The 121,896-nt window shown below is 43.8% G+C and overlaps 2 protein-coding genes across 5 annotated transcripts in view; both read left to right on the top strand.

Moving 5' to 3' along the window:
- Window positions 1-6,238: 6,238 nt before the first annotated feature.
- On the top strand, window positions 6,239-72,487 carry HAT1 (histone acetyltransferase 1). Of its 2 annotated transcripts, none has more exons than XM_083154815.1 (11): window positions 6,239-6,378; window positions 10,942-11,013; window positions 20,638-20,713; window positions 21,162-21,282; window positions 34,850-35,029; window positions 42,075-42,196; window positions 42,691-42,795; window positions 44,725-44,831; window positions 61,156-61,307; window positions 64,610-64,726; window positions 71,574-72,487. In XM_083154815.1, the coding sequence occupies exons 1-11, from the start codon at window positions 6,372-6,374 to the stop codon at window positions 71,739-71,741; spliced, it is 1,227 nt and encodes a 408-aa protein (XP_083010941.1). In that variant the 5' UTR covers window positions 6,239-6,371; the 3' UTR covers window positions 71,742-72,487. The 2 variants fall into 2 exon arrangements, with proteins under 2 accessions (XP_083010941.1, XP_083010940.1); XM_083154814.1 differs by lacking the exon at window positions 6,239-6,378 and adding an exon at window positions 6,540-6,600.
- An 8,409-nt stretch (window positions 72,488-80,896) lies between these two features.
- The window catches only part of METAP1D (methionyl aminopeptidase type 1D, mitochondrial), a 182,305-nt gene continuing 141,305 nt past the window's right edge, over window positions 80,897-121,896 (top strand). For 2 of the 3 annotated variants that reach the window (XM_083154812.1, XM_083154811.1), the window contains exon 1: window positions 80,897-81,038. In XM_083154812.1, the coding sequence (XP_083010938.1) occupies window positions 80,987-81,038 (52 nt within the window). In that variant the 5' untranslated portion in view covers window positions 80,897-80,986. Of the gene's footprint in view, window positions 81,039-110,759; window positions 110,808-121,896 lie in introns of all 3 variants that reach the window. The other variant, XM_083154813.1, reaches the window with a different exon arrangement.

Below are 121,896 nucleotides of genomic sequence, written 5' to 3'. Positions count from 1 at the left end.
GGTAGGGATGGCAATTGGGGGGGGGGGGGGGATTGCCATCGATGGTGATATGGCAAGTGACCATCTATAGTTGCCAACCTTTTCTTTAAATGACTAGCCAATGGACCAATCACCACCTGGCAATGGGTATCAGAGGTGGAGCTATGCTCCATGTCCCAACATCTTGTGAAAAACAAAAACAAAAAACACACACACACAAAAAATTGATGCTGTGCTATGGATGAAGGGAAACCATCCGCTTCTCCCCCATTGATGGCAAAATCATTCTACATTGGCCGTAAACCAGTGATAATTATGAATCAGAGGCTTGAAATTGCATCAGATTACCCTTGACATCCCCGGCAGCTTCCCGGGAGACCTACAAGTCAGATTTTGTACTTGAGGGCTTATTTCACATCAGATATATTGCATGTAATGTATCATCCTGTGCACTTGTACCATACAATTTATCTGATGGGCTGTAGTACAGGGTGTTAGGGCGGCTGGCCTAAATAGTGCTATTTAAACCTATGTAGAAGAAGCTGGTAGGTACCCTACCTATGGGCCCAATTCAGACCAGTTTGGTCAGTCTGAGAATTAACAGTCCACGCATCTGCACGGTACGTGTGCTTACAGCCATCGCTGGCTTTGTCTGCAAGATGACTGACAGCCGGCAACTATTTGTGGGCAGCTGGCCGGTGTTTTCTTGGATTGCCCCAGAAAACGCAGGCGTTGCCCGGCCATTGGGTGGGAGGGCCGCTGACGTCAGGGCCATAACAACTGTCACAATTGGAGGACTAGTTTGGATCGTGTGGTGCACAGGAATTACTTTAGGACCAGACAGAGTAGGGTTAAAGCGAGCTGGCTTTATTATAGATGGTTTCATAAAGGAAATCAAATCTTCTTATTCAAATAATGGCTTTGACATAAGATACGAAAAGAAAAGTCCCAAATACTGTCTTTGAGCAAAAGTCTTTGAAATAATAAATACAATAATTCTTGTATCACTCACGAAATAGCCAATAATACTGAGGGAGAGCCAACGTATGGGACGAAAGGGTTGATGATGAGATGGTAATGGCAGAAGACAAATGATGATGCTGGTAGAAGAAATCCGGAACAAAGACACAGGTAGAGATGGATGATGGAGCCAGAAGATATGGAGACGACTGTGACTGGATAACCTTGAAGAACTGTATATCCCAGAAGACGGTGCAACAGATGCTGGCGGGATCCTGGGTAGTGGTGGAGAAGGGGATAATGGGTCCCCTTCTCCACCAAACATCACAGTTGGCTTAATAGTCACTCAGGTAGCATTCTCCCGGCATCCAAACAACCCAGATTCTCGCATCTGACTGCCAGAGAGAAGTGTCGTCACTCCAGAACTATTTCCACTGTTCAGTGTAGTTGTGCGTTACACCACTCCATCCGACACTTGGCATTGGACTTAGAAACCCATTTGATTAAGCTCATGACCCCTTGCCTGTTTACATCCTGCTATCTAACCACCACCCCCTCGCTTGCACCTCTTGTAATCTGTCTGTCTCCCCTTCCTACTAGATTGTAAGCTCCTCCGAGCAGGGCCCTCTTTCCTCCTGTTGTCAAAGCCCACTTCTCTTCACATCTCACTCACAGCTCTCCTTTACTCCAACACTCAGTGACCATCTTCATACTCATCTCCATCATTGGCCTCAAGCCTCTAGTTGTATGTTGATTGCGTCATCACTACTTACATTTAAGCTGTAATGTGTATTGATCTGTGGCGCTCATTATTTGTACTGTATTTTTGTTATTTATTCAATGTTATGCCAAGTTTTGTCTCCCTGTATTGTTCCTTTGTACGGCGCTGCGAAACACTTGTGGCGCCTTATAAATAAAATTATAATAATAATAATAATGCCACACCGTTTTTGTGCTTACATGAATGCCCATGAATCCTCAGTATTGGAAGCAGCAAAACGCTGGTGACTTTTACGCACCAAGAGCCTTAGCAGTTGTTGACACTGCTCGGTGATTTTAACTAATTAATCAATGCTTTATGGCTGAGATGCTGTTGGTCCTGATTGCTTCCAGATTCTAATAATATCAGCAGAGATTCAATTTCACAAAACTCTTATTGCAAATGTGGCATCCTATCACAGTACCACACAAAGGTGGCATACTATCACAGTACCACACAAAGGTGGCATCCTATTAAAGTACCACACAAAGGTGGCATCCTATCACAGTACCACACAAAGGTGGCATCCTATTAAAGTACCACACAAAGGTGGCATCCTATCACAGTACCACACAAAGGTGGCATCCTATCACAGTACCACACAAAGGTAGCATCCTATTACATTACCACACAAAGGTGGCATCCTATCACAGTACCACACAAAGGTGGCATCCTATCACAGTACCACACAAAGGTGGCATCCTATTACAGTACCACACAAAGGTGGCATCCTATCACAGTACCACACAAAGGTGGCATCCTATCACAGTACCACACAAAGGTAGCATCCTATTACAGTACCACACAAAGGTGGCATCCTATTACAGTACCACACAAAGGGGGCATCCTATCACAGTACCATGCTTGAAGTCACAGCTCTTCAGAAGGACCCATTTTGTATCACAAATGTTTGCGAATGGCGACTGCATGCTAGGTCCTTGATTTTATACACCTGTGGTAATGGGTCTGATTGAAACACCTGAATCCAATAAATAACGGTTGTGGCCAATACTTTTGTCCACATAGTGTCCCCATTACTCCCTGTCTACTGCAGGCATGTCCCATCATGTCTTTCTACAGTTTTGCTATTAGGGATTGATAAAACTATGGCAAGGCATGCTGGGATGTGTAGTTTTACAACAGCTGGACATGCCTAGGCTACTGGGTACTCACCTGTCATAGTCCCCTCTTTACCACTGGATATTCCCCAGCTGCCACTTTCTTTGGCCAGAGCAGGACATGCCCCTTTGTACACTTTGTGTGCCGCATTCTATTATCTCAAAACCAGCAATTTACAGGATCTGAAACAGCATGGGTTTACTGAGGAAGATCATGTCAAACAAATCTTGTTGACTTTTTTCACTGGGTGACTAAAGTAATAGATCAAGGTGGGGCTGTAGATGTAGCTTATCTAGACTTTAGTAAAGCTTTTGACACTGTCCCACATCGCAGACTGTTAAATAAACTTGAAAGCTTGGGATTGGATTCTAAGATAGTTGAAGAGGATCTAGGTAGATTAGAGGAATGGTCAAGATCATGGCAACTACAGTTTAATGCCAAAAAATGCAAAATCATGCACTTGGGTCTCAGAAATCCAAAGACTAAATATAGTATAAATGGCACTATAATGGAAACTACTGAGGAAGAGAGGGATCTAGTTGTCACTATTTCAGGGGACTTAAAAGCAGGTAGGCAATGTAACAAAGAAATGAAGAAGGCAAGTCAGATGCTTGGTTGCATAGGGAGAGGTATCAGCAGTAGAAAGAAAGAAGTAATAATGCCACTGTATAGGTCATTGGTACGACCTCATCTAGAGTATTGTGTTCAGTTCTGGAGGCCATATCTCCAGAAGGATATAAATACATTAGAGACTGTACAAAGAAGGGCAACTAAAATGGTGCTTGGCCTACATCACAAAACGTACCAGAAAAGACTAAAATATCTTAATATGTATACTTTAGAGCAGAGAAGGGAAAGGGGGGACATGATGGAAACTGTCACATATATCAAGGGTTTTAACAAGGTACAGGTGGGAGACATTCTTCACAGGAAGAGGAGCAACAGAACACGAGGACATGCACTGACACTAGGGGAGGAAGGTACAGGTGGGAGACATTAGTCACAGGAAGAGGAGCAGCAGAACACGAGGACATGCACTGACACTAGAGGGAGGAAGATTCAGGGGAAATGTGAGGAAGAATTACTTCACAGAAAGAGTAGTAGATAAGTGGAATAGCCTACCATCAGAGGTACAATTTAAACATGCTTGGGATAGGCATATTGATATCCGTACAAAAAAATAAGGATCAAATATGGTTTGAGGTAACATGTTTAAAAAAGGGGCAGACTAGATGGGCCAAGTGGTTCTTATCTGCCATCAAATTCTATGTTTCTATGTTTAAAAACATTTTGACACATATAGGCCCTTATTCAGATCGCAGTACATATGTGTTCTAAAAATGGGCAAAGCCATGTGCACTGCAGGCGAGGCAGATGTAACATGTGCAGAGAGAGTTAAATTTGGGTGGGGTGTGTTGAAATTGAAATTGCAGCCAGTATTTACCCTGCACAGAAATAATATAACTCACCCAAATCTAAATCTCTCTGCATATGTTACATCTGGGTGGGGGGTGCCGGGCGCCGGGCAGCCCCATTAGCATATGGGAACGCCCAGAGTTTCATAGGTGTTCCCATGAGAACGCTGGGCGTTCCCAGGCAAATTAGGCGGTGACATGGGTGTGGGGCGGCGGGCAGCTGACACCGGATGTCAGCTCCCCGCCCTGTCCTTGCACACGACACCCACAGTTAAGAGTGACTATATAGGTCACTCTGAACTGCGTGCACGGGAGAAATCATTCGATGGTCGGAGACCATCGAATGAGTTTTCCCTGCCTGTGAATGGATGTAAATCATCCATTCACAGCCGTGCAGGGGGGGGGGGGGGCATGGCGTGCGAGGGGGGAGGGGAGGCCGGCACTGCGGGCGGAGGGCGGCATCTGATGGACTTGCAAGGCTTTTGACACTGTCCCTCATCGCAGACTGTTAAATAAACTTGAAAGCTTGGGATTGGATTCTAAGATAGTTGAATGGATAAGAGCGTGGTTGCAGGACAGAAAACAGAGAGTTGTAGTAAACGGAGTACAGTCAAAGGAGGGAAAGGTTACAAGTGGAGTACCCCAGGGATCTGTACTTGGACCGGTGCTTTTTAATATCTTTATTGGTGATATTGCAAATGGAATTGAGGGTAAAATGTGCCTTTTTGCAGATGACACAAAGGTATGCAACAGGGTAGACACACCAGGAGGGGTAAAACAAATGATTGAGGTTCTAGGTAGATTAGAGGAATGGTCAAGAGCATGGCAACTACAGTTTAATGCCCAAAAATGCAAAATCATGCACTTGGGTCTCAGAAATCCAAAGACTAAATACATACCTCCCAACAGTCCAGAAAACCGCAGGAATGTCCCGGTGGCGAGCGAAGCGAGCCCCGCGAGGGGACACGGAATACATGTGAAGTAATACGCGTGTTACTTCAGAGGTGGTAGAGGCAAATACAGTAGAACAATTTAAACATGCTTGGGATAGGCTTATTGATATCCTTACAAAAAAAATAAGGATCAAATATTGTTTGAGGTAAAATGTTTAAAAAAGGGGCAGACTAGATGGGCCAAATGGTTCTTATCTGCCGTCAAATTATATGTTTCTATCTGTCTCTCATTCCTTTTTCTCCAAAAAATGTAACAGCTACATAATGTGGGCTAAGTGAAATGAGGGAGATTACTAAACTAATCAGGGAGAAGCCCAGTACACACATATCGATTTGCTTTTGATTCGATGTTAGATTCGATTTTCTATTAGATCTGGCATTAGATCTTTCCATTCGATTTGGAATTTGATCTGTACTTTTGCATTAGATATAAAATTCGGTTTCGAATTCGATATACATTCATGGTACATTGTACACATTCGATTTAATTGATCGAATTTGATATTTCCTTGGCTGCACAGTAGATTTTTCTGGTCAATTTTGTGAAAACGGGAGCGCGCATCGAATCGAATGTAGATCGAAAGTGACACAAAAACCATTTGATTTAGTTTAGGATTCGATTTTGCTTCTATAAGCAAAATCAAATCGAAAATAGGGAAAAATCGATGCATGTGTACAGGGCTAGAGAGGGAGATTGCTGCTATTTCAGGGAGTCTCCTGTAGAAAGCAGGAGGGTGGGCAATTATGCATCAGATGTAGGGATCAGACCACAGTGCCCACTGGTAATAATGGGGGCTGAGATCTGCAATGCTGACTAGCCTCCTGCAAACTCTCCTGCATTAGGCTGGGTTAGTACAGTGGCAATACATACAATTATGATGCTGCTGTGTCTGCTCTATGTTATATAACACTTTAATTAAAATAATATAAAAATGGTGAGTTGTAAACTCCAGCAAATGGCAAATTACAAATGCATAATATTATCAACAATAATAATAATTGCTGAGGCTGTCTGATGGACTACATATCCCAACATGCCGTGCGCGCCAGGCTATGACACCTGTGACAGCTGTGCGTGGAATTGTAAACACGCCGCGGGCGGGCGTGGGAAGCGGATACACGTCAGGCTGGGATGCGGCGCGGTGATTGGCTGGGCCTGGCTGACGCTTCAGCAGATGAGCAGACATGGCGGGTAAGTTACAGGGAGGATGTGGTGGTGATGAGGGGATTCAGCGGTGCGGTGATCCGCAGCCCGGGGTCTGTCTGTCTGCCTGGCGGCCGGCGGGGAGCTGGGCGCTGCCGTGCCGGGGATAGGGTGGTGGATATATCCGTCTGCCCTCGACAGCACCGGCAGCCTCTCTTCCCCGCTGCCTCTCCCGCCAAATGTACGGTGTGCGGCCGGCAAGTGATGGGGGTGAGGGGCTCTGCCCGCTGCCTGCTTGGTGGTGGGTTACGGGGGACCCGGACCCAGATACCAGCCGTGCACACACATGTGCTGCTGTGTACATGCCTATGTATGTGCTGCCCATGCCTATTGCTGTGTACATGCACACACGTGCTGCCAGCTTGTTCTGTGTACACACACACATGTGCTGCCCCCCCCCCATGCCTATTCCTGTGTACATGCACACATGTGCTGTCTGTATTCTGTACACACACATGTTCCTGCTGCTTCCAGGCACACACATGTTCTGCATGTGTGCATGCTATGGCTGCTGGTGTCATGTATGCATTATGTGTCATCCCTCCCATAAAACACTGTAGTGCTGGTAATAGTTTCCGTACAGGCCATTCAGTGACTGGTGGGCAGTGCAATGTAACTCATACATGATGTCTAAATAGTATTTATTCTAAAAATGCAACACTGGCGGCAATGTTCTTACCTGTTCTCTAGTATATCTTGCTCCACTGCACGTTAGTTTTTTTTTTTTTTATTGACTGTGTGCGTGACCTCATCTCAACTGTCCAGGTTGTACACAAGTGGGTTTTCACTAATGCCTGGTACACACCACAGTGATGCATATTGTAAGATGATTATACGATCGGCTCACAATCTATTGGTGCACACTATCTGAATCCGATCCGATCTCGACCTGTTCCCAGCTGAATGATGGTTTCCAGATCCTACTTGCTGCACAGGTAGGATCTGTGAATCGGAATCGGATCTGAAACTTACATACAATTGGTCGAGATTGTATCTAAATTGGGTGTTTTGAGGCCAAATTGTTCTGGTGTGTACCCTACATAACCGCCCAGCTTACGCATATGCTTGGCTTTGCCCTAACTGCCAAGCTTGCACATGCTAGACCTTTCACTAACCACACAGTTTGTCCATAAGAGACCTTTCCTTAACCGCCTAACTCTCCCTAAAGGTGCCCATACACTAGTAAGATTTATCTGCAGATCTGGCTGGTTGGAACAAAAACATGGTAGTGGATGAGTGACAGTTTGTCAGTTTTCCAGCATTTTCAAGCAAATGGTCAACTGTCATTGGCTCTCATCCATAACCAGGTTTTTGTTCCAACCAGACAGATCTGCAGATAAATCTGCTTGTGTATGGCCACCTTAAGACTAGGTACACTGAGCGATGTGGGGTTGGCTGATGTGCGACGAGGTTGTGCCAGGGGCAGATCGGCAATAGAAACCACATGGTGTACCCCCGGGGCTGGCTGTGGCTGGGAGTGAATAGAGGGTGATTGACTGGTGGTGTGGGTATGTAAGGGGGTAGAAGCTGTCAAGTTGGAAAGGTGTGCATGTAATTGGGCCTAAACACAATGATTTTTAGCCATTTTCTAAGTGATCTGACTAGACTTAGAAAATTACCCTACATCACTGTTTTTGTAGAGGCCAGCGACAGCAGTGCACAGGTCCGTGCAGTGTTATCGCTGGCATAATGAAGAATGAGCAGAAATCTAGTCTCTTACTGGAGAACACTGGCACAGACAGCACACACAGCGCTGTGTGTGCTGAGCAGCACTGTGATCTGAGCTATCTAGCAATGCTCATATTGCTCAGCACACTCGTTATGTGTGTAGGCCCCATTAGGGTCACACACTTTGGACCTTTTTTCCAGGGCCACTTTCAATTCCCAATTTGACCATGCTATCAGGGAAGGGCATTGTAGTGGAGTTAGCATTAAGTCACAGACACTGCTGCATGAAAAGACACAAGTACAGCTGAAATTGTGCCCAGTGAGGGACCCCACCCATTCAACAGGCTGCACCTCTATGAGGGCTGCTTCCAGATGTTTCCGGGCTGGTTTTCCATCCCAATCTGACACTGGATCCTGCATTCTACCATGCGCCCACACCTGCACGATGGTGCAATGTACAATGCCAGGCTGCATTTGGCAGCATGGCACCATACAGGATATATACTGATTGCCCATGCAGCACGGCCAACCAGAAGATGTTGCATTCTTCCTGTGGGTACACACTGAACGATCTGGGCCATATGTCGTTCCGATTTGGCCTGAACTTACATTGTGCAAGATTGTTGTAGCGTGATCCCCGACTCAGCCATGTGTGAAAATAATATTGACCTTGAGGAGAGCAAGAGTCTTATGATCTGTTTTATGTGGACCCCCCTAATTTACACTAATTTGTCCCACCCTGTTACTTTTGCCAAAATATTGTCTTCTGCTTATTAAACATTTTGTGTTTCACTGTTGCCCCTAAATTGGCACAGGGTGGTTTCTGTTTCTCCTCTTCTCGCTTCATCTGAGCACAGGGACTATGCATTGTAATAATTATCTATGTAGTAGTACTAATGAAACTGTGCAGCACAGATCGCATTAGATTGTGTTCAGATCACATCAGCAAACCGGCAATATTGCCAGTTTTCTGACGTCATATGGGGGTGCGTCGGAGCATTATCGGGGGCGGGGGAGGAGGCAGCTGGTTCTGCTCCAAGCTCTGCCTCCTCCATATTGTGAACGGGAAACGGGTCGCTCGACCCGATTAAACCGTTCACACTGCACCAACGAAACGATAAGAACCCTTCTTTTTACCCGGTTCATATTGCTATGCTGTTACCGGTAACCTCTTTCACATCGCACCAATTATCGGGTTGAACGGCATGAACCTGATAATTAGGTGCGATGTGAAAGGGGTATAAGATGTATCTGCTTGTCACACAGTACAGCAAAATAAGAAGATATAGATTCTTCACCATTGGATACATAATACATTTGTTTTCATTGCTGGGAGTTGCAACATTTTATAACATCTCATCCATTGTAGGAGGTACAGACCAGCTGCACCTAAATAAACATGCATACAATGAACTCCAACTGATTTTAGGCTTAAAGAAGCAATGTTAGGATGTCCTCTCAGGAGCATTTGTTGTGGTGATACTCCAAAAGCATTGTTAACTTATTGCACACAGAGATTTTCTCTGTAGAGGGTACACTGCGAATATCGGGAGATCTTATGGTTTTATCATTATTAAAAGAAATAGACGCACTGGGTGACATACACACTGAGTGACATACACACTGGGTGACATACACACTGGGTGACTTTCGGCTGAAAGCAGCTCGGCTTGAGTTGCTCTCCGCTTGAAAGCAGCCCAGTGTGTACAGGGCAGCGATTAGTGCTGATGTGCGCTCCCGCGTCATCACTGGCCCGGCCTCTCATCTATTGGTATTACCAGCAGATGAGCGAGGGAGTGACAGCCATCCACCCCGGGGAAAATCACTAAAACTGCTCAGTGTATGTGCATTTTCAGCCCAGCGATGTTTTCCATACACGCTGGGCACAGACGTGTGTATGCACCTTTAGGATGATGACATAGCCCAGAAGTAAATAGCGGTTTTAATTTTCATCTCAAGTTTTGTTATTGTAATAGTCTGCGAGCTGCAGGCTGTGTAGGACTTTGTTCAGGTCTGCCCATATTTGTATAGTGGCAGTCATGTACATGGCAAAACCAGCCATGTAAATGATTGCTGCTCTAAAAATATGGGCAAATTCAGTCCTGCACAGCCTGCAAATCGCAGGCTATTGAATTTCACCATTGGTTTATGTGGATAGGGCAGTGGTTCCTAAACTGTGTGCCTAGGCACCCTGGGGTGCCTCAGGACACTTGCAGGGGTGCCTTGGGTTTGTAGTCCAGGATCAATTCATATTATTTATTGTCAATGTAACAGGCCAAACCAGTGCTTGTGGCTGCCAATCATAGCATATGTGGCCAAACAGAAGCAAATCCTGTCCCTCACTAGATAACTGTGACACATAAACACAATGCACTTCATTTAATATTTTTTTTCCCGAATTTCTCATTAAGAAGCATTTGGCCTAAGGGTTCCATGAAAATATTTTGATGCTTCAGGGCGCCATGATTAAAAAAATTTTGGGAACCCTTGGGATAGGGGGTTCCCAAAGTGCCGTTTGTTGTTGCTGTTTTTAAATAACGATTTCCACATATCCCCAACAGCTGTAAGAAGACAAGCGTTACCCGGCAGACAAACCCCCTCCAAAACCGTTGCGCCTATACTACTTGCATCACAGGATGGTTTGTCCGTGTACAAACACTCTAGCTGCATTTGTTTCTTATTCCAATTAGAAGCATATGACTGTTGCCAATGCATAGTGTGTTTATATGGATGAAAATACACTTTCTTATTTTTAAAGTTCTTGTTCGCCTATAGTGGTTTATTTAATAAAATGGTTAACCATATTTTTTTTTTATTTTGCCCCATTTGATTTAAATTTCCTTTTGCATATATTTTAATTTTTTTATCTTTGATCTACTGTAGGTCTTACTGCTATGGAGAAGAAGTTGGCAGAATACAAGTGTAACACAAATGAAGCAATTAAACTGAAATTAGGTGAGTACTGTGTAGCCATCGGCTTTCTATATTATCTGTAGAGTGTTTGCATTGCAGACTTTGGGCTCCGGTTATCAACGATTCTAATTGCTGGGCGATTATTTCATGTAGTATTGCGATATCTTACCCCTTTTTTTGGCTATCTGGTGAGGTCCAGTGTCTCCCTTTTCCGTGGCTTCAACCTGTGTTGCTGGTGGTCTAATGCTGCCAACAACAGGTTATTGTCAGACTCTATGTTTTTTTTTGTTTTTTATTCGCAAGGCTGCAAATTCGAGCCGTGGGAGTCCATCAAACCCTGCATTGTGAATGGTGACTTTGACGTTACCCATTCGCAATGTGTTTGCACGCACTGGCTGCAAATGGATATTTTACATCAACATCCATTTGCAGCGTCGACCATCGAATGATATGGAAGACACGCACATCTAAGGTTGCTCAGAGCAACCTTAGATGTGCGTGTGCACTCTGAAGGAAGTGGGCGGGCAGCTGACATTCGGTGATGTCAGCTGCCCGCCCCTGCACCCACGTTATCGGCTCATTAGCATGGGAATGCTGGGTGTTCCCATATGCAAATGGTGCGGCCCACACATTTGGGTGCGTGAAGCCGGCGAATAATCGGTTCGCTGTGGACTCACGCACCTGGTGTAAGCACATGTTAAGAAATTACCCTGCGCATACACCCACCATCGATGTCCCTGCGAAGGGACCAGAATAAGGGCCAATGTGCATGGCCTCTTTGCACATGCACATAGTGCTTAAACTTGGCCAGGATTCAGCAAAGCCTGAAGATTGTCAGAGGTATTCAATTGCGGATAGGGGAAAAATTGGCATTTTTCTAATTTTTGTAATCCAAATTTCAGTTTAGCCTATTCAGCTAAAGTGCAGGTATTTCACCTCATCCGGTTTATAGTCCTTTTTCGTCTAGGCCATTTTCAAAAAGTGAAACGGAGGGGCTGTGGCCTAGCAGCCAAACGGAGGAGACGTGCCTGATCGGAGCTCCTGATCCCAGACAAGCTTATACCCCTTTTCCCGGTACTTATGTATTATCTGGGCTCCCATGTTAAATGCACACCATTTTTTCATACCCCTACTATCCAACTACGCATGGAGTTGATTTTATATAGTGTGGCGAGCGCAGCGAGCCACCGTGCCCGAAGCGTGGCGAGCCCCGCGAGGGGATGCGGTCTCAAAAGAAAAACGGGAGCCCAGATATTACATAAGTACCCTTTTCCCATACCTGCACCCCAACTTTGCCTCCTCATATCCCTCTTGCCCACCCTCCCTTATATCCCGCTCGCCTCTGGTCGCGGAGCCGGGGTGTCCTTTCCAGGACGCCTGCGGGTTGTGGCCTAGTCTCGAGGCCGAAGCCGCGTCCTCGAGTTGAACTGCAGGGAGAGATCGCCGGCGGCTGCTGGGAGCAGGCGGAGGAACCCGGGTGACGGTGGGGACCCAGCGCGGAGACCCCTCAGACATAAGGAGCAGCTCATTCCTGCTGGCCGGGGAGGCTGGTGCCACTCCAGGACCCGGCGGCGCCATTAAGTGCTGGATGCGGCAGACGCTGAAGGCAGTGACGTGAGTACTCGCATCTCCTGCACAGCCCGGCTGCACGCTCGGGGGAGACCCGGGGGTGACACCAACAGACAGCAGGCCTGCTGATAGACTGCCACACATACCTGGGACCTGGGCAGGAGGGGTGGCCCCCCAGCTGACGTCACAAGCCGCCATTTTCAAGGTGTGGGTTACCTCCCATTAGTTGGGAACTAAAAGCAGCCTTCCAATCTTGCCAGCAGTCCAACGATGCAGTGGGACAAAGGGTTGACCATTTAGAAATCAAAATGGAGGAAGTTGATAAGTCCCACAATGAGCTGATTGTTTTACATGAAGCGTTACAGTAAGAGAATGTCGCCCTCCGCAGTAAACTAGGCGACATGGAGGACAGGTCGCGTAGAAACAATATTAAGATTATTAGAGGCATCCCCGTATCTGTCACTGCAGATGGCCTGGTACAATTTGTGACAGACCTGTTCACAAAGCTTTTGCCAACGGTACATATTTCAGACTTTCTATTAGACCGCATCCACCGTATCCCAAAAGCCAAAAATGCTCCGCCAGGAGCTCCCTGAGACACCCTGATGAGATTTCATTATTTCCACATCAAGGAGCGGGTTCTTTGAGCAGCAAGATCCTCAGACGAATCTGAAGGAGCCCATACACAGTCCGTTGTGTAGGGCTCCGTTCTGTACTATGCGATGCGCGCTCCCGCGCATCACATAGTACGGTACAAAAAGTATGTGCTGCACATACTTTTTGTACTAGGTACACATCGGAACGGATCGCAGTGCATGCACACTGCATGCACTAGGGATCCGATCCGATGTGTACTTTAAAAGTACAGAACGGTCCGAAAAAACGGACCGTGTATGGGGGGCATTACTCTATCCTGGGAGAGCTACAGATCTTCGGGGACTTCTCTGCGTCTACTCTGGCAATGAGAAGATCCTTCACTTCAATCACTAGATCCCTCCAGAATGCGGACATTCCATATCGCTGGGACTTTCCAACAAAGCTGGTAGTCAGACGCAATGAGACCACTACCATTATCACTTCTCCAGCAGCCGGTGCCAAAATACTGGCGGACTGGAACATAGCTATCCCTCCGCCTGCTGCCAATAAAGTTGGTCTCCCTCCGCCTGGGAGCTTTGGCTGGGAGGGACGTGTGACTCATTCGTTACCCGGATGAGTCAGGGATGTGGGTCCCCGTCCTTCTCGGCCAACTACGGGTCGAGTATGTCTAACTAATAGACTAATGTGTTTAATACTTACTCTATACTAGTTATTGATATGGCATGTTCTCCTACTCTGTTACCTATGTTTGCCCTAGGAGCACACAGCTGTTTGCTAGCCTAGGATCTTCCACGCTCTTAGAACTAAATTCATTTCCCTACACAAGTTCGTTACATATGTTTATTGCATTGGTATGCTAAAGATATATTAATATTTGCTCTGTGTTTATTACTGAGGGCCCCCCCGGTACAGCCCTGTGCTTAGGCCCAAGCCCCAATGTGCCGCCAAACTGGGCGGCCTTCTTTAACACCCTTAGGGTGTACGTTTATATGTATATATTCCCTTTTTTACCTTTCCTCCCCTACTGAACCTTCTGCTCGGCTTCAGCTCATTTGGAACCATCTCTCAAAACCCTTCCTCACCCACAATACTTGGCGTCAATATTGGCACACTACATTTGGCACTACTTTTATTAGATATACAATGCTACACTAGGTTTCGCTTTTCTCGTGCACCTGTGGCTATATGACTATACAGGCCCTGGAACCCTTTTGGTTTATCCAATGGTATGACATTGTCCACCTGCTAATGTACGAGTATCTATGATCTCGACGAAGCTTAAAATATTGTCACTAAACGTAATGGGCTCAAACTCTCCCAATAAGCGGAGAATGGCATTGACTCACTTCGCCAGGCTCAAAGCCCATATAGTAGCAGTCCAGGAGACTCACTTTCTGGCTTCGGCACCTCCTTGCTTCTATGACAATAAGTTCCCAATATGTTTAACAGCTAACGGTCAAAAAAAAAAAAATCTGGAGTAGCCCTTCTCTTCGCCCAGACGTGTAGTTTTTCTCTGGAGAAACAAATTACAGACCCGGAAGGGCGATATTTAATTGCTGTAGGACGAATAGATAATAACCCAATCACGATCGCTAATGTATACGCTCCCAACACCAAACAAGTCCCATTTATAAGGAAATTCTGTTCGACCCTCCACTCATCATATAAGGGATCACTGATCATTTTAGGTGACTTCAATTTAGTCTTAGACCCTACTATGGACAAATCGACACCTCGCTCTGCCCATGCAACTCCCCCCTCGAGAAACCAATCGCAGGCATTTCAACGTATATAACATGAGTCTGGCCTCTATGATGTCTGGAGAGCAAAGAATCCTAACTGCAAAGACTTTACCTTTTATTCAGCGGCCCACAGAACCTTTTCTAGAATTGATCTGTCCCTCTCGGACGGGAGGACCCTCCAACAAATTAAGAAAGCAGACCTATTGCCGATCCCATGGTCAGACCATTAAGCTATCCTGCTCATTTGGGACTTAAGTTCGGCAAGATTGCCTCCTAGACCAAGGCGACTGGCTGGGTACCTTTTGTCCGATAGAGACACTAAATCCCTAGCTTTGTTCCTAGAAACCAACTCCCCTACTGAGACCTCTCTTCTCATACATTGGTGTGCTTTGAAAGCAGTCATTAGAGGCTCTTTCATCCAGGCAGCAGCTCAGCATAGAAAGAAACTAACCAAGAATCGTGAGGAAATTGAAGCCAAACTACTAGACCTAGAAAACAAACTTAAATTAGATCCAACTAACAGATCCGCGTATCAAGAGCTCCTTAAGATGAGGGATGAGTGGAATGCGTTATCGATGTCAGAGGTTAGGAGAAACCTGTTTAAGCTAAAACAAAAATTCTATACCCAAGGTGACAGAGCAGGCAGACTGCTAGCTAGGAAGCTGAGAGGGAAGCAGGCAAAGGAACGTACTAAGCAAGTTACTAATCTGAAGGAAACCACAGTAATGGATCCCCTTGGCATAGCCAATGCCTTTGTGGAATATTATTCCTCCCTCTATAATCTCCGCCATGACCCTCTCACCCCCCCAACCCGATACAGAATCAATTGAATCCTTTTTACGTCACATCAATCTCCCTTCTTTAGACCATTCCACACTACACAACCTCGAGCGACCCGTGGTCCGAGGATGAGATAGGTCTAGCCATTGATAATCTTCCAGCAGAAAAGGCCCCGGGCCCAGATGGCTATATTAATAAATTCTATAAAACTTACCGAGTACCAACTAACTCCCTTATTAACCCCCCTTTATAATGAAGCCTCAGCGCAAGGCTAGTTTCCAACCGAAATGCTGGAAGCCCGAATTGTTACGTTCCCAAAACCGGGTAAAAATCCCAAAATTCTAACGAACTACCACCCCGTAGCTTTGCTAAATACCGATGTGAAAATTTACGCTAAATTGATAGCGAATAGACTTAACCCGATCCTCCCACATCTAATCAACCAGGATCAGGTGGGGTTTGTGATAGGGAGACAGGCGCCTGACAACACAAGGAGGACTATACACCTTTTGGATGCCTTCTCCGTGTCAACGGAGCCACTATTGTTCCTATCACTAGACGTGGAGAAGGCGTTCGATAGACTCCACTGGGGGTATTTACAGGCAGTCCTGCAGAAATTCGGAATTAGAGATAGGGCCCTATCCGCCATTATGGCCCTCTACTCCAATCCGTCGGCCAAAGTTTTTGTGGACGGCATGCTTTCATCCACCTTTGCGATATCTAATGGCACCCGTCAGGGGTGCACATTATCCCCACTAATGTTTGTTCTCGCAATTGAGCCCCTAGCAGAAGCGATCAGATCAAACCCTGAGATCGAAGGCCCCTACCTGTATAGTCACTCGTACAAGATCTGCTTATTCGCAGATGATGTTCTCCTCACCATTGCCAACCCTCCCACTTCCCTGACCGCTCTGCATAAGATTCTCCATACATATTCTTCAGTTTCTTACTACAAATTAAATAGCTCCAAAACGGAGGCTTTACCCATAAATATACCGGCAAACACCCTAGCAGAGTTAAAACTAAGCTACGACTACTCATGGCAGACGAACAGCCTAAAGTATCTAGGTATCCTCATAACCCCTAAAATATCGGATATAGTCACCGCTAACTACCTCCTACTACAGAAATTCTCCCAGATGACTAATGAATGGATGCTTCTTGAGACCTCGTGGCTTGGTCGAATCTCAGCCCTAAAAATGATCCTACTACCTAATCTACTCTATCTTTTTAGAACTATCCCTATCCTCCTTCCAAAACATTTTCTAACTAAATTTAATACAGCATTCTCAAAATATGTTTGGAGAGGTAAGAAACCTAGACTAGCCAGAAGCAAAATGTGCCTTCCTAAGTCGAAGGGAGGATTGGCATTCCCAGATCTCCTTTCATACCAAATAACATGTATCTTCGCTCCACTCCACGCTTGGTTTGTAAACGACGATATTAAACCATGGGTCCTCTTGGAAAGGGGAATCTCTTCTCCGATGGAACTCACTGACATTTTGTGGCTTCCTCCATCGGAATCTCCAAACGCTATTGAACACTCCTCTATCCTACTATCCACCAGACGTTCATGGCTAACATTGGTATTGACAATACCGGAGATATCTCTCCCTCCCCCTGACTTATAACGGGAATAGCCCACACGATTCCAAACTTATCACTGGACAACTGGATTTCCCAGGGCATCTCCACACTAGGAACTATCCTCAGAGAGGGTTCCTTGATCCCATTTGGCGATATCCAAGCCTCCTTCTCAATCTCAGCTAAGCATTTTTATAAGTTTCTCCAACTGCGACATTGGTTACAGAGCACAGGCCCCTCCCCACACAAAATAGTGCCAATTCCTAATTACATTCGTCATAGACTTACAAGAACAAACACCAAGGGCTCCATATCATGGTGGTACAACGTACTCACGGACCCGCAGCACCCTGTTAAAATGCGCTCCCAATGTAAATGGGAACATGATCTTACGAGCCCTCTGTCTGATGACGAATAGAAAACCATCTTCCACAACTAATTCCATATCTCCAAATGCCAATCTCATACAGAACAATTCTTTAAATTGGTTCACAGGCAATACCTGACCCCGGCCCTCCTCCACTCAATCTGGCCATCTACCTCCAACACATGCTGGAGACAATGTGGAGGAGTGGGAACACTTCCATATATTTTGGTCGTGCCCTAAGCTGAAGGAAATGTGGACTAGGATATTTACATTACTCTCGAACATATCAGGTGTCCCCATATCCCAACATCCTAAAATAGCTATATTCCACCTATTCCCAGACTTTGTCCCTAAGGATACCCAATATGTACTCGGCCATATTCTGATATCAGCTAAGCTGTTTCTGGCCAGCCACTGGAGGACCCCCTTGGTTCCTACGATCCTAACTATCGAAGAAGTGGTTCATAACCACTTCTGATTCGAGACAGAGGGCTCCGCCTATGTTATGCCCTCTACAGCAAAGTGGTCGGCTTGGCTCGCTTATACAATAGCAAAGGCCTAAATATACACCCCCCCCCCCCCCCCCCACAAAAAAAAAAGAAAAACTATTTGCACGGGTTGAATTAGTCCCTTTTTTTGGGGGGGGGGCTTCCAATGCGGAACCAATTGAATACCCCCCTCCCCCTGCTGAAAGGTAACGGGAATTGTACTGCTAATGTCATCCATAGATAGCGTAATGGTTTCTAAGCTTATCGCCGTTTACTTTTTTTGTATTGCGGTCATAATGACTTATCTTCAGAAGCTCGTGCTAGAAGCTATCTTGTACATCCTCAGACATCCAGCCTCAGCATGCCTGGCATGAGTGAGTGATAGCTCATGCAACCTAATGTTAGGCATCTTTTTGGGCATAAAGTGGGTCGTCATGGCAATGCAACTAGGATGCATTGGGAGACTATAGAAAAGAAAAGCTCCCATCTAGGTGGGAATATACAGGCGCTAGTGGGATGGGTTGTTGTGCTAGCAGCTCACACCATGGGGTGGTAAAGCGCTTGATAATGCTGTATATCAGCAATAATAAAAGGTTCTGATGAATTGGGTATCACATAAAAGTAGTTTAGTCTAAACAATCACATAAACACATAAAATGAATAAATAAAATTGCGCATAAACATACGGTATATAAAATGCACTCAATTAGACTATAAGGGCAATAAAATGATATGCTTAATCTCACTTGTTCCTATTGCACTCTCCTCTGATTGTTTAGGTACAGTCTCCCTTAGTATCCATATTTAAAACTGGTGTAGTGGGTGTCCATATACCTGGGTGGATGCCGTTTGTCTTTTGTCCACTTAGGAAAGACAGTATGTTGTTGTCTCCTAATCGGGATAGGCTCCAGTATTAGCAGGTGGTGGTGTCCCAATGTAGATTGTCCAGTTGGTAATAGGGATGTCCAAAAGGATGGGAAAATCAGGTGGGAGAGCTGGTCCAAGTGAAAATTGAATTGTAGTCCAAAGACCAATATCAGAGTGCAGTCTGGCCTGACGCGTTTCAAAGGTAATGTAATAGGAACAAGTGAGATTAAGGGGGATATTCCCTGCCGTGATCCGGGCCCGTTTGCGGTAAGATCGACCGTAAAACGACAGACGGGATTCAATGTCCCGTCTGCCGATGGGCGCAAAGGGGGCGTGTCCGCGAAAACGGCCGTGGATTGTCGATATGCGGGCCCGGATAACGACAATTCACGGCCGTTATCGGCAGACCGGGCCCGACAGCTTCTGAAGTCAGGCCCGTTCTGCCGTGATCCCGCATCAATGCTGTCGCTAATAGCAGCATTGAATAGGGAGCTGCCGCTATTTCCCACGTCGGAAATAGCGGCAACAGATTGCATACCCCCCTAAACATATCCTTTTATTGTTCTTATAGTCTAATTGAGTGCATTTTATATACCTTTTTGTTTATGCACAATTTTATTTATTTATTGTATGTTTGTGATTGTTTAGAATAAACTATTTTTATGTGATACCCAATTGATCAATTATTATTGCTGATATACAGCATTATCAAGCGTTCCACCGCATCGGGAGACTGCTGAATAATATAATCTATGACACTTGTATATAGTGTGCGACTGAGTCTGTAGAGGAGCAAAGCAGAACCTGTATTAGAAAACTACGGCTACTGCATTGTAGCACTTCATCTACAGATTCATAGACAAATTCACACACAAATATGGAAGTCTCGTATATAAAATGAGTCAGCGTGTCTCCTCGTGCCTCCTAGTTGCGTTGCACCTAAAACACATTTCTGTAAAAAAAATAAAAAAAGATGCAAGACACTAGAAGATTCTCATGCGGCCTGGCGTGAACAGAAAGCCTGTTTGGCAGGACTGCTGTTTGTTTTTTATTTTTTTAATGAAGTAATTTTTATCAAGTTTTTTTGGTCCATTTCTTTTTGTCAAAACTGCTGCAATGTTGTATGAGAACATATCTTTATGCTAAACATTTAGGTGTATTGTTTTTTTTCATATCCTATATTCTAGGAATTTGCTCATTCCAAGGGCTTTGAAGGTCTCTTCACTAGCACCAGCACAAAAGGATGCTACTTTTTATAACCCAAAGAATATTGTATATATAGGCTGCCATTTATACTGTAGTTGCTCAAACATGTGTAGTTTGTTAGCAGCATTTAATCAATTGCTCTCCCATGTGCTTTTGTTACAATATTCCAGCCTCTTGAGTGGTTCGTAAGCCTTCCCTCTTCTGAATTGCATAATTGCATTTAGAAGTTATGAAAAAAGCACAGTAAAACCATTTGAAGCTTGTTGAATTTTTTTCTTAAGGGAAAGTGAATCTTATTTAGTACAATCAAAAGTTGACGTTTCATCAAGCTGTGGTTCCACGTTTGAAATGCTATACTGTACTGATTTTTCCGCTTTCTCTATTTAATTTTATTGTGGACAGATGTACATTTCCTAGATTGATATTCTAGTATACTCAATAGAAATGTCTTATTTTGTAACCCTAGTGCGTTTCCCAGAAGACATTGATGATGACAGCATGACCTTTAACCCAGAATTCAGTCACCAGCTTTTCGGAGATGAGTAAGTACTAAATAAGAGATCATGTGAAGAATACTGGAGCAATTAGGTTCTCCTAGGAAAGTTGAGAAAATGTGTTCTTGTCCGACACTTCAAAGTGTTGTTAGGAAGCTACTAGTTAAGCCTACCAAATGCAGATTACTTTGCATACCGTATTTTGGACTCACAGAATTTCACTTCCTGTAGAATGTTAATATGCAAATAATGCGTTTGGATAAGTGTTCGGCAAAATCTTTGCTATTCCTCCAAATTATAAGCTAGGTGTTTGTGTAATGCGTAAAACTACTACTTTACAGAAATCGGATCACGTCATAATACTTATTTACAGTGCACTTTTTTTTTTGCCGTAAAATAAAACTGGTCCAGGTATTCTTAAAAATAAAATGAAAATTAACAATTGGTGTATAAAAGTCCTTATATATCTAGTAACTTAATTTTCCTGTCCCTTTAGTGAAGTGGCATTTGGATACAAAGGTCTGCAGATGCAGCTGTACTACACTGCTGGAAGCCTGTCTACCATGTTCCGCGTCCTGTACAGCTCTAAAGTCGATGAAAAAATTGAAGGTGTTCAGGTAAAATTTTCTTTGTTTTTCACAGTATGATGAGCTGTATTCTGTGTTCTATATATATCAATGTTCCATTTTTTAAATTTGTATTTATAAAGCTTTTCTTTAGTCGATCGAACAATCTATATTGCCTGAATAAGAGGCGCTACCAAACTGAGGCTTCTATTACCACACGGGAAAGTGTAAAATGCAGATGCTCAATTTAAGCCAGGCTTTCCCAACCACGGTCCTCAAGGCACACCAACAGTGCAGGTTTTAGTGATTTCCAGGCTTGAGAACAGGTGACTTAATTAATACCTTAGTGATTCGGATTAAACCATCTGTGCTAAAGCCTGGATATCACTAAAACCTGCACTGTTGGTGTGCCTTGAGGACCGTGGTTGGGAAAGCCTAATCTAAGCACTAAGAATATTGATAGTCCATTTTTTTTGATAAACTCTTCCAATTAACATGGATATAGTTCTAGGCAAAAATTTGCCCAAAATGTAGGCCTATCCACCATATGAGTGGGTCCCTAACAAATCTATATTCCCTACGTGCGTGGACACACCCTGATATCCATGACATATGTTGGGATACCAGCCACAGTTGTCTCCCGGAGAACAATGCTTTTCATCAGTCTCGCATGCCTTAACCCTGAAGTGGGATGACCAAACTGTAAAAAAATTGGAGCAATGAGACTGAAAGCAGATGTAATACAGTCATTCCTAGGCTTTGCAAACATCTCTCATATGCCATTCACTGCCTAAGCGACATTGTAGAAAGCAGAATGGAGTCTCCATGCGTGCATACATACAGATTAAATGTATGGAAGAAAACCTACTATGTTTGTATATATTTATTATTTGTTTGGGAAACATACATTTTACTATTTATTTGACGTCCCAACCACTGGTGGCGTTAACAATGCATATATTGCCATAAAACAAATGTATATAACTTAAAACATGAAAAGAATGATCTACCATTGACAAAAGTGCACATAAATCTGCAGGCCACGAGATTCACAATGCCATCAAGTATATATTCTATTAGAAAAAACTAAAAATGTCTTATGTTTAGCATCACAAGGCTTTGGCTTTGTTTTATTTGTGTGATCAACACTGTCATTGTTAAGATCTGGTCATCATTGTATCATTGTCATCATCCGTGAGCTCCTTTACCCTGAATTGACAATACTTATGTTACTAGATTTATTTTATATTTGTGAGTCCTACTGGGTTTTCTGTTTATTACATATATAGTAAGAGCAGAAACAAAATACACTGAAGTGTGCCTTTATCTTTATCAACACACATGGCATTCCCTTAAGTCCCATTTTACAGATGCACCATAACCGTATGGAACTGAAATCTAAAATAAAGAGAACTTGGTTGTACTTGGGGTCCCCTGCACAAGTAGCAACCTCATTCTCAGGCAGAAGAACATACCTAGAGGTGTATCAGGGCACCCATATATTGCGACACTTGTGTGATCCCTTATTTCTAGAGGACGTAAACATCTCATGGTGCTATTACCCACATGTTCCACGTGGCTCTGCTGGCTGCACTTACCATCCAAGACCTAGCAAAAGTAATAACTTTAGCCAGCGTCACCAAACACATTTTTGTATATATACAATATATATTCCACTAATGTAAGGGCAAAAAGACAGGTCTGTGGATTTAAGGGTTGCGTAGATACAGCCGCAGACCTGTCCCCAAAAATGAGCCCTCTTGGAACAAATTGTGCCAGAAAAACAACCATCACTATGTGCAATCTGAGCTGAACGCCCTGGTGAAGCAAACCTTCTGGTGGGGGATGTATAAAAGAACCTGTTGGAATTTGACATGGAAGCGGCCCAGCATATAACTGGCTCTTCTGAGCGATATCTTTTACTCTCTTGTGTAGTGTGTATAGGACTTAAGTTAGATTTGACAAATCCGCCTACTTCCATAGTACCTAACCATCACTGTTCATGATACATGATGTTCATGATACATGTTCTGAGCATGCACACAAAATTGATAAATTCAGCTTCCATAATTTTCTCAATTTTATTGCACGATGGGGACATCCTTGTTCTACATCTACATAACTTTGGTAAAAGTATGACAGTTTGTGCAATCCGGAGTCACGTGCAGTGGTGACAGAATCGCCATGTGGCTAATAAGCATGGTAAACTGTAATATGAAACAAAATTTTGTGATATTGCTTAAAATAATACCTTTTTTCTGTAACGGAAATTACGCTTCGGGCTCGGTGGCTCGCTGTGCTCACCACACTTTATAACATTAACTCAACGCCCACGTGGACACTGGGGTTCAGGGTTCGCAAATACTCGCTATAGCGAGTATTTTACCCCTTTTTGATCACCAGGGACTCAGTTTCTGCTTATGGCTGCGTCCCCTGGGACGCGCTGTGGCCAGATAGGCATGCGGAGGGGGAAAGATAAGAATGCCGGGGAGGCGGAGGGATATGTATTTCCCCCCTGTTGTGATGCGGCCGCAGAGATGAGAACGTGCTGGCCGCGTCACATCAGCCAGGTGATGGACTGAAGATCGCGCGGAGGAGTAGGATGTTGTGAGCACTTCTCGCCGCACGTCCTCCCGCTGCACCCAAATACTTTACCGCCGGCCCGGTAAGACACAGCAGTGGCTGTGTGCAGAGATGGGGGGTGGTGGTGGTGGGGGGACATTAACACGCTGACTGCTGGAGGGGGCATATGGCTGCACTGCTCATGAATCTGCATGTTAAAATAACCTCTGCAAATAACAGTTATACATGTTAGCTTGCACTTGCCCCAGTGCTATACCTAGTTCAAGAGATTAATCTGGAATCAGATGGGTTATGTCATACACTCAATTTAGCATTACCTGCAAATTCAATTACAGTGTTCATTCAAGCACCTGCTATCATTGAAAACCCATGCAGTTCCTCTTCCCTGCCTGGGGTGTCTGCTGTGGTGCTCCTAGCACAAGTCTGGTTTGCATATCAGTGCTGATATACAGACCACACTGTGCTAGAAGCACTACAGCAGACAGCGACACCCCAGACAGGGAAGAGGAACTGCATGGGTTTTCAAAGATAACGCGTGCTAGAATGAACACTAAATTACATGATTTTATTCAAATTGTCCAATATGCAAATACCCTGCTCCATAGTTACACCCATTCAGTAGTGAATAGTGTTTGAATACTGTATCTTTTGTAAACACTTATTTGGTGGGGGGAGAGGAGGCGGACAGCGAGAGGAGGCAGCTGGTGTATGTGGCATGCGGGAGGTGGGAGGAGGCTGCTATAGAAATGTAGGTAAGCGGAACTTATGTAGCATAATATATAATAGGCATTACGGTGTGTGGTATAATATTTATTGGGCATTACGGTATGTGGCATAAGGTGTAATAGACATTATGGTGTGTGTAATCCTGGCGCAGTGTGTCCAAGTGGCACTATTGTTTTGCATAATGTGAGTTGGTACTAATACTGTATGTGGCTACGCCCCTTCCCCACTAAGATATGCGCTAAATTTTTGATGCGCGCCTTCGGCGCGAACTGTCCCTGTTTTGTGTTTGGGTATTTTCTAGTATATGTGTATCATACTTTATGCAAGTGGGCCAATTGATTGATCCCCCGACCCATAAAAGTGACAGTGAGAGGCACTCAAAGCTATGTTTATGCCCCCCCAAAAAGGCTCAGGACGGCCCTCAGCTCAGGGTATATGCCATGTGGGGGAGAGGAGGAGGTCTCTGTATGTTCCATGTTGGGAGGAAGGGTAGAGGAGGCTTTATTTCATTGGGACCCAGAAAAGGTCAGGTAGGACCCCAATTTCTGTATGTGAGGGGTCCCTGGGACCCACTATTTTTTTGGGTTTTCGCGATCACTGGGGTTAGGACGTGGATAGTGGCCATATGATTGTGTGAGTGCGTGCGTGTGTGTGATGCATCATACTTACCATCCACGATGTCCCCTGTGTGGCTCCGGCACTCGGCTCCCCGCAGTCCCGGGCGCCATTACACTCCTGGATGGACGCTATTAGCGTATTGCCGTTGGGAAACCATATGATGCTCCCCCAGCACTGACTACGCTAATTCACCGCCATTGTTCCTCGCCGCATAGCCGCCAGCCGCCCACCAGACGCTGGATCCCCACCGCCACCCACCGACGAGGCCAGTTCACCCCGCCTGTCTCCCCCTGTCTGCCCTGCCAGCTGCACAATCCCCCCCCCCCTGGACGGCCGAGATTAGCCGGCCGCCCGGCAATGGCTACGCTGATAATGGCTAACCTATAAGTACCCACTATTTCTATTAAATTGCCTTATTTCCATTATGTTAACACTGATATTGTGATTGTTTAACCAAGCACATATTTCATTTGCTTTACATGCAAATGAATACAAATCTGTCCATAATGTTTCATGCAGTGAACACAATGGCTGGACTGGCCATTTAGTACTATGTTAGGGCTGCTTGGACATTCTGGCCTAAAAGCCCAGTTGAGCAGCTACGCTTAGCTGTACTGCACAGGGAAAGAAAGGCTGGCTGAGCAGCTCTCCCTTTTACTGTAAAGTAGTAGAATGTGGTTGCTAAGGGCAACATCTCATCTTAACTAGAAATCCTCCTAAGAAAAGTGTATCCCCCTTGTACTGGTGTTGACTTTTATGTTTTCAGGCTTGATGTCCATATTTTCATGGCATTGCTCAAAACTAACCATTGGGTACTTATGTAATATCTGGGCTCCCATTTTTCTTATGAGACCGTGTCCCCTCGCGGGGCTCGCTGCGCTCGCCACAACTCCATGTGTAGTTGGATAGTAGGGGTATAAAAAAATGGGGTGCATTTAACATGGGAGCCCAGATAATACATAAGTACCAACCATTGTTCTACTTATAGCAGTTGCTGGGAACAGAGGATAAGAACTAAAGGTTCCAAGTGTTCTGCTATATACACAAGAACCCTTTCTATCCTTTCCTTTTTCTATTCGATTATAAATCTGAGTGATGTTAATGTGGGTTTCAATGGCCATTAATGTAGATTTTCGTGTTCCGCTCCAGACTTGATGAAAAGTTTGGAACCAACCAATCAGATTGTACTCATCATTTATCTAGCACCTTCTATTTGATGATATCTTATATCTGATTGGTTGCTAAGGGCAACCTTTCCACTTCTAAAAATCCACACCTTAGTAAATATACCTCCCAGGGCCAAATGTAATAGGGTGAGAATTTCAGAAAGCAAGAGATTTTGTGAGAATTTTCATTTTTTTTTGTGTAAATTATTTTTCAGTGTAAATTATTGCCGCTTTAAAAATATGTATGGGAAAACACTCCCAAAATCTCACACTTTCTGAAACTCTCACCCTATTACATTTGGCCCCCAATGTCTAAAGGAACAATCTTGTAAGGGGAAAAGAATATGATGTAGTGACTGGAGGGTAGATTTATTAAGCTCGGTGAAGTGGTAAACTGTCTGGTTTTTATCACCGACCAATCGACTCCTACCTGTCATTTTTCAAAAGAAGCCTGTAACTTCACAGGTAGGAGCTGATTGGCTGGTGATAAAAACCAGACAGTTTATCACTTCACCGAGCTTGATAAATCTACCCCTATGTCTGTACGTGATTTCAAGAAACCTGAACCAATGAATACGCTCAAGGAATATACAACTGTACCTGGGTGTTCTTTACTTTGTGGTCTCTAACACCAACTGTACATGCTGACCCAGCATTGGTTGTGCCTTTTCCAATGTTCTATGCTATTTTTCTTTTATTTTTTCTGTTTTTCATGTCAAAATCCTCTTGGTTCTGCTTTTTCTTGCACTTGTCTCCTACATCCATCAACTCACCCTCACACTTAATTGCGTAATTTGTGTTTCACTGGGGTTTTCACACACCGCTCTGAATATGGATACATTCAACACGGTAACCCAACCCTCAACTAAGGACCTGAATTTGATCCAGCAATTATAATAATTTGTCATGAGATATGTGGAGCCAGCAGAAATGGACAGTGACTTGTCAGACTTCCGTAGCAGAATAGTTCCTAAGCCGAGTCAACTGCAGGCCAATTATATATAGTATTTTATACACACTTAGATCTGGCTACTTTCCTTCTTCACATCTTTGAGCCCTTTTTGTATTAAATCCCAAGTTTTTGCTCAAGGTTCTATACCTCCAAGATTTGTTCTGATTGGGTCTCCTATGCATCTTTCACAAGTACTAGTGCGAATTTAATGTATTTTAAGGTTGTTGTGGTGCACGGTTTGTGAAATTTGTTTAATTTGGCACTTGGCTTATATCTGCCCAGGTCTCTTACAGAGGTTTGTTTTAGTATCCAATAAAATGAGAAATGTATTTACGGACAATTATGCTGGGTAGCTTATTTTAATGTTTGCATTATTGTTTGCTGCAATCCTGCTGAGTTTGTTACAATGAATCCTTCACTGTGTGTGTGTGTGTGTGTGTGTGTGTGTGTGTTCTTGATGGGAGAATGTGTCCTGTATAGAGATTAGACATTATATTTCAAATAATTTTGTTCTCCATACTTTTTAGGAATCTTTTTGGCATTTGACTTTATCAGTGCCTATAAAAGACCAGTTATTCTATTGTAAAGCGTAACGAAATAAACTGCGGATTTATAATAAAATAATAGGAATATAAAATGACCATTTTGAAAATCACCTGCTTTTATACATATTATTGGGAATCTTTTTTTTGTTTTGGTGGATTTTAAATTACATTTTTTTTGTATTTCTTAATTGTTTTAATTTAATTTTATTTGTTTATAGGCATTGAAAAGTTCCCCTATAATAACATTTGTTTTCAGAGACTATCTTTCCCATCTAAACGGGATTGTTTAGACACCCAGTCAATTGTTGCAATTCAGTTGTGTTTGGGCGCCAATGCATGTTGCACCCAAACGGACACAGTTAAGCTTTGTGAATAGGCTAAACCACATATTGCTTTGTATGTACCGGCCCGCCGCTTGCTTACCACATCTGATGTCCTTACATCGGAATTCTGGGCATATTTTTGAACTTCATGTTAGTCATGAAAAATCTGTTGCCTTCTATTTGTGACTCAGGGGCAGATTTATTAAGCTTGGTGAAGTGATAAAGTGTCTGGTTTTTATCACCGGCCAATCAGCTCCTAAATGTGAAGTTCCAGGCTTGGTTTGAAAAATGACAGGTAGGAGCTGATTGGACGGTGATAAAAAACAGACACTTTTATCACTTCACCCAGCTTAATAAATCTACCCCTGAGTTTTGCCTGCCCATTTTAAAATAATAAAGCACAGCTTCTCAAAGTCTGTCCTCAGGACCCCACACAGTGCATGTTTTGCAGGTCTCCTCTTAAGTGAAATAATTAGCTCCACCTGTGGATCTTTACATGTGTTGTCATTAACGAGTGCACCTGTCGGGTGACCTGGAAAACGTGAACTGTGTGGGGTACTGAGGACCGAGTTTGAGAACCACTGTACAAGATTAACCTTTACCTGGTCTAAAAGGAGTATTACATATTTACACTATTTACATATTTTACGCTAAAATTTCCTCCACTCTTTACCATTTGAACATATCTAAGGCTATCACGCCTTTGGAAGGTGATCTAGGGGGGAGGGGGGGTGGGGGGTTCTTCTTGGACTCTATTAATTTGGGTAGGACCAGCCTGCTCAAAATGGGAATTTTTCCAAGGTTAATAAATTTTCTCCAGTGATTGCCTTTTAATACTTATGATAGAAGACCCTAAAAAGCTTAACCCTATTTAGTAAATTTCTTTGGAGCACAAAATAGTCCTATATAAAAAAGATTAAATCTGCGCTGGGCAAAATGTATAGCCGTTCTATTTTATACTAAATATAAATTCAATAGACATGTAGACGAGCGATTTATAATATGTGATTTATATTCTAAAATGTAAAAAAATGGACACTGATGTTACAGAACTTTTGTTGATTTTTTTTTTTTTGGGGTGTTGTGGACAAATAAAGCTGGGAGATGGTTGATACTCACTCTAACTTTCCTTGCACAAAGCGCTCCTGACCGGTCCATCCTTCCTGGGTTTTGCCATATAGACAAACAGGTGTTGTAAAGTTTTACTGGAACTGTGCTCAACTGCTAAAATAACACTTTTTAAGGTCTGGGTTCAGCCTAGAGTGCCCCCCCCCCCCCCTTTTTTTTTTCCTGAAACATTATTTTTCCTATTTCGGATGGACTGGGTGAAGGCTTCCTTGGCTAAGGAATTCAGAGATTCCAAATTCTGAGACCTGCTGAGTTCTATATCCGTCCTCCCTACATAGACACAGCAATTGATTATTTAGAGTTTCTCAAGTACCTTGTGGTATCTACAGGGGACTGTGGACAATGACCACCATAGTTCTTAGTTTTGTCTTCGTCTGGCATGTACTTATCGCCTATCTTGATAGCTCATTGATTAATGTATATTATTGACATGCTTCAGAATAAACAAAAATCGCTAAACCCGTCTAAAATCCTGCTTTAGGCGTCCAAAATCCTCTTGCACCGCTCTCAGACTGAGAAGATCAACCCTGTGGCTACTGGCCGTCTAAATTGAACAATTGAATTACTCCATTTTGTGCCCATAGTGGTAGCTCTTCGCAAAAATAAGTGAAACGGCCCCAAAGTCTCAGGCCAGCGGTTGGTTTATGAATTAAATCTAAAAGAAATATAAACACACACACGCATTATGGAATTACATAGTATGTATGGATTTACATAGTTTTTAACTCCATTTTTTTTCACTTGGGTACAATAAGGCTTTCTGTATAAAAATATCTCAAGATCTCATATCTCAAGGTATTTGCAGGGCACCGTAGGAAAATCGCTTTATAACATCAACTCCACGCCGACGTGAATAGTGGGGGTATGAAAAGGTCGGGACGACGCGTAACAGTGTTCCCTCGCGGGGCTTTCCACGCTTCGGGGTGACGTGGATAGTGGGGTGTGCAAAATAGCAAGCAATTAAAATCACATGGCTGCTTTTAAAATGAAGTACCATCACATCTCATCGCATGGGTGCTTATACAATGAAAAATCGCATCGCACCGCAAATGGCATGCGAAAACGTGCCGTGCGATGTCATGCGATTTCACTACGCAGAATGGCCCACTAAGCAAATATCTTAGTGGGTGCCCTGCAAATACACAAGTACCTATCTCAATCATACATGTAATAATAAAAACTGTAGAAAGAAAATGCTTGTGCACTTAGGACCTTATTCTTGTCCGTTTGCTACCCCATGTGTTCGAATGGGGGAGCGATGTGTTCGTTATGTGCATTTCCACGCATGGGCATACGCTGGGTGCGAACAGGCACGGCAAACTGCAAGTTCGCTGTCCCGTTCGCACTCGCCAGTGCGGATGTCGTGGGGTGGGGACACGCCCGTCGGAACACCCAGCGTTCTATGGTACCCATGAAAGTGCTGGGCGTTCCTATGGAAATTAGCACTGACGCGGCTGCCAGGGAGGGCAGCTGACCTTGCCGGATGTCAGTTGCCCGCACTCTTCCCATACAGGGACACGCAAAACTAAGAGACCCAATGGTCTTAGTTTTGCATGCTCATTCCAAATCATTCGATGGTCGGCGACCATCGAATTATTTGGTCCCTGCACCCAAGGCAGCGAATGTATGTTCATGAAAAACATCCATTCGCAGCCAACGAGGGGGGCGTGCGGCGTTTACTACACACACAACGGTGGGAACTTTGCATCGTTGCGCGTGGGTCAGAATAAGGTCCTTAATACGACATGGATGTCATACCAGTAATATACATGGATCTTTATAAATAGTTGTTTATCAGGTATACCTGTGAAATATTGATGCCAGATGGAATGATTCTATGAGGAGCTACTTGCCAGAATAAATCCCTAAAGAGTAAATGTCTGTTCAGTCCTACAATCAGGATAACATTGTTCTCAGTACAGATTTCGATTGCCAAGCAGAAAGGTCTTCAGGAACTCTGGTAGCTGGGGGAAATGGTCCTCCAAAAGATTGATGCTCATCAAAGGCTTTAGAATCTTGGGTCTTATTTTGTTTCTTCCAAATATATCACTTACTATATTGAGGTTTGGGGTCAGCAAAAAAGTTTGAAGAGCCCTTTTATTAGATCTAGGTCTCTTTGATGCTACAGAGTGCCTAGACCTGTACATGGCTCAGGAAATAATTGGTATGATTCCGGTGTAAGGAGACGTAAAGTAGGCACAAGGTTGTGTGATATTATTGCATCAATGCACAATGATGTTGATTTCATAAACCGAGAGGACAAATGCCAAGTCTTTGTGATGATCATGAGAATACAAAGTACAGGGCCATCGTGTAGCAGATTGTCTCCACCTCCTGTAATAAGAAAACGGGCAGAATTAGCCGGAGGGAAAGTGTGTCTATCCTTTCTCCGCCCGTAACTTGCAGGGCTAACTAAATGCCGATGTAAGTGCTATTCATCTCCAGGTGCATTGCCACAACTAGGGGATAATGGTTGAAAGAGCAGGAATTAGTAGCATGTTTTATTAGCCTTTTGTAGCGTATTTTGTCCTAAGCATCTTAATTCCCCCTGCCTGAATGGCGAGCCGTAAGAGTGTGGGTTTTGAACTAATACCCATCATGCATGTAAACGGTGTGAAAGGGTTTCTTCGTAAGTGACCACAGAGTGTTCTTGTGTCAGCCCTTGTGGAAATAGATACAATACAAACATTTCAGCTGAACGCCATGTAGACTGCATTGAGGAGGAACCTGGCTCCATTGTACGGCTGCCCTCCCATACACAGTGAGAACAGAGCGCCCCTGAATGAAGGGTGCGAGCTCATTTTGTTCCATGCACTGCTAGGCTTTTAGGGACTCTATTGAGGTGGGGGGGGACGTTTTTTTTTGTTCAGTCGAGGCCAATTCATTAGGTTTTATTGCCTGGTGAGAAGCGGTAATATGTTATTGTGAAAGTTCATCAAATATTCATGGTTTAAGATAAGTAGTAAATGTATTCATTCAAGTGGCCTCGGGGGATTTGAAAAGGAATATGTTGTCTGCTCAGCTGACAGTCTGCAGGGGGACGGATCTTGTTTAACAAGCTTACGTCTAATCTCTGATTACGGTTCGTCTGAGAGGATTTCCTCTTTTATTGTTGCAGATCTGCATAAAAACAACTTGTAATTCCTTGTAATCCTAAATTGGTGATCTTGACTTGCACTCCAGTTTTCCTAAATACATTTTGTCATTTTTTCATATAAAACTTCATTAGACGAGCTTTCGCAGAGTCTCCTATCTCCCCCCCCCCCAACCTTTTTTTAATCCTTGTTCTGTTATGTACTTACTTGTTCCCCTTTGTCACCAAATCAGCATCCTACGCACCTGTCCTTGCTTTAGGAGGGCGGGACACGCTCTGATCATTACTTTTTGTGTTTTTTTAAGTAGATTTGTAATAATGATAAAAAAATAAATAAAACAATTTGATTAATGGTGTTATTTCATGGCGGAATTATTAAATGCTGCATTATTTGTCTGGAAATCTTAACAGAGAAATGTATCATTGGCTCATGGGAAGAAACTTTTTGAATATAATTTTTTCCTCTTTCTGCTTAGGCAGCAATACACTTATAATATGGGTTGTAGCCCGCTGCTGAGTTTTCTTGCAGGGGTCGCCTTTTTTTTTTTTTTAACTTTAACTTGCCTCTTTTTTTCCCAGACTATCGTTTTGATAGGTTTGTAAGTAGTGATTATAATGGATTTGCTTATTGAAGTACCCTAATTGTACGTGTAGAACATGCAAGTGACTGACGGACATTTTACAAGTTAAAGAACGACTTAAAAAAAATAAAGTAAACATGATATTTGTGGAATAAAGTGAGAGGAAATAAATTTCAGGTCATTAATTCACATTGCTTATACCCCTTCCACACTCAACCGAGGTCACTGTATGGTGTGAAATGGACTTTTGAAAATCCCTGGTCCAGCAACCCAACCCGGGTTAAAAGAAGGGTTTTACCTGGGTAGCTGAGCAGTGTAAACAGATAGTTCGGGTCCCATTCACACTATAGGAAGGAGGCAGCTTCAGAGGTCGGTGACACGGCTTATTGCCGAGTCACTGCGGGGATCTTTACCTTGCAAATGCCGGCGTTTGCGACGTGAAAGTGGTTTAAGCCAGTTCAGACCTGATTATACACAGGGTGACCTCGATTTAACCCTTCTTATAGCCTATGTTGAATTGCAGGGTTGACCAACCCAGGTTTTTAAGTTTGGTGCTTTCACACTGCTCCTCGGCACGGGTTGACCGGGCTATAACCTGGTTTATAGGTAGGGTGTGTAAAGGGGTATTAGCAGTTCCCTCAGTCCTTCTACTTCATACTCTCTACTGTTTGAACAGTGAACCCTGAAACTGGTCTTATATTAAAACCCTGTTCTCACTTCTAGGGAAATTCCCGGATCTAGCGCGTCGACCCGGTAATTTTCCTTTTTAACATGTTATTTTTTTTTTTCAGTGTGAACGGGTCAACCTGTGTCGAAATTCACGGGTCTCCAACCCTGCTTTTTACCTCAGTTTGAGACCAAGGCAAATTACAGGGTAGAACTGCTTAACCCGGGAATTTGCCTTAGCAGTGAGAACGGGGGTCCGTCGCTGCAATGCCGGGTATTTCACACAAGCAGTGTGAACACAGCATTATTTCCACTTGGAAATACACTACCATTCAAAAGTTTGGGGTCACCCAGACAATCTCGTGTTTTCCATAAAAAAATGACTTTTATTTTTCAAATGAGTTGCAAAATGAATGGAACATTGTTAAGGTTAGAAATAATGATTTTTATTTGAAATAATTTTGTCCTTCAAACTTTGCTTTTGTCAAAGAATGCTCCTTTTGCAGCAATTACAGCATTGCAGACCTTTTTCTTTCAAAAATAAGGACATTTCTAAGTGAACAAGCCTTTAGGTGCACATAATGTATTTCTTCTTGTTACTCTACAAATAATGCGTAGCTCATAGCCTGATTGGATAATTCCAAAGTTGCGATTTTACTGCTACAAACTCCTTACCTACTATATAGGCCTTTACATTTGAAGTTAATAATATGGATAGATAATAAAGATAATGTACCCAACTTTCTGACTGCTTGTAGATAACCGCTCAGGACCAATGCTGTATAATACTGTCGGGGAAGGCCGTACGATCTAGGTGAACTCTGTTCTTACTGGTAATTTCATTATGGTGAATGCGGATAGGATTGCTGTTCATTTGAATTCCTTGATGTGCAGGGTGGGGTAATTAGAGAGAGAACTCCTTTTACAGGTCCCTACTGTATATAAATACCAATTGCTTGAGATGGTAAGAGCTTAAGTAGGGATGGGAACTTGGAAGAGTTGTAAATAATACAAGATACTATATATTTAAAGTGAATACATTTTCCAGCCTCCTTTTTTGCATAGTTTAGAGTATGTCTTACTATACTTTCCTCCGTCCAAAAGTTTTTGCGTGGCTCCTACTGTCCCATATAGACGCTGCTACTGTATGACTGTCTCTATTTAAAAAATGTTAATATTGTTTTTAACAGTGATTTTATGTCCGTTGCTGACAATACATATTTTTCCGTTTTATAGGCGGATGACGTTGAAAGTAAAATCCGTGAAATTATGCCTCCGGGATTTTGCTGCGCTACAGATGATTTCATGACGTTACTGGAGAAGGAAGTGAATTTTAAACCATTTGGCACTATAATTCATACATATACAGTTTACAATGAAGACTCTGGAGAAGAAATTACTTATCAGATATATAAGGTGAGGAAGGATTTTCGAAACTTAAACCTAATTCTGTTTGTTGCGAGGATTGTTTTTGAATTGATCATATCTATAGATCAGGTACTTATGTAGTATCTGGGCTGCCGATTTTTTGATTGTATGCCTTAAGTTAAGGCATACAATCAGATGCGATGCGATGCGATATCGCATCGCATCGCATGCGACCATCGGATGCGATGACCCGATTTTTCCATAGGAATCAATGTTAAAATGGACTGAGTCCATTTTAACATGGAATTCAATGGGAAAAAGGGGTCCTTTTCATACCCCTACTATCCAAGTGGGCATGGAGTTGGATATAAACCTGTGGCGAGCGTAGCGAGCCACCGAGCCCGAAGCGTGGCGAGCGAAGCGAGCCCCGCGAGGGGCCGGTATTCTGTGTCCCCTCGCGGGGCTCGCTACGCTCGCCACGCTTCGGGCTCGGTGGCTCGCTACGCTCGCCACAGGTTTATATCCAACTCCATGCCCACTTGGATAGTAGGGGTATGAAAAGGACCCCTTTTTCCCATTGAATTCCATGTTAAAATGGACTCAGTCCATTTTAACATTGATTCCTATGGAAAAATCGGGTCATCGCATCGCATCGCATCGATGGTCGCATGCGATGCGATGCGATGTGCCCGATTCGACCCGATTTAGAAATCGGCAGCCCAGATACTACATAAGTACCATAGATCATATAGGCTATACAAAAAGAAATGCATTATTTATTGGTCCTCATGCCATTGTCTGGCTGCTTCCCCATACTACACAAATGTGATGTGTTCACGTACAACTGTATTTTGTGCACGGTCCATCCCGGGTCGGAAATGGCTTTAGACCCCATTTACACTGCACTCCGACCCAGGTTATTATTGGGTTGGTCCCGTTTACACTGAAGCCAGGTCAGCCCAGCAAAACCCTTCAGATGTCCTTTATTATGGACTTTTTAAGGCTGTCGTTACAAAAGTGAGGGGTTGGTACTGCTCATAGCACTGCAGCTATGGCTGACAGAGTATCCATATATCCACGAGTTCCTGGTGGTTTGCAGCTTTCTGCTGTGGGTAGTTTAGGCTTCCTGTGCATCGAAAACTTTAGTGATTGCTGCGATGCATGTGCCAGTGTCTCAGAAGCTCCAATCAATTTTTCATTGTTACCTCAAATAACCCGGTTAGTGTCTGTTTGGACTGCCGCTTTACCCAGGTTCTACTGGTCTTCAACTCAACACATTCTGGATTGGATTGACACTGAAGCCGATTTTTTTTTTTTTTTTTTTTTTAAGCCATTTCCACCGAGGTCAGACTTGGCAATGGCTTGGATTTTTCAGTCCGTGTAAAGGGTTTAAGGGAGGGGATACATTCAGCAAACATTCTAATGATTTTTATTTTAAAAATATAGTGACTGGGGAGATAACCAAATGGGTGATTCCAAATGTTCCCTTATTTACCCTTTCAGCATTTTTGTTTGTGAATTAGTCCATTTTTAGGGATTAACTCTTGCACTTTTTCACATTAGATATCCATACCATTGAACAGCTTGATAAGACTTTTTTGGCCGCTTCAAATATTTGATGTTAAGGGGGCAATTCAACTAAAAGTGGTACTAGCCGCTATTACGGGTTAAAAATGAGTATGATCTGGACCTGGGGTAGCCAACCCTAGTCCTCGAGAGCTACCAACAGTGCATGTTTTGCAGGTCTCCTCACAGAACCACAAGTGAGCTAATTAGCTCCATCTGTGGATCTTTTAAAATGTCAGTGATTATTGAGTGCAGCTGTGCAGCAGCTAGGTTGTCTGGAAAATGTGCACTGTTGGTAGCTCTCGAGGACTACGGTTGGCTACCACTGATCTGGGCAGTCTAAGGGAGACATGGGAAAAGGACATGGGGCAAACTGACACAGAATGGAATATCGCAGTATCATCAATGCAAAGATCAACAAACTCTCTCAGAGTACAACAAATACAGTTCTATATGTTGCACAGATTATATATCACTATGATGAGATAGGTGACATTTTGAGGGAAAGTGTCAGAAAATGCCCAAAATGTAACAATGCACCGGGTACTTTCTACCAGCTGGTGTGGGAATGTCAGGTGGTGCAAGGGTTCTAGGAAAAGGTTACATCAACTCTAGCAAATCTAGGAATAAGGCATGATGAGGCAATTCTTACACCTAAATGTTGTCTGTTGAATGTAACTATTTATCAACCTATCCCCAGAGATGAAAAAGGAAATGTGTTCATTGGTCAAGGTTATGATAGTCAGAACATGGGCAGCTAACACAGGCCCAGATTTTTTCAGCGTTGGTGATTATACGGTTCTACATGAAAAACACATTTACATCCATAGAAACACGATTAATACATTTTATAGTAGAATAAGTGGATGAAGGCATATCTTCTTTTTATTTATTTTTCTTTGTGTGTGTGTGTGTGTGTTTTTTTTTTTTTCATTAGGAAGGGTAGTTTGGATTTACAATAACTAACAGAAAAACATATATATTCACAAATAAGAAAATTGCATAAAGAACCGTATAAAAATCCATTTCCTACGCTATGTATTGAACTTGGCCAATGCTGGACAGCTGTATTTGATGTTAGGTGTGGTGTTTGTGTATATGTGTAATATGTATGTATAATGGGTAATTGTTACAATATGTAAATGTACACGTTAGTAGGACTGTGAGTTGATATTTGCAATTACCTATTGAATTGTATGTCTTTTTCTTAAAAATGATAAATAAAATGGGGGAAAAAAGTGGTAGTTGCCGTGTGGCATCAAACTGGCGTGGTATTTGCATTGGCAGAAAATTGCTCCTTTTACCTCACTGCCATAGCTGTGAGCAACGTTGCTTTGCTGTTATCCAGGATGTGCGCGCAGCAGCCTTACATTGGAGATACCTGAATTGTCCTGTTAGTGTCCAATAAGATGTACTTTGAACATGTTTGCTCTGCTTCTGAGGAACCTCATAGGAGTGCCAGCTTCTACTAGATTGGTTCAGAATGATCATATGAGATTACTTTCAGAGGCATATGTACTAACACCAGTCTGTAATGTAAATAGCTGCTTAAGCTTTCAATTAGGCCTTGATATTTAATTTATTTTTTCCAAACTGCCTGAAATATGTATTTAGATGCGTGCCTTGCATGACCTCGGCTCTGCTTTTTCCTTGTGTGGTCAGTACACTCCAGAATGAATGAGAGATGGATTGGTGGGAGTAAGATCGCTCCTGCAAGATTTGACGCAGTCTTCTCATATGGGGGCAGATGTATTAAGAGATAAAGCCAATCAACTCCCAACTGTTATTTTTTAAACATAATGTAGCTGATTGGCTGGTGCGTTATCACCTTCTACTTTCCTTTATATCCACTTTATCACATCTCCAGGTTTAATACATCTCCCCCCTCAGTTTGTTGACCACAGTAACAGACGCATTACTTTCCATCTGAATCTTTATTTTATTTTTTATGGAATGTTTTATTCGGTGAAATGGGAGCTGGTTACTAGATGTTGGTAGCTGCAGTTTTTCCTCAATGCATCAATCAACTATGTTTGAACATATGTCACTGCAATCATTCACAAATCAGGGGTGGTTTGTTCTATTGGATCTTATATTAAGTAACGCAATCAGCAGTTTCCTCGAAGTGTCTTAATTATGAATTGTTCAACTGAGCACAGAATCGTCTGGTAGTGTGTGCCTAGATTTCCACCCGGGTGCATGGATTGTGATGCTGCGTCTATGGAAGAGCAGAAGTTCCTGCCGCTGGGAACAGTGAGGGCATTCCTGGCAAATGACGAAATACAGTATGGGACTAGACAAGCAGAGAGATGAGTCTTTATTATGCAGATGGAGTTTGATGAAATCCAAACTGGGGACAAATCATTGGTAGACTGCTTCTTTGTTGTAATTTTGGGAGCCATTACCACTCTGCAAAATTACTTCTAGCTGAAGAATCCCGTTTCATTGGGGGTTGGGGGCTTTCCTTAATGTGAAAACTAACCACAAAGTATTCTGAAAGAATAGTTCTCCTTTATAATAACAACCACCCCATGCGGTCATGATAAATCTAAACCAGCTTGAATAACGGACTGTCTTATGCAGGTTTGTGGAGTCTGTACGGGATGCCGTCGACCACTATTGGTTTACAGGCAAAAGGTCGACCCATGAAAAAGGTCACCATGCATTTAGGTCAACATGGTCAAAAGGAAAAGGACGACATGAAAACATCAACATGAGTTTGTGTTTATGGTGTCTTTGTCGACATGGACACTGTATAAAACCCCCTTTTACACTGAGCAGGTTAAAAATGTCAACCCAATCATTTGCTGAATTGCACAGGTCAAAGGGTCAACCCGGGTAGCAAGTCCTGGGTCGCCGACCCTGATAAAAAGCGACCATTCAGAGCATGGGGACAGACTCTTTCCAGATGCAAGGAGATGTCCTCTCCAAGTGCCGGCACTGCACGCGTGTGCGGAGATGGCAATAGCAATCTTGGGGCCCTGTACAATTATATTTCTGGTGCCCCAAACTAATCCCAAATCCACACAACCCTGTTTGGCACAAGCCTCATTTAACCTTTCACTGCTCCAGATCCTGCTTCCAAGTGCGGACTTTCTCTCTTTCTCAGTCCTGGCTTCTGGCTGCTGCCTTCTGCTGGCCTGTCACCTTCACAAAAGAATCCCGAGCAGGCACAGAACAGACGACCTGCGCATGCGCTATAAAGTACAGGAGACTGAGGCGACCGTACCAGCAGCGGGTGCGGCTGCAGCCCCAGGCCGTGTGCACACACAGAGTAGATGGCTCTGAGCGCCGAATGGCAGGGCGGGCACACAGTGACTCAGTCAGTCTCAGCCACACACAGATGGTACACAGTAGACGGCCGGGCCGCGAGGGTCATTGACTGGCCAGCTAGAACAGATGGTGGCCGTGATGGGGCATGAAAGCTCTGGGGCCCTTCGGATCGCTGAGGCCCATCACACTTGTCTCCCTTGACCCCCCCCCCCTGTCACCTGCCCTGGCTGTGTGAATGGCACTCGTCTGGGAATAGGAAAAGAAAAGTAGCGCTAGTACACCAATGAACATTCACAGTATTTAATATCAAATAAAAACATGTCAAACCCTTATGATAAGACACCAGGATCCGTTCCTATGTATGCCACCACTGTTACTAAATGACTCCAATAATGTCCAAAGGAGAATCAAACACACGTGGTAGGTACCGGTTGATGGTAGGATGACAGTGGGTAGAGTTTGATAATTACCACAATTGAATCACCAGGAGGAATTGTTCCATTCGGAATGCATATCAGCAGTGTCTCTCCAAAAGGGGTGAAGGTACCAGAGTCCGCTTCACAAGACCACACAGTCAGACTCAGTCGCACAGAGATATGTCTCCTATCTCTCCAAAATGGGTGAAGGTACCAGAGTCCGCTTCACAAGACCACACAGTCAGACTCCGTAGCACAAAGATATGTCTCCTATCAATTTAGTCAGTGCAGTCTCACATCGCAATGTAATGAGTGACACATTTAAGTGAAAAGCACAAACTGATGTGCATGGGACCTGGCGTGTTAAGAAGGGAGGTTTGGTGCGACTGCAGCAATAGTGTCAGGGCACATCTGGATCGAATCTTTAGTCAGTGATTCTCAGCATGATGGCAAGTAGAACATCATCTGTTCCCGGGACCTGCAACGTCACATCAGTAAGGTGTCGGGACAGTTAGTCAGGATCCACCTATTACATTTATTTCATGTTTTCCTTTGACTAATAATTGCCCTTTAGGCCTTCTAACTGCATAAAGAAACTGAAGACGCGGCAACTGTAACAACACGATCTGTGTAATATGTTCATCTCCTGTTTGACCTTTTAGGTGGTTTAACTTTGCACTATGAATGTTCCTTGTAGCATCAATGTTCATGTGGGGAACCACAATGCCCCCTATCCTGTTCCATACTCCTTTTGACTAGTTATGTTGTTCAAGGTCCTTGCAGTAAGATCCTCCATAATTCTGGTAGCTGAAGCATAAAAGATCGCCAGGAAATCATTGTCTAGCATTACGTATACTTGGTCTCCGTTGTCAAACAAAGCAATTTTTTTCATTTGGATTTTGAAAATATTGATTACAATATTCCATTACTGTCAAAACTGCCACCTTGCAGAAAAGACAGCAGCTTTTGACATGAATAAATCGGAAGAGGTTCCGACCTATTCAGTGCTGGCTGTTTTTTTTGTTTTTTTTTAAAGGTCAGAATGTTCCCACCTGCCGAAAATGGGTGCCGGATGGGGTGCCAACAGTCGGGATCCCAACAGGCATTTACCCGACGTCGGGATCCTGACTGTCAGAACTCCTAAAGCCAGGTTCCCAACGGCCACCTGCTATTTTCCCTCGTGGGGGTCCACGACGCCCATAGAGGGAGAATAGAATAGGTTAGCGTGGCGAGCGCAGCGAGCGCGCAAGGGGCTTAGTTGCGCTCACCATGCTGTCTGGGTCCGGTCAGTCGGCTAATGACTGTCGGGATCCCGACTGTCAGACCCCTTTACCACACCCCCGAAAACTAGGTGGATTGACGGAATATCTGCTAATCCACCTGCTTTTGATGGAAACGCAGCCAAAACCAATCCCCACGCCGGCCGGGTGAGCATCAATCGGACAGCCGTGGCATTGAATAATGGATGGCGGATCCATTCCGGCAAAATAATTTCGGAATGGACCTGGCTTCAATTGAATATATACCTTTTAGTCTTTTGAATTATTACCTTTTATAAGTAATATTCCTAAAAGTGAAAAGAGGGAAATAAAAAGCTTACAAGTGTTCTTTATGTAATAAAAATGTCTCTTTGGGACAGGTGTACCAAGCTTCAAAAAGTGATAATATATTTATTTTGTTACATTTTATTGTCTAGCCAGTCCTTGTCCTCCAAATTGTCCATTCTATGGGTCTATAGGTTTGGGTAGATGGTAGGATTCCTGGACTAATCACTAGGTAGCATTTTATTATTTTCTATAGACCATGTGAATTCTGACCTGATGTGATATTTGCTCTAGGCTGATGTAACCTGCCCAGGCTTCAGAGAGTACCACGAAAGACTCCAAACCTTCTTGATGTGGTTCATCGAGACCGCTAGCTACATCGACGTGGACGATGAGCGGTGGGACTTCTTTCTGGTGTAAGTGCCATTCTAAATCAACATTAGACTCCCCTCCTTTAACAAAGCTTGGACTTTTAATTGGTAGACACCAATTATACAGCAACAGTATAATGATATTTTTTTCCCAGGCAAGACAAACCATTGTTTACAAGGCTCACAATTTCCCTTCATTGTGTTTGCGGAGGCCTGCAGAATAGCACTGAATTAAACGCAGTTGTAGATTGGAGTGCTGAATGTGGGCTTAAACAGTAAAACAAGCTTTGCCTGTGTTCCCTTTTACTCGCCACCCATTCATGTGCACAATAGGCAAGTGCACTGAAGTGATGCAAAGAGGGCTGATTTATCCAAGTTGCAGCTCACCAATTAAGTGAATTGTGCATTCAGAATAAAGCAGGTGTACCCATTGGGCCCTTACAGCGTAGCTTGCTGACACTGGAAACGTTCTCGTAGAATGGACCCTGCATGGGAGCTTGCCTGTAATTGACCTGCTTGGCTTTCTGTTTTATCTGCAGATTTGAGAAGTACAATAAGGACGGGACTACACTCTTTGCGACTGTAGGCTACATGACAGTCTATAATTACTATGTGTACCCAGACAAAACCCGGCCACGTGTAAGGTAATTGCCAGTGATACACGTGCCTTTCTGTGTGTTTTTTTTTTTTCTTCATCTTGTTTTTCACAAGTGAATCTCACTGAAGTCCCCAATTCTACCTATAATTGTGTTTGGCTTTATGAGAGAATAAAGGACGGTGAAAGACACAGTATAGTTAGAGCTGGGCCACTCTCTATTCTGCTGGACCATAATTGCAGCATTTTATATAAATCTTTAATTTGAAAGATGTCCCCTTAGTGACTAATTAAGGCTTTTAGTTCTCTTACAACTTTAAGATACAAACTACAATGTGAATTTGTCAAAAAGTCATCTTTAAACAGATAATTTCAGTTCTTTGAAAAAAAAAAAAAAATTAATTGTAGTTCACCTAATAATGTGACTTTCAGCATTGTATACATATATATTTTCTTTATTAACAAGGTCATTTTCCATTTTAAACTTTTGTTGTGTAGTATAATGTAAAACAAGTTTTATATAATACTTTTCCTTTATTGTGATGGATCAAAAACTGCAACAAAGTTACACTTTGCAGTCACGACTTGGGGAGATAATAAACATCCGAGTTTTATGTTTTTAAATACGGGCTAGCCTGTAATCTAATCAAAGTAGGTTTTATATCAAGTCTCCTCCTTTTTTTTTTTTTCTTTTAAAAGATTTATAAATACTTTGGGTTGTGTTTTTTTTTTTTTTTTTTTTTTTTGCTTATCGACACAAACATTGACACTTTCTAAGGTACACTTTGGGAACAAGAACCACAGGTTAAGAAATTTTAACTAAAAGGTGAAATCTTAAATTAATAAATCAGGGAATATTCCATGTTCGACCCAACTCTAAAAGCAGAATATAGAATAAATGGTGATGTAATGTTCTCATGGAACGAAAGGGACCCGAGAGTCTGTTTCAGATTATATGTTCTAGTAAAATTAGGGTTAAGGGGTTCCGGTTGGCATACCAACGCTAAAATACTGACACTGGTCAGAAGACTGATGTCTGGATCTTGCCAGTGCCAGAATTCAGAAGGTCGGCATCTTGATCATAAGTTTACTGGGGAGAGTTGGATTTAGGGAGTGAAGATTTAGGCACTAGTAGGAGGGTAAGGTCAGGCTGGAAGAGGTGGAGAGGTTAGGTACTAAAGAGGTAAGGTTAGTTTTAGTCTGCTGGGGGGGGGGTAGGCTTCAGACAGGTAAGGTTGGGGGAGGGGAGAAGGTTGGGGAGAAAATGCGTTGGGTTCCTGTTCATTGGGATGTTGCTTTCAGACTGGGGACTGCTGGGATCCCAATTTACTCTCTTTGGTGTAATAGTTATGCTTTGGTGGCACACCCTGAGCTGCCCCAATGTATTCCTCCTGCGTAATTCACTACAGGGGTAGAAGTGCAGACCGGAGCTGGCATTTAGATTTCAATGTCATTTAGGTATGACATTAGGGGCGAGATGTACTAAGCATCGAAAGTGATAAAATAGAGAGGGATAACCCCCCAACCAATCAGCTCTTACCTGTCATTTTTCAAACACAGCCTGTGACATGGCAGTTATGCACTGATTGGCTGGTTGTTTATCACTCTCCATTTGATCACATTTAAGCTTAATACATCTGGCCCTAGGTATGACTAAACTGCCATTACTGTATCTCCATTTCTCCAGTGTGTTCTAACTGAACTGTATTTTGGGACTGTGTAATATAGTTTGTTTCAGAGTGTCTAAACTAGGCAGCAAAATATCAGAGATCTGACTGTTACCATTAGCCATTGCCATTTATTCCCTAGTGATAAAAACATGCATTGATTGTTGTAGAACTAGTGTCCTTTTATTATACAGTATAACCAAATATGTCATGTCAGCAAACACTGCGATATCAGAAATGATCTCATGTTTTCCTGATATATCCCCCTGTATTCTTGTCATTTAGCTTATTCTTTTTTTCTGTCTCTGCAGCCAGATGCTGGTTTTGCCTTCATTTCAGGGTGAGGGCCACGGGGCCCAGTTGCTGGAGACAGTTCATAGATATTACGTTTCCTCTCCCAACATTTTGGATGTCACAGGTATTGTATAAGTTACCATGTGCACACTACTTAATCATATTAACAGGAGAATTGCAGTGTAAAATGTTTTTATACTGTTAAAAGTCCAAATAGCGATTTAAAGATGGCGGGTCATTTTGCTGCTTTTCTACACCTAGTCGCCTCCACTATGAGGGCTGTTTTGTCTCCAACAAAATGCAGTTCTGAAATGACACAACAGGCCAGTGCCCATAATTCTGTTTTAACCCTTGTATCTTTTTGCCAGACTTTTTAGAAATCTTGAATGGAATGTGAATGTCTTTGTGATTGCTGCAGTCACTGCGAGGAGCTCTGCTAAACAATTTAATTTGGCAGCAGTTATTTACCATGGTATCGGAGATAAATACCCTGTTTTTGGGTGCCAGGGCCATGTAAACACAGGTTCAGGAACTTGTCCCAAATTCTATGGGCCGTATTCAATGCGGCCGGCGAGGGGGTTAAATGTCAGGGATTGCTGAAAACAAGCTATCCTCGCCGTTTAACCCCTGCGCCAGCTGCTCACCCTATTCTACATTCCGGGGGAATCCTCTGTCACAGGACGGCGAGGATTCCCCAAAACCATGAGGTTCGCGGCTAATGCAGGGAGCCCGCTGCATTTAGTGAGGGGGCAACGGCGTGTGCAGGGGGCTCAGACTAGATGGGCCAAGTGGTTCTTATCTGTCGTCATATTTTATGTTTCTATGTTTCAAGCTGTGACAGCGAGCAATCAGCACTCCTCGCTGTCACGGCTTGCAAAAATCATTGAATACACCCGGATGGGTTAATGCCTGTTAACAGTTCATTTACCAGTTAAGAAACAGGTGCTCTAATTGAATAAAACCAGAGGCTATGAGCCTATTTCAAACCCAGTAAAGTTTCAGTGTTTATTGAATTCCCCCCTTAATGAGGGACTGCCAGAGTCTTTATGGAGAAGGGAGATAATTCTTTGTATTTTAAATTATTTCTAGTTTCCTGCTGCAAAATTACTTTCCCCCAGGGCCCCTGCCCAGGCTGGTTGGGCCTGGGGCTGGTTCTTAAAATAACCCCCCCCCCCTGTATTTTGGGTACCCGGCCCTGCAGCTTGGGGCTGATTTAAAAAAAAAATCAGCGGAGCCCTATCTTATTTTTTCCCTAATTTTTTTTAAATAACCCCGGCTCTTTGAGCCTGGTGCTGGTTACACCCGTGAGGGGGATCCCACAACGTTTTTTACATTTATTTATTTTTGTTTATTTTTTTACACACTCAGTAGCGAGGCGAAGCAGGGGGGAGAACAACAAGATCTACTAAGATCTTGCCCGCTGGAGCGCTAACTCCCCCCTCCGGCGATGCCTCCTCCAGCTGACAGCGCATCAGTTAACACTGACGCGCTGTCTGCTTCTCCCCGGCCGGCTGGACTGCGCGAGATCTCGCTACTCTCGCGAGATCCCCAGCGCAGCTCAGAGCCAGCAGCAGGGACAGCACTGTCCCTGCTGTGGGCAGAGGGCATCGCCGCCTGCAGCTGTCGAAGGCGATAGCTGCAGGCGGCAGAACGGTCAGCGATGACAGTTAAGCGCTGTACTTCAAATAGTACATGCGCTACGTCGCCGCCCACACATCGCCGCCGTTAATGTTCCCGCACAGCGGGGTTGATAGATGCAGTGAAGCGCTGTCCCCTGCTTTAGCGCGGGTGGATAGTGCAGATGCCCCACAACGCCAGATAATAAATCTACCCCTAAGTTCCAGACCTATATATTTTAAGGAATACAATAGGGGCTGATGGTGCTTTTTATTGGGGGATTTGCTTTGCCTGACTCTGCCCGGACCATTGGGTAGCCCTGGCCGGGTTTATTACAGCAGCTTATTGAATATCTCTCAGATATGTTTCGGTTTTCACTCAAAGTTGAGGTTTTGTACATCAAGTGTTGAACCAGTATTGGCACTAGTGTTTCAGCCAGCCAGCCTCACCTCTACTGTATAATATTAGTGTTCACTTCTTGGTGCTTGTGGAATTGTTATCTCTTTGTGTACCGTATATAACCTTTTATATACTCGCATATTGCCTAACCATTTTACCCCTTACATTTCTTTAGACACTGTGGGGTACATTTTACTAAAGCTTCTAAAAATGTTAAAACGGATTTTGTTTATTATTTTACAGGATGCAACCGAGAAACGAGACCCCTGTCAGTCTCTAAAGCAGCTTTATACAGTTATGTTGTAGCACAAAACAGATGTATCCCCATACACCCATACATTTGGCCTCTTTTCACCCGATTCCGGTGGATCGGGCAGAGAAATTGGGTGAAAAGTAGCCAAATCGGAGGTGGGCAACATCCTAGTGTTCCCGCTAGGCTGTTTTAGCGGGGCGCTGCGCCCTGCCCGATTTTTAAAGGGCAAAATGCGCCCTGCCCGTCTCTTGCAGCGCCCCGCTAAAAACAGCCTCACGGGGCAGCACAGCGTCGCCGTTGACAGCGATGCCTGGCGCTTCCCCGGCAGCACAGTGTATTCGGAGGGGCCGGGCCCGCCCCCTTTGATGACTGTGGCGGCCGGGCCCGCCCCCTTTGATGACAATGGCGGCCCAAGCACGCCTCTTTCATTACGGCGGCGGCCCAGGCACGCCCCCTTCATGACGTCGGTGGCCCGGGCACGCCCCCTTCATGACGTCGGTGGCCCGGGCACGCCCCTTTCATGACATCGCGGCCCGGGCACGCCCCCAGCTGTGACGTCGGTGTGCCCGGTCCACACCCCAGCGCCCTGTCCGGTGTCACTCCTAGAGTGAACACTACATCCGATGCGATGCCAGTCCTGCGTGCATCAGGTCGGAGGTCAGACCTGCTGCATATCCGACTTCCGACTTGGCCCACCTCCCGGCAGTGGGGAAGGGGTTGTATGCGGAAGGACTGCATACGATATATCATGTGTACCTGCTGCCCAGGATGCTCTCGGGCAGTTCAAGGGGTATCATATGAGACTTCTCCCCTTGGAGAATAGTGTACGGGGGGTCTTAAGTTGTATACAGTATGTTTATGTATTCTATTACTGCAGTATGAACGTGGCCCCTTACTCTGCATAGAGCGCATTTATGTCAGGGATTGCATTAATTTGGCAGTCCATCTCTTGCTTAACTAAATTCTGTTTTTGCCTTAAGTGTACTGTGATGGAAATTGTAGACTAGCTACCAGTGGCACCTCTTCCTGGGTCTGCAGGGTATTTTTTGGTTCCATGATTCTTTGTATGTGAAATCCTTTTAAGCTTGATTAAAAGTCAGTAATTGCAGAAGCCAGTAATTGTCCACTGCACAGGATTGTTTATATAGACCTGTTTCAAGGTGGTCAGTTCAATTGTGCTTTTATGCATTGTTTTTTAAAGCTTACACACTATTCCCTTGCAGGCTGTGTAGGATAATACTCTATTATACGCAAGTGCTGTTGCCCATCGAACAGTTTAACGTAATTAGAGGGTTCTATGAAGAGTTGTAAGGACTTATTTTGGGAAGAGGTTGAACTTTCTTTAGTGTGGAACATTGAGAACATTGAGGCAGAACACTGCAAACAATGGACTTGATTCTGAAATGCAGAGAATGAAGGCGGAAGCCACGGCTTGTGTAGTATTTGCTACCGATACTGAAGTGTCTAGTAGTTCTCTGCCGTTTGTGAAGGTAAAGTACACAACAGCAAAGACTGCCCTCACCAACTGTAGATATGTCCTTTTTATATGTTCTTAACATTGATTTCATGGAATTGTTAAAACCTAAATGGAATTGACTAAATCTAAAGTAAAAATTCCTTGCAATGGAAACTGGTTAGGGAAAACTAGAACAATGACATTGGAATGACACCCACAATATTCATGGTTTTCAAATACTCTTTAACAAGACAGGAAGAGCCAAAAAGTAGTGTAGAGCGCCAAAGGGATTGAATTTCCCTAAAAATAATTAATTCTGGCGCTCTACACTACTTTTTGCCTTTTCTGTGTACCCACCTTTAGGGGACTGAACCCCCCCTACGTGTGAGCTGCCACAACAACACACCCCATCTCTCCAGCGCCTTTTATCACCTGGTGGTGATTCAATTTTTTTCAAAGACAGGAAGAGCACCTAATATTCCCTGACTGGCCCAGCTTTCATCTTCACGTATTGGCAGGATTAGATAGAGTTCTCTATAAGAATTCCCATGGTACCATTGTTTGATTAGTACTTGAGGAAATTGTTATCTATTTGGCAGTCTGTTTTATTTTTTGGGCTATGCTTTATAAATGGGAAGTGAGCACCTCTACAATACACAGGCTCCAATGTCCTCTTGCAGGTCATTTTTATGTCCCATGAAAAGAATGCAGGGCATGTGTGCTGTGTAGAACAAACCAGTAGCTAAATGATGCTAATAAGGGTACTTGTTTCCTAGCACGGCGCCCATCGGGTCCCATCGCATACCTTAACTTAAGGTATGCGATGGGACCCGACCAACCCGATTTCGGGCTTTTTTTTTTGAGGTTTCCCGACAAATGTAAAATCGGGTCCATCGCATGCCATTATAATGGCATGCGATGCGACCGACCCGATTTTACATTGTAAGCATTGTATGTAATGTTAAATTCCTATGTAAAATCTGGTCCATTGTATGCCATTATATTGGCATACAATGCAACCAATGCGATGGACCCGATTTTACATAGGAACCAATGTTAAATGGCCCCCCCCCATACCCAATTTTTAATTGTATACCCACCCTGATAAGTAATTTCTATGTCAAATGCCCCCCCCCCCCCCATTGTTAACGCCACCCCGAAGCATGGCTAGCGTGGCGGTACGCGTCCTCCGACCTTTTCAAACCCCCACTATACACGTTGGCGTGGAGTTGGTTTTATATAGTGTGGCGAGCGCACGCGTAATACCTGTGAAGTAATGTGCGTCCCCTCGCGGGGCTCGCTGCGCTCGTCACGATTCGGGCTCGCTGCGCTCGCCACACTATATAAAATCAACGGGGGGGGGGGTATGAAAAGGTCGGAGGACGCGTACCGCTGCGCTCGCCACGCTTCGGGTTCACGTTGATCGTGGCGTTAACAATGGGGGGGCATAGAATGAAAAATGGGGTCTGGGGGGCACTTAACATTGGGGCCAATGTAAAATCGGGTCTCAGGGACCATTTAACATTGGTTCCAATGTAAAAAATCGGGTCGGTTGCTTCAATCGCATTGCATGCGATGCGATTGGCCCGATTTTGGCAACCCAATTGCATACAATTAAAATCGGTGGTGCCGTGCTAGGAAACAAGTACCCTAATAAGTTTTTAGGGTTTTTTTGTGCCCGCGATTGCCACGTCCTTTTGATGTTTTTTTGCCCGAAAATGGTAATGTTTTCACAAAGAAAAGCCATTAATTGAATTGTCCCCCCCAAAAAAAACAAAGGGCAAGAAAATAATATGCCTTTTTTGTTTTTAGCTGTAAAATTTGCTAATTGAATTCTCGCCTTCGCTTGCTATAATACTAAAGGAATAAAATATCTTGTTTTCCCGTTCTTTCTCAATTCTGATATATTTATAAACGTTGCAGCCGTCTCGGAAATAACCTGAGCCTGTAGCAAAAATGAGCCCTGACTGTTACTAACATGTCTGACATTAGTGACGGAATAACTTCAAAATAGTATAAACTGTATTTTCTGCTGCCAAAGGCAAGAGTATTTCATAGAGGTGACAAATGACACTTGCCCGCTTGTGCTGCTGTTTGTGCCTTACCAGTGCATTTCCCCTGGTGTCATTTCTTTAGTGTTACGCAAAGGGATCAGTTTAATAAATGGTGGCCTGGTGCTTATTTCTGTCAATGTGTGCCTACTACTGAATAAGCCCCATCCCTGTGTCGCCATGAAGGCAGACCCTTTGCATGCGCGGATGTGTTCCTTTACGTAATTACGTAATCCATAATATTGCTCTGATCTTGTAGACCCTGTTACAGAACTGCATTTTGGGCGCATTCCCTGATTATATATAAATGCTCGTTTCTGCCTGTTCGAGTCAGCTGCATCTTTGTGACCCCACTGGCCTCCAGTTGCTTCACAATTCCAAACTCCATGTGAAAGCCCTCGGTTCTAGAACTCGTGTGCCTTCTGCGTTCCTTGTGTATTACAGCGTGCCTACTCTTTCCATCCCATCTCACTTCTGGAGGGGCACACGAGAGGAACGATAGGAATGTCATCTTTTTCTCATTGCTTCTCGAAAAAGAACTTAGTGTTGCTTCATGGCCGAAGTTATTTCTCGTCCGTACGTTTGCGTTTCTCGTGCCAAGCCGTCAGCGTATGCAGTAGCATAGAAATGAGATCCGTTGTTGAAAGATAAGCTGCCAATATTCTCCTGTCTGTTTGAAATGTATCTGTCATGTTAATCAGGAAAGCCTGTTTTAAGAAAATGTTTTCCAGATTACAAAGGAGTTTATTATACGATTACGGCTTCTCTTCTTTGATGTCCTGTAATGTTTTCCATTTGAGATGGGCCTCTGATTTACTCTGGAGAGTAACATTTGTTGATGTGCTGGGGAGATGGGATCTGTCGCCCCTAACCTTGTGCTTGTAAACATGTATATTTTACTGTAGACATATCCCGTCTGCCCTCCGGGATGACTTTACATAGCTGTTCTAGAACAGGGAAATGTTTTTAAATGCTTTGGCACGTGGTTTGGCTGTTCTGTCTTTTTTTGGGGGATGGGGGTTTGTTGAAATGTATTCAGAGTGATGCAATATTCAGACTTGGTGATGCTGTGTGTGTGTGTGTGTGTGTGTGTGTGTGTGTGTGTGTGTGTGTGTGTGTGTGTGTGCGCGCTAAATGTTTTGCTTACCAGCCACTTATATGTAATCTGCAACTGGTTAATCTTTCTTGATTTATTGAATTACCACCTAAGAGAGAGCTTCCTGTGCTGCTCTCAGAACCGTGACATGCAGAGGGGTATCTCTCCTTTTAGCTGGGGTGGTCTTTCTTCTGTATACCAGATGTTTTTTTGTGTCGCTGATTTTCCAATGTTTTTCACCCACATATGTTCCTTGTGTATGCTTGGACTTAAGTTAAACTTTATTTTTTTTCTTTTGTTTGACCACTTTAACTTGAATGCAGCATTTTAGAATGACATGCTTGGCATCTTTGGTCTGAAATCGGGCATTTTTGGTTTTATTGTTTGGTTTGTCCTGGAACCCAGAAGATCTTTTCTGCGGGCACGCTGACCTAACACTGGGACATCTGTATGGGCCGGTTTAGGCAGGTTGCTACATGACCAATCTTCTGCTTGTGTAAAGCAGAAGCGGAGTATAGCTGGGTTAGAACTATACAATATATTGAAACACATTGTGATTCACGATGGGTCTCACCGAGAATCGGATATTGATGCTTACATCAATCATCTATTTGGATGGGAAGATTCTGAGTACACTACTAAATGGAAATACAACCCAGTTAATATAGAACATCGCCATACACACAACAAGATGCATCGTGTGACAACATGATATACGGTATATTGCCACATACTTCATGTAACAACAAAGCGCCATCTGTCCAATTGTGCCACACATGTCAGCAAATTGTCATACTGCACCATCTACGTGCAGGTGTAATTGGCAGAGTCACTGAAATCTGTATGTGCAGAGTCGATCGTCGGTGTGTGCCATCATGTGTAATGGGTATTATGGTGTGTGGTATAATGTGTACGGGCGGGGCATTGCAGGGTGCCATAATGTGTAATTGTCATTACGACAGAATATGTAATGGGCATAGCAGAGGATGACCATGTTTGATGGGTGTAATCCTAGTACAGTGTGCAATCTTTTATGTATGTTTTTTTTTCTAATATAAAATGTGCCCTCCCGATTAAAAAAAGTGCCCCTGTCTGGTTGTCAGCACCCTGCCCTAAAATAATCCTGCAGAGCGGCAATCAGGCATGCCAGCAGCCATTTTGGCGCAATGGGTCCAACTGGTGGGCTGTGAGAAGGGTGGCTGTAAGGGGGATGTGGGGGGCTATGTGGGAAGGCGGTCATGGCGCTGCCCTAAGCTGTTGCATGCACTTCACAGGAACTGCACACTACGGTTATACTGTACCTGATCTGCTCTTTCCATAGGTTTATGACAGATCCCTACTGCCAGGTCCCTACTGCCAGGTCCTGCACCTATTAACCCTTCACTACATCTCCTGCTAGAAGCTGGTGTCTTATAGAGGGTTAATTAGGGGTTTTCAATTGTGGGTAGTGGCGTGCTCCCCTCTGGTACCTGTCAGTTACTGTTTTCGGTACTTGTGTATTATCACGGCGCCTGATTTTATCTAAATCGTATACTATATCGCATGCGATTTTTCGGGCGATTCGATCCACGATACGATTTCGCGGCCGATTTTCAGCGATTTGCATGCTATTCCATCCTTGTACACCCCCACTATCCAAGTCAGGCCGAAGCGTGGCGTGCGTCCTCCCGACCTGTTCATAACCCCACTATCCACGCCTGCGCGGAGTTGATTTTATGTGGCGTGGCGAGCGCAGCGAGCCACCGAGCCCAAAGCGTGGCGAGCGCAACGGAAAACGTTCCCGAAGCGTGGCGAGCGGACGCGGAATACACGTCAAGTAATCAGTGTCCCCTTGCCACGCTTCGGGATCATTTTCCGCGGGGCTCGCCACGCTTCGGCCTCGCTGCGCTCGCCACACTTTATAAAATCCACTCCACGCCGACTTGGATCGTGGGGGTATGAACACGTCGGGAGGACACATACCGCGTTCGCGCTCTACGCTTTGGGCTAACTTGTAGAGTGGGGGTGTGCAAGGATGGAATAGCATGCAAATCGGCTGCTAAATCGCATCCGATTTTTGCATGCGATTTGCGGCTGATTTTACAGGCGCTGTGATAATACACAAGTACCCTGCTTTCTTTAATCTAATTAACAGTTCCTGTGTAAGTGTGATTGTGTGTGTGTTTGCAGTGTTTTCCTTGGCACCAGAAATGATGGGCAGGACAGATAGGCTTCTCAAAAACTATTCTCCTGTGCTGCGGGAATATGCTCACACACTATATACCCCTGAGGTAAAAGCCACTATGGGGGTTATTTTGGTTCACTCCTTCTGGCAAATTCCTCCTTAGATGGACAAAACCATGTGCACTGCAGGTGGGGCAGATGTTACTTGTGCAGAGGGAGTTAGATTTAGGTGGGGTTTTACTTCAAAGTGAGATATACCATATATACTCGAGTATAAGCCTACTTTTTCAGAACATTTTTTATGCTGAAAAAGCCCCCCTCGGCTTATACTCGAGTGAGGGTCCCACTTGAGTCAATACGTTTTCCCAGTTTTTTTGTTGTACAATTAGGTGCCTCGGCTTATATTCGGGTCAACTTATACTTGAATATATACGGTATATTGCAGTGTAGAAATAAAGCAGTCAGTATTTTCCCTGCATAGAAACTAAATAACTCACCCAAATCTAATTCTCTGCACATTTTATATCTGCCCCCCTGCAGGTTTTGTCCATCTAAGTAGGAATTTGGTTTTGTCCATCTAAGTAGGAATTTGTCAGAAGGAGTAAACCAAAATAACCCCCTATTTGTGAATCGTGTGCTGATTCCCCTAGTACAGCTGCAGATACAGGCTCCACTCCACACTGGGCTACTATTCTCACAGGGGCTATGAACAAGCTCTCCGCAGAATTAGCGGAGAGGCGCCAGATGGAACCTACATGGGCATTTCCCCTCCAAATCTGTGGAGACTTTGGCGCTTTCCGTGAATACTGCTTCTAAGCCAACGGTGGTACAATAGAAAAGACCATTACTAGTGGCTTTTAATTCAGAGGACGATCCTGACCAACAGGACGATGTGGAGGAAGGAGAGTGGGAAGATCTCTAGGTCTTTCCCACAAAAATGGAGCCCACAAAACAACATAAACCACCACAATATTCTATTCAAGAATAGACTCTATTGTTTTTATCAGTTTGAAGGAAAAAATCACAATCCCATCTTTTGGTACATTCGCTATTACCTTTAAATAAATTATATCTTTTATGACCAAAGGTCTTGAATATAATATTGTGGTTGTTTTATTGAATAAAAAATACCCTCTCCATTATTGGATTTCTAATGCTATTAGGAAATAAACCATCTTTGAGGGAAAATATGTTAATGTTCCCCTGATGAAGTCTATATTGACGAAACGCGTTGGAATGTTTCTGTGCTTTACCCTTGATTGAGGAACAACTTATATGTCTTGTATCAAGATTGGAAGGACCTAATAAATCCGTGTTTTGGATAAATAACGTATTTTTCTACTTCACTGGAACTTGCGGACATTCTTATTTGAACGCTGTGGTATAAACATATATTTATACATTTAAGGCGCCATAGCACTATTGGGTTGCATATTTCTAGTGTTTGTTCCCTAGCCCTCAGGGAATTTAGTAGCTGGGCTGCCATCCCCAGTGTACCGTTGAGTTATTCATAAAAATATTCTAATTTGAGCGCGTAGTGGAATATTGTAGTATTCATTTGGGGGGGATCATGATTTTTGTTTATTGTTTAGATATAAAGTGGGTCATAACTAACATTATAGTGAGAAAGGTGTTTATAAAGGCTGATCAATAATAAAAGGAATACATTTTTAGGCACTTTCCTTAAGAAAATGCATTGTAGCGGTTTTTATTTGTGTTTTTTTTTTCCCCTAGGCTATATAGTTGTCACGGAGAACATATTACTATTTATGTCAGGGTGTTTGGATAGGGAAGCTTAGGGGTGATTCAGGTTGGTTTGCAAAAGCAAACACTTAATGGACAAAATCAGGTGCACTGCAGATGGGGCAGATGGGGCAGATGTCACATGTGCAGAGAGAGTTACATTTAGGGGAGTTGTTTTGTTTCTGTGCATGGTAAATACGGTCTGCTTTATTCTTGCACTGCAATTTAGATTTCAGTTAGAACACACCCCACCCAAATGTCACTCTCCGCTGCATGTTACATCTGCCCCACTTGCAATGCACATGGTTTTGTCCTATAAAGAAGGAGTTTGCTTTTGCAAACCAACCTGAATCACCCCCTTAATTTCATGTAACACCTGCCCGGCTTTCCCTTCCCATCCATGCTGGCTCCCTCTCCCATTGTGAAGAGATCTATTTAAATGTTTCTTTGTAGCTGTATGCCCCCTATACTTTTCAAAGTGGGCAGTGCCCAGACTTCTTGAACCTTGGCCCGTCAGCTGTAAATGTACGGAGGGAAAGAAACAAAGGAAACCTTTTTTTTCTCTCTGAGATGCAAAGGTAGAATTTTTGAAATGATTAGCATGCATGAGCTATTTTTATGCACATTTTAAGAGCTACTTAAGTGTTTCTTCTATATTTTCAAATGCCCAAAAGGAGTGATTGGAGGCATTGAAAGTGGAAGGCTATAAATCTGTAGCTTTACGTATATATGGGATTTTCTTTTTAAAATTTCACCTAAAATGTTTGTTTCCCCCTATTGTAGATCACATTCTTTCTGATCGCTGTGCATTTCCCTGCAGTTCCAATGTTCTAACCTCTTCACTCAAAGAGGAAGTGTAGGAAAAGATTAGTTATTATGAAACACAAAATAGCAAACAAATGTTCCAATTAAAACAAACCTGGAAATATGCATTGTATTGGATAGTATAACACGGTGTGTATTAGTCTGATCATAAGGGCTGCTTATGTATGTTCTAAAGAATGTTAAGCATGTCAGCCTTGTCTCCTGCACCCCTGAATATGTTCCGTCTTCTGCTCTACATATGTGGTTGCCATATGTTTTAGGTCTGGGAAGCTCTAGGTTTGCAGATTTGGTTGTGTGAGCTAAAAACTGTTTTTTGTAGGGTCTTTTTTTAAGTAGTTGCCATTCTGTTTGTGTCGCACAACTTACTAGAGGTTTTTGTTTCAAAACACCCATTTGCAAACTAATCTAATCCCAAGATTGGTTAGCATTACTGCCTCACAGCACTAAGGTCATGGGTTCCATTCCCACCATGGCGGAGTTTGTATTCTCCCCGTACTTGCGAGGGTTTCCTCCGGGTACTCCGGTTTGCTTCCACATTCCAAAAATATACTGGTAGGTTAATTGGCTCCTAAAAATTTAACCCAAGAATGTGTGTGTGTGTGTGTGTGTGTGTATGTGTGTGTGTGTGTGTGTGTGTACATGTGGTAGGGAATATAGATTATAAGCTCCACTGGGGCAGGGACTGTGGTGAATGTTCAAATATTCTCTGTAAAGCGCTGCCGAATATGTGTGCGCTATATAAATAACTTAATCAAATAATAATAGAGGCTGCCTTATTTCACTTTCTTCCACAAAATTGCTGTCAAATGTGGGTCTCGCAATTTAAAACATGGAACTTTGGGTACAAATAAATATCCCCGCCATAAAACTAGCGGCATAAAACTAGCCCCAGGGATGTTATTGGTTTCTATTGAGTTAATTGGCTTAATCACCATGAGCTAGCCACTGGGCATTGGCGAGTGGTCATCTTATCGTTGCTGTAGTGCTGCAAAACAATTCGACATATTGGAGATATAACGACTCATCTGCTTTCATGGTCTATCTCCTATCACACCAATCACTTGCCTCCTGGTTCTGGAAACATCTTACTTTCAGTAGCAGCTTTGGTGCCATTAAATAATAATCATCATCATCATCATCATCTAATATTAGAAGCGTTGTGGACAAGCCCTTTAAAGCTTAAAGGCATTTGCTTCGTTTTGATTGGTCCAAAGGCTCTGAGGGGGATGCCTTCTGTATTTTAGAATACTTGCTGCTCTGTCAATAAGCAGTTTGTACATTCACAAAAAAAATATATGATCACTAAAGATAGGGAAACACGGAGAAATAATTTTACTTGTTTTGGTTAAGAAGAGATTTTTAAATTAGCATTTATTTGTTCTCCATTAATTTAAAAAATTGCACTAAGCCTTAATTGATTTTTTTTTTCCTGAATAGAGCAGTGGCAATTATGAAGATTTGCTTAAGAGGGCAAGCAGTGAAATTTTCATTGACCTTTATGTTTTACGGGTTAACAATGCTATGATTGGCGGATCTATTTGGCAGTAAAAGGGTGCAGGCTTCTCTGAACAATTAAATCTTTTTGTTTCCTTCTCTTTGAAATGCTGGGTAGTTATGTGCTTACAGTACAATGGAGTGGCTAATGACTCTGGATAATGGTAGCCAGACTGGTTTTCCCAGGCAGCTGTGTCGATGCCTGGGATTAAAGAGCCCATTTTTTTTCCAGAGTAAAATAATAAAGTATATTATGTGTAATATGTCTGTCAATTTTCATCTCAGGGACCTATTTGAATTAGTGTATTTTTGTCAGGAAGAAAACCTACATATTATAACATCAGTATGGTCATATGAAAAAAAAAATGTAATTCGTTTTTCTTTAGTACTTATAGTGCTTATAGTGACTGTCAAGCTGAAGCTCGAGTTCTTTTATACAGAAAATAAACACATTGTGTTACAAATAAAAAGGATACAGCTTACTTTATAAATGTTTTTTTTTTTTAACTGTAACTTACTTTTAAGGCATCATGGTTGGTTTGAATATACATTGTGAGGCTGAGAAAAGACGTTTGTCCATCGAGTTCAACGTACACTAAATAAACGTTTAGAATTTCGCTTGTTGGGTCTAGCCGAGGAACCCCAAATTTGAATTCAGTCACTTTTAGCTAGAAGTCTCAGTGATAAGTGGCCAATGTATTTCTAATACCACTTTCAGACCGCACTCTGGACCTGGGTTATGTCTCCAACCCGGATCGAGGTGCGGTGTGAAAGCGCCACACTGAAAATTCCCGGGTTGGGTAATGCTGCATTTCAACCCTGGTCTAACCCGGGTTGGGGTGCAGTCTGAAAGCTCCCTACCCAGGTTATTCAACACTGCATTCATCACCCGCAGCTTCATCAGGATGATTCCTGTGTCTCCTTTCATGAGGTCAGTGGCCCAGAGCCCAGTAAAACAAGCAGCACACTGCAGAGCACACGTCTGAGGCAGCATTCCTGCAGTAGCACAGCCATGTCCTCAGTTTGGTCAGATGAGGAGGTGAGGGAATAGCTGAATATAAGGGGAGACAGAAATGCGCAGATATGACAGGAACAGTAAAAGATGCTGTGGATTACAAAAACATTAGCTAAAAGAGAGGCTCTCCCCCTGCGCAAATATAGGTGTCGCTCAGTATTCCTCCCAGACACTCGCTTTTTTTCCCTTTGTGACGTCATGTTTGTGAGCCTGAAAAAGTCCACTTGACACCAATAGGTTATGCTGTGCTGACCTGGGTCCAGTGTGAAAGCAGCCAACCAGAGAATAACACGGGTTGAAGTGCAGTGTGAAAGGTGTCAAAAAAAGGAGTCTGACCCCGGTTGGAGCAGGGATGGACCAGTGTTCACAATAGTGTTGGACCCAGGTTTGCGGTCTAAAAGCTGTATAATTGGTCCCCAGAATATACGGTGACATGAGGTTGTAAGCCTGGATGATGATGGCTACAAATGTATCTAGTCCTTTCTTAAATGTATTTGAGCCTGCCAGGACAACTTCTTCTTATACCCCTTTCACATTTGCAGAGCCGGGTCATACCCGGGAATGTGTTCCCGGATGCTTCCCTGGACTCTACCCGGGAATGTACCCTTTCACACTGCACTCAGACCTGGGATAGACCCAGGACAGCCCCATTCACACTGATCCCAGGAAATCCCTGCAAATACATACACATGTCATTAGAAATGGACTCCAGGGCTCTGAAAGATGACATCAGCATTTGTGAGCCCAAGAAAGCTCCAATCAGCAGCTTTTTTAAAGTCCCGTGTACCCAATCCTGGGTACGGGACCATTCATACTGACCGCATCCTGACCTGGGTAGAAATCCCAGGATATTCTTGCAAGACCCTTTCACACTGAGCTAAATCCCGGGTTAATGCGCGTTCATGTGCAAAAACACAGGATATTTTTTGCAAGTGTGAAAGGGGTATTACAGAGAATTCCAAATTTTATCTGCCCTAACCGTGAAGAATCCCCTTCTACGGTGGGTACAAAATCTACTCTACGCTACTCTAAGGGGGTGCCCGCGTGTCATGTGCATAGTCCTCAAACCGAGCAGCTGATCGTTCCCTTTATTGACCCCTGGCTAACAGGTTAGAAACTAAAAAATACTTAAATGTGGACAGCTTCTCAGTCGAGATACTTTCCAGCCATGAGACTGTGTGAAGTATGTGGACTCTGAGTCCAGTCAGTGATTAGAATATAAAAGTATATTTAGTTGGGTGTGGCATGGCGGTCTGACGGGGGGGATCCCGATGGTCAGTATCCCGACTGCCGGTTCTCCGACGGGGTTGAGCGCAAAGAAGCCCCTTGCGGGCTTGTGGCCACAGGTTCTAGTCTCCCTCTATGGGGGTTGTGGACCCCCCACAAGGGAGAATGGCCCCTCTGAGTCGGAATCCCCCCTGTCGGAGCACTGGCAGTCGGGATACCGACCATCAGAATCCCCCTGTTGGGCAGTCATCCGGCACCCTCTCATCCAGTCATGTCTAGTGTAAATGTGTAAATTATTTGTCTTTCTAGATGTTCACTTTAGTTAATTGGATGTTTATGTAAAACTTTGCACCTTTCAGTATATTATCAATCGTCTAAGGGATAAAGATGGCCTAAAGGTGCCCATACACGTTACAATTATTGTATACAATATCGCATCTCATCGCGTCTCGGTTTTGCGATGAGATCAGATGAGATGTGCTGCACATACTTTTTGTACTAGATCTCATCTCACCTTATCGCAAAACTGAGATGCGATGAGATGTGATATTGTATACAATAATTGTAACGTGTATGGCACTACACCGGGGGTCGCCCAACTGGTCCTCGATATCTGCCCATGTTTTCCAAATCACCTACTGTAGCTGGTGCACAGCTGTAGTCATTACGAACGGTCACATTTTCACACATGCTGCATTCATTTCTACTATAGAGCCACAGGTTGCCTGAAAAAACCTGTTGGTAGAGGACAGATTTGGCCACCCCTGCCTTACATGCCACTTCTACAAACCATCCACCCAAAGTGACTGGTTTTAACGATGATCGCTCAGTGTGCGGCACCAATGTGTGATCAGTCACTTTCAGAGAAAAGCCTGGATCGTTCAGTTTTGATGATTTTAAACTACCGGTAGTCTAATTTCCCTGACAGTAGTACAGCCACATTATGCTGTGTTCGGAGATTGGCACCATATATTGTACCTTGTATCGTGGTGCTCTGGTTATTAGGCCATTTGTTTTTTGCTTTGTGCTTTTTTGCCATAAATGTGCGCCATTAAGGCATAATATATCGGAAAGGAAGTCGCTGAAACAGTTTTTCCTTTTTCCACCAGCTGAAGATCCATCTGAAAACTTTGTCAGGCTCAGAGACTTTGTCCTTGCAAAGCTTTGCCAAAATCTGCCATGTTTCTCTTCTGAAAAGCTTCTTGATGGGTTCAGTCAAGAGATGGTGACAGAGGCTCAGCAGAAACTGAAGATAAATAAGGTACTGTAGCACCAGCTGTGGTGACTTTCTCTGCATGGTGTTATTCTGTTCCCTCGCATTCTGTTGTCTGACAGATTCCTAGACTAGAACCATTGTTTTTTTTATTTTCTCCGGAAATCACGCTGCAGATACTATTCCATATGAATATCTGGCTTTCATGGGAATTAAGTCTACTTTCCTTGAAATGCTGTCAGCAGTGGGAAAGACACAAACTTTTGCTTCTACGAAGGATGTAAAGAGTATACTAAAAATATACTCTAAATATATACATTTCCTTAAATGGGCAACAAATCTTTGTGTACTGTGAAAACATCAGGATAATTGCTTAGGTTATTTGAGCCATATTAAAGTTTCCTCAGGCAAATGTGAAAGCCTACATACCTCCGTGGCTATACAATTTTGTGCACACTTTGTTGGACAGTGGAGTTTGCCATTTTATAGTAAATCCAAGATTGATTTGACAATTCTGATGCCTTCCTGTTGGGGGTCAATCGGTCTATTCCAAAGGGTCAATATGCAAAAGGTCGAATGGAAAAGGTATGTGTGATTTTTTTCACTTTTCCTCCTTCATCCTATAGGGGACACTGAAGTCACTATGCTGGGGATAGATTGGTGTCTTGGAGGAGCCGGCACTTAAAGAATTGAAGTGTAGCATGGCTCCTCCCCCTCTATCCTCCCCTCTGACCTCAGTCTTAATAAAGTGCCAGGAGGAGTTGGATCCCTTGGTCTAGGCTCCTTCCTTAAGTTTGCCTTAAATTGATTTAAATTTTATTTTTGTAGCAATACAGGCAGCCAGTGGACCCTCCAGGGGGGTCAGAGCGGCACTACCTGCGGTGTGTGCTGCTGACCCTGGCCACCAGTGCATCGGCACTGGGCACCCGCTGCAGCTGATGTTACGGGGCTGCGTCACCCGCCGGGGGTACAGCGGACAGACGCGGGGTGTCGGCTGGACCAGAATTGCGCACTGGTCCAGCAGGTAGCGCAGCCTGTCAGCTCAAGCGACATTGTACTCAGCGTGCGCTGAGCAGGAGGAGGAAAGGGAGCACCATTAATGCCTCTCATTCCTTGCTGTGCCTCTCTGGGCCCTCCGAAACAGGACCGCAAGGGCGCTCCACTCCTCAGTTTGTGGGAATAGGCGCAGCTTGGCATGATTGCAGCAAGTGTCTATGAGGACACATCTGTGTGTGTGTGTGTGTGTGTGTGCGCAACTTTAGTGAAGGGTGTTACATGAAAAAGGGGCACAAAACTTCTAAGTGGTAACAAACACTATATGAAGGTGAGACTAGGGTCTAGACACAAAATGCTTCTCTGGAACACATGATATTTAAATGGACAACTATGATTGAACCTCTTACTGTATTCATGGGTTTATAATTAAGGTGAAGGATTAGATTTTGCAATAATGACAAAGTTAAATACCCAATAAAAACTGAATTTTTGTTGTGTTTGGTTGTAGATATAGATGCTTGTTCCACCAGACCATGTATTACAGTATTGCAAATTAAATTTGATCAAAATTCATGAATTTCATATAGATTTCAAATCATTTGAAAACACTGTAGTGCACAGCAAATAGGCGCCTCAAAGGGTTTCTGACCATGGAAATACGTTCCGATGGATAACTGCCAAATTATAGCTGCTTCTATCCTTATAGAGATCATCAGTAAGATAGAAAATCTGTTATTTGCTGCTTCACACTAGCTGAGTCATGTAAATATTAAGAAAATATAATATAACGTATTCTAGGGATACGATCATTTGGTCGACATGGGTCTAGGTCAACAGTCAAAAGGTCGACATTGGGTATTTCATTGGTTTTTGAACCAACATGTGCCGACAGACGGTATTTCATGCCCTACCATCCACTAGGGCGTGGTGGGAAAATAAAATAGTGTGTCCTGAATGCAGCAAGGCACTGTGCCCGAAGCATAGCAAGCAAATCGGTGCACTTCAAACTGTGTCCATGTCGACTGTGTTGACATTCGGGTACAAAAAAAACCATGTCGACCTTTTGACTGTCAACCTAATGCTTGTGTCAACCTAATGTCCTGTCGACCTTTCCCCATGTCGACCTACTGGTGTTGACCAACATACTGTAGACCAGCGGTTCTCAAACTGTGGGTCCCGACTTTCTCAGCATGGGGTTGTGACTCCATGTTGCTGACCATCAGGCTGGTGACTTTTCTAATCTCAGTCAGTGATTCAAGGAGTCTGAAAAGTCTGTTTAATTGTCTGTTATTTTAGACTCCTCCCATCACTCTGTGCCTCCACAATGCTGCCATGTATGTGCTGTCTGCTGACTACACGTGTGATATGATTGGTTATGGTATATTAGACTCCTCCCATCACTCTGTGCCTCCACAATGCTGCCATGTATGTGCTGTCTGCTGACTACACGTGTGATATGATTGGTTATGGTATATTAGACTCCTCCCATCACTCTGTGCCTCCACAATGCTGCCATGTATGTGCTGTCTGCTGACTACACGTGTGACGGGTTATGGTATATTAGACTCCTCCCATCACTCTGTGCCTCCACAATGCTGCCATGTATGTGTTATCTGCTGACTACACGTGTGATGTGATGGGTTATGGTATATTAGACTCCTCCCATCACTCTGTGCCTCCACAATGCTGCCATGTATGTGTTATCTGCTGACTACACGTGTGATATGATTGGTTATGGTATATTAGACTCCTCCCATCACTCTGTGCCTCCACAATGCTGCCATGTATGTGCTGTCTGCTGACTACACGTGTGATATGATTGGTTATGGTATATTAGACTCCTCCCATCACTCTGTGCCTCCACAATGCTGCCATGTATGTGCTGTCTGCTGACTACACGTGTGATATGATTGGTTATGGTATATTAGACTCCTCCCATCACTCTGTGCCTCCACAATGCTGCCATGTATGTGCTGTCTGCTGACTACACGTGTGATATGATTGGTTATGGTATATTAGACTCCTCCCATCACTCTGTGCCTACACAATGCTGCCATGTATGTGCTGTCTGCTGACTACACATGTGATGTCCTTCTGCAGTAACTTGCTGGGATCCTGGAATTATTTTTATTGTTTGATGGGGAAGTAGTTTGAGGACCACTGCTGTAGACCCAACAATCCCAACCCGTTCTCTATACCAGCATTCTGAACATCTTATGGAGCATTTTATAATCATTGTTTGTAAAGGGCGGTACGATGGGGTTTTATCCGATAGCTTTTTTACCGGTTTTCATTGTTAAATCTAAAATTTAAAATTAACTTCTCTGTAACTTATGAAATTATTTTATTCCCAGCAACATGCAAGACGAGTTTATGAAATTCTTCGGCTCCGTGCTACAGACATGAGTAACCCTGAACAATCCAAAGCTTACAGACTGGATGTCAAGAAGAGACTTGTTGGGCCATACAAGGTATTATTTGTGTCCACAGCTAGTGCTAACTTTGTATTTCTGTTGCACTTTTTCAGTAAAGTACATTAGGGCAGCACCGCACCAATGGAAATGTAATGCTGATCTGACTGACTCTTGCATTCAGTATGGAAAACGGTACATAAAGCTGAAACATTAAGGGTATATAAAATAAATGTGGACACGAAAGCAAAGTGTACAGGGGGCCCTGCTTGGGGGAGAGAGCTTACGGACCAACTAAAAATGAACAGCGCTAAAGGAGCAAGTGAGGTTTTTATTTGGAGATAGACCGTTATGAGGGTGAATTGCTGTGGATATACTTGGGTGATGTATGTTCACAGCATTTCCTGTTCCCCTAATTGTTGTCCCATTGTGCTCACAGGTCATTCTGTAAGTGAAGGTTGTATCACTGGTTTACAAGGTGGGCTGTAAGGAAAGCAGTGGTTAGCACTGGAAATCTGGATTTGATTAGATCAGTGGTTCCCAAGCTTTTTAGAATCATAGCACCCTAGAGTATCAGAATATATATTTGTCTCTCATGCAGCAGGAGACACTGGAGATTACATCGGGTTTAGAGCTGGGAATGCTGGGAGCTAGGCACTACTAAATTTGTTTCAGGGCAGGCTGGCTCCTCCCCTCTAAGACCCATCATACCCCCAGTTAGAAAATTGTGCCACGGGAGCTGGTCACAGTTTTTACACTGCTCCAAAGCGGAAGATATTTAAAGGAAAGGAACCCTTCCCTGCTTCTTTTAAAAGTGTGGGTCCGGGTGTCCTGCGCCCTTGGTTCTACCAAGCAGCCTGTCAGAGCCTCACTAAAGGCGTCTGCCAGACTTTCCAGTGTTCCTGCGGCCGCCTACGAAGGGACCGTCAGACACAGACACAGTGAGTACCGCTGCATCGCGACCGCGCGCTATCCCTCAGACAGCGGGGGTCAGAGCCGCGCTCCCCCGGTCTCCGGCGGTGCACGCAGGAGTGCTTGTTGGAGGCTTAGGGACAGGTACGCGGCTGGAACCCAGAACAGCGCGTCGGAGGGAGCGCGGGAAGCCGCCATTTTGGGTGAGGGTGCAGGCGGGAAGAAGCCTGAGGCTGTTTGTAAGCGGCATGGCGCACCCATAACACACACACGCTAAAGCCTGTTAATGTCTGCTTCTCCCTATAGGTGTTCAGCAGCATTTGGCTACACAGCACAGTAGTGTGGGGAAATTTCTTTGTCCTCGTGAGGACAGTACAGGGCAAATAGGTGGTAGTTTCTAACCTCCAGGACCCAACACCCCAAAGTCTGTGTTGTGTGTGTCTGTGTGTGTGTGTGCGTGCAGGTACCAGTGAATATAATTCACAGACCGGGTTTGTGCTGCAATCATGACCAGCAAATCAAGCACCAAGGCTTCACAGAAGCTATATATTTGTAATTTGTGTAATGCTAGATTTACACAGCACTCTGCTGATGGAAAGACAAATATATGTAAAGCCTGCACTGTTTCTCCACCTGCTTCCCAAGCAGGTGATTCAGGGGAGGCACCCACACCACAATGGGTAGCTCTCTTGTCAGGTACTATGGAAAGGTTATCTGCTGAATTAGCAGAAAACCGTAGTGCAGAACCTCCATGGGTAGCTACTCTGGCTAGATCTGTAGACACCCTGGCTACATCCATGCAAAATCCCCAGAGAACAGCACCTGTGAGACAAAAGCGTCCTCTACAGGTTGTGTACTCTGAAGGGGAAGGTGATTCAGAGGAGGATCATGCTCCTTATAATGAAATGGAGGAAGGAGAATGGGAAGAGGTACAGGAGGTTCTTCCTGAGCCTGAACCCACACACATGGGAGTGGAAGCTCTTATTGTGGCAGTAAAACAGGTGTTAAAATTACCAGACGATCCAGATCCAGAACCACAGGAGTTTGACCTTTTTGGACAAACAAAGAAATCCTCCATAGTTTTCCCCTGTCCAAACCAGGATAAATTGTTAGCAGCATGGAAGCAGCCTGACAAACGTTTCCAAATTCCGAAACGTTTTCCAGTAGTCTATCCTTTTGAAGTTTCTGCCCTAGGAAAATGGGAGACCCCGCCTCCAGTGGACGCATCGGTGTCCAGATTATCAAAGAAGACTACTCTACCGGTCCCAGGCGCATGCTCCTTAAAGGACCCGTCAGACCGTAAGTTAGAGTCCACCCTTAAAACTATTTACATGGCGGCTGGGGCTCAACTCAGACCAGCTATTGTCTCCGCCTGGGTAAACAAGGCCAATGCCAAGTGGGCCGACATGATTATAGAAGGGCTAGACTCAGGCATACCTCCAGAAGAAATAAGACAACTGGCGGAACATATAAAAGAGTCAGCTAACTATTTAGGGGAAGCGGCCAGAGATATTTCTTTGATATCCGCACGCATTTCAGCAAACGCAATATCCGCCAGAAGAGCTTTATGGCTCCGCTCATGGCAGGCAGATGCTGAATCTAAAAGGGCAGTAGAGGGTCTCCCGTTTACGGGAGAGGTCCTCTTTGGCCCAGAATTGGACAAATGGATAGCCCAAGCAACAGGTGGAAAATCTGCCTTCCTGCCAACAGCACCTCCACCTGCTAGACGCCAATACACAGGGCCGTCTTTTCAGTCATTTAATTCCTTTCGCCCACAGAATTCCTTTCGAGGAAGGGGGCGAGGTTTCCACTCCACAAGAGGTACTCGTGCCAGAAGTAGACCTCAGGCCACTGTCACCCGTACAGAGCCCAAGCAGACTCAAAAACCAGTGGCATGACAATTTGCCAGCTTTCTTAGGAGAGTCTATAGTGGGGGCAAGGCTACTGGACTTCAGAACCCAGTGGTTCTCTCTAACGGAGGACCCTTGGATTCGCAGCCTAATTTCAGAGGGTTATCGGATTCAATTCGATTTTCCTCCCCCCACTCGATTCTTCACTACAGCTCTCCCCTTTGCGCAAGACAAAAGGATGGCACTCCAGAGTGCAGTAGACACCTTACTTGCTGCACAGGTAATCATCCCAGTGCCTTCTACTCAAAGGAGCAAGGGATACTACTCCAATCTCTTTGTAGTGCCCAAACCGGATGGGTCAGTACGACCCATCTTAAATCTCAAATCTCTCAATCTGATGGTGGCTTACCAACCCTTCAAGATGGAGTCTATTCACTCCGTCATAGCATCCTTGGAACACAACGAGTACATGCTCTCGCTGGACATCAAGGATGCCTATCTACATATACCAATATGGAAGCCTCATCAAGCATATCTGCGATTTGCCATAGGAAAGGAACATTTTCAGTTCAGGGCCCTGCCGTTCGGCTTATCATCGGCACCCAGGGTCTTCACAAAGACACTGTCGATCATTATAGCGTACCTCCGGAACCAAGGGGTCACTATAATACCGTATTTAGACGATTTACTCGTCAAGGCACCATCTCCAGCAGTGCTGGAACATCATGCTCTGTTGACGGTCCAGACCCTTACCAGATTGGGCTGGATCATCAACTTCAAGAAGTCATCGCTCCGACCAACACAGAGGATCCTGTTCCTGGGACTCTGGCTGGACACAAGAGAGCGGAGAGTATTTCTGCCGAACGACAAGATCAGCGACATACAGAGGCTCATTCGACAGACTTTGAGTCACCGTCGGGTACAACTACACTTATGTGTAAAGCTTCTAGGGAAGATGGTGGCAGCCTTCCCTGCTATAACGTGGGGGCGCTTCCACTCGAGGCCTTTCCAGCTAGACCTACTGAGGAAAGGAGCCGGATCACATCTGTTTCTACACAGACAGATCCAATTATCCACTCGAGCCCGCCACGCCCTATTGTGGTGGCTCCACTCCGACCATCTCAGGCAGGGGCGCAGATTTGCAATATGGGATTGGACCCTATTGACAACGGATGCCAGTCTCCGAGGGTGGGGCGCAGTGGTACTCCACCTTCGACTTCAAGGGCGATGGAGTGCAGAAGAGAGTCTATTGTCGATCAACGTTCTAGAACTAAGGGCAATCTACAACGCTCTAATAGCAGCACAGGATCTCCTTCAAGGGAAGTCTGTAAAGATCCAATCAGACAACGCAACAGCAGTTGCGTACGTAAATCGACAAGGCGGCACAAAGAGCCGACAAGCAATGACAGAGGTCACCAGAATCCTCCAGTGGGCGGAGAATTGGCAGGTACATCTGATAGCCATATTCATTCCGGGGGTGGAAAATCTCGAAGCAGATTTTCTCAGCAGGGAGGATCTACACCCGGGGGAGTGGTCACTACACCCCGAAGTGTTTCTGGAACTCAGAGAGATGGGGAACTCCCGAAGTCGACCTAATGGCGTCAAGGAAAAATCACCTCCTGCCAAGGTACGTAGCAAGAACAAGAGATCCAAGGGCCATAGCAACCGACGCATTGGCAATTCCGTGGATGTTCAGCCTGGTGTATCTATTTCCACCTCTGCCCTTACTGGGACAGGTGCTAAAGAAGTTGAAAAGGGAAAGAACACAGGCAATTCTAATCGCTCCTTTTTGGCCACGGAGAAGTTGGTTCTCGGACATCCAACAGCTGCTGGCCGACCAACCATACCCTCTACCGCAGAGACACGACCTACTGCTACAAGGACCATTCCATCATCAACACCTAGCCTCCCTCCATTTGACGGCGTGGCTATTGAATCCGAGGTCCTGAAGGAAAAAGGGATTCCAAGGGCAGTCATCCCCACTATGTTGAAGGCGCGTAAACCATCTTCAGCTGCTCACTACCATCGCATTTGGAGATCGTATGCTGAGTGGTGCACAAGCAAGAGGTGGCCGTTTCGGAGATTCAAATTATCCAGGCTCTTACTATTCCTTCAAAGAGGCCTAGACGGTGGCCTCCGCCAAGGTTCGCTTAAGGTACAGATCTCTGCACTGTCGATACTATTCCAAAAGAGGTTGGCCCTCATTCCGGAAATTCAAACTTTCTTACAGGGGGTTCTTAGGATACAACCGCCCTTCGTTCCACCGGCTCCGCCGTGGGACTTAAATTTAGTCCTGGCATTCCTACAATCAGAGATGTTCGAACCTCTGGAAGAAGTTCCTTTAAAATCTCTAGTCTGGAAAACAGTACTCTTGCTCGCCCTAGCATCAGCAAGGCGTGTGTCCGAGCTGAGTGCACTATCCTGCAAAGCGCCGTATTTAGTATTCCACGAAAACAGGGCAGAACTGAGGACTCACCCGTCTTTTCTACCTAAGGTAGTGTCCTCTTACCACATAAATCAGCCAATCGTGGTCCCGTCTTTTCAGGGTGCTCCTACGTCTCAATCCTCTCTGGACGTAGTTAGAGCTCTAAAGATTTATGTCAAAAGAACCGCACAGATCCGGAAATCGGATTGTTTGTTCGTCCTATACGATGCTTTCCGCAGAGGATGGCCAGCGTCTAAGCAAACATTGTCCAGATGGATTCGGCTGACCATTCGGCAAGCATACATTCATGCAGGAAAGACTCCGCCGTCAGTGCTGACAGCACATTCAACCAGGTCAGTAAGCACATCATGGGCTGCCAGGCGAGGGGCTTCAGCATCTCAGCTTTGTAGGGCAGCCACATGGTCATCAGTGAACACGTTCGTTCGCTTTTACCAATTTGACACGTTTGCAGCACCGGCGACAAACTTTGGTCGGTTGGTGTTGCAGGATCCACAGAGCTCACCCGCCCGGGGAACGGTCTTTGGTACCTCCCCGATGTAATCTCTAGTGTCTCCTGCTGCATGAGAGAGAAAAGAGGATTTTGGTACTCACCGATAAATCCATTTCTCTGAATCAGCAGGAGACACTGGACGCCCTCCCAGCTCTTGATCCTGTTGGTTATGGGGCCAGTTCAGGCCCGGTCTGTTCATTAAAAGTTAAATATGACTGTTGGATGCAAGTTGTTATATGCAAGTGTATAATTATGTTTTTTTGTTACCATCTCCTCGAGTAGGACAATTTCCTAACTGGGGGTATGATGGGTCTTAGAGGGGAGGAGCCAGCCTGCCCTGAAACAAATTTAGTAGTGCCTAGCTCCCAGCATTCCCAGCTCTAAACCCGATGTAATCTCCAGTGTCTCCTGCTGATTCAGAGAAATGGATTTATCGGTGAGTACCAAAATCCTCTTATTTTTTTCACGGCACCCCTTGGCCAAAGAAGAGAAAAAAAAGAAACAAAAATTAAAATGAAGTAGACTGGGTTTATATGTTAAGTTAAGGGTCAGTTATGTGATGACTGCCAGGATTTGCTTCTTTTTGTCCACATATTGTATGATTGGCGGGCACAAGCACTGGTTTGGTTTATTACATTGACCATAGATATTTTGAATTGGTCCTGGATCGTCAAACCGTGGCACCCCTGCAAGTGTTCCGAGGCATTCCAGGGTACCACGGCACAGTTTGGGAACTACTGGACTAGAGCGTATGTTCTCTCTGTGCTTGAGAGGCAGCTGGGTGTTTTGGTTTCCATTTCATAGTCCTGTTTGTGTTCCATTGTTTTAGAGAAATCTTTATCAGATTTTTTTTTCCCTTTGGCGCCTAATGTAACTTTTATATAAAGAATGTCTAATAAGTCCGCTATTGTCCCAGTGGACATGCAGGTGAGACTTCAATTCTTCGCATGCCAGCAGCCAGCGATTGGCATCCGAAGGAGTTATTCAATTGTTGCTCCGTCCGGTGCAGTTGGCTGCTGGCACGGAAATTTCAGCTTGCACCCCCCTGTGTTTAGTGAGTTAAAATGTGTGATACGTTACCCGCTCCACCTCAAATGGGCTTTTCGCATTGTGCCAATGTAAGGAGGGTGATACCCCCACAGATAGGGCTTTATTTTCTAGTTTTTAACTTGGATTAAATAGAGCTAATTTTTGTTGTACCCTTTACAGAAAAACCAGAGGGAGCTGGCCAAGATGAGGAGATGCTTAAAACCTGAGGAACTGACCAATCAGATGAATCAAATCGACCTGAAGACACAGCACGACCAGCTGGAGGAGAGCTATCAGGAGCTAGTGTCAGAATACAGGAGGACGATGGAAAGGCTTGCCCAAGCATAGTACAATTACCAGAGCTGCAGTCTTTCCTGGTGTTACCAATCAGTCCACAGCATAACCTGTTAGTACTATTTCTAGACCATGGGATTTTAGCATTCAGAGAGCAGCATTGATCTGTAAGCTATTAATGCTGTTCATTTATGGCATTTTGGTATGCTGCAAAAGCACAATCTAAAAAAGACAGTTCTGTTTTCAGAGAGATGTTGTCTCACGGGTTATATGTTCAAAATGGACCAGAAGGGTCTATTTTACTTACATAATCCTTAGTTTGTCGTTTAACAGTTTGCTAGATACACTCCCTACAAGAGTGCTGTTCTTCTGCTCCTGCTACTTTCAAGAGAAGTAACGTGCTGGCCGCATTGGGTGCGCTCGCTGTGGCCGGCTTCTTCCACAGCTGCTTTGTGGGAGAAAAATGCCACTGTACAATCTCACACCTGATTGGTTCAGTCCACAACCAGTAATAGGCCGGTACTATAAGCGGGACGCCTTCCTTGAGAGGAATTCAGATCTCCGTAGGCACAATACCTGGGGCGAAGCGTAGAATTCTGGCCTTGTGCATCACTTCTTTGTATTAAGATTCACATGTACATATTCAGTGCACATCTCTGCTCCAGATACATACACACACTGGGTATATACTGGTTTTCTGTGCATTTCAACTGTTTATTTTTCTAGCATTCTAGGTGCTAATGTATGTTACTTATTCAGCGGCACTTAAAACTAAAATAAAATAAAAAGTTATGGTAAAATGTTGTGTGTTCATTTTCTAATGTTCTACTTGGATGTTGTTTCTCTTGAGAAAACCTATAGCAATAACATACTTGGCGGGTGGGATCTCCTGCACTTAGGCTTTTAATGTAGAGTTGAACTACTGTAATCTGTTGTGCAATAAATAGAAAACACCTTTATACTGCCTACAGCCATTACCTCCAGCATCCGTGAAGTGTGGATTACTAAGTAACAAATAGAAATTTCAGAAATAGTATTGCAAGCGGTACAGGTCGGGGAAGTCAATTAGCCGCAATAACGTGGTCATTTATACTGAGAGCTGACTATTTGTGGGTTACATGAAATGGGTGGAAGTATATATTTGGGTAATCGTTTTAAGCATATTTAAATAGAAAGGAAAAAAGACTCTCACCTACAAGCCTAAAAAATACCTATCTGTACCCCTGCTTTGATCACCTTGCTCTTTCTGACCCCCAACATTGAGATGCCATTATTGGCTAATTTAAAATGAAAAAAAAAAAAAAAGAAGAAGGATTTTTATACAGTTTTTACGTGCTTAGAGGTGGTGAAATGAAATACAGGGTAAACCTATGGAGATTTTTTGGAGACAATGTTTTGTGGACAAACTGAAAAGCCGCGTATAGCAGGTAACCTCCATTTCTTCTTCCTACTTCATGGCAGCCATTACAATGGGTTCATCCATTTCTTCCTTCTATTTAGACAGGCCGGTTTTTTATCCCAGGATCATGCACCTCCTCTTCCTTCTCCCTATATAGCTCAGCACCTCCCTATAGCCATTAGTCTTTTTCCTGTCTCCTCCATCTGTACAGGTAGTAGAGTAGTAATTGAATTGAAAGTACTACTTGCAGTATAACCTGCAGGACAGAGCAATGCTACTTGCAGTATAACCTGCAGGACAGAGCAATGCTACTTGCAGTATAACCTGCAGGACAGAGCAATGCTACTTGCAGTATAACCTGCAGGAGAGAGCAATACTACCTGCAGTATAACCGGCCACAGAGAGCAATACTACTTGCAGTATAACTTGCCACAGAGAGCAATACTACTTGCAGTATAACTTGCCATAGACAGAACAATACTACTTGCAGTATAACCTACCACAGACCGAGAGCAATACCTGCCACAGACAGAGCAATACTACTTGTAGTATAACTTGCCACAGAGAGCAATACTACTTGCAGTATAACTTGCCATAGACAGAACAATACTACTTGCAGTATAACCTACCACAGACCGAGAGCAATACCTGCCACACACACAACAATACTACTTGCAGTATAACCTGCCACACACAGAGCAATACTACCTGCAGTATAACCTGCCACAGACAAAGCAATACTACCTGCAGTATAACCTGTCACACACACAACAATACTACTTGCAGTATAACCTGCCACACACACAGAGCAATACTACTTGCAGTATAACCTGCCACACACACACACACACACACACACACACAGAGCAATACTACCTGCAGTATAACCTGCCACAGACAGAGCAATACTACCTGCAGTATAACCTGCCACAGACAGAGCAATACTACCTGCAGTATAACCTGCCAAAGACAGAGCAATACTACCTGCAGTATAACCTGCCACACACACAATACTACTTGCAGTATAACCTGCCACAGACAGAGCAATACTACCTGCAGTATAACCTGCCACAGACACAACAATACTACCTGCAGTATAACCTGCCACAGACACAACAATACTACCTGCAGTATAACCTGCCACAGACAGAGCAATACTACCTGCAGTATAACCTGCCACAGACACAACAATACTACTTGCAGTATAACCTGCCACAGACACAACAATACTACCTGCAGTATAACCTGCCACACACACACACAGATCAATACTACCTGCAGTATAACCTGCCACACACACAATAATACTACCTGCAGTATAACCTGCCACACACACAACAATACTACCTGCAGTATAACCTGCCACAGACACAACAATACTACCTGCAGTATAACCTGCCACAGACAGAGCAATACTACCTGCAGTATAACCTGCCACAGACACAACAACACTACCTGCAGTATAACCTGCCACACACACAGAGCTATACTACCTGCAGTATAACCTGCCACACACACAGATCAATACTACCTGCAGTATAACCTGCCACAGACAGAGCAATACTACCTGCAGTATAACCTGCCACAGACACAACAATACTACTTGCAGTATAACCTGCCACAGACACAACAATACTACCTGCAGTATAACCTGCCACACACACAATAATACTGCCTGCAGTATAACCTGCCACACACACACACAGATCAATACTACCTGCAGTATAACCTGCCACAGACAGAGCAATACTACTTGCAGTATAACCTGCCACAGACAGAGCAATGCTACTTGCAGAGCAACCCAAGGTAAGCTGCTGGGATGCCTCCGTGCACCGCTAGCATAACCTGCCACAGACATAAATCAATATTACTTTGTACAGCTTCTAAATTAAGCTTCTTCAATCCTCTTATTTACATATCTTCCCAATAACTACCCTCTGCTCTGATTCACCCATTTACATTCTACTTTTATAAAAGATTTAAAAAAACTATAGGAGGAGATGTATCAAAACTTCCAAAGATAACAGCAAAGTTACCTATGGTAACCAATCGGCTTCTAGTTATTTTAGATGTGCTTAGTTGATAAATTATAGTTAAAAGATAATTGAATGATCTGGACAACACCTTCCCCGTCTACTGTAAAAGGTTTGCTTCATCTTCTACATGGGTGCCGGATGGGTTCCCGACAGTCATTTACCCAACGTCGGCATCCCGACTGTCAAAACGCCGGCAGCTGGGTGACCGACCGACGGCCACCCGCTATTTTCCCTCGTGGGGGTCCACGACCCCCATAGAGGGAGAATAGAATAGTGGCGAGCGCAGCGAGCCGGCAAGGGGCTTTTTTGCACTCGCCATGCTGTCTGACTCCGGGCAGTCGGGATAATGACTGTCGGGATCCCATACCACACCCCTTCTACATATAGTATAATGAAATCTGGTTTCCCAGTGGACCTAGTGTACTCCTGCTAAGTTCTGGTTTCAGAGGCCAATGAGACTTCTACAGCTGGACAGTATGCGGTCCCTGGGTCGACAATGTCTAGGTCAACGGTTACTGGGTTGACCACTAAAAACTGGCCCACATACCCTAGGTCGACATGAATAAGGGCGACATGAGTTTTTCACCTTTTTTTCATTTTAAATAGGTGTTTTTTTCATATCTTACTGTCCAAGTGGGCATAGAGCAGAGGAGGCTCCTGCTATAGGGCTGCAGCCCCTCCAGTCAAAATCCCAACACCAGAGACACAGAGCTCCGGTGCTCCCCCCCCCCCCCCCCCCCCCCCGTGGGCACCGCCCCCCCCCCCCCCTACCTCCGGAGTTTTGGTGCTGGCTGTCTGTGTCTCTGACTGGTAACCTCCTCTCACCAGGCTCCATGTAGCAGCAGGGCAGACACAGCATATCGCCCAACCCTGTGGGGAAGGAGTACAGCATGTAGTAGCTTCCGGTACTTGTGTATTATCACAGCGCCCAAGTTTCTTACGTACGGCACCGTAGGGAAATCGCATCGCATGGGCCATTGTAACGGCCGTGCGATGCGATCTGATTTTCCTATGCAACTCCCGCATATATAGGGTGTACGATGCCATTACATTAGCTACACAATTATATCATTGTATGACAAACAACGAGGTTTTAGGCACCCCCCCCCCCCCACTATCCATGCCACCCCGAAGCGTGGCGAGCGGCGGCGGAGAGCGTCCTCCGACCTTTTCATACCCCTCACTATCCACGTCGGCGTTGATTTTATATAGTGTGGCGAGCGCAGCGAGCCATGAGTCCGAAGCGTGGTGAGCGGACGCGGATTACTTTACATGTAGTCCTCTGCGCTCGCCACACTATATATAATCAACTCCACGCCGACGTGGATAGTAGGGGTATGAAAAGGTCTTAGGACGCGTTCCTCCGCCCCTCGTGGGGCTCGCCACACTTCGGGGTGGCCATAAAACTTCATTGTATACCTAATGGCATTGTACACATTATACAATATTAATAAAAGAGCACTGAATACATTACATAGGAAAATCGCATCACACGGCACTTACAATGGCCCATGCGATGCAATGCGATTTCCCTATGCAGAATAGCCCACTAAGCAAATAGCTAATTTGATAATACACAAGTACCTAGATTCCTACCATTGGAAGCTGCTGCTGCTCCTGCTCATCATACACAGAGCCACAGAGCTGGAAACTCCTCCCTTCTTGGGCTGCCATTCTGTGCAAATCGCCAGAGCTACAGTGCTTCTATGGGCTGCTGTGTGTGCAGCCCAGAAGCAATCCTCTGCAGTGAGCATGCCCAGACTTAAGTGAGTCACCAGAGAGGTGCATGGAAGTTTATTTTATTTTAATAATATTTGTGTGTAGATCTTTATTAAGAGTATCATTTTGTGTACTTTAGAATTAAAGTTATTAAAAGTGTGTATTTTGCTCTGTACCTGTGTTTGTGTGCTTATGAGTACATCATTTATTTCCAGTAATTGTACACAAACACTGGTGCAGAGCAAATCAAACTAATAACCTGCAAATAATTAATTGCAACGAGCAGTACCCAGGAAATTCTAGCCACCCTTAAGTCTAAAGGCATGAGCCACCAATGGCATAGAGTGAGCATATAACCGTGCCCGAAGCATGGTGAGCGTAGCGAGCCATATGGTACACTTATACGGTGTTCATGTTGACAGATTCCCAAAACTGATGTCGACCTTATTCATGTCGACCTAAAGCTTGTGTTGACTGTCAGTGGCAACCTAGGGTGTGTAGACTATTCTCAGGTGTCAACCTAGACATTGTCTGCCATCTATACCATAACCCAGCTGGACACTTGGTACAGGCAGCCCTGCTATGTGGGTACCATACAGCTATGCAAACCACAGGTGCACCGCGTAGCCTGTACATAGACCTTGGTACCTGCTTCAAAGGTTTCTTAATCTTTTTTTTTTGTGTGTATATTTTTAAACTGTGTTTATGCATGTTTCCCCAAAGGGTGCTGGATGGGATCCCGACAGGCATTTACCCGACGTCGGGACCCCGACTGTCAAAACGCAGACAGCTGGGTGCCCGACGGTCACCCGCTATTTTCCCTCTCGGGGGTCCACAACCCCCATAGAGGGATAATAGAATAGGTGGCTCGCATAGCGAGCCACCATGCCCGCAGCGTGGAGAGCCCGCAAGGGGCTTAGTTGCGCTCACCATGCTGTCTGGGTCTGGCCAGTCAGGATCCTGACGTCGAGCTAATGACTGACGGGATCCCGACCGTCGGACCCCTGTACCACACCCTCCCCAAAACATCCTGAGATATTGGGGTCAGAAATATTATAAATCCGTTTGTGGGTGGGGGTCTAAATCTAGTCACTGCAGAGCCTGTAAGTAGGTGCCTGGGAAAGAATAACACCACCTACGGCACAGGTCTTCAACCTGTGGCCCTCCAGATGTTGTGGAACTACATATCCCAGCATGCCATGTGGCAATGCATGTTGGAACATGTAGTTTCACAACATCTGAAGGGCCACAGGTTGAAGACCCATGACCTACGGTATCGTAAAAAAAAGTATAGGTCTGTCAATCAATAGGAGAATGTTCTATATGTGTTTAAATATTACTACGGTACAAATCCATTGTTTAGAACTTAATGTTTTTATTTTGGGAGGGGGGGGTGTTCTTCACTCAGAATTTTCTTCAAAATTACCTAATCGACCTGCAAACTTACAACATACATGGGCACTTCTACACTTCAAAGTACTTCTAATAAGCCAGGCATTCCCAACCACGGTCCTCAAGGCACACCCACAGTGCAGGTTTTAGTGATATCCAGGCTTCAGCACAGATGGTTTAATCAAAATAACTGAGGTACTAATTAAGTCACCTGTGCTGCAGCCTGGATATCTACAAAACCTGCACTGTTGGTGTGCCTTGAGGACCGTGGTTGGGAATGCCTGTAATAAGCGGTACAGTACCTGGTACTTCTGCCTAACACCTCTAGGTCATGGATTAGGGATTCAGACGAGATCGGGCGTGTTCAGGGTGGTGTGGCCGTAGGCATGGATTAGGGATTCAGTATTGAATCCCGACGCCGGAATCCCAACAGCCGAAATGCCGACAAGGGGGGGACGTGGATCGCCCCCCCTTGCGGGCTCGCTGCACTCGCTACGCTCGGCACACTAATTTATTCTCCCTCCAGGGGTGTCGTGGACACCCACGGAGGGAGAATGTGTTGGCATTTTGGCGGTCGGGATTCCGGCGTCTGGATTCTGAACGCCGGGATCCCGACCGCTGGGATTGTAACTGCATCCCATGGATTAGATCTGTGTAGATACCATATGCCACGCCAGCTGCTGTGGTACTACACATCTCAGCATGCATTGCCATAGTTTTGCTGTTTGCCATATAAAACTGGCAGAGCTTGCTGGGATGTGTAGTTCCACAGAAGTCAGAATGCCACAGTTTATCTACAGTAATCTAACCCCTCGGTTAGATTCTGACCAGCACATCATCTGGGTGGAGTTTATGTTCTGATCACCTTTCGTTATTTAGTAATTAAGTGCAGTCTGACAGTAAATCACAGCCATCAAAGGCAAAGCTTCCTGCTGACACACAGATACAAACCACTCTCCAAATTACTTTTTGGAGTTTGGCCCTTTAAATCATTTTATGGAAGCATTCTTGCAGGAGAGGGATCTTACAATCCCTCTTCAGCAGCCTCTGGCCAGCTACGGAATTGGTGCTCATGTGCAGTGCCATATTCATATCTATCAATGTGAAAGGCTCCTTCAATATGCTGGGGTAGTAATTGCCAGGACAGCTATTAGTGCTACAATAATCCCAGTGAATTAAAGTTAGACTTTCCTGAGTGCTGGGTTTGCCTCCAGCATGATAAAGGCGCTATGGGAGTCCCAGCCAGCGGAAAGCACTGGCATTAAAGACACCGCATCCTCGTGCAGTGTGAATGGTGCTGTCCCGGGAATATCCTGGATCGGCACTGCAGTGCATCCCAGATAGAAACAGTGGGGCAGATGTATTAAGCCTTAACAAGAGATAAATGCAAGGGTGATAAGGAGAGATAAACGTCCAGCCAATCAGCTCCTTACTGACTTTTTTCAAACGAAAGCGGTACATCTGTCAGAACAGACTTAGGTCTACAGTCATTAGGTCGACCCCGGAAGGTCGATATGGGTCAAGGTCGACATGGGATTAGGTCGACATGAGGTTTTCACAGGTTTTTGACCCGAATGTCGACACAGTCGACATGGACACAGTTGGAGTTGAACCGCATCCCCTTGCATCGCTCACTTCACTCCCACCACGCCCTAGTGGATGGTAGGGCATGAAATACCACCCGTCGGCACATGTCGGCTCAAAAAAAAAAAGAGAAAAACTCATGTCGATCTAATGACTGTCGACCTAAACCCATGTCGACATTAAGTCATGTTGACCTTGACCCATGTCGACCTTTCGACCTTGGGGCCAGTCGACCTTCCAGGGTCGACCTAATGACTGTTGACGTAGACAGATGACCGCTTCTCTTTCAAACACAGCCTGTAACATGACAGTTTGCAGCTGATTGGCTGGACGTTTATCTCTCCTTATCACCCTTGCATTTATCGCTTGTTAAAGCTTAATACATCTGCCCTAGTGTTCCAAATACTGGGTCAGATCTTGGAATTTTGGTGTAAAAGCAGTATTACATGTCCGCGCATTATTTCCCAACAAATTCAATGTATGCGGTCGAGGATCCGTAGTAGCTATGTGTAAAGGGGATTCGGCATGAAAAGCCGGCGGTCGGGATCCCGGCATTCAAAATCCCGACGCCGGAATCCCGAACGCCGAAATCCCGACAAGGGGGGATGTGGATCACCCCCCCTTGCGGGCTCGCTGTGCTCGCCACGCAGCGGGCCCGGTGCCTCGCTACGCTCGGCACACTAATTTATTCTCCCTCCGAGGGTGTCGTGGACACCCACGGGGGGAGAAAGTGTCGGGATTTCAGCGCCGGGATTTTGAACGCCGGGATTTAAACTGCATCCCGTGTAAAGGCACCACAGCTACGAAATATTAAATTAGCTCATGCAGCTGACCTTCCCTGGTAAGTCTCAATACCTGCACTGCACCAAGTTTACACTAATTGAAAAACATAACAATGACTGTAAACGGCAGAAGCAGGGTTTGGAACATTCCTGCTGACATGTATGTCGCCTGCTATTCATTGGAAGTCGCTAGAATTCTATACATTTGTCACTGCGTGCGGTTTAAAAAAAAAAAAAAAAAAAAAAAAAGTTTGCTTTGTAGGAAAGTTTGGACCAGCGGCGCTCCGTTGTTACCACAGTGCGCGATTGTTGAGCTTCCGCCAGAGAATGACAGCCAATAGGCGGACGTGGATTTCGTACATGTGAGAAGTTGAACTCGTAGACAGCATGAACCTGAATATAATGCCGCTCAGAGCACTGCGCTGTGTTTTGCACAGAGGTAAGAGGCGGCAGCGCAGCCACCATGTGTCCGTACTGTATTACACCCAGGACCGCACACTCCGTCCTCCCTGACCTTGTGTCAGCGCGTGCCTGTGTTATCACCCAAAGTGACAACAGTAAACGTTACTGTACTGTATACAGTGCGCACAGAATCCCATCATTAGCATCAGGAGCCTGGATTTTGTTGGCAGTGCTAATTAATCGAAGTAGGCCAAAATACTTTTCCAAAACCTAATCTCCCCCAGCATCCTAACCATAACCTCCTCTCCTGCAGCCTCCCCTTACCCCAACCTCCTCTCCTGCAGCCTCCCCCTTACCCTAACCTCCTCTCCTGCAGCCTCCCCTTACCCTAACCTCCTCTCCTGCACCCTCCCCTTACCCCAACCTCCTCTCCTGCAGCCTCCCCTTACCCCAACCTCCTCTCCTGCAGCCTCCCCTTACCCCAACCTCCTCTCCTGCACCCTCCCCTTACCCCAACCTCCTCTCCTGCAGCCTCCCCTTACCCCAACCTCCTCTCCTGCACCCTCCCCTTACCCCAACCTCCTCTCCTGCAGCCTACTCTCCCGTCTACCCTAACCTCCTCTCCTGCAGCCTACCCTAACCTCCTCTCCTGCAGCCTACTCTACCCTAAACTCCACTCCTGCAACCTACTCTCCCCTCTACCATAACCTCCTCTCCTGCAGCCTACTCTACCCTAAACTCCACTCCTGCAACCTACTCTCCCCTCTACCATAACCTCCTCTCCCGCAGCCTACTCTACCCTAAACTCCACTCCTGCAACCTACTCTCCCCTCTACTATAACCTCCTCTCCTGCAGCCTTCCTCCCCCTTATCCTAACCTCCTCTCCCACAGCCTACTCTCCCCTCTACCATCACCTGCTCTCCTGCAGCCTACCCTAACCTCCTCTCCCGCAGCCTACTCTCCCCTCTACCATAATCTCCTCTCCTGCAGCCTACCCTAACCTCCTCTCCCGCAGCCTACTCTCCCCTTTACCATAACCTCCTCTCCTGCAGCCTACCCTCCCCACCTTATCCAAACCTCCTCTCCCGCAGCCTACTTTCCCCTCTACCATAACCTCCTCTCCTGCAGCCTACCCACCCCCCTTACCCTAACCTCCTCTCCTGCAGCCTCCCCTCCCCCTTACTCTAACCTCCTCTCCTGCAGCCTACTCTCCCCTAAACTCTACTCCTGCAGCCTACTCTCCCCTCTACCATAACCTCCTCTCCTGCAGCCTACTCTCCCCCCTTACCCTAAAATCCCCTCATGCAGGCTAACCTCCCCTCCAGCATCCTAACTGTAACCTCTCTTCTTACGCTAACCTTCCCTCCTATAGAATAACCCTAACCACCTCCCTCATTCTAACCTCCCCTCCAGCATCCTGTAACCTCCCCTTTATCCTAACCTCCACTTCTGCCTCATACACTGGATCCCACTCCCGTAGCCTTACTCCAAACTCCTCCCAGTGCCTAACCCTAATTTCCCTGGTGTGATGGCCTCCCCTCCCCTGGTGCAATGGATACCACTCCCTCAACCAAATCCTAACCACTCCCAGGTACCTAACCTTTCCACCGGCGCGCTGGATCCCACTTGCACAGCTAACCACTCCCCAGTACCTAAGCAAATCGGTGACCTTAATACCGTTCTTAAAATTCATGCTACTATTTCTGGTAATTAGCGCAGTATGCTAGTGCTGTTATTGTGTAGCAGATACAGTAGAATACAGCAGAATAAATAAAACATTGCGAGGAATGTTTATTAAATTAGAAACACGGTGAGAAAAAAAAATTGTACAAGAAAATTAATTGACAAAAATGTCTTGCATTTCTATAAACAGCCTTGTTCTTTCTTTTGTAATCTGCATTCATAGACGCGCCAATTTTTATCTATTTTATTTTAATGCAATTCAATAGGGCCCACCACTCTTCATCCCCACCTTGTATCCTAAATACAATAAATTATAGGCCAAGTGTTCATGTTGGGTAGAATTTTTGCTGTATGTCAGTATTGTATTTTGAATTGCATTTTTTTTATTGTGTCAGAAGATTTTGAAAGTAAATGTATAATTCACGTTAAAGGGTTGTTCTTATTAGCTAACATTAATTTGTGGGTGGGAATCGTCGCGACAGTAGCTGCACTTTACAGGAGCGGAATTCGCACAAAAGTGCTTGTTGCCCCATAGGGGAGAATTCAGCCCATGAATGGTGCAAAATGGGGCACCTCCCATCCTTTGCATATAACAGGATCACATGATCGCAAAAACACACGGATCCAGGAACTTATTTAGGATTCATCTGTTTTTAAACGAAAATGGTTCAGTTTGTCACCTGAGAAAAAGGTGCTGTAATTAAATTGCCCAATAACACCAACAGGCAACAAATCGTGATAACAGCCCTATATTCTTTTTCAGTAGAGAAATTAATGTGAACAATTGATTTTGCCCCCTACAGGTGAAAAATAATTCAATTGAAATTGAAAAAAATTAAATTATTCCTATGTTAACATTAAGAATTTGCCTACAAATAAAATCTCTGCATAGTGTGCGCCATTGAAAAACAAATGGTCCGCTGCATGGCCCGTATCTCATATAGACTGAAATTGCTAGTGGGAACCTAATTTATCAGCCCAAACTTCTTATGGAATTGGTGGTGACTATAAGGACGCGTTCTGTCCAGTGTGAGTGTCATGGCAGTGGTGTTGGTGTGTAAACCAACTTCTAGAGTGTGTGTGACTGTAAATGTGATTCCAGATTGATCTTTTGCACCCAGTGTAGGATGTTGCATGTCCAAATACTAATGATCGCGGCTATAAATAGTAAAACAGTGGTGGTTACCGTTATACCACATTTAACTGGATGGTTGCATCCGGCTGAGTCAGTCTCTATATATCTGTCCAAAGGAGAGTATGGCAAAATACATATAATGCCTCTGTAGTTACCTAATCCTACCATCACCCACCTCACTGCGCTACAGTTATCAGTTACCCCATGCTGCTGTCACCTACTACACTGCAATATAATTATCAGTCACCCCATTCTGCCATAACCCACCTCACTACGATATAATTATCAGTTAAGCCGGTACTTATATGTAAGTTGGGCGCCCACTAAGCTATTTGCTTAGTTTTCCGTGTCCCCTCGCGGGAAGCCATGCTGTTGTCACCCACCACACTGCAATATAATAATCAGTTACCCTATACCGCATCAGGTAGAATGAGTCTAGAATACACATGAAGGCATTGGACTTAGGGAGCTATTCTGGTTCATTCGCTTACCAAGAGGTAGCTAGATCCCGCCTTGCCAATAGTGGTACGCCGGCCTACCATTTGCACTGGCTGCGAATTAATGTTTTACATAAACATCCATTCGCATGCCACTGAGACCCTCCCACATCATGCTCTGAGCAACCTTACGTGTACGCTCGGGGGAAAGTGGGCGGGCAGCTGACATCCGGGGATGTCAGCTGCCCGCCCCCCGCATGTCCATCACGGCCGCATTAGCATGAGAACGCCCAGCATTCTCACGGGAACAGCCATGAAACGCTGGGCGTTCCCATATGCTAATGCGCCAGTCTGCCACCCCCTGGCCCCCGCCCGCAAGGATGGGTGTGTTCGCCGTGGGTGCACGCACCTAGCACATGCGCAGAGATGCGCAAAGCACAAACATCGGCCCCGTGCGAACGCACGCAGGCCAGAATAAGATCCTTAGAGCAGCCAGAGTTTATGATAAGGCCGCTGACACCACTACCCATTAGAAGAACTATGTCATCTCAATAATGTCTTACAAAAACTACATAGCTCTTTGCTATAATTTGCTATTGCCCTCATTCAGTGCCCACAATATTTCATTAAGAATAATACATAAGGGCCGTACACACGTTTGGATTTTTGGCCATTTTCGATTCGATTTTGCTTATAGGAGCAAAATCAGATCGAATCCTGTAAGAAATCGTTTCGGTTTGTTGTTCCTTTCGATCTAAATTTTCGCTTCCGTTTTCGCCAAATCGAACAAAAAAATCCTCTATGCAGCCAAGGAAATCTCGAAAGGGATCTAGTAAATCGAATGTGTACAATGTACCATGAATGTATATCAAATTCTATATCGAATTCGATATCTAATGCAAAAGTAGAGATCTAATGCCAAATCGAATGGAAAGATCTAATGCCAGATCTAATAGAAAATCGAATCTAACATCAAATCAAAAGCAAATCGATGTGTGTGTACTGGGCTTTAATGGGATCTATAATTAGCCTACAGTATCTTGCCTTATCCAATGTGGTGCTACATGAGAAGTCAGCCAGATCCGCCAATCATATCTAAAGACCCCTGGTGGGAGACATCATGTCATTCAGCTTCTACCTATAATTTTATTGAATGTACTTCTATATTCTTTACAAGCCTTGATACACTACCACCATGTCTTCATTCTAAAAACACAACAAAAAGTTCTAAAATGAAAAATAGCAGTTATTTATTCACATTCTGTGAGCTCGGATTTACAGTGAGTTTGTTGTCTAATGAAGATCTTGTGCGATACAATGGTTTTAAGCATTTTTAGGTGTGTCCCCCAGTCTTTCAATGACTGGTTATATGTCTTGTTGTGCCAGACATACATATAGAAATTGGCAATGTATTCAATTGCATGTATGTCTACACCGCTATACTGTAATTCAGAATCAAGTTGGGTTGGAGTCAGTTGATATATTGATGAGACATTGACATACCCTCCAACACCTCATGGATTAGCGGTACAAATGGGGCGTGGCCATGGATAGAGGATCGTGGTCACATGCAAAGGAGGTGTGATCACAATTGCCCAGATCCAGAAGCTGCTCATATAGAGAAGGCAGCTACAGTCCTGCGTATTCCTGTTCCCCTCCCCTACACGCTCTGCTCCCCGTCTGCCGCTCTGCTCCCCGCTGCTATCAGGTGGAGCCACAGACAGGGAGCAAGCAATAGCAGAAAACTGGTACAAAATGGAAAATTGTTTTTAGCCAGTACAGACCTTAAAAACACAGTACTGTACTGGCTAAAATGGTACAGTTGGAGGGTTTGCACTGATGCATGTACGGAAGGCCGAGAAGGATTAAGGGGCGGGCACAGGTACACAGTACCCCGGACCCCCTTATCTTAGGAGGCCCCCTAGCAGAGCAACACACTGCTGAAATGTGCACTATAACTCCTGTCCACCAGCCACAAGTTACAAGATCAGCTGTTTAGGGTTTCTGTTTCAACCACTGCACACCTGTCATTGCTGCAGTCACAGTGTCACCACCCGTACACCGAAGGATCCAACAGCACCTGTAAGGGAAGCTCCGTCTAGTCTGTCAGTGATACTGTAGCTGTCCTTTGCTGCAGTGAGTGACAGCACCCCTGGCACTGTCTAGGATCATTGCAAAGCAGTGCACTGTGGTACAGGGGCAGCATGAAAGGGTCGGGCTGGGCCTGTTGACGTCTCTGCTGGGGATGGTTCAAGACTGGCCATAGACACCCCTGGGGTGACTTTAAGAATCAGGCAGGTTGCGGCGCCCTTCTCAAGTAGCCTAGCTTGGACACTAAACAGCTGAGTTCCAAGCACCCAACCCATAGAGGGAGAATAAATTAGGGTGCCAAGTGTAGCGAGGCACCAGGCCCACTTTGTGGTGTGCGCAGCGAGCCCGCAAGGGGGGGGGGGGGCGATCCACGTCCCCCCTTGTCGGGATTCTGGCATCAGGATTTTGACCGCCAGGATTCCGACCGCCGAAATCCCGACAAGGGGGGACGTGGATCGCCCCCCCTTGCGGGCTCGCTGCGTTTGCTAAACACAGTGGGCCACTAATTTATTCTCCCCCTATGGGTGTCGGGGACACCCACAGAGGGACAAAGTGCCAGGATTCCGACCGCCGGGATTTCAACTGCATCCCTGTAGGATTGGGTGTGGACACCCTATATCGAATGCTTAACCCTTAGAATGCCAAGTGAATTTGTCAAAGTAGTTCTAAAAATTTACATCATCTTAATTTTTTTCATCATAATGACCTGTAATGTTTACATTACATAGGTATTTATAATCTTTTTTTACACCATTTTTTACACCAGTTCATGTAACAAATGTGAGCGACGCTGGAATTTTTAGGGGATATTTTGTACATCTCTCACAGAGATGTTGGCACTCAAAGGGTTAATCCTGCCCTGATGGCATGTCAGAAGTATCCTGCGGCAGGCAGACAACCAACCAAAAAATATATGGTACTTGTGTATTATCACAGCGCCCATCGCATCGCATACCACTAATTAAGGTATGCGATGGGACCCGATTTTGAGGCTTTCCCGGGCAGAGTGTACAATTTTAATACACGATTATACCCGATATTACATTGTACAGGCACCCTGATGCCTGATTACTATGTGAAATGCCCCCCCCCCCACATTGTTAACGCCACCCCAGTATCAACACCAACCGTAAGCGTCCTCTGACCTTTTCATACCCCCACTATCCATGTCGGCGTGGAGTAAATTTTATATAGTGTGGTGAGCGCAGCGAGGCACCGAGCCCAAAGCGTGGCGAGAGGACACGGAATATATGTGAAGTAATCCGCGTCCCCTCGCGGGGCACGCTGCGCTCGCCACGCTATATAAAATCAACCCCACGCAGATGTGGATAGTGGGGGTATGAAAAGGTCGGAGGATGCATACCGCCGCCCCTCACGGGCTCACTGCGCTCGCCACGCTTCCGGTTGGCGTTGATAGTGGGGTGGCGTTAACAATGGGGGGCATTTAACATAGTAATCACCCATCAGGGTGGCTGCACAATTAAAAATCGGGTCTGGGGGTGGATTTAACATAGGAATCTGGCATCAGGGTGCCTGTACAATTTAAAATCGGGTCCAATCGCGTCGCATTGCATGCAATATGATCGCATGCGATGCGACCGATTTTTGATTGTACAATGCCCTGCGATGGAAATTGTTGGCACCGTGATAATACACAAGTACCAAATATATATTCTGTTCCATGCCTGAGCGGCCAAGTCTGTGTATAGACGGTAATCATGATCACGAATTGTTCTGTCCAATAACGAGACGTACCATTTAGAAGTTTAATTATATACAGACGTTACTGTTGTACCAAGTAAATTAATTGTATCACTATAGCAACTGTCTAGAAGTGTTCCCCTTTGGGAAAATAACGTAGATCTTGTCTTAAACCGCCTGTTTTTTTATTTTTTTTCCTGTCTCTAAGATCTTTAAGGGTCAGAGATGCTCCTTATCCTTAGTTATAAGGGAGGGGGCATTGTTCCAAGCCAGTGCTTTGAAATTACTGTACCTGGCCTCCAATCCATCACTTCCCACTGTCGCCTGTCTCTTCAAGCCATCATGAGTTTTCACCATTGACTGCCATCTCAGGAGACAAAGGTCTCATTCATGTCCTTCTTCTACCAGCTTCTTCCCCCTTGACAATTAGTATCTCTTGTGAAAGACTAAATTGTTTGCTAAGAACATTTAAATTAAAAGTATTCAAACAATTTGGATGTGCTTTTCATAATTATTTTATGTGGTACCAGGTTGATATCTATAGATAGCTGTAATTTATTCTGGAATGTTTTGCCTCTGCGGATTTCCACGTATTTAGGCAAATTGCAAGCTGGAGTGTGTAATGTCCTGCAGTTTTTATCTTTTTTTTAATAGACTATCTATATACACTTCATTTTCTGTCTTTTGCCATCAGATGGCAACTGTGGGAGGAATTCAACTGTTCCCGTCGATTTTTAGTCTGAGAAAATGGTATTGCAATTTATTGCTTGATGGCGTTATCGGGCAATTCAATTGTAGATTATTTTTTTTAAAATTGACACGTTTAAAGTGATACATTGGTAAAATGAAGCACCTGCGATATGGATCACTTATTAAAATTTGTGTGGGTACTAAAGGTATGAGGGTATAAAAAAGAATGTGTCATGAAGTGAAAGGAAAAAATTAAAAGAATTCAAATAAAAACACGGAATAAGTTGCCGTATCAATGTGTTTTTGAACTTGCGGCTGCAAAAAGTCACTTATTTATTTATTTATTTATTTATTTATTTATTTGCAGTTTCTTATATAGCGCAGCAGATTCCGTTGCGCTTTACAATAGTAAACAGTGATAAAACAAACTGGGTAACAACAGACAGACATGGAGGTAGGAGGGCCCTGCTGCAAGCTTACAATCTTATTTGGGATTTTGTTACTCCTGCCTCCAGACAGATAAAACAAAATCCCTTATAATGAAGTCTATCAGGGACAATTGAGTTAGCCTCTGTTATTTACCTTGGATCAGTGTACCAGGGATCAATTAGCTTCTGTTATTTACCATGGCTAATTGAATTCCCTCCTATAATTGATGTACAACAAGTATCATTACCATGGCTCAATTTACCAGGGATCAATTAGCCTCTGTTATTTACTGTGGGTAGTTGAATAACTTAATTTAAGTGATGTACACAAGTATCTTTTTCTTTCAATCCAAATACTCTCTACTCCCAAATTACTTAATTTATCATTTCAAAGGATTGAGGGGAATAACAAACCAATTAATTGGATCTTTGATATGTATATATTTTGCTAAAGCCAAGTGTAATACCTAATTGCAGCAACATTTGCTTTTCTAAAGAGGATTCAAAATATTCTCATGAACCATTGGTAATAAAGTACAATGTATGCCATCTAGCCATACACCGCAGCAATTGATATTGGTTCTCCAAATTATGGACCCAGGAAGTAGAAAACTCATTTAAGGTCTTCTTTAAACTCCAGGAACAAAGATCAGATAACAGATGATGGTTCTAGAAAATTTGTTCTACTCCAGATGGGTGAAACAGATGAAGGAAATGAAAACTGATTGGGGCGAGTTTTGAGAATATAGGATGGGGATAGGGATGTGGATTTTGTACACCAACCCTGCTTTGACTACTATTTTACTACATTCAGACTCCTTCATAAATGACAAATATAGATATAACGTATTCCTCTTAAACCAATGGTTCCCAAACCTTCTTGAATCTTGGTGTCCTAGAGTGTCAACATGGCGCCCCAAAGCTAAAGTGTTTTATTTAACAAATTTTAAAAACACATCAAATTAAGTAAACTGTGCCTAACTTTTTTTCATAGTATCAGTTATGTGATGGTGCACAGTTATACTTCTGAATTGCAGGCACTATCATTGGTTTGTCCTATCACTTTGAATAAATTTGCTTTGGTCCTGTATCACCAACCCAACGCACCAATGTAAGAGCTTCACAGCACCCCAGGGGGCCTAGCACACAGTTTGGGAACCACTATCCTAGACTAGGATTTAAACTTCATTATAGAGCTATTTTTTTTCCACTTTTTTATAACTCTATATTGTTTTTAAATATTTATTACTGACCACATTAATTTGACGTCACAACCCCGGAAGAAAGTGGGTGTTTGGATCCGAAGCGGAGGGTGAGCGATCCGATAACAGATTTGTTCTGTGATGGCTATAGAATGCAAGGTGGACAGACACAGAAATTTAATACGGTAATAAAATTAACTGCCAAGCCAAGTGTATTTTGTATATAATATTACAATTTGAAATTTTTGTGGCCAAAACTGGCAAAAGCCACCATGTAGTAAATACAATCTTTGTTCAGGTTATTGTATTCAATATTTAATTATGAAACAACTGCTGGGTTGATGGAGACACATGCTTGTCTACTAACATACCATAGCTGCTATGGATGAGTTTTGTAGGGCCTATCTTTCACCACTACCCTAGTTCCACCATTGATGATTTTGTTTCACAGATTTACTGTGTCCAATCAATCAACAGCACAATCATTGTTTACATGCCTACTGCAATTTTATTAGAATAGCTCAGCAATAAATCTGGGGTCCTTTGTGTTATAGTAGAGGCTACAATTCAGAGATCATTGGGTCATGACATTTAAAGACGGGTCAAGTAAATTGGTTGGAAATTTTGTAATTTGGAGCTTGTGTAAGAAACAATACATTTATTTATTTTTTGGTTTAGACCCACCTTGTAGAATTCTAGATATTTGTGTAAATGTGATATCAAAGCTTTATACTTTCATATTTTTAAAAAGAATGCGATAAATTTATAAAGAAAAGAAAAATGTTTTGGAATAAAGTACTGAAGGTGCCAGGTCTGTTTCCCCCCCCCCCCCCCTGGTGACCTGACGTAACAAATTAGATGCTCGGCCAATCAGGCATGAGTGATGCGGGTGCCCATGATTTCTGCTTGCACCCTCCTTAGAGGGCAAGCAGAAATACACAGGAACTTGGCCTTTTGGCCACCCATATGCAGCGCACCAGTAATTTATGCAGGTTCAGCTGCTTTATGAGACATTACATGCGCAGAAAGTAATGGCTGTCTAGTTACGCAAACTATTGTATGTGATGACAGATCAGGCGAAAATAAAAAAACCCTAAAACATTTTATAATGTTCAATAAAATGAGAATGGGAAGAAATAAATTAAAAGATAAAGTTGTTGTTGTTGGTTGTTAAGGATTTTTCCCCCAAAAAACATTGACATTGACATACTTTTTAGTTTCATAAGCTCTTAGCAAGGAAGGCGGCGCAAAGAGCTTCTTTTTTCATTCCATAGTTAAGAGCAAATCAAATTAGAAGCAGAATGATGTAATAGTGCCATTACTTGTAGACTATTGTTTATGGAAAGGGGAATATGGAGCAATCTGACTTGAATACTGTGTAAAAAGGCTAGAGGAATGTAATTTTTATTATAGAAATCTTAACCTTTGGGAATGTGGATGGATTCTTCCTTTGAGCATAATTCTCCCATCAAAAAAGTATTTTGAATTGTTAACTTAACCCCTTCCCGACATTTGACGTACATTTACGTCATGGTCGGGATGTACTTCCCGACACATGGCATAAATGTACGTCATGACTTGTAACTGTCACCGCGTCTAAAGACGCGGTGACAGAGGGACGATGTCTGCTGTCCCTGACAGCAGACATCTTCCCTCATTGCCCAGGGGGGGGGCAGCGATGCCCCCCGCCATGGGCGATCGCTGCGATTGGCTGTTCAAACGTGAACAGCCAAAAGCAGCGTTTACTGTGTTATGTGTAAAATTTAGACTCTGCTGCCCCCTAGCGTCCAAAAAAAATAAAAGACAGTTGAAATAATGATGTAATAATAAAGTTTAGATATGGTCTTTGTTAGTTATTAACTATTTTGAGTGGTATGATTATTTGTCTCACAAGCAGAAAATGTAACATTTTGCAAATTGCAAAATGTTCATTTTGTTTACGACATTTTGGTATTTTTCACAAAAAAAAAAAAAACTGTATCGACCAAAATTTATCACTAACTTAAAGTACAATGTGTCACGGGAAAACATTCTCAAAATCACTGGGATAAGTAAAAGCAAAAAAAAGTTATCCCCACTTAAGTGATACCTGTCAGATTTGAAAAAAAGGCCTCTGTCAGGAAGGCAAAAACATGCTGCGTCGGTAAGGGGTTAATGGAGCCAATGTAGGTCATATTGTCACACTATGGTTTCTTCACTGGTGTGCTGCTCTGGTCTTTCTGGATTTTGCTGCACCCTGCATCTATATATAGCACAAGGGACCCCCAATATACAGAGAAGCCTTGACGAATGGCTTGGGGGCTTATCGTACATTTGCGCAAATATATGTTACCAATATCTCTGAATTCTATTATTTAAATTGTTCAAGACTGGTTACTAATACCATTGAGTGAGCTGGGGGAAACCATGTATTTTTTTACTTATCAGTGTTAACCCCTCCCTCTCATGCACCAGAGTGGTATTACTAAACCAATTGAGCATCTACCAATATATATATATAGGATAGCCATACTTGTTTAGCTGTTTTTCCTATCATAGAGTCATGAACTTGAGCACATTGATGGAGGCTTTTAGCTCTTTGGAAGTCTTGGACATTTCTTAGTCTTATATTTGCTCTACTGGAACTCATTGTAACTCATCCGGACTGATGAGCAGCAGCCTTTATTTCTCTGATACCGTTGCAGTTGTCTTTTCGTTTTCACATGGTGTTAACACGGTCCTCAATGCTCCGGACCGAACTAGCAACGGTTCTGCTTTTATAGAGAGGTGGTAGCGCTCCCTGATCATGTAGCAAAGTACATTTGACATACCTTACTGTTTACATTACTTTTGTGTGTCTATATAGAATTATTTATGTACAGATGTAGCCACCCTCATCCATCCTTCATGGATGGTGCGACTAGTGTGCCCATGAATGGGACCCATATGTGCATGTGCTTCGTGTTCATTCTAGCGACCTGCATCTTATAAAATCAGTGCAGTTCCTATTCCCTGCCTGGGGTGTCGCTCTGTGTGGTGGTGCTTCTAACACAGGTCTGGTCTGCACATCAGTACTGAAATACAGACCACACTGTGCAGGATTCACCACAGCAGATGTATGAATTTTGAAAGATGTAGGGTTCTAGAATGAACACTACATATAAGCGACTTGTCGCAGCCAGGCGTATTGTATAGCTTGCGCAATGCGTATACGCATGTGTATGCATCACAGCAATGATTTACCACATGCAGAACTTAGCACATCATGTGCCTAATCATACTTGAGCCCTCCGAGGAGCTGCCGGGAATATCAGATCCGAATGGGGGCTGTAAAGGCAATATTCAATTGGTTTTGTGCCAGTATCCACTAGAGGGCACCCAACAGAGCTATTCAAATGTAGCTCAGTTCGGGTGCATCCAAATGCTATTGCCAACATTTCAGCTCACACCCCCTGGGGAGAGTGAGCTGATTGCTGTAGACTGGAGATCAGGCGCGATATGACAATCGAATACAGTCCTAAGTGTGCTGAGGACCAAGGTTGTGAAACTCATTGGGGGAAATTTACTAAGATGGGAGTTCTATTTCACATGGGATGTTGCTATGAGCAACCAATCAGATACTATCTATTATCTTCTGGAAGGTGCTCAATAAATAAGTACTGTAGATTCTGATTGGTTGTCCACAGCAACATCCCATGTGAACTAGACCTCCCATCTTAAATTTCCCCCATTGTCTATAAAGATCTATCCTATATAGACTATCCTCCTACGTAGTTTGTGGATGAACAAAAAGCCTTGACAAAGAGTCCCAGAGACTCGAAACGCGTTGACCCAGGATTGCTATCATCTCCAAGGACCCAGCCCAGTGTCAAACTTGTGGAGCCTGCAGGGTGGATCCCATTTTTGGAACACTCTGCACCATCTGTGGCTCCACCACCAACACTGGGTGAGAGGGGAATATATGTCCATTTCTCTGTGATGTTTTTTGCTGTGATGTACAATTGTTTTTACTATTTTTATTAATAAAAACCCACGTGTTTATAGTTCACCCTTTGCGCCCGTACTTTATGTGCCAGATCGAGAAGTGTGTCATTCAGGACCTACTGATAGCTAAACATCTACTGTAATTGTGTCCTGCAACAGACTGTTTGTGGCTACTGGCTACACTTGCCATTGGGACTGATATACTGTGAGAGGCACCTTACACAAAGAACATTTTGTTTATATATACAGTATATATTTTTAGTGAAGCTCCAATTTTCTAATGATAGTTTTTCTGAACAGTTCCAACTCTAGTCTATGCAAGATTGTTTTTTTATCTTCAGCAGGGGCCTTTTACATTGTACCCTGTCAACGGATCTATGATGTCTAGATTGACCATGTAATGGTCAATCAGGCTTAGTCGAACCCTTCTAGTTAGATGCCTTAAGATAGTCGACCACAGCTAGATCGACAATAGAAGCCATGCAAGGGGACACTGCGAGCTTATACAGTGTCCATGGGGACCCCTGTGACATTTGGCACCAAAATGTTTAAAAATAATCACGTTGACCATGCTCCCATCGCTCTTATGCTGGCGATCTAGACGCGGTTGACTATCTTTAGGCATCTAACTAGGCGGGTTTGACTTAGGGTGGTCTACCATAACATGGTCCATCTAGACAACTTCGATCCGCTATACCATAACCCTCTTACATATGATATAGTTATATTCTTCTGTTCTTGAAGTTTGCATGCATTTGGACTTAGGGATGCATATTAGGGATGCCAATCTCAGGGCATTTATTTCAATCCCGGTATAGGGGACTGAAAAATGCTCAATCCCGGGATTCCCGGGATGGGATATGGTCATATTGTCTACAGTAACTAGGTCCACAAGCATTAGGTCGACACCACTAGGTCGACATGGGCTAAGGTCGATATGGGTTTAGGTCGACATGAGTCATGGTCGAGAGGTCATTAGGTCGACAAGTCTTTAGGTCGACATGGTCAAAAAACAGTGAAAAACCCCATGTCGACCTTTTAACTATCGACCTTGCCCATGTCGACCTAATGCTTGTGTCGACCTAGACCCATGTTGACCTTGACCCATGATGACCTAGTGGTGTCGACCTAATGCATGCCGACCTAGTCGCTGTAGACAAAAAAATCTGCATCCCCTGGGGTTGGCATCCCTAGTTAGCAGGCGTGTCCACGTACCCCACCGCCACACCGGCTGGCCCACACATCTGCTTACATTGGCGGGCGTCCGGGAGTGGAGCAAACAGCAGTGGCTGCTGCGCATGCACCATGTAATCCCAAAATCTAGTCTAATCCAGTCTAATTGAAATCCCAGACTTTTTGGGGCCCAATCCCAGGATCCCGCTGATCCCAATCCTGGGATTGGCGACCCTAGTGCATATGTTTATTTAGTCAGTATGGATATTTATTGTATATGACTTTCATTCTACGTTATTAAATTTATCATTTTATTCTCATTTTTGGATATAACACGTCCTGATCGTTCTATTGCATCTGCTACATCAGATCTGGTGTTTTGATTTTTTTTAAAGCGCAGTTTCTCATCAGTTATTATTTAAATGTCAAACTTTAATTCACGGGTACTAAAGCCCGTGATCAGGCTTCTGTTTTGGTGTTAATTATCTACGTCTCGGGAGATCTATCCTGTAAGCAGCTTAGTATATTTAAATCTGACCTTTTTTAATGAAAGGAATACTGAGTGAGGTTTTCGTAATGAAGTTGGGCACTGTAGATTTAGCAGCAGGTAAAGAGGTTACTAGGGCATTCCAGGAAGCACTTACTGTATTTCCAGCGATGGGATCCCCGTAGACAGCCTTTGGTCCATATTATAAGCTTTCCAAGCCTGAAATGATATGTGTGTGAAGATATTAAACGCATACAAGGAGCAGACTATACATATAACTCATCTATTTTACAGTTATTACAATCTGCAGAAAGAAACGGCCTGGCGACTGTCGTATTTTAATTTCATTTTTTCGTTTTGAGTTACACCTCTACTGGCATCGTCCCTGACCACTACTGTTACTCGATGGCGCCTATGTTTCATCAAGCTGAGACAAACAGACTACCTGGATCGTGGCCCAGCTGACCTGTTCAAGCTGATAAACATGATCCCCCCTGTTGAGGAATTCTAGACCTTTGCTTGCAGAATTCCCAAGGGATCTGAAAGAAAGCAGTGTTCAGGGACCGACTTCGGCATCTTGAGCTTCTTTTTGCTGTTGTACCGTATCAGCTTTATGCCCTGTGGGCTAAAAACACCACCTAATCAGTTGGACCTCTTTTGCTTTATTGGTAATTAAGGTCAAATATTCCTTTAAGATAAGATCACTAGAAGGAGAGGTAGCAGAGTATGCAGTGAAAGACTTGCGTTGTCAGGTTGTGATTGTTGCAGATTACAAAAGGCCGACTGCCGTTACTCAGTGAAGCAAGCATAAAAAGATGTCACACCTGCTCCTGTTATTACAGCTCTTAATTAATAGAAATGTGGCCCCTGACTGTGTTTCTCTGATGAATAGGGGGCTTCACGGAAAGCAAAGATGTTTACAAAGTATATTTTTATTAACTGGAATATTTACATGTTTAATATCAATTATATATATTTAAATTATATGTTTAATATCACTGGATTTTAAAATGCTAAAATCAATAATCTTATCTTCACTTTTTTTAATTGTATTATTATTTGCCGATTCCCCTGCATTTTACTATGGTATTTGTGCCTTTTTTTTATTTTTGTCACTTTTGGTTCTTTTGCCTTGAAAGTGATTATTGTGTCATAAATACGTTTGTGGATTTCTAAGGGTTTGTGCGCATGGGTCTTATGGGGTGATTCTAATTGACTTGCTAAGCAGAGAAAATAACGCCGCCGCACGAATGCCAGTCCTTGCCATGGTCTGTACAATCCTTCCGCTTTGCGAATGGATGTTTTGTATATACATCCATTTTCAGGGTAGTGTACAGGGGCAGGGGCGAATTTAGGAGTCGGGCCGCCCCTAGGCACAACATTTTTGGCCGCCTCTTCCCCCTATTTTAACAATTCATTACAAAAGTAAGCAAGTACTTCTGTGTCCTGAAGACAGGCGTAAGCCCGAAAAGCCATAGACCGGCTGGGGGTAATGTGGTGGGCAGTGGATGTGGGCAGTTAGCTGATAGGGGAGGGAAGAGGGCATGGTGGGGGCCACTGAGCTGGAGACGGGGGGTGGTTGGTGAGATGTGAGGCACTGGGCTGGGGATGGTCTGTATTTGGTTAGATGGGGGAACTGGGCTGGGGATGGTTGGTGAGATGGGGGGGCACTGGGCTGGGGATGGGGGGGTATTTGGTTAGATGGGGGCACTGGGCTGGGGGATTGTTTATGAGATGGAGGCACTTGGCTGGGGATGGGAGATGATTGTTAGATGGCACTGGGTGGGGACTGGGGATGGAAACACTGACCTTGGTATAGCTTGTCTGTCCAATGCACAATGCAACTCCTCAGCACCTGGTGCTGCTTGAATCTCCTACATGATACATGCTGGGGGTGCAGGCAGCCTGAGCCCATGCCTCACGGGCCTAGTGACAAATTCGGGGGGTGAAATCATTCGATTTTTACCCTGTTCGCAAATCTAGACTGACTTAGACTTGTGGGGTCTGGATGACACAGATTCCCAATGTCTTTTTTTTTTTCTCTTCCTCGCTGGCGTCGGGTGATGGAGCATAGATTTGCCCCACAATGCCTCCCTTTGAAGCCCCAGCCCCATCTTCTGATTGGCCCACTGCCTAGTGAGTAATAGAGCAGGAATGGCCATCGTCTGGTGAAACCATCGTTGGTTCCTTGTTTTATACCATCGAGGAGTACCATCGAGGCCAACAATCCTACAGCACACATGCAGTTTGCAAGTATCTGTGGGAATCATTGTCTTTTGGGCTCATTTGTACTAAATATGTGCTTTAATCCCAGAAAGCACATATTGATGAAATATCAACCAATCAGTTTCCAACTCTTATTTCAAGCACAGCCTGTAAAATGGTAGTTTGAAGCTGATTGGTTAGTACTTTATCTCTCATCACAGTTTGAAGCATCTCCACCATGTGAGGATGGTGATCAGTTTACCTTGGAGTTCCGTATTGGTATTATTGATGCCAATTGACCCGAAGCTTACCAAGTTTTTGTGACTCCGACCAGCCGAATACATGCCCCTGCTGCCTCGGAACCATGCGAGGGGATTTGTTTTGAAGACATATCCCCTCGCATGTGCCCACAGTAGGAAAATTTGATGGTCGCCAACCACCAAATGATTTCCCCTGCCTTCTCAAATATAAGTCAGTGGAGGCTGACGTTAGCGTGAAGACATGGCGTGTGGCTGACGTCATGTGACTTCAGCCGCCCGCCCCCGACACTCTGTCCCGCCCACGCTCCCAGGGGAACGCCCAGCATTTTCATGGGATGCTCATGAAACACTGGGTGTTCCCACGGCTCAGTGCCACCACTGCCCCATCCCTTCCTCCCCTGCTGCCAACAGCCAATGCCATTCCCAGTCGGAGTTTGCACATGCGCAGAATTTTAATCCTCGTCCTGTTTGGTTATCTATAAATCCAAGTCTATACTCCATGCTGAACATAAAATATATATTTAGCAGGCCGATTGCATGATGATATCCAGCACGTTATACAAGCGGGGAAATAATACATTTTGGACCTTATTCTGGTCCGTTCGCAGCCTGGCATACGTTCGCATGGGGACCGATGTCTGGTGAATGTGTATATGCCTTGTGCGTGCGGCCACAGTGAACAGACTGTGCGCCAGGTGCACTCACCCAAGGCTGCGGACGGAGGGCATGGGGCGGAACGCCCAGCGTTTCATGGGTGTTTCCATGGTAATCGAACCGTGATGTCGGGGACGTGCAGCTGACCTCACCGGATGTCAGCTTCCCACCCACTTCCTCCCGAGGGTGCACGCAAATCTAAGTGACCTGAGAGTCCCTTGGATCTGCGGGCACGTTCCACATTATTAAATGGTCGGCGACCATCAAGTGATGTGGGCGTTCACCCACAGGCGGCGAACGGATGTTTGTTATCCGTTCGCAGGCCCTGCGTGCGAACTCACGCTGCGATGGGGGGGTATATCACCATTCGCAGGGCGGGTTATGGTTGCGAATTCACATCCGAGCGAATCAACCAGAATAACCCCCTTTGTCTATGGGAAACTAGAGAAAAATGTTGGTGAACCGATCTCTAACTACAGGCTAATAGGGCAAACGTGACCTCTGAGCAACACCGTTAAATACAGTAATCAAATATTAATATTCAGGACTGTTTCTGTAAAGCGAATGTCATCCAGATGGGGAACAAAATCTGTTAACAAGTCAGCCTGCTTTGTGATTTAGATGTATTCATGATCTCACAGGGTGAATGTGTTTTCATTTCACTGACTAGCTATTGGAATGTGTCTACAGTGTAACACAGAAATGACTTTATTGCTAGATGTGCATTATTTTCATAACAATGACAGATGGATACCCCGGTGGAATGATTATTCCCCAGATACAGGTAGCCATCGGAAGTAACATTTATGCTCATTGCTGCCCTGTAAAGGAACAATTCCTTATCTTAGATCTTGTTCTTGTATTCTGAACGTAAAATGCTTGTCTGATTGCTAGTAATGGGGATGGACTGTGCTCAGCTTCCTAAAGATATTTATCAGTAGCAGTCTATTAGAAATTATGTTTTGTGAAGTGATAAGAGAATCACGCCGGGCATTTTCAAAGCTCAAATGCACTTTGATTTTTTTTTTTTGGGTGTAAGAACTTTTCCTTGTTTGGTAATCTGGTATGATGCCGTGTTCATATGGATTGAGTATGATTTCCCAACAGACGTTTGACTGAAGGTCATTATAACGGCACCCATTGACCTACAGTCAAAGTACCGACATTCTCTATACCAGCATGGTCAAAATACAGACATTTAACAGGTCAACATGTGTTTCTATGGGTTTTTTTTGTGTGTCTACGTGGAGGTAGGTTGACATGGACACCATCTAAGTGTACCACGTCCCCTCACATGGCTCGCTGCACTCGGCACACGATTATATTCCCCCACCAGGGTCACTGGGATGGTGAATTATGAAAAAAGTCAGTTTTTTTTTTTTTTAGCAAAAATTGCTTGAAAACTCATGTTAACCTGTCGGTATGTTAAATGTCGGTATTTTGACCATGTTGGTCAATGGAACACGTTGGTATAATGAATGTCGGTATATTGACAATGACTGTATTTTGACTGTCAGTCAATAGGTGTCGGTATAATGACCGTCGGTCAAACGTCCATCGGTAAATTGCATCCCATTCACGTGTACAGGTTCTCTCTACCCAGTTTTTTATTTGAGAAAATAATGTAGTTTAGTAAAGGACTACTTGGGCACTTAGCGATTTATTGGAGTTGTATACCCCCCCACCACCAAAAAGTTTCAAATGTAATGAATTATTTAATAGAAACAGTATATAAGCTGATATTCAACGCTAGAAGGGTTCACAAAATAAACTGGCACCACTGGTGAATAGGCAATGATGTAAAAATGTCACCAATAATGTTCATCCAAATAGGACCAATTCAGATGTAAAATGTGAAATAAATTAGAAGAGAGACATAGGGGGTTATTCTGGTCCGTTCGCATCTACCTGAACATTTGCACAGGGATCGATGTTGGGGTATGCGCATGCGCAGGGTCATCTCTGCGCATGTGCATACGCCAGGGTGTGCGGTTATGGCGAAGACTTCGCCGGGTGCACCCACCCAAGGCTGCGGTTCATGGGCGTTCTCATGGTAATGAGGCCGTGACGTTGGTGCCGGGGGGCGAGCAGCTGACATCACCGGATGTCAGCTGCCATCACCGGATGTCAGCTGCCCACCCACTTCCTCACGAGGGTGCACACAAATGTAAGTGACCTGAGAGTCAATTAGTTATGGATGTGTATTCGACGTCATCCGATGGTCGGCGATCATCGAATGATGTGGGTGTTCACCCAAAGGCTGTGAATGGATGTTTATGATAAGTATCCATTCGCAGGCCCTGCTTGCGAAAACACTCTGAGTGGGGTGGGGTGGGGGGCGGCGGCTTAGTTTTTGCCAGATGGTGTTTGTTGGGCTGCAATCCAAAGGTTCCAAAAAAGCCTGGAGTCCCAGCGGGTTTAGTGAAGGCAAGGCACGCCAGGCTTCTTTGGAACCTTTGGTTTGCATACACCAGATCCAGAGTTGGACTGCTTATTCCTAAGGACATCCTCGTTACCCGATTTGCCCTGGGCCCTTGTTTTTTGTTGTCTATGTCAAAATCTGCTGACATGGACACGTATATGCGTACAACCTCCGCTCGTATTGGTTTAAAAAAAAAACATGGGAAAACCCATGCTGACCTTTTCCAGTGTCGACAATTTTCATGCCGACCTTTTGTCCATGTCAACTTAAATCCTGTCTGACTTTTTCAGGTGTCGACCTATTGCCTATAGACCAATAGTGTTCATCCTATTGACTGTCGATCTAATTACTGGTGCCCAATCGGATCCCAAGAGCAGTGGGGAGTGGTCTCTCCTCTGTGCATAAGAGCAGTCCGGAAAGAGGGGAAGGTTTTCCTTCCATCATTTATTCTCCTCCAGGGGATGTCGCTCTCTCTGGGTAAAAACGGGTACCAGAGACGTGGACATAGACTTTGGACATGGATGGTCCCTTTGGAATTCACCCTTGTAGAGCTTTTAAATATTAGTAAACCTTGCTAAGACAAGACCACTTGGCAGCAAATTAAAGTGAGCGGTTATTTGGTCATCCGCCAACTGAGTCACAAAAAATCTAGAATATTTGATTCCTTATTGACCGCTTGCTTGTATCACTAGCGCATGATAATTGTTTTGCTGTTAATAGCTTCTGCTAATTGGAAATACCAGCCCATGCAGCGCCACATCAGAAGGGTACGACCACATCCATAGGCTCTCACTTTTTGTATTTATTGTAGGTTAGGCAAATTTACAAACCCTCCCTTTTTTGATCATAATATAGATTACAACTCCCTCTGTGGCCTACACATTCTGTGTCCGTAACCTTAAACGCTAATTAAAAGTCATTGTCTTACATTCTCAGAATTCTTCCCCCCCCCCATTTACTTTCCCCTCCTTCACTGTCTAAATGATTAATAGGAGAATACTTTTGACCCATTTTAATCATGTCAAACTCACTGCAAATTTACATAATGAAAAACACTGGCTGCTTCATTGTACGCGGAAGATTCAGTGAACTACAACCAATGTTTTACTCTTAGATTATAAAGTAATGTTGGGGACATCAGCTCTAATCATAGTATAATTTATTAAGCTATGCTAATGTGATTGTCAAGCGGTAACAAAATATAAATTTGAACATCGTGTTTGTGAAACAGACACTAATGAACTGTGAAGCAATGACACATGATAATAAAATGTAACCTCCTGTTTATTACGCATAGTAACAAGTTTTTTTGCTGAAGTAATTAACTGCTTACAAGTTAATAATGAGTTATCGCTTTTCTTAATTTCAGCTTTAAAGAAAATAAATATATACCCCTGCATTTGCCTTGCAGACAAATCAGAGTACATTATTTATCCTTTATAATAGAACCCAAATAAAGACATAGGTCAGATACAGACCATTCATTTTTCTCCTCCATGAACACACAGTTGTGCTCCCTGTTGGGCGACCAGTGTCTGAATAAGTTAAACATAAATTAGTTTTTTTTATTTATTTAGTGGCAGAACTGGATTATAGCTAAATTCCCTTAAAGGACATTTACCATAGTGTTGTACTAGGTCTAGCCTTGCTTTCTATGTGGATTTCTTCAAAAAGAAGCACTTTTTTTTTTTTAATCGAAAGTTATGGAGCATCTCGATTTTTCGCCCTTCCTATGAGCTTCCTGGCCTTATTACTTCTCATGTATACCCTTTTCACACCAGAAAATGCAGGGACTTACTCGGGTTGGTCCCTTTCACACCAGCCTAGTCCCTGCATTTTCTGGTGTTAAAGGGGAAGACTGTGGATGTCAATGGGGCTTTAGGACTTGTAGTCCCGTTATGGGTGAGAAGCCACAGGTTGCCTACTTCAGTCTTACAGACTGCGCTCTTTCTGCTACCTGTGCCTTCACACAGCCAGTAGCAGTGGCTCACACTGACTGCCGGCCCCGGCAGCAGCCCAATAGTGTCGGGCCCGTTATGTTGTCTCCCTACGAAAGTCTCCCATATGTGATGCTACTGCATTACATAGGATGCATCGCTCGGCGAGGTCAGCTTGCATGACATCAGTGTCCTGCAAAGACGTCCATCGTCCCGGAGACAGAGACCGGCAACTTCCCCAGCAGCGGAGAGTGACAGGATGTCGGGTAAGTACCATTCACACCAGCCTGTATCCCCTGTGCATAAGAGCAGTCCGGAAAGAGGGGAAGGTTTTCCTTCCATCATTTATTCTCCTCCAGGGGATGTCGCTCTCTCTGGGTAAAAACGGGCACCAGAGACGTGGACATAGACTTTGGACATGGATGGTCCCTTTGGAATTCACCCTTGTAGAGCTTTTAAATATTAGTAAACCTTGCTAAGACAAGACCACTTGGCAGCAAATTAAAGTGAGCGGTTATTTGGTCATCCGCCAACTGAGTCACAAAAAATCTAGAATATTTGATTCCTTATTGACCGCTTGCTTGTATCACTAGCGCATGATAATTGTTTTGCTGTTAATAGCTTCTGCTAATTGGAAATACCAGCCCATGCAGCGCCACATCAGAAGGGTACGGCCGCATCCATAGGCTCTCACTTTTTGTATTTATTGTAGGTTTGGCCCAATAGTGTCGGGCCCGTTATGTTGTCTCCCTACGAAAGTCTCCCATATGTGATGCTACTGCATTACATAGGATGCATCGCTCGGCGAGGTCAGCTTGCATGACATCAGTGACCTGCAAAGACGTCCATCGTCCCGGAGACAGAGACCGGCAACTTCCCCAGCAGCGGAGAGTGACAGGATGTCGGGTAAGTACCATTCACACCAGCCTGTATCCCCGGCTGGTCCCAGGAGCAACCCTGCTAGCTAGCAACCTTACACACCAGCGCTAGTCGGGCCATCCTGGAAATTTAGGCTGGTGTGAAAGGGGTATTAGATGTTTCATGGTAGGAGAAGCCCCTGGCGGTTCTCTGTGGCAAGCTGTACTGCTGGGGAAAAACAGCGCAATTTCATTCTGGAGCTGTACCTTCTGCCAGGTAACACCAATACTGCCTTAACTGATGCTTTTTGGAGTAGGTACTCTATAAACTATACATCTAAATTCAATAGGGCCCTGCTCGTGAGAGCTTACAGGATTGATCCACTATAAGGGCCAGATGCACTAAGCTTCAAAAAGTGATAAAATAGAGAGTGATAAACAGCCAGCCAACCCAGCCTGTAACATGACAGGAGCTGATTGGCTGGCTTTTTATCACTTTTTGAAGCTTGATACATCTTGCCCTAAGCATCCTAAGAGAGGTACAAATAAATGATAAGTGACTTTGTGCGCTAACACCTTCCAATTAAGAGAGTGACCTTATTCAAGGTAAATAATATGTGGGTAAAAAGATGTAAATGTTACTTCCCTTATCGAAAAACGGTCTTCACCTCACAATAAGGCTCTCCACAATGTGGGAGATGGGGACATAGGGAAAATGGAAATAGGCAAATAGTGTAATATAGCCAGGGATAACAATTTATTGATACACATACACTTAAAACACAATAAAATGGTGGTTATTCTCACACAGTAAAAATTAGGACCAAATGATAGGTCACCTAAATGATATGGGTGGGGGTTTACCAGAATATGGTGATTATGAACGCCTGTAGGAAAGGTCTTTCAATCCATTAAAGGTCCACGGTTCTCCGGATAAAACCTGGGTCTCAGGTGTTTCACAGATCTCCAGCTCTGGGTTCCTCCTTCCCATACACAGCACTCCAACCTCCTGCAATGCGTATCGGGAACTGCTTGTCCCTTCGTCAGGCAGTCGCCTGTGGAGAGCCTTATTGTGAGGTGAAGACCGTTTTTCGATAAGGGAAGTAACATTTACATCTTTTTACCCACATATTATTTACCTTGAATAAGGTCACTCTCTTAATTGGAAGGTGTTAGCGCACAAAGTCACTTATCATTTATTTGTATCCAAGTATATCCAGTTACTAGGGAAGTAACTCCAAGTGACTAGTGCTGCAGACACCCAAGTATAGACTCAAAAAACCAAGTATATCATCATCCTAAGAGAGGTGTAAGGAATATGGGTGTCAATAAAGGTGTTATCCTCTGACTTTTTCTTTTACTGTCCATAAAAATGTAATTCTAGACTTTAGTTCATATCGTCCTATGAAATGCATATGTCTTATTACATAAAAACACACCTCTGCTGAGTGCAATTATCTGAGCAGATTCAATACTGCCATTACCGACAGCATTGTAGGGTGTCAGATCTGACTTTTTAAAAAGTTGAATCTGTTTGTTGGAAACGGCCATGGATTGTCGAATTCACAGCCGTTCTGCGTCTGTCTTCGTGATCCGCTGACTTTTTGACACTCGACAGCCGGAACATTGAATTTCGGCTGTCAACTTAGTTGGAAGAAACGAAAATGTAATACCCCCCTAAACCTGAAAGTAGATAAAACAATCTGTTGGTGGGATGCTGGGTAAAGAATTGATACGTCATACAGTTACATAGATGACTCTCATTAGTAGCATATCTAGTACAGATAACAGATTTAAATGGGGGGCAGTAATAATCACATCTTTTTAAACACACTACAGTATATGGCTGTGCTGTTTGTATGCAGTGTCCCTAAAATAATGTCCTCTAGAGACGGAGTTACATGAAGTATTAGAAGAGTGTAAATACCCTCCTTACTGCTTTTCCCTATTTCTGAAAATGAATTTTTTTTCATTTCTCTTTAAAATCAGAAAAAAAGCATTTGATTATTTATTTACCCAATCCCAAGTAATAATGGGCAGCAATTCATAGTTAATTTATTTATTTATACAGTACTGTGTTTTGAGTTTGCACACAGTTTTTCTTTTAAATGTATTATTATTCCTTGCATTTAACTTTTTACTTCTGAGAAGAGGAGGATTGTGCTGATTTTATACCCTACTGCAGTGGTTCCCAAACTTTTTTGAATCACGGCACCATAGAGTATCAGATTTTTTTTCACGGCACCTCTAGGCCAAAAGTTATATACCAAGAGCTTCAGAAAAAAATATTAAATTAAATAAGTTGTGCTTATATGTCATCCTTAGGTCCAGTTATGTGGTGAGAAACATGATTCACTTCTGTTTACCCACATATTTTATAATTGGAAGTCACAAGCACTGATTTTTCTTATTACATTAACCATAGATAATTTGAATTTGTCCTGGACCACCAACCCAGGGCACCCCTGCAACTACTCCGTGGCACCCCTGGGAGCCACGGCACACAGTTTGGGAACCACTGCCCTACTGTATTATCCACAAAGCCAGCCAAGTGCACATTTTTCTTTGAGGTTGTCACCTGCCAGTTTATAAATCTATTGTCGTGTCTATTGTGGTCTTGTCCTACAACTTGTTCTCTTGACCTTTTAATCCCTTTTAGTCTGCAGAACGGTTCCCTTGATTCACCCCTTACCTCTCCATTCGTGTGCAGTCTACATGACCCCTCTTTTTGGTTTTCCTTTGTAGTCATTTCATCCTCAAGCTTCCTTCGCTCCTCAGGAAATAATTGTGTAGTCATGATTCAAGTAGGTTTATAATCTAATTTGCCCTTTTTAGTGGACCTCAACACTTCTCTTTCTTAGTTGCTAATTTATCCTTGGAATATAACCATTGCTTCTCTTTTGACTAGGATTGACACTACCCCCTATATATCCGTTCCCCTATTTGTCCGAACACATGATAAAGTCTATTGTTCAAGCTCACAGATAAATATTGTTTATTTTTTCCCCAAAATATTGTTTTAAATTACTGTCTGGTTTTTATTTACTAATATAAATATTGTGATCAATTTGTTATTCTCAAGTGCAATATATATTTTTGTCACTATGTCACTACTGTCATTGTTTATTTTAAAAGCCTATCTCCATACGGGAGGGATAGCTGATCTGTCTTTATATTGTATTGCTAGTTGTCAGTTTGGTTTTACACTGAATGCATCAATAGTTTTAACTCTTTGAGTGCCAACATATGTGTGATATGTGCAGAATATCCACTAAAAATGCCAGCGGTGCTCACATTTGTTATATAAATTCAAATAAAAATTGTAGTTTAAAAAAAAATTTTTTTTATAGGGGCAATTACTTGCAAGGCATGGTTTTTCCTTGCAGAAATATTTAAGCACAGTGTAGATAAAAGCTCTAAAACCCACATGAATAATATGGGAAGATAGCTTGGTTGTCCCATCAGTCTTACTTTAAGACCTTTAATGAGGCAGTATGTTTAGGAGAAAACAAAGCAAGTTGAAATGAATGAAGAGCCGTTCCTAACGCCAGTAGTTTGAATGTTTAAGTGATTCTTATAATGTTTCTCGGAAGAACACACACTAGAAAGTTGGTGCAGAGATTTTTATTGCACATGTCGATCTCTATAATTTACTTTTTTGAATAAAGTCTTTTTTATTAGACAATAGAAAAAAAAAACAATTGTACAGAACGGTATAGCACATTAGTTAATCATATACAAAATGAATTACACATATCCAAGTTGGAGTACAGATGTAATTCACATACAAATGCAGCAAATATATTGTGCTACGCTCTGGATATAGACAAATAAAAGAACGTCAAACCTTTAATGTCCGAGTCCTGTACTTGTTAGTTATCCAAACTATAATATCATTTTATAATACTTAAGTAAGAGAAGAAACAGGGAAGAAAGAAAAAGAGAAAATAATGGGAAAAGAGGTATCATGCAAAAACCAATTAGGGGTATACCCACATGTATGGGAAGCATCGCTTTGGAATACCATCATCTAATATACAATAGGCAGTAAATAGTCGACTCTAAACAGCATAAAATACTTCCAGGACACATCCCTATTTCAGTTTCACATCCCTAAGTGGACTCCAGAGATCACACCCATTAATATTATGTAGGAGAGGATGAGTGTGGGGACTCCAACCATCTATTCCAGATCTTATCAAACTTAGGCATGGTACCATGGGACATGTATGCATATTTTTCATGCTGTACTGTAGTATTTACCAGGGCCCTCCACTCCACTTTATCACATACTGGTATTCTGTGTTATTAAGAGGAGTGTTTTCCTTACTACCTAACACGCACAGTTTGGGCGTCAGTGCCTGCCCAGATATCCCAGTGGAGATTATGGTCCCCTTGACACTCGCCCAGAAGGAGGAGACCAGGGGGCAATCCCATAAAAGATGCCAAAAACTCCCTTGCAAGGAGTGGCATTTGGGACAGTCCGGAGTCGTCCATCCTCCAAAACTCACAAGCTTAATTGGGGTCAGGTATGTCTTATGTAGTATGAATAATTGCACTTGATGGATCCTCGCAGAGATCGTAGCATGTTTTGGAAGTTTCACCGCCTCCTCCCACTCCTCATCCTCAATTTGTTCAATATCAGCCTCCCATTTGGACTTCAAAGTGGGCAGGGAGTCTTTATGTAAGTAAGACAGTAAGAGTGAATATGTCAAAGAAATAGCCGTAGTCTGACCCAGGTTGCTTACAAAGGTCTTTGTTGGGGAGGGTGTCAATACAGGGGGACTGTTGTTAAATTGCTTTCCAAGGGCATGCCGCAGCTGCAGGTACCTGAAAAAATAAAATTGGGACAGTCCATACTCCTCCTTCAATTGTTGAAATGACTTCAATGCACTGGCCTCATAGAGCTGCCCAATAGTCACTCACTACCCCCCGAGACGACCGTAGCCGCCTACCTGATAAATAGGTGGTTTCAAATAATTGCATGGAGTGCCAGAGGGGAGTCTCCGGGTCAACACCAGTGTAACCCATTAACCGCTAAACCTCCTGCCAAATTCTATAATTTACTTTTAGTACATATCTAGAAATTAATGCCAGTCAATTTGTGCTTTAAAAATGTTCTCCCAGCTTCTAGAATATTGCAAATACTCTCAAAACAGAATGGTTCCAGCAGCTTGTGATTGGTCCTTGTAGCAGGTGTCATTGACACACCCTCCATCACTCCCCATCCTATCAGCAAGTGCTGATCCTCACCTCTTTGGGGGAGTTTAAGTGTTTTGCACTTTAACAGCCACTAGATGGCACCTGACAGAGCAATTCAATCATTGCTCCATAGCGTGTGCACAACCGCCAGTGCTGACATTACTGTTATGTTGTCACCGTAATTTTGACGGGCGGGGAACTAGTCCAATAATTTGTGGCCCCCAAATTTGATACTGCACATTGTGATGTTTTAAAGTAATGTATCTTATTAAATGATCTGCACCGTATTAGTTGATTTTACAGTTGGACATTTTGATTTAAGGATCTAGATTTTATTTTATTTTTTGAATTATTATAGGTTTGTTTTTTTTCAACTATTGTGGTTAAGATTTATTTTTCCACCTGGAAAACAAGTTAGACACTTTGATGTGAGGCTGCCAGGTTTTTCATTTATGCAACTGTACAATTTGCCTTCTACAGTCTGCAGGTATATGTATCAGTTTGTCACTTGTAATTCCTTAGTTATTTATTGCTTGGATAATTCGCTGTTTAGTTTAAACCCTCCACACCTCACACTCCATTCTCTGGTTTATGTAGATTTCCTGGCACATGATTGGCAGTGACGAAGTATATTTTAAGGAGTGCTTATTTCTTTATGTCATAAGTGATGTATGTTTCCAGTACTGCATATATAAACACTCTGTTCCTTTATCGGTATGTGAATGCCAGGTCTGGACCTGCTGAGAAGGAGTGCTTTGTGTGAATTGGGCACGTGGGTTAGATATTCAGATTTCCCCTTGAAATAGATTTTTTGGCTATTGAACTTCCCTGAAAGAATAAAGTTATGAGATCAGCTGTCAGTTACATTGGTTCACTGTGAGTAACAGTTTAAACAGATTATTCAATGTACACTTATAGAATAGATAACACAAACTGATGTTTAAATCTGGACGTACATGGTCAGGCCTACGGATGTTTTGCCCATCAGTTATCTTGGGCATACACAGTGATCTATCTCCCCCTGTGTAGGTGACATTTTGCTGGATCTGGGGAAATGTCATACACTGCCCGATCTTTGCAAGTTCAAAATATCGCACCTGACAAACATACTGGACAATCCAGTAGATCTGACAGATAGATGTTTTTGGGTAAGTCACTTGAATTCAATGTACAATTATCTGGGCGATTGTATAGTGTATTTCCAGAATTAATGTGAACATGTTCTTACAGGGTGCTTCCGAGTTCCAGTGGACTTTTAAAGCAACAATTATTTACAAGGTAAAACCAACTTGGCAGAATCAAACAAGAGATATACTTAAGATATTTAATATTAAGCCTCAAATATTAAACGATAAATGGTCCCCATAGTGTATTTTGCTCAATAGTAACTACAGGTTGAGTCTCCCTTATCCATGTATTTTTTTGGGTTGTTTTTTCCCCCCGCCCCTTTTTTATACTTACCTCGTCCCCCCAATGTCAACGGCGACCTTTGGGAGGGATCCTGCATTTTCGGTCACAGGAGGGCATTATGTGCCCGCACTCACACAATGCACCCCTGGGACCGGAGATGCTGCTGAAGGTCACCGTGGACGCTGGTGGACACAGTGGACGTCAGGGGGCTCATTGGGGCACCACCAGGGGAAGTATGACAAAAAATATATACGGTATACCAAAATCTGCAAAAATCAATTATCCAAAATGCTTGTGGTCCCGAGCATTTCGGATAAGGGATACTCAACCTATATTTCAAAAGCTGCTGACCACTTGACTTAGCTTGGTTGCATAGAATGTGATAATGCCAAGCTGGACTTTCCCTAAAATGGCACCATCTGATGCTAAATGGATTGAGGCTTGCCCACCCACTCCTGCAAGAAGGCCGTCTTCCTGAAGCCCAGGCTTTATGGAAGCTGTAGCTTCGTTTTTCTGGGCGATTATGAAATATTTATTTATTATTTATTTATTTATTTACAGGTTCTTATATAGCGCAGCAGATTCCGTTGCGCTTTACAATAGTAGACAGTGATAAAACAAACTGGGTAACAACATACAGACTTGGAGGTAGGAGGGCCCTGCTGCAAGCTTACAATCTATAGGGATATTGGTGGAAACACAAGGACAGGCACCAGTAATACCATAGCAGTCCCACCAAGTTACAAGTCCAGAAGGGTAGCTATATAATACATAAGTGCCTCAGAGGTTTATGCATGTAGAACTTAAACATTATAGGCTTGCCTGAAGAGGTGAGTTTTCAGGGAACGCTTGAATGTTTGGAGGCTATTGGAGAGTCTTATTGTGCGTGGAAGGGCATTCCATAAGATGGGAGCAGCCCGATGAAAGTCCTGTAATAGTGAATGGGAGCTGGTGATCCGTGCAGAAGAGAGACGCAGATCTTGTGCAGAGCGGAGTGGTCGAGATGGGAGATATTTTGTGATAAGTAGTGTGGGGTTTTAGCATCAAACGGGTAGGCACAGGTGAGGATTTGGCACAGACTTAGACAGTGACATCACGGCTTGGGTCCAAAACAGGGCTTGCCTGAGTTTTATTGCAGCACTCAGAGCAAGAAACTAACAACAGCCTTTACACTTCAGGCAAAACAGAAAACAAAAGCCTGCTCGTCTGAGCTCTAACTAAACAGAATAAACGTCCCTCTCTATACCAGGGCCACACTATGTGACACTGGACACACACAGCAGATATAGATCAAGTAATGCAGTACTTACAGCCTTGTCTCTCTCTAGCAGCAGCTTACTGCCTCCAACACCCAGGGAGAGAGAGCCCTAAGGAGAGGGCTGACTCCTTTTTAAAGAATCAGGTGTTCTCCTGATTACCAGCCCAGGACAGAACACCCTTTGTAAGCCGGAGCTTACCACACAGATTGAAATAGCCTGCAGTCTATATGCCATAAGACAGGATTCTAGGGGAAAAGTACCTGCCGTCTATGACTTTCCCTGCCACTGTCTTACATACCCTCCCCCTCTGTTCGAACCTGTGGGGTCGGACACTGTCTGCCAACTGGCAGTATGTTCGGGATAGGGCATCGGCATTACCCTGAAGCCTTCCTGCTCTGTGTTCCACTGTAAATTTGAAATTTTGCAAATTGAGAAACCATCTCATGACCCTTGCATTTCTCTCTTTGGCTTGGTACATCCATGTAAGTGGGGAGTGGTCAGTGATTAATCTAAAGGAGCGTCCTAAGAGATAGTACTTTAGGGATTCAAGGGCCCACTTGATTGCTAAGCACTCCCGCTCGACTATACTGTAGTTTCTCTCCGTAGGTGTGAGCTTCCTGCTCAAATATGTTACCGGGTGTTCCTCTCCACCAACTTCTTGGGAGAGGACAGCACCTAGTCCCACATCAGAAGCATCAGTCTGTACGACAAACTCTTTTTTAAAATCTGGAGTGATCAGGACTGGTTGATTACAAAGGGCCACTTTTAATTCTTGGAATGCCCTTTCAGCCTCTGGGTTCCAGCTGACCATAACTGCCCTACCTCCTTTGGTAAGATCGGTTAGGGGCGCTGCCATGGTTGCAAACTGGGGAATGAACCTACGGTAATACCCCAGAATTCCCAAAAAAGCCCTGACTTGTTTTTTTGTTGAAGGACGAGGCCAGTCTTGGATAGCCTCCACTTTATTTATTTGTGGCTTTATTATACCTCTCCCGATAACATACCCCAGGTCTAACATTTTCTGGACCTCCCCAGATATGGCCTGTCTACGCGCTTCTGGTACTCTATAGGGTTTTAAGCGTACCCGAACTCCAGGTTCGGTGACAATGTCATGTTTTATGGCTGTGGTGCGCCCTGGAAGTTCTGAGAACACATCATAATTCCTTTGTACTAACTCTTTAGTTTCCTGCTTCTGGGATTTGGACAGGGTCTCTGACACCCGCACCTCTGGGCTATCACTAGAGGGGGCACTTACAGCTGTCAGAGTCTCTCTGTCTTTCCAGGGTTTAATTAAGTTCACATGGTACAACTGTTCTGGCTTCCGTTTACCTGGTTGATACACTTTATAATTTACACTTCCCACTTTTTTATCTACCCGATACAGTAGATCCTGGTTAATGGCCATATTTGGGAACTCTTTGTCAGCATTGGGGTATTGGGGCTCACCATTTATGACTTTAGGATTTTCCCTAGCTCTTAATAAGGTGGGATCTCTAAGTGGAGCAGTCCCAAAATTATCACGTGACATCTCTAGCTCAGGCATGTCACACGCTTCTTCCTGCTCCTCAGCTTCACCTGCAAGAACAGCTAGGGGAAAACGGTCAGATTCAATAGTGGTCACCCCTACCGTTTGAACCTCAGTATCCTGATCAAAAGGCTCAGGACTAATCACAGGGCACACATTCTCATTATTAACAGCATTTCTAGTGCAGTGTACATTCTGTTTCCACAAGTCCCAGAACAATGGGAAGTCTCTTCCCAGGATCACACTATGCATCAGGGTCTCTACCACGCCCACTTCATGGGACACAGTTCCACAAGTACTCTTTAGCTGGACTAAAGCTGTGGGATACTCCTTGGTGTCCCCATGTATGCACAAGACCCCTATGTAACGTCCTGTGAGTGTCCGAGGGTCTACCAAGCTGGCATGGATGAGTGTAACTAAACTCCCAGAGTCCAGTAGAGCCCTCCCGGGATAACCATCCACCTTTACATGACATATCTGCTGTCCAGTTTCGGACACAGTCTCAGCAGAGAAAACAGAACGTGCATATAAAGAGCTTCGCCAGGCTGTATCACACTCCATTGGCTCAGAAGTAAGGGGGCAATTGGCAGCAATATGCCCAGGTCCATGACAACGCCAACACTGTATGCGGCCCCAGTCTTTTTGCGACCCAGGTTTGGACCCTACTGTCCCTTGGGAACGCCTCTCCACTGTTTGTTCCCCATCTAGGCCACCTCCCTTTACAACATTATTCACCCCTCTAGTAAACGGAACAGTCTTACCAGATGATCCGGCCGCTTTGCTGTTCTTGAGGGTGGAATGTCCTGGAGGCACTTCTTGGAGTAGATTTTCAGTAGCTCTGTACCTCTCAACCAAGTTGACAAGCCCCTCGGCATCATTAGGGTCGCCCTGACCGACCCAGCGCTGAACTTTTGGAGGTAAGGAACAAAGATACTTGTCCAGCACGACTCTCTCCACGATCTGCGCTGGTGTAGACTCCTCTGGCTGTAGCCACTTCCTTACCAGGTGGACCAGGTCATACATTTGGGACCGCGCAGGTAACTGTTCAGAAAAAGTCCAGTTATGCACCTTCCGGGCACGCACACTCATGTTTACGCCTAAGCGAGCAAGGATCTCTCCCTTGAGTTTCGCGTAGTCGTTAGCATCCTGCTCACTCAGATCAAAATACGCCTTTTGTGGTTCTCCAGTTAGAAAAGGTGCTACCACACCTGCCCATTGATCCACGGGTAACTGTTCACGCTCTGCTACACGTTCAAACACCGCAAGAAAGGCCTCTACATCATCCGTGAGAGTCATCTTTTGCAGAGACTTCTGTACTGCAGCCCGTGTGGTTGGAAGCAAGGGTTGGGGTGTTTGCACACTCTGCGCCACACTCTTAGCCACATTCTGTATTTGCTCTTGTAATTGCAGATTAATTTGCTGCTGTTCCTTTAAGGCTAGTCTGTTGGATTCAAGCAGCAAGACATTGGTTTCAGCCTGGGCACGCATGGCCTCCTCATGCACCTTTTGCTGATGTGCGTTGGCCTGCCGCTGCAGCTCATTTGCCTGCACCAAGTGTTTTAAAAGGTCCTCCATTTTAACAGTCTCCTGTTGCAGTGTTACAGCAGCCTTTAGCCAGGACATGCAAGTATCAGTGCACTCCAGACACTCACTTGTGGCTGGTTGCCTTTAGCAACAACTTCCAGCTTGCTGTAGCAAAAGTCCTATAGTTCGATGTATGTCTCTTTAAGTGAGATGCTTGCTCGCATTCTCCACCATATGTGGGGTTTTAGCATCAAACGGGTAGGCACAGGTGAGGATTTGGCACAGACTTAGACAGTGACATCACGGCTTGGGTCCAAAACAGGGCTTGCCTGAGTTTTATTGCAGCACTCAGAGCAAGAAACTAACAACAGCCTTTACACTTCAGGCAAAACAGAAAACAAAAGCCTGCTCGTCTGAGCTCTAACTAAACAGAATAAACGTCCCTCTCTATACCAGGGCCACACTATGTGACACTGGACACACACAGCAGATATAGATCAAGTAATGCAGTACTTACAGCCTTGTCTCTCTCTAGCAGCAGCTTACTGCCTCCAACACCCAGGGAGAGAGAGAGAGCCCTAAGGAGAGGGCTGACTCCTTTTTAAAGAATCAGGTGTTCTCCTGATTACCAGCCCAGGACAGAACACCCTTTGTAAGCCGGAGCTTACCACACAGATTGAAAAAGCCTGCAGTCTATATGCCATAAGACAGGATTCTAGGGGAAAAGTACCTGCCGTCTATGACTTTCCCTGCCACTGTCTTACAGTAGAGAGATATATGCTGGTGCAGTATGGTTAATAGCTTTATAAGTTAGTAGAAGTGTTTTGTATTGAATACGGTAAGATACAGGTAACCAATGGAGGGACTGGCAGAGCGGATCAGCAGATGATGAGCGTCTTGCAAGGAAGATCAGCCTAGCAGCAGCATTTAAAATGAATTGTAGTGGTGAGAGTCTGTTCTTGGGAAGACCAGTCAGGAGACTATTGCAATAATCAATGCGGGATATAATGAGTGCATTTATAAGAGATTTAGTAGTTTAGGCCAATATGTCATGGCTAGAGCATCTCCAAAATATCAGGTCTTGTGGAGTGTTCATTTTATGCAGTGATAAGTACCTTTCAGCCTGGTCCAAAGAAGGGGAACCAGCAAACAGGGTCTTTGGCACCCAAGGCTTATTGATGATTGTGGGGAGCATGCTAAAAAAGCACAAATTGATAGAAAAGTTAATGCTTGCGTGACTGCACACTAGTCAGTGGGCCCATGTTGACCCCCAACTCCTACAATGGGGCATGTAAGGGAGTATTAGAACTAGACTATGGAGCAATGGTAGAAGGTGGTTTGGTGTGATGAATCACATTCTCTTTTGCATCATGTTAATGGCCTTGTGTGTGGACTTCATTTACCTTGACGGCCCCGGATTGCAGTATGGGAACCACCTACCTAAACACGTAAACCCAATTATGTTCCCTGATAGCAGTGGCTTCTTTTAATTTGCCATTTCACACTGCCAAAAGAATGGTTTGAGGAACATGACAAAGAGATGATAGCGTTGATATTAACCAGTTTTCAATCCGATCGAGCATCTGGATGGGCTGGAAAAACAAGTTAGAGCCATGGAGGTTACATAGTAGTGGAAGTTGAAAAAAAGACTTGCGTCCATCAAGTTCAACCTTATACAGGACCCGCTAGGTGGTATAGATTAGATGTGATATCCCATTTTAGTATTACCATCTGTTCCAACTAATACAAGCAAGAGTAGGTTGTGCTAAATGAATTTCAGGTGTGCAGATAGTAATTTTTTTTATTTATTATGGATGCAGGAGCAGTGAAACGCATTGACCACTGGTGCTTATACCTATTGATGCTGTGATATCCACACACCACTCCGACAACCTTCCAATAAGCCCAACCTTCCAACCAGCCTGCATTTGGAACATCTTAGAACTACAAATTGGCTCCTACACCTACCAGGATACCTTGTTTGGCAATGGCAGAACATTACTGTGGAGGAATGCCACCTCTGTAAATAAGACGGACCTACCGTTTGCTTATCACAAAACTGCTCTAGGGAGGAACATTCCTCTCCTTATCCAGCCTAAGAGCCACAGGACTATTAATTCCCTCCTGCTACTGGATACTTTAATACCGGACCATATATGAAAGGACACTGAAAGAAAAACAGCCTGAGGGCTACATGGCTTACTATAACAGCAATTGAAAATACACAGCAGTCAATATTTCTTAAATGTTATTTTAAGTAATGCCTATTTTCTCTACATTATGTTACCATAATAAATGTGAGCGCCATTGGCCAACAAGTTTCACTGCTCCTGCATCCATAATACATTTTTTACTATCTGAACACCTGAATTTCAGTTAGTGCATCCTACTCTTGCTTATATTTTTTACGTTGTAAGGGAGTGATTTTTTTTTTGCTGCTTGGCCAAACAGCTGAAAACTAGGCGCCCTTCAATATGACTCTGTTATCTTGTCCTCCTTTCTTATGTGTTCAATGTGTCTGCCATCACCACCTTTTCTGGAAGAGTGTTCCATACCTTTATCTCCCTGACCTTAAAAAAAAAACCTTGCCTTCTATGGGTACAGAATCTTCTCTCCTCTAGTCTAAACGTCCTAGTTTCTGACATCAGAGTAAAGAGTTTGCTCGATAGTTTAGAATATTGCCCGCTGTTATATTTGTACATGTTAAGCATGTCTCCCCTTAAATGTCTCTTTTCTAGAGTAAATATTCCTAATTAAGCCAGTCTGTCTTTGTAGCGTAAGTACTCCTAGCCTTCCATCAGCTTTGTAGCTCTTATCTGGACTTTTTTTCAGTTCCAAAATGTCCTATTTGTAATCTGCGGCCCAGAATTGCACTCCAAATTCAAAGTAATGTCTAACCAATGTAAAATTACATTGTCTTCCCTCGTTTCCATGCCCATTTTTAGGCATGCTAGTATCTTGTTGGCCTTAGTGGCTGTGCCATGGACTCCAATTTTGATTTGCCCAATTCTACTCCATTTAATGTATAAGTAAACTGGTTATGCCCTCTGAGATGCATAACCTTACATTTATTTACAATGAACCTTATTTTCCATTTATCTGTCCATTCATGAGGTTTATCTAAGTCCCTATGTAGAATGTTGACACATTCAACCGTTTTAACCGTTCTAACCACCTTCATCTGCAGAAATTGAGATTCTGCTTTCTATTCCATTCTCTATATCATCAATGAATATGTTAAATAGAAAAGGCCCTAACAATGAACCCTGTGATAATCAGTACTGGTATCCAATTTGAAAATGCACCAATTACCGCCACCCTCTATTGTGCAGCCAACTTCTTACCCTGTTACAAATTTGAACCCCTAGCCCCAACTCCTCCATTTTTGTAACCAGCTTTTTATGTGGCACAGTGTTGAATGCTTTTGTTAAGTCCAGGAAGACCACATCTACAACATTGCCCATGTCTAGGTTTCTGCTAAATCCTCATAAAACTTGTTAGGTTGGTTTGGCCTGAACGATTCTTTACAAATCCATGTTGATTACTACAGATTATATTATTCATCTCTGGGAATATCCAGGGATGAATAATATAATCTGTAGTTATCAACATGGATTACCATCTCTTAAAATTCTCTTCTGGATCTTCTGCTAAAATTCCCAGCAGGATTTGTTTTTAAACGTCCACAAGTTGTTGACTTTAAAAAAATAATAAATTATGTAAATAAGAGCTATTTAAACCTATATCTACATTTTTGCTTGTTTGTTAATAATATGCGTTTAAATAGTTGTTATTTACATAACCATATATATATATATATACATATATATATATATATATATGGCATTTTCTATATATATATATATATATATATATATATATATATATATATGGCATTTTCTATATATATATATATATATGTATATGTATGTGTGTGTCTAGTTTCCATTTGTGTGTCTCCAAAACACTGCCATCTGTTGGCAGCTAATGTATCTACAGCTCTTTGTCTCTGCACAAACACAGAGGCAATCACACGATAGCAGACTAGCTTTCGAAGCATTTGCTTAGAGCACTAGTTATTTACATAATTTTATATCAAGCAAAAAACATTTTGAATCCTTTTTTATTGAGTGTGTGCTATATATATATATAATGGGTAATAAATAAATATGCCAATCTTGTAATTTTGGTCATGCCCCTTCCCCTTGAGGACACTCCCCTCCAACTTGGGACCCCGCCCCCTTTCAAGGTTCTAATTTGAGGAAGCCAGAAAATGAGGAGGTATACCTGTGTCACTTAGGCAGCTGTTACAGTTATCCGCACATTCACTCAGGCTCCCTTTCTGGAATGTTTGTGGGTACATTTAAGTCAAATTATTAATTTTTTGTCTATACATGGCGGAGAATACCTCTATTTGGTATAAATAGTGTAAATACCAAAGTCAATACTATTTATATCTCTGACATATATGTTTTGTCTGCAATCCTACCCTGGCATTACAATTACCTTTTTTTTCCCTTTAGTTTTACCAATTGTATCAGACCCCGCATGTCCGGTACGTTGTTTTCAGTTTCCACTTGGGTAACAATAACCTATTTTGACTTTTCAAGTTACAAAGATCTGAGAATTTCAGGCTTCAATAATTTCAGATCAAATCAGACAAATTGTTCTCTTCTTGCAGTTAGACATTATTTTGTTCTTTTTAAAGAACTTAAGCATGTCCAAAAAAAAGAGTCCTAGTAAACCCAGGCTTCTGGTTTTGATTTAGATGTCTTACGATAAATTCCTATATTTTCCCTCATAGTAAAGTGTGGTAAGCAAAGTGGAATGTCTCTTATGCCAGTTGGAAAATTGACATTTTCCAGACACCGTGTGTAAGTAAAGGGGCTTTATTCCCCCGGTGTTAGCTGTGTGAGAAACTTTCAGCACAGCAGTGACCAGCCTGTGAGTTTGAACTTGCCTTGTGCTATTCAGTTTGAACATTTCATATAGTGCTTTTTAGATTTTCTAGGTCATAAGCTGCACATTATCTCTGAAAAAGCTATTTTCCTCCTAAGTTATTAGCAAATCCGGCTCTGCTGTGTGCGGAAAGTATAGAATTATTGAAAGACTACATTGACCTAAGAACAGCTACAAACAACAGAGTAAATACGACAGACTTGGCCCTCTTTTTTATATTGTTTGTTTATTGCTGTGTGATCACTTAGGAGGGTATAATTACAATGTACAATTCACACCTTTCTTCTACAAGTGTGCATTACAGAACCATCTCTGGAATCATGTGTGATTTTATGTTCTTTATCTTTTATACTGTTGACCGTGTTTTCAATAATATAATCTTTATGTGTGTCTATCTATCTATCTATCTATCTATCTATCTATCTATGGGTGACGACATTGCAGATCTTGATACATATTTATGTGTGTCTATATATGCTGCATATATTACATATATACATATCATTTCTTATAACAATTAGTTGCTGTGTAATACACAATAATATATATGTTAACCGCGTCTGGCCTATCTGCACTTATGATTAGTTACGATATGTGGGAACTACTGCCTCCACTAGGATGGATTGGAAGGGAATCGTGTCAATTGAGATGATCATGTGATTAGAGAGGGCATTTCCAATTTGTGTTGTATGGAGAACAGGTGGAATTTATTATATTCATTATGGTCCCTTAAATAAGGATTCAGGAGCAGATTTAGTAAACTCTGTGAAGTCATAAAGTGGCTGGTACTTTATCACCGGCCAATCAGCTCCTAACTTTTAAGTTACGGACTGGGTTAAAAATATGTCAGTTGGGAGCTGATTGGCCAGTGATAAAGTACCAGCAACATTATCTCTTTCCCGGGCTTAATAAATCTGCCCCCCCCCCCCCCCCACACAGACACACACACACACAATGTGTACAGAGGTCAGTTGTTGTTTGGTGTTTTCAGGTGAACCATGCCAGGGTTAAGGTACATTGGCAGTTAAAAGTCAGTGATAAATCAGCTTTCTATAAAGTGATCCAAAAATTTTGAGTAAGAGAGAAAAGAAGAAAGAACCTTGCAGTGGCGGTGTGGCAGACCGGCAGACCGCCCTTAAGAACGGAAAAGCGGAAAGAGTAGTAGGAAAGTAAATGGAAAGAAAAAGAAGAAAGAAAGAAGGGGTGACCTCCAACCAGGACAGCACAAAAAAAAGCAATTTTTTTTAAAGTGGATAGTGTTTCAGGAACCAAATGGGGGAGTAGTATTTTGAGAGGTCAACCAAGGGGACTAAGTTTTATTAAATGTTTTGAAGGAACATTTATGTACTCCATTTTATAAACATACCATATACAGGACATAGGCCCTTATTCTGGTTGACCACCCCCGCCGGCATGCAAATGGATGATTTGCGGGGGAGAAATCATTCACCTCTATGGTGTTTTTTATCTGCAGGCTCCCTGTGCTTGGACAGGGCGGGCAACTGACATCCGCTGACCACGTCAGCTGTCCACCCACCGCACTCGGCAATTTGAATGGGAACGTCCAACATTCTCATGGAAACGCCCATGAAATGCTGGGCTTTCCCATATGCAAATTACCCGGCCCGCCGCTCCACACCCCGCCCGGACTTCTGTGTGTGAGCGCTGTGGGAGCTTGCACACAGTGGCT

The sequence above is a fragment of the Crinia signifera genome, chromosome 7, assembly GCF_055691185.1.
Source record: "Crinia signifera chromosome 7, ASM5569118v1, whole genome shotgun sequence".
Lineage (NCBI taxonomy): Eukaryota > Metazoa > Chordata > Amphibia > Anura > Myobatrachidae > Crinia > Crinia signifera.
The sequence above is the reverse complement of the archived record's forward strand: the minus strand, read 5'-3'. Positions and strand labels throughout refer to the sequence as shown.

Excerpts from the sequence above, each read along its gene's own strand:
- HAT1 (XM_083154814.1), top strand. The coding sequence starts at position 6,570 with ATGTACGGTGTGCGGCCGGCAAGTGATGGGG. Across the intron at positions 35,030-42,074 it reads TTACTTATCAGATATATAAG|GCTGATGTAACCTGCCCAGG; the intron begins GTGAGGAAGGAT and ends TATTTGCTCTAG. Across the intron at positions 61,308-64,609 it reads AGAAACTGAAGATAAATAAG|CAACATGCAAGACGAGTTTA; the intron begins GTACTGTAGCAC and ends TTTTATTCCCAG.